The sequence below is a fragment of the Pagrus major genome, chromosome 14 (assembly GCF_040436345.1).
Source record: "Pagrus major chromosome 14, Pma_NU_1.0".
Classification (NCBI taxonomy): domain Eukaryota; kingdom Metazoa; phylum Chordata; class Actinopteri; order Spariformes; family Sparidae; genus Pagrus; species Pagrus major.
Window position 1 is genome coordinate 14,412,772 of NC_133228.1, and position 142,357 is coordinate 14,555,128.

General features: G+C 41.1%; 9 protein-coding genes across 11 annotated transcripts; 8 read left to right on the forward strand and 1 right to left on the reverse strand.

Moving 5' to 3' along the window:
• Positions 1-2,319: 2,319 nt before the first annotated feature.
• On the reverse strand, positions 2,320-10,772 carry ints13 (integrator complex subunit 13). Its single transcript, XM_073481013.1, has 17 exons — positions 10,617-10,772; positions 9,374-9,624; positions 9,082-9,156; positions 8,650-8,852; positions 8,082-8,162; positions 7,841-7,931; positions 7,579-7,707; positions 5,354-5,438; positions 5,032-5,124; positions 4,509-4,598; positions 4,245-4,423; positions 3,998-4,162; positions 3,656-3,810; positions 3,332-3,562; positions 3,109-3,239; positions 2,726-2,861; positions 2,320-2,571 (listed from the first exon to the last, which is right to left on the reverse strand). The coding sequence occupies exons 1-17, from the start codon at positions 10,618-10,620 to the stop codon at positions 2,535-2,537; spliced, it is 2,136 nt and encodes a 711-aa protein (XP_073337114.1). The 5' UTR covers positions 10,621-10,772; the 3' UTR covers positions 2,320-2,534.
• Positions 10,773-11,550: 778 nt separating this feature from the next.
• On the forward strand, positions 11,551-29,824 carry ano6 (anoctamin 6). The gene is made up of 20 exons (XM_073481038.1): positions 11,551-11,750; positions 16,593-16,663; positions 17,190-17,318; positions 19,747-19,812; positions 19,903-20,190; positions 20,302-20,415; positions 21,403-21,518; positions 21,718-21,852; positions 22,002-22,107; positions 23,316-23,376; positions 23,525-23,670; positions 24,097-24,174; positions 24,446-24,677; positions 24,766-24,935; positions 25,022-25,119; positions 25,272-25,402; positions 26,013-26,218; positions 26,307-26,503; positions 26,903-27,008; positions 27,100-29,824. The coding sequence occupies exons 1-20, from the start codon at positions 11,657-11,659 to the stop codon at positions 27,316-27,318; spliced, it is 2,763 nt and encodes a 920-aa protein (XP_073337139.1). The 5' UTR covers positions 11,551-11,656; the 3' UTR covers positions 27,319-29,824.
• Positions 29,825-33,797: 3,973 nt separating this feature from the next.
• On the forward strand, positions 33,798-40,593 carry LOC141008560 (high-affinity choline transporter 1-like). Its single transcript, XM_073480985.1, has 9 exons — positions 33,798-33,948; positions 35,764-35,956; positions 36,397-36,510; positions 37,448-37,603; positions 37,841-37,989; positions 38,333-38,476; positions 38,607-38,760; positions 38,878-39,095; positions 39,598-40,593. The coding sequence occupies exons 2-9, from the start codon at positions 35,773-35,775 to the stop codon at positions 40,126-40,128; spliced, it is 1,650 nt and encodes a 549-aa protein (XP_073337086.1). The 5' UTR covers positions 33,798-33,948; positions 35,764-35,772; the 3' UTR covers positions 40,129-40,593.
• A 714-nt stretch (positions 40,594-41,307) lies between these two features.
• pwp1 (PWP1 homolog, endonuclein) lies at positions 41,308-47,121 on the forward strand. The gene is made up of 15 exons (XM_073480983.1): positions 41,308-41,487; positions 42,203-42,261; positions 42,440-42,612; positions 42,698-42,783; positions 42,981-43,077; positions 43,163-43,273; positions 43,437-43,567; positions 43,824-43,897; positions 44,334-44,430; positions 44,541-44,602; positions 44,680-44,791; positions 44,989-45,079; positions 45,974-46,095; positions 46,242-46,347; positions 46,467-47,121. The coding sequence occupies exons 1-15, from the start codon at positions 41,422-41,424 to the stop codon at positions 46,562-46,564; spliced, it is 1,485 nt and encodes a 494-aa protein (XP_073337084.1). The 5' UTR covers positions 41,308-41,421; the 3' UTR covers positions 46,565-47,121.
• Positions 47,122-48,009: 888 nt separating this feature from the next.
• mrpl42 (mitochondrial ribosomal protein L42) lies at positions 48,010-50,970 on the forward strand. The gene is made up of 5 exons (XM_073480712.1): positions 48,010-48,125; positions 48,580-48,637; positions 49,420-49,504; positions 50,322-50,485; positions 50,855-50,970. Exons 1-5 carry the CDS (start codon positions 48,047-48,049, stop codon positions 50,898-50,900), a joined length of 432 nt encoding a protein of 143 aa, XP_073336813.1. The 5' UTR covers positions 48,010-48,046; the 3' UTR covers positions 50,901-50,970.
• Positions 50,971-52,387: 1,417 nt separating this feature from the next.
• ube2nb (ubiquitin-conjugating enzyme E2Nb) lies at positions 52,388-58,089 on the forward strand. Of its 3 annotated transcripts, XM_073480398.1 has the most exons (5): positions 52,388-52,480; positions 54,341-54,587; positions 55,835-55,975; positions 56,911-56,968; positions 57,644-58,089. In XM_073480398.1, exons 1-5 carry the CDS (start codon positions 52,451-52,453, stop codon positions 57,678-57,680), a joined length of 513 nt encoding a protein of 170 aa, XP_073336499.1. In that variant the 5' UTR covers positions 52,388-52,450; the 3' UTR covers positions 57,681-58,089. The 3 variants fall into 3 exon arrangements, 2 of the variants coding, with proteins under 2 accessions (XP_073336499.1, XP_073336500.1); XR_012180057.1 differs by lacking the exon at positions 57,644-58,089 and having other exon boundaries at positions 55,835-56,570; positions 56,631-56,968; XM_073480399.1 differs by lacking the exon at positions 56,911-56,968.
• Positions 58,090-76,320: 18,231 nt separating this feature from the next.
• On the forward strand, positions 76,321-92,765 carry nudt4b (nudix (nucleoside diphosphate linked moiety X)-type motif 4b). Its single transcript, XM_073480206.1, has 5 exons — positions 76,321-76,846; positions 86,234-86,344; positions 87,968-88,012; positions 88,342-88,429; positions 89,416-92,765. The coding sequence occupies exons 1-5, from the start codon at positions 76,751-76,753 to the stop codon at positions 89,634-89,636; spliced, it is 561 nt and encodes a 186-aa protein (XP_073336307.1). The 5' UTR covers positions 76,321-76,750; the 3' UTR covers positions 89,637-92,765.
• Positions 92,766-94,870: 2,105 nt separating this feature from the next.
• On the forward strand, positions 94,871-106,062 carry pkp2 (plakophilin 2). Its single transcript, XM_073480728.1, has 13 exons — positions 94,871-95,063; positions 96,432-96,502; positions 97,647-98,266; positions 98,367-98,508; positions 98,888-99,095; positions 99,214-99,391; positions 101,457-101,574; positions 101,911-102,072; positions 103,556-103,732; positions 103,913-104,066; positions 104,176-104,368; positions 104,478-104,565; positions 105,193-106,062. Exons 1-13 carry the CDS (start codon positions 94,871-94,873, stop codon positions 105,253-105,255), a joined length of 2,367 nt encoding a protein of 788 aa, XP_073336829.1. The 3' UTR covers positions 105,256-106,062.
• A 17,381-nt stretch (positions 106,063-123,443) lies between these two features.
• rassf8b (Ras association domain family member 8b) lies at positions 123,444-135,005 on the forward strand. The gene is made up of 8 exons (XM_073480973.1): positions 123,444-123,611; positions 126,581-126,931; positions 127,033-127,238; positions 127,411-127,614; positions 127,758-127,832; positions 128,437-128,559; positions 129,923-130,049; positions 130,619-135,005. Exons 1-8 carry the CDS (start codon positions 123,500-123,502, stop codon positions 130,735-130,737), a joined length of 1,317 nt encoding a protein of 438 aa, XP_073337074.1. The 5' UTR covers positions 123,444-123,499; the 3' UTR covers positions 130,738-135,005.
• The last annotated feature ends 7,352 nt before the right edge of the window (positions 135,006-142,357 follow it).

Consider the following 142,357-nt stretch of genomic DNA (forward strand, 5'->3'; position numbering starts at 1 on the left):
CTGGCTGCCCGGGACAGACAAGGCCTGAGCACCTGGCTGCCCCTGACTCTTGATATCCGTCGTAGCCCCGTCGACCCCTGCCACGTTTTCACCCTGACCGCTCAACGCAGTCTTCACTCCATCCTCCGTCACCGACACAGGGTGGAACTAATGCTCAGAAAGCTGTCTCGCTTCTTTAACAGCTCGAGCAGCCACCACCTCGTCGTTGTGTCCGTGAGGCCTGGCTCCACTGTGGTGTCGTGGTACAACCGCAGCTTGTGCGGGACGGGTCGTAGTCGAGTTAGAAGGTGCCATGTTGATCGGATACGGAGCATGTGGTTAGCGATGAGGTCTGAGGATGGATCAGTCAATCCTGCGTTTAGAGACTCAATGCTCCCAGAGTTCCCTATAACTAAAGTCGGACCTGTGAGCTACAGACAAGACTGTTTCTCCACCACCTCTACTCCCATATTTCCAAGTTTAGGCACCGATACTTCCCTCAGTCCCGCCACTAACACCTGTGTCTCTGCATCCCCAGCTATCACTGCCACCTCACAACAGATGAACCGCTATCAGTGGATGGCCGGCATGTTCACAGCCCTGCTCGTCGTCTGCCTTCTCATCCTGATCGTCCTCCTCGTCGCTGTAGTTCTCCATTTCTGCAAAGGTCGAGGAAGGACAAGAACAGTCGCCATTTGGCCTGCAGGCAGTGTGCTCTCACTTCAGGCCAGGGATCTTAGAGCGATTAAACCAAGGCGGCCGCCGATATTCCAACCTGAACTGCCTCCACCGCCGCTGAGACTGTGGATCAACCTGTCACGAGACGACGAGGGGCCGTCAAGATTTGAGCAAGGACGGAAAACTTTTGACAGGGCACTACGTCCTCGTCCTCCACAATATGACTTTTCAAGTATCTAACTTAAAAAACTTTTTTTTTAAAAATAGGGAAAAATCCCCTGAATAGTTTGTAAAAGGTTTCCAATGCAGGAACTTTCCCCAGTGACTAGGAACCTTTTGGGAAACTTGGTACGCTTCCACTTGCAGGGACCAGAGTCCAGGGTCCAAGGACATTATTTTACCACCAAAAGGCTCCTGCTCTGTGGGTTTTACTTTCCGAAAGTGGGCTTGCAGCGCTGAACATTCACGATAGGTTGAAGACTCGCAGCATTTTATTTCAGCCACTATGTTTAGAAATCTGCACCTGCGAACAAATCTGTTTTTCTGTTCATCGTGCCCCGATACATCAACATGGCATTACAGAAGAAAGCATATGACAGATGACACAATGTCATACTGTTGTACTTTGTTTATATTTGGCGGACCCTGCCACCTTTTCTAGCATCAAACATTGTCCTCTGAGAACAGCTTATTTATTCAGTTATGGGGAAAAATAATATTTAATAAGCTTGTATTTTTACCTCATTAATAATGTAAATATTGGAATTATGAGTTTGAATTTCTTCTCCAAAAACTACATAGTGCCCCTTTAAAAGAAACACGTTTTCCAGAGGAGCCACGCACCAGACTCTCTCTGAATGACAGTGAGCACACACTCTTCATATTAAAATGAAATAACTGTTGTTGTGATCTATTTGACAGTTGTTGCTAGAAGTGGGCTGCTCTGTGTGTGTGTTTGTGTGTGAAAGTCATGTACTTGGACCACGTTATGACGTGAAGTCACTGGTAACGGCAGTAAGCCAGACTCCCTTAGCGAAACGCGTGATTTAAGGAGTTGTTGCACGAGGAGAAAGTTAAACAAGTTTGTGAGACGGCACCGCAAATTTAAAATCATCGTTGCCTTCAAGTAAATTCGGCAGTAAATACATTATATTAAAATGTTTCTTTCCGGTTTGTTGCGGTATCTTGGTAAAGCCCGACTGGTTTTCATGTTTAATAAAGAGCATCCTGTCTGCTTCCGTGTGTCAGGTGCGTCTTACCTTCCAGCAGCTGCTTGAACACACTGTTTCAACTGACAACATATTGACGGTAAACATGTGAAATTTTTACAAATCAAGGAAACGGATTCTAATAGGCTACTTCTTTGGAGAAAGTCACCAGACTCCCTTGAAAAAACGCTCAATTTTGAGACTTGGGCGTTAGAACAAACTGTATGAGCTTTGTTGAACGCTGTCTACAACACAGTCTTAACTATTTGGGCCTGCTTGTTCATTCGGCAATTATTATGCATGAAGATTTCTTTATTTGTGTTTAAAAATACATTTGTTCCAGTGATGTAGGTGTGTATTTGCATGTAGAGCAGGGAGGTGAGATCTGATCACGCAGAGGTCAACACAGCAGCCAATCACAGAGCAGGCAATATACAAAAGCCAACATCAACACTCTCTATTAACAGCTTTTATTGTGTTACACAATATGTGAACAGCATATCTACAAAATGATGGGTAAAAAAATTAAAAATTGCTCGTTAGAGTTCACTGTCTGTTTTATTTCATGTCCTCGTTTTTGGGAGTGTAGGGTGACAACCAAGTCTGAAAAACACTGTGGTCCACAATCTCATCCTTGGCAGGGGGTGTAGCAGTAAATCCATGGAAACATCATCTGGTGGCCTTGCCGTTTTCATGAACGTCCATCCTGTAAATAGGGAAAATGTCAAGTTTGATGTATAAGGTGTTAATGTTCAGATGTTATCCTGTTTGAAACATAAATGACTGATAGGTATGTGTTCAAAAATGTTGACAGTCAGTGTAATAGAGTGTCAGGTGATTGGTATTTGGCAGTAACACACCCGTTCTCGTCTTTGAGCTGCTGGTACAACTCAAACTTGTTGTTCACGGAGCTCACTCTTCCAACGAACTCTTGGTGCTTCCTGGAATTGGCGGCAGTGATGCGGTTTGTCCACATGGTGAGGAGCGACACGGGACCTGAAGCAGCAGTGAGACAACGCAACAGATGATGTCATCAGTTGGTCAATTATGGAATAAGCTCTTATTGGTCTGAGCACACAGATAATTATCAACGCTTTTCAAGGTTGTGTTAATGTACTAAGGCCTAATATTTATTTTAAAAAATGAAAATAAGACATTTTAAGACTTTAGAGAGTTTGTCAATGATTCCCTCATGACTTTCAGAGTTCTATTCTAAGCGTGGGAACGTGATGAGAGTTGTCACCTTTTGCCCTCTCTGGAGGCTGAACCTCCTCTGTGGACAGGCGTGGCTTCTTATTGAGCGGCTCTGGAGAGTCAGGGGAATCCTTGATCACCTCCGACTCCTGATCTTCTTTATCCAGCAAGCCCTTTAGTCTTCAGGTTGAACAGAAAAAGACCAAGAAGTTTAGTGACCACAGAAAATATTCATTTTGCTGTTAACATTGGGCAATCCAAGCACTGCTCACCTCTCCGAGTCCTGCCAGCTTTTGTCCTCTGTGTCCTTGCTGCCGTTTTTCTCTGCCTTGTCTTCCCTATCCTCCCTCTTCCTCCCTCTCTTCTTCCTCTCCTCCTCCTCGGGAGGTTTGCTGCGGCAGGCGATGATGCAGTCCAGTACCCTCTGGTGTCTATCTGTGTCTCCGGCGTGAGTTTTCACTAATGTTTCCAGCTCGTTCCACATGATGCGATACTGTTCGTCTCTGGGGATGACAACAGAAACGTTAATGACTCTGCTGTTTACTTTTAGAAATTGTGATTTTCATGGAAGATGTCAAAAGTTTGGGAATAAATACCGCTTGGGTCCTTTGCCTCTGGATCCCACAGTGGAAATAGGAAGAGGGTCGTTCTTCCTCTCCATGTCTACCAGGTTGTAAACTGTCTTCTGGCAGGTCAGAACATCTTCCTCAGACAAAGTCTCTTTCACTATCAGGTTAGCTAAAGGAACCACCTAGTGGAGGAAAACAGGAATACACACAGACAGAAATGAGCTGCAGAGTCATGACGTGGGCCAACGTGGAGGTGTAGAAATGTTAGAAACAGGCTGGTCCTAAATCTAGAGAAACACCCAGTAGGCAGATTATCTTTCAAGTATTTTTCACATGATAGAAATCTTTGTGTCTCTGCATGCTGCTCACCGCCTGCATGTTGAAGATGGTGGTCTGAGAGATGATCATTGGCCAGTATCGAGTGTGACGCTCCAGCTGAGCTTTGGCCCTCTCAGCTGGTAGCTTCCCCGAGGGATCGTGGGTGGACTCTGACACCGGCGTGAGCCGGTTCTCCCTCATAAATTCACCAAAGTCCTAATACAGACAAAAACCACTTAAGTCACCATTTGAGGATTATTTATGTATGTTGCGACACAGCTGGGGGAGTTGAACGTACAGTGATGCGGTAGTCCGTCACTCGGCCCCCGCAGCCCTCGCTAATGGATGGCGGGTCCTCCAGGGTGGAGCGGTTGCTGTTGAGCACATGCAGAAAGATCTCGCCTCCGTGGCTGCTGAGCATGTGGCTGATGACCTTTGACCCCGATTTCCTCGGCTGCTCCAGCAGCACCGATCGCCCTGTGGTCCATGAAGAAGAGAGGTAGTCAACAATTAGTCCGCAGATTCAAGGCAAAGAAACTGGTACAGTACAGATCTAGCTTACCATTAAGGAGAAAGTTCGTCAAACATGACGAGGGACGACTGTTTACGTCTGTTGGGGAGATGCGATAGGCTCCCGTACAGTAATGCAGTTCTGAGGAGGAAAAAAACAAATAGAACAAGCAAAAATGTCAAAAAATTGCTGCTTTTAGCCTCTCAAATGTCAGGATTTGATGATTTTCTCATCCTAAATCATCATCATCTGAATACTTTTGGGGTTTTGGACATTTACATAATAAATTAAGCCATTAAAAACAGATCACTGTTGCCTGAGGGAACGACCATTTCTCATTATTTTTTGTCGTCTTATAGTGAAAATAATAAAGTGAGAAAATAATCATGAGATAAATCAATAATGAAACTAATCGTTAGTTGCAGCCTCACTTCAAAACACTTCACACACTTAACATTTTTTCAAAAATGGAATTCCAAAAGGAGGAAAAGTGAGAAATATTTCCCCCTGAATTATGTTTCAAGTTTAAAACCCTTGTAATTAAATAAAAACTGAACAAATAAAAACTGCCCACCTATGCTGTTGGTTCGTGGAGTGCACCATTTCAGCGTAATCGTCTCTTTGAGTCCATTTTCTCGAGTGCTGCTGCCGGCCATATGTAAGTCTCCTGCACAACACAAAGAGGACAGATCAGTTGTTAATTTTTGATAACTGATGAATTTTAAAACATAAAATCATTGAGGATGTCGAAGAATCTGTAAAAGCTACTTTTAGCACAATTATTTTACAGAAACAAGTTTACATACTGCTTTATTTTGTGCAGTTGTGTTTGGAGCTCATCACAGTAGTTCTCATCATATAAGCAAACGTATTTTGATTGATTTATTAAGACCCACCGCTCTTGAAGAACTCCAGGTGAGCGTCTCTGTGATGCAGGAGCTCAACGTCATAATTGGCTGATGTGTTGGCGTGCTGCTCTTCCTGTCCGTCCCCAGAGACAGTAACAAATTCAGGTCAGTATGGAGTCAGCTCTTAAAATCAGCAGAACTACTACACAAATACACAAACACACGTTAACACTGCTGATTTCATGTTCCGAAGGGTAAATGATAATGGACAAAGTAAAAGAAAAAGCTTCGCTCTCTGGGTGACTCAAATATGTTTTCTTCTATTCACATCAGAGGCTGTATCTGACGCAATACTGAGCCTGCACTTCTACGATCTTACACAACCAGCTTTGTACAGTTTGGGCTTGAGTCCAAAACTATGGAGGACCAAAACTGCTAAAAACAAAAATAAATTAAGAAAATAAATGGCCCAATAAATTAATATGCCATTAAATGCGCCAAAAATAAAATTGTATAATAAAAAATTAATTGTAGGCATTATATAATAAATTGATCATTTCCTTATTTATTTTTCCTTTGCATTTTCCCCATATTTCTTTCCACAAACTTATTTATTCCTGTATTTCCTTTTACTTGTTGAATTCATACACAACACAAACAGGGGGCAGACAGTAAGCCATCCATCTAGCGATCCAAACTGGGAGCTCAGAGCACCAGGGGATGGTTGGAGTTTACACTTCTAACACAGGCACTTTGAACTGGGATGGGCTGTGGCTAACTGGTTAGCACGCTAACTTCCGTAGATATCCCTGCAACACAATACATAGTAATCATAACTTCAAAACTGTTATTTCTTCATAATTTGTTGATAATTTAAGCACATTTTTGAATGTTTTCAAACCACTTTTAAGCCCCTCATTATCATAACATAGCAAAAATGTAAAGAAAAGTAGAAAGAAACACAGAAATAAATAAGTAAATATAGAAAAAAATGAAAAAAATCATAAATTAAATGGGAAAGTAAGTAAATAATTGAATTAATACAAAGGTAAATAAATACAGTTGCAAATTAAAGCAGAAATATCAATGTATGTCAAATTTTTATAAATTAATTAATGCCTTCTATTTTATTTTCTGTGCATTTAATGGCATCGTAATTCATTTATTTATTTGTTTATTTCTTTTTTGATTTGGGCATTTTAAGTCCTCCATATAAATGAGTCCTGGCGACCATAAATCTAAAAACAAACTTAGTAACTTAATAACAAGCTAGGAATTTGACAACTTTCTGCACTTGTAAAAAATAGCTGTTTTGAGACAGCCGAAGGTGGAAACATTTAAAAAGATCAGCTACATATCCAGACAGCAACAATGGACCACACCAAGACACTAGAGGGGGGATGAGTGGGAACTGATATGGGAAACAGAGACCAGGGGAAAGTTTGGACAACTTTTAAAGGTGTAAACAACCTGACAGACACTGACAGTACTTAATAACTCAGAAGAGGCAACGCTGGTCACAGAGGCTTGGACATAAAAACACTTGAATGCAACGTTCATTTTCTGCATTTTAATTAATTTTAAAATTAGAATTTGGCGGAAGCAGCCTCAAAACATCCAAAAAATGTTGATTTCTTGACCAACTTAACCAATGGTTAGTCAGTATAGTAAATATATAATTACATTTAAAAAAAAATTGATTTCCCCCAAATTCTGCATTCCCTGGGCGTCCAACATGAGACCAGAGTTGCCTGTCCTTAACTGGAGCCTGACCAGCAAATCTGTAGACCAACGGTCACATCAAACTACATGAATGACACTGTAAGCCTGTTGCAACAGTAAAAGCTCCAAAGACATACACTGCACACTACGTGGTGTAAACTCTGACCCTTCCTCACTTTCATGTGTGTGTGATAAGAGTACTAACCTGGTCGCAAACATTTAATGTGGGCTAGCAAAACAGAAAATACAGCATGAAACCAGCAGCAGATTCACAGTCATATCAACATGCAGATGAGATCAACAAAAAAAGATGAGAGTGTAAAGTTGCACGAGTGATTAGAAGTGAGGAAGCAGGCAAAAAAAAAAAAGAGTGAAGGCTGTGAGAGAAAATATAAAAGCAAACAATAAATCAAGTAAAAAGAGGGAATGGTTCACTGCACTCTACACATGACAACATTGTTGTACTAGCAAATAAAAAGTTGAAAGTTGATGTGAGTTCTACTTTTGGCGAGGCATGTGCAAGGCCAGGCGAAGGACAAGGAGCCCCTTACCTTCATGGGGATGTTTGTTATGGTGGTGGAGGCCAAGTCAAAGTGCTGCTGGACCAGAATGTTGAGTTTGGTGGCCAGGTGTCGCCCTGCACGGACACTGTGAACCTCGCTGGTGAGCAGAGGGGAGATCTGAAGCAAGAAGAGAGGAAGATGCAGTGAGAACAAACAGCTAACTGTTCCTTTCTCTGATTTATTCCCTGCGTATTCATGACCCAACTGAGTGAAAACTATGATGGTGGTTGTCTTCCCTGTAAGCACCCACCTCTTTCTTCGGCCGGTCAGACACCAGTGTGTCCTCACCCTGTGGGTAGATGTGAACTAGAACCAGGTCACACTGTTGGATGGCCATTAGCCTGAAACACAAGGAGTTAGAAGAAAGAAAACAAATCTATGAGCCATTTGTCACCTTCAGAATCACTGCAAAAATACCACGATAAATATGCTGTGTCACACGTGTATGCAAGTTGAGTGACACATTTCTTCAAATATCATTAGATACTGACCTGTCTGAGCCTGCTGCCAGCTTGTTTTGCTCTAAAATGGTTTCCTGAATGCAGTCTTCCAACATGCGCACATGAGTATCACTGTATGATAAAAACACAGAGTACTGCATTAGCAGTCTTAAATGATAGCACACATACAAAGACTGTTATAATTATCATCTAAGAGGCTCAATGAAGGCCACGATCCACAATCCAACACCACAGTTCTTTGATTAACATTGGATTTGTGAAATTTTTTGTATAAGACTGCAGTGTATTGTGATGTGTTTGTAATATTTGTAGTCCTCCTTAAGTGAACGAGGTGAACAAAAAGTTAGATGGATTAGATACACTGATTTTAGGAGAATCTACCAACGTCTGTTGATTTTCCACCACATAAAGGGGTTCAAACAAATCACTGCACAGTAGAAAGTTTGCATCAACTGATGGACGAAAGCTTGTGCTTGTGACAGCCAGGGATGTAAACATTAACGGGCGTACACCTCGGCTGAGCTGTGACGTTAGCTAGCTTAGATAGATATGTATTTTTGATTTTGGGGTGAACTGTCCCTTTAATGACAATGTTTACCTTTTAGCATTGGTGAGGCAGATAATACGCCCCCTATTGGAAACTCTGTCGGCTGTGTCCATCAGAGTGGTGCGCCTCTCGTGCTGCAACTCTGTGATCTTGCACAACGCCTCCACTGCAGCGACCAGCCCGTGCAGGATGCTGCAACACTCGGGGTCCTCCCGTGGGTTGGGTGGCCCAACAGCTGCGAGTGCTGACATGAGCTGCCAGAGAGGAGAGGAAACTTCATAATCATATTGCAAAGAAGACTTCCGCAAAAATGTGGTCACTTATTGGAAATGCTGCACAAAATTTGGCAAGTTGGAGCTGCTGAAAACACAGCTTTAACATGCAATGATAGTCACTGTAGGACATACTGTGCATTAACAATCATATTGGCGTTTAAGTCCTACTCGTTACTTTGCCAATGGGTTCTTGTGAGCCGTGGTTTACCTCATGAGTGCTCTGATCTTCCCGTCTCCAGCTGTTCAAGATGTGGAACTCTGAATCACTCACAATGTAATTTACCTGCAAAATAAAGAGGTGGCAGAAAATGTTAATAGCAGTGTTGATGTCCTTGGTGCACTGAAAATACATTAATTAAAGCTTTTCAAGCCTATAAGTTGGGTTTCCCCTCTGTAACCTCAAATGTTTTTTTAACAGTGTCCAAATTCACACTTTAGCTTCATCACTTAAGTTGTGAAGGAACTGAATGAGCTAAAACATCTCAGAAGAAGGAGCTAACCAGTTTGTCCTTTGGATAAATATCGTAGAGGATCCGGCAGTACTCCATGGAGCACTCCACAGCGCAGGTCCAGAGGGACTTTGACACGGGGGCCAAAGGAATGACCCCTTGAGCACGACTCTTCGTCAGCACGTCACACTCCACCTGCTGGCGACTTGACTCTGACATGTAGGGACAGTGGTCCACCACAAAGACCGTCTTGTGAGACACTGAGAACATCTTCGGCCTGGAAATCTGTATTGTGGTAGGATCTGTAAGGGAAACAGAAAAATACACCGAGGTTAAGCTCTGGGTAAATTTGAAAACTGACACTAAAAAATGTTACTTTTCTGCTTCACTAAGTTATAACTGCAGAACTTAAATTTACAGTATCTATTTCTACTATCCATGTGTTCTCCAAAGGGAAAAGCAGCTGGCATGATTTAGGCTGATATAAATCTCAGTGACATTCTAGATTAAAGTGAGTGAGATCAACTGCTTAAAACAATCTGGGTGGGAATGAATAAATACGTGACTTCATAGGGTTATTTAATCACATACTCAGCAACAAAACCAAAATGCGGATGTCTTCCCACCAACATCTTAAAGCACAACATATATATATATATAAATAATATATATACAATGATTCAAAATAAACAGATAATTCAGTATGATAACCTAAATGTCCAAAAATGGGATGTACACACACAGCCTTGCAGAATAGATAAGCTCACAAAACCAAAACAAAGTCAATGTTACACAGTATGTTATAGTATAGTGCTACATGAGAGTAGTCATAATAAATCATAACAATACGGGACCCTTGTGGAAGTAATACAATTATATTTGACGTTGTTGCTGGTGGTTGACAAAGGAAGATGCGTTGATATACATAAAGCTGTCATGCTAAACACTAAATATTGCCCGTTTGTCAGCTAATGTTATCCTGATGTTAACTCTCCTGGGGAAAAGCTTATAAACGGAACGTTTCTCGGTCAGGAAATGATCTGAACCGGCTGAAAACCGTGTCTGCCCTCTTCGTGTCATGTTTAGACTACTAACTAAACTATCTGACTACCAAACAAAAGAGCCAGTCAGTCTAAAAACACGCCATTAACCAATAACTCCACATCGTTAGCAAGCTAAGATGACCGCTTGCTTATGAGCGTGACACTGGCCGCTGCTTTAGCTTTTAAGCTAACGCCAGCCGGAATCATTTGTTTGCTGTTTCACGTTTATTACCAGCGACGTAAACACTTACCCATCGTGACATTTGTGTAATACTAAGCTGGATGTTTTCTGTTTATCACACTTCCAAATTATCGCCACCTCTTTTCTTTTTTCTTTTTAGACACTTGGAATGACTAGCACAAACGACTTAACCGTCACGGCTAGCATGTTTGTTATTGGCGGAAATGTGTCCGGTGGTTTTCCGTCACCTTTTTCCTTCCCCTGGTGGCTGAGCCGCGCTGTTAAGTGGTTCCGCCATGCAGCCACATATGGACATCTGTGCAAACAGTCAAAACTGTATGTTTTACCTGTTCTACTTCAACGGATTGACACTTCAGAGACACTTCTTTATCCTACAAATGTCTGATTAATTAATGAATGATTAAATGTTGTTGCCTAAAACCAACCGGGAACTTTTTCCCACACACCAGTCCGTTCAGGTCGTCTGTGCGGTGCCAGCTATGACTAGATAGTGAATCTGAAAGTTTGCTTCACCTCGGGGGGAAATATTATCTTAGCCGATAGACAGCAGACACCTGTGCGATCGCAAAAATGTATTTAAAGTAATTAACCGCCGCTAAATATCCGACAACGGTGCACTTTTCTCTTTAAGTTGGCGTTTTTTTAAATGAAGTACCGGAGCAACGTGAGAAACACTGATGCCAACTTAACAACAACGCCTCCAAAGTAGAGTAAACATATGCGGATCGTTAGGGAGGATCCCTGATCGCTTCAAACACACATATACACATACTGTTAAATGAACTACAATGCTAAGGCAACTTAAGGAATGTAAAGTGGGCGTAACGTGACCTGTCAAATGTGGCTGAACAACACGAACACCCTCCTCCTCCTCCTCTCCTCCTCCTCCTCCTCCGCCTGCAGCCCCACCCGTCTGATTTCCATTCTCTCAAGTCACAACTTGACTCAAACTTTATGCGGCTCGAGCGATGTTGGGAAATAAAGCGAGAATGCGCGCGGGGGAAGGGGCTGCGCTTTAATGCTGCTGTAATATACACCATACCAGGTTTTGGGGACTTTCGGTGATGTGACTGGCAGAGAGACGGGACTATGAGCAACAACGATATCTTCGAGATGGACTCCGTGACGGAGACGGAGGAGATGGAGGGTGATACTGAACTGGGCATGATAGACGAGGAAGTTGGTAAGAGATTTCACAAGAGCTCGTGGTTTTGGTTCATAGACACCGTCTGGACTTTATTCCAGTTAACTGAGGTAGGGTCCATATGATACTTGAGACACAGCAGATACAGGCCACATGGCCTTGATCTGCTGTGCCTACTCCTTCATCACAGTGATGCTTTCATGGGTGTGAACTAAACTAGAAGTGGTGGACCATAATGAAGTACATTTACTCTTCTAATGTTTCAGTTTTTTGTGTTTTTCTGCAACTTAATGTATGGAAAAGCACTTCACTAGCCTACATGTAGGGCTGTTTTACATTAAGTTACTGTCACATTGAGGATATACATCATAAACACATGGTCAACTTAAAAAGATCCAGTGTTATGAACTACTTATCGATGTCAATAGCCACATCATAAAATGCTTAAAATATTAATGCATCTGTTATAATACTTCATTAATGTACGATAACGCAACTGAAATGCCTTAAAAGTACTTTTACATGTGGGTACATTTGGTTGCTTATAATTCTGTACTTAGGTAACACTTCTACTTCAAATGTAATATTGTTACACAGATTTTATAAGACAGATCTGCCTGAAACTAGTGATCCATGGTTCCCCCACCAAACACAAATATGACATTGTTATGTAGAAGTAAACATGGTTCAACATTCAGGTCATGCACATGGCATGTGTGGTATCAGAGCAACACCTGCGGGGGTGTGGTGCACGCACAAGCTCGCACCGCCATATCCGCTGCACAGATGAGTATAAATAACTGATATTAGGCGATCATCACTTTAAAGGGAACCCCTCAAAAATCTGCTAAAATCGTTGTTTTTCTCTTAGAGGTCTGGTGTGGCTCCTCGAAAGGCCACGACTTTGGAGGCTGGGACTGATCGCATCACTCGACACTGTTTCTCACATCTTACATTCCTATCTACAAACTGAAACCACAACTTTGGACTAGAATAATAGCAACCTACAGCTACAGTACAGTGGTTACAGTGTCTGCACAGCTGTCAGCTTACATGCTTGTATTTTACGGGAAAGATTTCACAATCTATAGGCGCTTTTGTGTTTCTTCGTCGCCCACGGTAACATCCTGTCTGGCTCTGCATGCTTTTTTTCCCTCATCGTTCACCGACAGACAAACGGTCCTTTGGGTTCACTTTAATAGCTGTCAGTATTCAAAAGGCCCTGAACATATGGAAAGGACCAGTGCTTTTCACACTGGATCACAAAAGCCATGCCAAAGTGCACTCTACTAAATGGAGCCTATGTTCGCTTGTAATGAATTATTAATGTTCACACTTTGTTGCAGACTGTGATGCTGAGATAACAGCAGAAAAACACAGAGGACTGTCACTCAGGAAGATGCGTTGATATGCATTTACATTAAATTCCTGTCAATGATCGTTAACAGGAAAAAAGGGGAAAGACAAATGTTTTCTTCATGTCAATCACAGCAAAGCAGAACTTCTAGATTTGAGGTGCACCGGTGCAAATGTTCAGTCACACTTCACGTTTTTGGACGCATGTGCAACCAAAACAGTCGCACCGTGGAGTCCTGATAATAGTTTTGTAGTTTATTTTTAGCCCAGTAATGTACGAGAGAACCCACTGGTGATACAGGAAGTCTGTTTTCACCATGTGCCCAACACTGCTCTCAGTGATGGTGTTGCCAGGTTACTAGTGGTCAGCTCGGCTTCTATTCTCAGTGAAAATGAATCATCAGCGATCATTTCACAATCGAATTTTGCAATTATACTCACTAACTGCTAATGTTGAAGCAAGATCCTCGAGCTGACCCTGCCCCTGAAAGACATTAAACTGATGCAGAGGAGAATTTCCTGTCAGATGGCGAGATGAACACTTGGCATTAAACTTAATGACGTAAGTTGTTTGAACGTTAGGTCAAATATTATGTGTGTCTTGCATCTTCATGCTGCACAGACTAAAAAAAGAAAAAAACCCAGCCTGGCACATCTGTTGCTGTCAAAGAATGCAGTCTTTCTCTGTTTGTTTGGTCTGCTTTTATTATTTTGCGTGTTGTTATGGAGGATGTTCTCTAGAGAGGAAGTGAGCGCTGGGCGGGTGGGTTGTGGCGAAGAAGGCAGATTTTTTATGGGCATAGATTCAGCGTGCTTTTCACGAGAATCATGCTCACTGACTCACTGCAGGCCGAGGAGGCTTTTTATGACTCAGTAACTGGGGCAGATATTATTTTTTTTTACACATCAAAATGGTGACAGTAGAAAATAAACCTCCAATCCACAGCAAACACCTAAACACAGCCTTGTGCCCTCATACATTACATCATTAACTTACATGTGATATTACACGGATGACACGGCTCACTGTGAGGGTGTAGGCCTTCAGTCGTTGGTGGGAAAAGCTGGAAAAACAGTTAACCAGCTGCTTGTTTCCGCCCTTTAGAAGCGAGAATGGTCAAATGTATGAAAAAGCCGGGCCGTTGCAAGCATGTATGAAAATAACAATAGCCTGAGGCACAGCCATTAAGGATAAGCAGTTAATTTGTCAGTGGCTCAGCGACAAACGCTAACATGCTTTCTTGCATAGCGAGCTTTGTTAGAGTTGAGACTGTGGAGGACGTAATTAAAGGAAATTGTCATTCGAAGAGCGGTGATTCCCTCAGTGAAGTTTCCCAGGATGTTACTATGGCCGGTGTGTTTTGACAACAACATCTGTCTTCACTTGGTGCTCTGTTTTACATGGAAAGACAGCAGGACTTTCCATACTGGATGTTCCGTCATCTGTTAAATTAAAAAGAAAAAGCCATTATGAAACATATAACGGCGTCTGTAGCAGTTGAAACTATTGCTCTTCCTTGTTTGGTTTTGATGTGGTCAGTGGTGTGAAAGCTGGCTTCAGATTCCTCAGTGAGTATTTGGGAAACACTGCAGTAGGCGGTGACCTATTTCTTTTCTGTTTCCAGGGAGTCATACAACATTGTGGTTAGAGCGCAATCATGTGTCAGCTTTAAAAAAAATAAAAGAAAAAAGATGCCACCAGCATGACGTCTGGGGAAACTGGATGGTTTTAAGAGGGTCACTCGCTGTTTGAAGGCTGTGCTGCTTCAGTGAAAACCACTGAGGAAGAACATGGATATTGTCCGGGTCAGTTTCCAGCTGTGGGCGTATCAGTGTGAATTATAGGTTGTAAAGTTAGCGGCTTCTTCACTGGTGAATACAGTTAAAACAAGGAGCTAAATGCTAACGTGAATATGCTCACAGACTCACAGTGACAGTGTTTAGCTGGTGTAATGTTTAGGCTATCCTGTCCACCATCTTAGTTTAGCTTCTTAGCTAGCTAGGGTTGCAATTTTTCACAATGACCCTTAAAGGAATAAGGATTTTGGTTGAACAAACAAAATATTATGTCCTGACAGTCATGAAACTTGATATAAACTTGACATATGTGTTAATAACCCTAAAACAGTAGAATTCATTACCGTAGATAAGCAAATGTAGCCGACACGGTAAGACAACCGTCAGTTTTTCATACAGCAGCGTACCTGAGACAGGTGTACCACAAGCGTTAGCATGCTACAATTTGTTGCGTGACACGGGGTATTCTTCTAGCATGGCTAAAAACACTACTTCTACAACATAATATATAATACATTATAAAAGTTACTGAGAATTTTAATTTTATAGAGAATTTAATGGAAATAAAAAGTTTATATAAGCCATTATTTACAGTGTTGGGGTGTAGCACAAAAAATATGTTTGGACAAAGTTTTGGTAAATATTAAAGACAGACCAATGCTGGATTTTTTTTTTAGGGCAACTGATATCAAGACTTGAAAATAAAAGAAATCTTATAGCAATATATCTGCTGCTTTTCTTTTTAATTTATGTAAACACATAACTGTGTTGTACTTGCTGTGTCACTTAGCATCCGGTTAGCCTAGCTGTTGTTTAGACCAGGTTCAGTCAAACCAGAAGTTTTAAGGGTTTAAAATGTAGCAGGGTGCTACATTAAAGTGGACCTGGTCGCTCTGTTGTAACAAGCATAGCTTCAACTGAGCTGCAGGTAAATGGCGGCTAGACTGGATGTATTATGATGTGATCTCATAAGGTCCGTCCCAAGCAGGTGATTCAGATGAGCGACACATAATAATGTGTGTACTTTTCAGAAAGTAGTGATTAAGGTAATGACTTTCAGCTGGACATATCATTACCTTTTAAGAAAGGAAGTAAGAAATGCCACTGTAAACAGTAAACTGTGTGCGTTTGATTAGTTAAAGTCTAGCTTGAAAAACATGTTTCTAGTAGTTTAGACCTTAAAGGTGCAGTTTGTGAGGATTTACAACCGGTTGAACTCTCCCAACAAACAGGGGCAGCATATCAACAGAGTAACTGCTAACTGCTGCTAACTGCATGCTGTTTATCCATCCATGACTGTATAGCTGCTGTTAGCTTGTTAGCTCAGTTAGCCGTGCAGCTAGCTAGACTATTTTGGGAGCGTTGACAGCCAAGCTTCGGACCGCTGGGAGAAAGAGGTTTTCAGGCACAAGGCTAGCTGGTTAGCATGCGAACTTCAGCAGATGTCATCAGAAGGTTATTTCTTCACATTGTTTTGACAACTTAAGTTATTTTTCAAATGTTTTATAATAAAATTCTTACATAATTAACCCTTAAGTACACATGTACACCATATTATAGAACATTTTGCCTTACAATAATTCTTTCGGCAGCGATAATAAATAACAATACTTTGCCAATTGGTCCTTGGATACATTTATGATTTGTTTCTGATTTATAGCCTCAGTTGAGTTCAAATTAATTTAACTTCAAAGACTGTATTCTCATTTCTCCGTTTGTGTTTCACAGTGTACCCAGAGGAGTTCTTGCCAACATATGAAAGTATTAAAGAAGGAACAACAGTAGCCAAAGCAGAGCTGGTGAGTCACACGCCATTATAGCACATCAATCAAATGTACTCTACGTATATGTTTGAATTACGTTTCCTTACTGTCCACGTGCAGGAAGATATCACTGGTATCTTTCAAATATTATTCGTATATTTTTGTAATGGTTATTATGAAAATTGGAGCCAAATAATCTATAGTTTCTTAAGCTTTTCTTAAGGCACATTTATACAGTGAAAAGATGGCAGATATTAAAAATGCTGGGTCATACAAGTAGTTATGCTTCATTAATACCTTGTGGTGTCACAAGGAGAAGGAGAGAGAGAGAGAGATGATGGGGTGTGTCATAATGTTTGTTGACTCTACCCACTTCCCCTGCATGGCCTACATCGCCGGCTTAATAGGCTGTTGACTGTTGCTGTTTAACACAACAGTTTCTCTACACAGTGTCCACACGCAGTCTCTCCTCTCTCCGGTCACCATGTATGACATTATGGAGGAAGAGATTTATGAATATCAGGCAGCAGAGTTATCCGGCGAGCCTTGTTTTTGCCCGCAGACCGAGTTCAATGACAAGCCGGACTCCTTGTTCTTCAACGACGGCGTGAGGAGGATCGACTTCATCCTGGTCTATGAGGATGAGGATAAGAAGGACTTTGAGAAGAGGCACACGTTCCAGCGGAAAAAGGTAGGTCTCTCATTTTTAAAGAGCATGATAATCTTTGTACAGTACATCATATTGAATCTGAAGGTACTTTAAAGGTTAATTATGTACATTTTCCAGTAATAATTTTGTTTTTTTTGCACTTTCTTGTTGGACTTTTAGATGAGCATCGTGCACATTTATCCTTGTATCACCGTTTCCCTTTCCCGTTTCCCTTCATTGAATTCAAATACCAATGTAAACATGTGACTTTAAAGGCACGCAAAGCTCATGTTAGCTCCCGCAAACTGCTAATCCCTGCATCAAAGCTCTGTCTATGTTTATAGGCCTGTAAAAAAAAAATCATTTGCCTTCATAAATAGAAGTTTTTAATTGTAGTTTTTGCACAAGTTCAAATCAAAAAAGTCGATCGATGACATCTTTGTGCGACAGACAAATTCATTATTGCAAAGTGAATCAGACAAGAAACAGACCGGAATACGAATGAGCACTTCTAAGAAAATATATGGTTGAATATGATATTTTAATTGATCAGTTGTCATCTATTAAATTAATCCGCCTATAATTTGATTATTGATTAATTGAAAAAAGTCAAAATTGTCTGATTCAGCTTCTTAAATCTCAATATTTTCTGTGTTTCTTTTACTCTATATAAAGCAAGGGGGGGACATCACTGACCAAACAACTGATGAAAAGTAATCAACACATACCAGTCATATTGACTCTTGCCTATTTGTACAGGGAGTTGTTATTTGCAGCAGGATCACTGTCTATGACGCTAAATTAACAAGCGTGTTCAGCGCAGTGTGAACAATATCGCTTTCACCTTTTAATTATCCAGAAAGGGAAGAGCCGAGCGTACATTGTTTTTATAGTTCCTGTATGCCGTACTTAACATTCATTCAACATTGTGTACTCTGAGTTATTCAGTACAGCTGCGTGCCCTGAGGGAGGCTGTGGAAATGAAGAGCGTTACTCCTTCACTTACACCGCCAAAACTTTGCCAAGAAAATTCAAATCAGATCAGCGTGAGTCACAACTTCGTCACATTGGTCTAAAACTCTCAGAGTCAGTGTTAAGTCAGAAAGCAAACACTTGATCCGGGTTTGTCCGGCATTTACACATCACAAATGTTGTGTTGTTTGTCACTGATTGTTCCCGCTGTCTTTCACAATAGATCCAAGGGATGTGCAATATAATGCTTGAAAACACTGCAGAGCCACAGACATCACAGATTGTTACCTGCGCTGTCGCAATCGAAACCCCCAGGCGGTTTTGAAGTTAAGACTGTGTCCTGGGAAGTTGGAAATTAGTGCCAACTTGCAAAAACACTGGTCTTTAATGGGTGGGAAAATACCGATAGACAGATGAATGATATGTTGCTTTTTGGCAGCAGTGAAATGAGGTAATGCATGGAGGCAGAAGCACGTGTGTTGAAGCTGATCAGCCAGTTTTTAGTCGGTTCTTGGGGGAGAAGGCTGTTGCAAGTCAGAGCTCATGAGCTTCTTCACCACAGAGCCAGTGTGACTGAAGCAATTCCTCTGTTATAATCATCCCAAAGCAAAGTAAATCCAGTCAGGGATGAGGGTCTGTACCAGGCACTCCCTTCACTTTGTTTTTTCCAGAGCTGAAAGTGGGTCAAACCGAAGTTGCAAAACCTTTTTTCTGCTGGAAGGACGTGGTTCACTTCAGACGCTGTTAGCTAAACTGCTTGAAGTGATGATAAATTGACTTTTAAATATTTGATGATGTTTGTGGAAATTTTCACGCACTTGTGGTGTTTCCTGTGTGTCACGACAACAGAGCTGTCATGACACACAGGAAAATACTCAAAATACTCTTCAAAAAGTTTACAAGGAGTCCGAACAAGAGTATTTCTTTATTATTTGAATATGTACCATACTAATTTACTTCAATTCTTTTGTCATGTGTTTTTTGGTTTGGGGAAAGCTGTGTTCAAAGAGCATTTCCATTCATTCACTTCACTGCCGCACCATATTTGATGGCCTACCTCCAACAAGAGCCTGCCCTGACTCGCTTGCAGTTTTGTCATGCTTTGCCGCTATGTGCAGTGTAACTAATGTCTATGTTATGTTACTGGAACATTTCCAAATACCTTACGTGAGCTGTTACCTCTACATTTTGCTTTAAATAAAGAAAGGTGCACAGATTGTAAAGCCTGATATTGGGCTGTGTGACTAAAACTGACTTGACTTAAAGGTTATCAAGGTGATTCTGTCTCCTTTCTAATAAAGTTAAATAAACATAGCTTAAATAAACGCTTCTGTGTACATACCCTGGCAGTACTTTGACAAATGTGCTCTGTATTTACATTACAGGCTCGGCACATAAGTCATGCATAAACAGAAACTGAATCACAATGACCAGAGAGCAGAGGTGAGCATCGTAACAGCTCAACACTCTCAAACTGTTTCTCTGTTCTTCTCTGCAGAGACGGCGAGAGTACTTCGAGGCCAGCCTGATGAAGATGGGGATGGAGCTGGAGGCCACAATATCTGTAAGTAGACTGCACTCCCATACTGTGTGTCATACTTAAAGGGTAACATCCGTATTTTTTTAACTTGAACTCATCCTTTGTGTTTCGCAGGTAATCGATGACAAACTGACATTTGTGAAAGTCCACATGCCGTGGGACGTGCTGTGCACTTACGCTGAGGTCCTGCACATAAAGCTCCCCATCCAGCCCAATGACCTGTCCTCCCAACCGTCCCCGTGGCGCTATTTATCCTGCATCACCAAGTACTTCTACCCTAACGAAGACCTGATCAGGAAGGAGACCGAGTTCTTCACCGCCCCCTTTGAGAAAGACCGTCTGGACTACTTCCACGTCAGAGACAAAGATGCCTTCTTCACTCAGTCCATGAGGAGCAGGATGGTAAGTTGTCTCCTGTTGTTGCAGCTCAAAAGTTGTTTTCATATTTCATTTTGATTTTCAGGGATTTCTGTTGGGTTGTAAACATAAAACCTCTTCATCTTCTTCCCTCAGGCATATTACATCCTGAGTCGAGCCCCGTATGAAATACGAGGGAGCGTAAAGAAGTTTGGCATCACCAAACTGCTGGACGGTGGAGTGTACAAAGCTGCCTACCCCCTCCATGACGTAAGAGATTTAACACTTCTTTCTTCTGCATCAGTGTTTAGTCGGTAGCACTCTACCTCACAGCTCACAGTAATAGTGGGGTAATAGTTTGATAATAAAGAGGTAATAATTAAGTCACACAGAAATCCTGTATTGATCCCCGGGGGGGAAATCGTGTACTTTACAGATGCTCCTTGTTGAGTGGAAAATATCACGCTGTAGATATAAACAAGATTCTAATACCTTCAAAATCACATGACAATTCTTGGATCTCAAAACTGATAATCGCCACATTATAATGCTGAAGTTCCTCCTTCGACCAGGTTAGTGTTCGAGTAGCTTGCCAGTTTCAGTGTGTAGGTTTCCAGCATGGAGGTTGTTGCTGTTTGACGAAGTGACGGATATTTTGGAAACAGTAAGACGCAGGTAGCGACAGGAAAGTGGTGAACGCCGCCAGGAAAACTAGTTTCAAGATAATACTGTAAAGATTGAATGTATAAATACCGTACAGCTTAACGCTGTGAGTTGTTTTGTTGTCTTAGATATCATGTGAAAATGTTACGTTGGTAAAAGTGAAAGTCAGACATATGAATAGTACTTTAGTAAAAGTCTTGAAATATCTGAAATTAAATATATTTAACTCGAAAAAAAACGGGAAATAAATTATCAAAGTATTAAAAGTACAAGTGAAAGTAAACAATTCATATATTTACATGTATGTTGTATACAGTACTTAAGTACAGTACTTGAGTAAACGTACTTATTTACATTTCATCACTGCCTGTTTGTGTTTGATAATACAAAGCTATAACCTGGTTAGGACTTAAGTAATTACATGGTAATACTTATTACCTCTTATCCTTTGTGAATGTTCATGTTTCTGATCTAGTTTTATGTCTCATTTAGTATGTTTTTTTGGTTTGTAACAGTAGTATTTAGCATGATTTTGTACTTTTAGTGACCTAAAATTGTCCCTTCTGTGTATTACCTTCTTGTTGGGTTTTTCAGTGCAGGTTCAACGTCAAGTCCAAAGAAGAGGGCTGCCCCAACGAGAGGTTCCTGCTCTATGAGGAATGGGCTCATCCCAAAAGCTTCTACAAGATGCAACCACTTGACCTCATCAGGTTAACGCAGTATTTATGTTAAAGCCCCTTCATGACAGTATTTTAAATCAGCTTAAACCGAAGCGTCTTTGTTCATGTGCTGGACTGCAGTTACATTTCCTGAGTGTTCAAGCAGGAACCAAATCTTTTTTGTCTCTGACCTTGAGTTAGATTCCCTCAGAGAACAGTACACTAAAAGTTGCCATTGTTTTCTCCACAGAAAGTATTACGGGGAGAAGATTGGCATTTACTTTGCCTGGTTGGGTTTCTACACCATAATGCTCGCTCTGGCTGCTGTTGTGGGACTGGGTTGTTTCATCTATGGATACAAAACTCAAGAAACCAGCACCTGGAGGTACACTCGCTGAAACGTCCCCTAGAACTTGGATATTATCCAATATTATTAAAGTGTAACACATATCAAAACTTGTCATTGTGCCTAGTTTTCAACCTTCCGTGCAGTCTTGTCTAATAATCTCTTCTTCTGTGTTGAAAATATCGCAGCAAGGAGGTGTGTGACCCTGAAATTGGAGGGAAGATTCTGATGTGTCCACAGTGTGACAAGGAATGCAAATACTGGAGGTTGAACAACACCTGTGAAGCTTCAAAAGTGAGTTTTATTTCATTTCAACTGCAAATTTCTTTCACTTAATGCTCCTTCTAATGTCACTCAATATGCAATGGGCAAGAATTATCTATAGTAATGTGTCCATATAAAGGCTAAAGGGTTTCTTCATAGTTAATATATTATAGGGCTTTAATGAATGTCTTTTTGTTACATCGGAGCTTCTGTTGAGGTTTTAGTATCAATTTTATAACATCAGAACAATTTAAAATCCTTGAACAAAATCCTCAGCTTTAATCAATGGAGGCGATGTACATCTTTTGTTATTTTGTTATATAAATATGATTTATCTTACTGTCATATTGCCACTAAACCGCTCCGTTAATACAGGTGTGTGCAGCAGGCGGGGGAGCAAACAGGGTTTTTTGACCAGAGTGAAATTGTTGTTTTTGAAAGTATAAACGCCGACAAAGATAGAGTGACGCAGAACATTTCAGATAAAAACGACCTTTTTTCAATAAATCTTTACTTACTGTTATGTGTATCAACAAGGGATCCAAACACACAGAGGAAGGCAGGTAAAAAAACACAAGAAGTGAGCTTTAATAACCAGGCTGAAGTCTCAAAATCCAAAATGCAAGCAACAAAAAGGCAGGCAACGAAAAGAGGAAAAGAGTAATACAAAAATGGCGGACAAACCGTAAAGCCATGGCGAAAAAAAATCAGGAAAACACAAACGAAAGAAGAATGAAGGAAAATTACAGGCAGAGGGAATGATTATCTAATAAAAAGGTGAGCAGGTTAAAAGGCGAGAAAAAAGACAAAGACAGGAAGTGCAGAGTAACACATGAATAAACAAAATAAAACAGGAAATGACTAACCAAAAACCCAAACCTTGACACTTTTGGACTTAACAACACTCTGGAGATACTGGAAATGTTTAAAACAAATGAGTCAGGAACAATCGTACACAACCACCACTGGAATCTAATTTTACAAACAGTATAAAGACAGAAATATTACTGCATATTATAAAAATATAACTAAAATCATTTGAAATATATGACACCTGTATGTGATCTGGTATCACAACACTTTGTGTATTGTCTAGGTTTACAGTACAGATACAGAAACAGGATTTCCATATTTAAATGTGTGTCGCTGCTAATAGTATATACAGTATTTGCATGTAAGCAGGAGACAACTGTGACAGTTTGACCTCCATGTTTCTTTTTTTTCTCTTTTTTCTGTAGAAACTTTGTATATTTGATAACTTTGGGACTCTGGTGTTTGCAGTTTTCATGTCAATCTGGGGTAAGTTTTATACATTTTCAAAGATTTGTCCATTTTCATCTTGACACAGTTCACAGTACATAAGTGATATGGAGGAGAACAGTAATGTTGCTTCCTTAGTTCTTATTATTGCCCTGCTTGTTTTTTCCTGCTCATTTCCTGTCTGTAGTCACTTTGTTCCTGGAGTTTTGGAAGCGCTACCAGGCGGAGCTGGAGTACGAGTGGGACACTGTGGAGTTTCTGGAGCAGGAACAGCCGCCTCGGCCAGAATATGAAGCCAAGTGTATCTATGAGAGGAAAAACCCCGTCACAGGGGTAAATCACTCACACACAGACTTCCTTCAGCTGATGTTGTGTCCCATAGTCAGAAAAATGATTTAATCTTTACTAAAAATTAGAGAAACCTGTCAAATTCATACTCAAAACCAGCAGAGGGCAGCATATCACCTGAGTAACTGCTAACTGCTGCTAACTGTAGCTGGCCTTAACTAGTTAAGGTTGTTGTTTATACTGCCAGCACAGAAGCTTTGGACAGGGATGGGACGGGGCTAGATGCAACACAATACATAGGTATTATAATGTGAAAACTGGTATTTATTCACATTCTGTTAATTTATTTTATGTTTTCAACTGAAATTCTTACATATTGCTCTTTTCAGATGGATTTTAAATGTAGGTTTGGCTTGATTTTCCATGTTGGTGTTAATGCCCAGTGTTTCATAGTGTTTGTTTGTGTTTTAGGTCAAAGAAAAAGTGCCATATACAGCCTGTGGACGATGTGTTCGGGTGTCGATAGGAATTGGGACGGTCTTATTCTGGGTAATGTAATAAATAACATTTTTTAATTCAATGTATTCGTCTATAACGTGTTATTATTCCCTGATATTGATTTCACTAACAATTTCCTCTGAACTTTCAGTGATTAATGTGTAATTTGGTGCCAATTTTAGGGAAAATGCTAATGTCTTTGAAAGAAAAAGTAGATATGACATTGCTAACCCATAAACTAAAACCACCTATGACCTACAGTCTATTTTCAAATGTAAACAGATTGAAAATTAATCTTTTTCAATTATATTTTGTCATTTAGATTCTGTTGATCGTGGCGTCCATCGTGGCCATCACCGTCTATCGCCTGGCTGCATTTTTTGCCTTCTCAGCTCGACTCAGAGCTGAGGAGGGCCTGAAGGAGCTAGAACCTTTAAAGGAGTACGTGACTCCTCAGATGGCCACGTCCGTCACAGCCTCCCTCATCAGCTTTGTCGTAATTATGATCCTCAACATCCTCTACGAGCGGGTCGCCATCTGGATCACCGACTTTGGTGGGTTTTAATCCTCCTTCATCACAGACTTCCAATTGGTTTTCTTTTCCTCTTCCTGAACTCTTTCTCATCTGACGCACAATAACAGAGCTACCGCGGACCAAGACAGACTACGAGAACAGCTTGACCCTGAAGATGTTCCTCTTTCAGTTTGTCAACTATTACTCCTCCTGTTTCTACATCGCCTTCGCCAAAGGGAAAGCAGTTGGCTACCCTGGAGACCCTGTTTATCTCCTGGGGAAATACCGAAACGAGGAGGTAGAGTATGTCCACCTTGCTCTGATGTGTCTAACATCCCCATTTCTTATTCTTGACACTTTCTTTATTGTGTTGTCGTCCTGCAGTGTGATCCTGGTGGTTGTCTGATCGAGTTGACGACTCAGCTCTCCATCATCATGGGTGGAAAAGCCATCTGGAACAACATCCAAGAGGTCTTGCTACCGTAAGAAGTCAGAATCTAAGGCCAATTTTTTGTTAAATATAAAAACAAGCGGACGTGTCAGAGCCAAGAGGCTTATAGCTAATCATACATCAGTTCTCTATTGTCATACTGAGTCACTGTTACTGTATATGATCTCTTCCACCCCTCTGCAGGTGGGTGAAAAATTTGATCTTCCGCTACTGCACCCGTGTGGGCTCAGAGAAGGTGATTCCACGGTGGGAACAGGACTACCAGCTCCAGCCTGTGTCAAAACTAGGACTGTTCTATGAATATCTCGAGATGGGTAAGAGTCTCTGACACTTCTACAGCTGCACACCTGGAGCCGGTTGCACAAGATGTTCTTAAGTTCAAGCATAGCATAATTACAACGCAAGAGTTTACTATGTGGAGACTAATGTATCATGAAAATAGCTAAACAGGTTGCGCCACACACTGTAATTCTCACAAAAGGGCTTCTCACACTTCACTTAGCTTCTGTTACACTTCACTAAAGGAGCTGTTAGCTCCGGGCTAAGAAGCTTTCACACTGGCACAATCTTGGCACTTTCCAAAGAGAGCTAACTGTGATTTTAGCCTTGTGCTGGCCCTGCTCCAGAGCAGGGTTATCCCCTGAAGATATACTAAACACAGATCTATAAGGTGCCAGTGTGTGTGTGTGTGTGTGTGTGTGTGTGTGTGTGTGTGTGTGTGTGTGTGTGTGTGTGTGTGTGTGTTTGTGTTTGTTTGTTAACACCGAACTGCCAGGGCTAACTGTTTGTAGCTAACTGACTAAAGGGCTTTTCATCCTGCATATCCTTAGCTCTGGGCTAAGAGTTGAGTTCTAGTCTGAATGCTAAGCTAACTAACTCGTTCGTAATTAACTTTTTTATACACGTACCTCGTCTCTCTCACAGTCATCCAGTTTGGCTTTGTGACCCTGTTTGTGGCCTCCTTCCCTCTGGCTCCGATCCTGGCTCTGGTCAACAACCTGTTTGAGATTCGAGTCGATGCGTGGAAAATCACCACTCAGTTTCGCCGTGTCGTGCCGGAGAAGGCCCAAGATATAGGGGCCTGGCAGCCCATTCTTCAAGGCGTCGCTATATTGGCCGTGGCAACGAATGTAAGTTACTGTTCACACTGAGTTATTAGGTTTTTTAGATTATTTCTCTCTGTCACTACATTTACTTTGTGTTCTGGTGTCTCAACAGGCCATGATCATTGCTTTCACATCAGACATGATTCCACGGTTGGTCTACTACTGGTCTTTCTCTGTGTACCCATATGGAGATTACCCTGGTCACACCATGCAAGGCTACATCAACAGCTCTCTGTCTGTATTCAACACCAACGACTTCTCCAACTTTAGCATGCCCATCGGCAAAGTTCCCAACATAACATTCTGCAGGTACATCTGTGTGTTGTTCATAGTTTTCGTTGCAAATGTCGTCCATTTTGGACAATTAATAGAAATTATATAAATCTTTCCTAACCAACCTCTATATACATTTTACACATTAAACAAGATTCCACTTGGTTTTAAAGACATTGATGATAAAAGTCATGTGATATATTATTACCTAAATATATGTAAAACCAAATGGCAGAGACAAAACTCTTGAGTTTTACAGTATTATGTTGTATTGGAGCAGAAGCAGCATGCAAAAATGACCAGAAATAATGTTGTTTTCTGATGTTCAGACTGTTTAAAATGAATAAAGTAAGATGGTGAGTTCAATAGATGACAGTTGTGGGACAAATCTTATTTGCACTCTGAAGAAAACTATTAAAAACTTTGCTTTCCTAGGTATCGAGATTTTCGGTTTCCTCCAGGACACCACAGGCAGTACGAGTACACCATGCAGTACTGGCATGTGATCGCTGCCAAGATGGCGTTTATAATTGTTGTAGAGGTGGGTACGAACAAAACAGGAAATGATTATGAAAGCACCGATCAATAAAACATATTAATGGAGGTGTCTCTTCGTCTTCTCCTCCTCACAGCACATTGTTTACCTCACCAAGTTCATCCTGTCCTACGTGATCCCAGACGTCCCGTACGCCGTCAAAGAACAGATCAAACGGGAGAAGTACCTGACGCAGGTTATCCTCCACGAGACCAACCTCAAGCTGGTGAGCAAACGTTTGAAACCAGTCATCGACGATACATTTAAAGTGACAGAAGCAAGCACGGCGATGGACGAAATGGAGCTTGATTTCTGACACTAAAAGAAAATGTGTCAAAGAGATCACGTCCCTGATACTGTACATACATGACTATCCACCTCTCTTTAAATACTGACTGAACGCCTTGTGAAGCAGTGACAGAATTAAAGGCCCGAAACAAGGTGTTGACTTTTGTTATGGAAAATGTGAAGCAACCAAGAAGAAAGACCGCCACTGAAGTTTCCTGCCAGGCTGTTGGACAAAGAAAGGAGAAACCACTGTCGTCCGGTCCTCACACACCGGACTCCCGCTGTGTGTTTGGCTTCTGTAGGGCCAAAGAGGGTCAAAGGCAAAAGAAAGAAAAGAAGAGTGCATCTGTCCTTTATCACTTTATGTTTTCTAGTAAAGCTAGAGATGTCAAATCAGTGCCTTATGTTCTGAAGCATCGCACTAATTAAGACCAACCATTTGGTGGACTGAGCGTGACAACAACAAAACAAAAACAATCTAACTCAGTGTCCACTTACTAGTGTTTTTCTGGAGATTTCGAGTACAGTTTATTCAAGTACTCTACTTGAGAACAATTTTAAGGTACTTGTGCTTAACTTGAGTACTTCCCTTTTATTTTACTTGAAGGTGCAATATGTAAGATTTTAGCTGAAAAATTAACAAAAATGAACTTAAAAGTTAGCATGCTAACCAGCTCCAAGGCTCCTGTGTTAGTGGTGTAAACATGGACACTCCCCTGGTGCTCCCAGCTCCAGTTCAGGACCCCTAGCTGCACAGCTAACAGAGCTAGCTAGCTAACAGTGGCTACATATAGCAGCAATTAGTGATTACTCTACCAGTGCGCTGTCCCCTATTTTCCACTACATTTATTTGACAGCCACTAGTTACTGTGCAGATTCATATTATTAAAAGGTGCAATATGTAAGAATTTTAGTGAAAAACGTTAAAAAATTAATTATCAACCGAATGTGAAGTAATTCAGTAACAGTTATGATGTTCTGATGTCTATGTATTGTATTGCAGAGATATCCAGTCAGCTTGCTCCCAGTACCACTAGCTGCATGGCTAAATGAGCTAAGTAGCTAATGGCAGCTACAGTTAGCAGCAGTTATTGGCAGCCATGGTGAAATGCTGCCCCCCGGTTTGATTTAAGTATGAATTTGACAGGTGGCCGATTCCTACATATTGCACCTTTAACACAAAATTCAAGCTGTTGTGAAAAGTGATGATGTTTTATTTAGATCAGGATACCCAGCAGTATATAAAGTAATTACAGTACATTTATACATCAATCATTTTTGAGGCCACATAGTGGTGACTACAGGTCTCATAGCCCTTGTAAGACTTCTCATCCGCGCCGGGCTGAAACATAAGCTACATGGTTGAAAGCTCTGGAAAAAGCTAGTGTGTCAACCTTGAGTTGGTTGATTTCTTTTGTGTGTGTGTCCTCCAGTTTTATGACTACAGTAACTTTTAGCTCGGCTACATCAGCACTGCAGAGTCTCACTCCGTCCATCGTGCTACATGCTGGGGGCTCAGAGCTTTCACACACACCTGTAGCCAACAAGAGCCACTGCTCTGTGATTGTTTTACTTTAACGCTGTCACGTAACATCAGTATTACTATGACTATTTTGAATGCAATGTTTTTGTTTCTTTTTGAGGTTCAGCTCGCGATGTTACACAGCTGAGGAGTTACAAACCTAAAGCCACTGACTAAATGTAGCTCTGTAAGCCTTTTAAACAGGGACACATCATATTGGGTTTTTGACCATATTGAGTGTGCCTATATTTCCCAAACTCATTTTTTTTAGATTGCCAATGCCAATATATATTTTGTTGCAGCTAATTGAGTAGAAATCAAGTTTCTCATATAGTGGAAATAGGATATTATTATGCCAACTCTTATCTTCATGGTCCACTGGCAGATTAAAGGAGACATACGATGCTCATTTTCAGGTTCGAAAACACATCAGTTTTCTCATACTGCAGCACTGTCGCTATAAAGCCCCCCTCAGTCTGCTCCGATTGGTCGGCTCACACACGCCTGACCCTGCACCGCTTACAACAGCAGAGCAGCTGCGCTAAATTAATTCTTAGCTGCGAGGCGTAGAATATGCAAAAGTGTGACATGGTGACGTAACAATGTCACAAAGGCGCGGAATTAAAGGCGGGACTACTGACGAGGCGTTTCAGGAGCAGTGTTTTCTGTGGGAGAGAGGAGCTTGTGTTGGTGCAGACTTTTTGGACCTTTTACATGCACAAGAATCTATTAAAACACTGAAGGAAAGGGGAAAAAAATGTTCTCCTTTAAAGTGTAATCAAATCAGCAGAATTGTTAATTTCCTCTATCTATCTATCCTCTAATACCTCTGCTGTATTATCGCCTCGCCTTGTCACATAAACAGTATCATATACCAACGATATCTGATGATGCGTATTTATCCTGTCTTTTATACAAAGCCATGAAATTGTTTTATATAAAAGTTTCCTTCATGTACTTCAAAGTCTTTAAAGAATCTCTGAAAATTAAAAAAAAAACAACTTTCCAACAATCCATGTTTTTTTTTCTCGTTGTACTGACTACATCACTGCAGCTGCAGGTGAGAAACGAAACCACTGGAGGTCGGCAGAAACAAAGATTTCCAGTTGCTGCTTTTTCATAACACACACAGCCTCTCTCTACGCCTGATCTTGAATGTCATCAGAGCTTGAAACATAAGCTCATCGACGAAGCTTCATGTCATCTGATAAATTGCCTCCGGTGATGACGCTCTTGTGATAAGTTGCTCTGATGTTGCTTGGTTGCATTGTGGGTAATGTAGGCACCAGGTTTTCATTGCGCTCATATAACACTTGAACTCATTATGGACAGTTTCAAAACGAATGACCAAAGTCGATACAGCAGAACCAGAGGTATTGTCTTTTTTATTCCAGACATTCGTGTTCCTTTTCAAAACCTGGTGCCTACATTACCCACAATGCAATGTTGCCAGACTGACATCACTGGAGGCAATTTAACCCCCTCCCAGGCCTGTGAACACACTGTATAAAATTGTGTAGTGACCCTTTAAGAGTTGAGCTAAGAGCAAATACAGCGCAAACATTTGAAAGTCACAGATATTTGCATAATCTGCTGTATTAGCCAAGACCACTTAAAAATATGTGTTTGTTTTTTCAAGGTTTTTCTCCTCATCTTGTAATTTCAAGATTAAAAAAAAACCCAAAACAAAACAACTACCTCCCTATTTCAGATAATGCGATCAAAAAAGTTATTGCAACCACAGCTACTCTCTATTCTCTGCACATATCAAGGGAGGGTTGAATCTAGGTCAACCGGACTTGGTTGTAGATACTTGACAGTGTTTCGGCTCTCATCCAAGGGGCCTGACGGGAACCCTGCAGGACTAGAACAGTTTGGAACTGTTTGTTGTAAATACACAAACCCAGAGGTAAGTGAAAAGCTAAATTTAAGTGTTGAGCAGGATTTGTCAAGGGACCATGTACAATATTAAACATAAATGTTGCAATTTGCATTGTACCAGGGTCAGTTTAGAGCTAATTTACATCTTCAGCAGATTAAAAGCAGATTAAAACAACCTCACTGCTGTGACAGTTCCCATCGAAGAACTTGAACTGAAACTTGAACCCTTGTCAACATTTTCTAAAGGCAACACAGGTAATTAAGGTAATCTCTTTCAAGAAAAGTATGAATGTCACATAACTGATTTCTTTTCATTCAGATCTTTATTTTTTTGCTGTAAGTCTGCATTTTCTATTGTAGATGTGACTTTTCTTGCGTTTAAAGGCGCTCTGTTATGTCCTGTGTTGTCGCGGAGGCTGATCGTCGTTTACGTTAGCGGACTCCATTTCTAAACTAACATTAGCTACTGTTGCTCTCTGTTAGCGAAGCAGAGAGAGGCACTGAGACGAGGCAATCGAGTCACATCCTTTGGACTGTCATTAAACAGGCATTAAACAACTTCAACAAATCATCCACAGGCTTGTGTAGGCAACCGAGAGAGAGGGGAGTTCAAATTAATACAGGTATATTGACCAAATAAAAATGTTACACAGAGCCCCTTTAATATACAAAAGTATTGGTTAGTAAATACACCTCGACACAAGCTTATTTTGACATGGCATTAAAGCAGTATGCCTTCTTTCCCCATAATTAAAGGATAAAGGTCTCACAGCAACACTTACAGTTGTTGACTGTTGCCCCCTTTTGATTCCAAAGAATAAGGTTCAGTTTTGTTTAATTTTTGTTTGTTTTGATTATTTAAAATATGTTTATTTCTCATTTCTTCTAAAAAGCTTCCTCTAGAGTCAAAACATTTAAAGGCAGTACAGTTCTGCACTATTGGTTACTGCAGTGGTGGACTCAGGATGTTTGAGGGGCACGGGTGAAGAAATAAAAAAGGGCACCAGCTGTATGAAGGGGGGGCACCAGCACCCAGAAAGTCTGGTTATATTAATAGTGAAACTTTATCATGCTTTCTCCACTGGTTACTGGGCATGGGATATTTCGTACCATGATTATCCTGGCCAAAAAAAACTGACAACAACAAATAATTTTAAAGCCCTTAAAATGGCACTTAAATATACTGGAATCACTTAAACTTACATTGAATTGAGAATAAAATATTACTACTGCTTCACAGACAGGACACACGTCTTTTTTTAATCCAACGTCCATTTCAAAATAAATCAGGAAATTCAAAAAAAGTGAGTTACAGAAGTTCTTCAGACGTCTGGAACTGAAAAACTGTCTAGAATGACATTGTAAAATAAAATATTTTGATCCCTGTAAGGATTTCACTTGAATATCAATACTGAACGTTGAAAAGACGCCTAAAAAAGACTACCAAAAACTTTCCCTCTGGCTCTCCGGTGGAAGTCGTGTCAAAAATAAAATTACCTGAAGAAAGATCTCTTCCTGCTTCTTTTTAACTGGTTAATGTACTACTCACTGTAACTCTGCCTGGGAAAATGCAAACACAGGCTCTTCCAGTCTGCATGCGGCAGGCGAAACAGAATAAATAAACAGAACGTTTCCCACAAAATGAATCAGGCGTGGAAAGGAGAAAAACTAATTACTTACTTACGTACGTACTTACGTACTTAAGTTTGGGAAAAATGGTGTTAACAGAAAGAAGGAAGTGCACAAGCTGTAATGTCACGTAAAAACAAGCCTGTTTACTTTAAACCATTTACTTTAAAGGTGATATTTGCAAGCAGAGTTGATTTTTGAGTCTCATTCCCAACTCATCAAATAATGATGCTCTGGGTTTGGGAATGAATGAGAAAAAAATCAACCTTTCTTACAAATGGCAGCTTTAAAGCTACAACAAGGAACATTGATATATTTTCCATTTAGGACAAAAGTGGTTGTGTTTCCACCGTCAAAACCACAAAACTATGATGTCAAAAATAAAATGATCTAAAGAAAGATCCTGCTTCTTCCTTTTCATCTGGTTAATGTACTACTCACTGTAACTTTGCCTGGGAAAATTTTAAAACAGGCTCTTCGGGTGTGACGAGGCGTTGAGAAAATCAGGCTGTTGGTAGAGCGGGCACTCCATGTACAGAAGCTTTGTCCTCGCTGCAGCGGCCCCGGGGGTTCGAGTCCCGGACTGGGGTCCCTTGCTGCGTGTCACCGTCCCCCCCCCCTCTCTCACCCTGTTTCCTGTCATCTCTGAAGCTGTCCTATCAATAAAGCCATACAAAGGCCAAACAAAGCACACCATCTTGCTGATGGTCTGGTTTGCTTATGTAGGTCATACAGAGGCATCACTATTAAATTGAGACTGTTTCATAACCAGCTTAAAACTCTTTTTAGTAGCTTTAATTAGGTGATATAATCAATCATTTTGTATTAAAGGGGCACTATGTAGTTGTAATATTTAAATTATGAATGAGGTAATAATACAAACTCAAAATATATATATTTTTTTCCATAACTGTATAAACAAGCTGTTCTCTGAGGAAAATAAGGTCCCCAGAACACTGTTGAAGCTAGAGGTGGCAGGGTCCGCCACATATAAACAAAGTAAAACTGAAATTGTGTTGTCCTTTAAGGCCAGTTTGTTTATTAAGTCATGAAAACAAAGAGAGTTTATTTATTTGTTTTGTTTAGGCATAAAAAAAAAATCCAAAGTCCATGAAGATATGTCTCTTCTGATTGAAATGTCTTCCCCAAAACTACATAGTGCACCTCTAAGGTGTGCACATTGAGTTACATGCAAGAACATTTTTCACCTTAAAAGACCCCAGTAGAGTTTGTCAGTTATTTATCTCTTGCAGTTACATAAGGTTAACTTGTAACGATTAAAAGGCGGCAGAACAGCCTTCCAGTGGTTGGAGCAGCTGAAAAGTTAAATTAAATTGTATTACTGACGCTGCGGTAGAATGGTAGGTATGAAAGTCATCTCTCAGTCATAACATTTAATTGTTTGTTCAGTTCCCACAGACAAATTCCTGGAGCAGTGCCTACTCAATCTGCGACGTCCTGTCTGATTAGTGCATGCATGTACGTGCATGCTCCTGTACCTCAGGCACCAGCATCACATACCTGCCTGTTGTCCCCAACACTCAGTGAGAGGCAGTCACCGCTGCTGCTCTGAAGATCCATTCTCAAGCTTGAATCCCTCTCAACATTTTCCAAAAGGCAATACAGGTAATCACAAATACTTTCATCATTATTTTTTTTTAAGGGGAATGGCAGAAGTTTAGTTTGAACTCAATCAGCAGAAGTGTGAAAGAAGTTTCAGCATATTGAGGGTGTGTGGATTCAGAGACCAGGACTGAAATCATCATTACCTAAACATGATACCCGCCAGCCCTCCAGACTCCCATTGCAATTTTTCACACTTGTCTCCCCTTTAATTTGTGTTTCTGGCACTGTGCCCTCCACCTTGAGTGAGAGACGGGCAGAGGATGGAGAATATTTGACAATTTTCAGACGCCCTTCTTGAAGTTTGAAAGCACAAGGGGGAACAATGAATACATCAAGTGATACATTTTATTCGACTTGTGTTGCATTTCACTTATTATTTTGTTATTTTCCTTCTTTAAATGTCACCAGAATGCAAACACAGTCCTTGAGTCTAACAAAAAATAAATGTTTTAATCCATTAAAGGTGCACTACGTAGTTTTGGGGAAAACATTTCAATCATAATCAAAGATCTTCATTGACTAATTTTTTTTTTTATGCCTAAACAAACTAAATAAACAAACTCTTTTTGTTTCCATGACTGAATAAACTGAATAATCAAACTGACCTTAAAGGACAACACAGTTTCATACTGTTTCACTTTCTTTATATGTGGCGGACCCTGCCACCTTTCTAGCTTCAAACTGTGTTCTGGGGACCTTATTTTCCTCTGAGAACAGCTCGTTTATTCAGTTATGGAAAAAAATTATATTTCTGAGTTTGTATTATCACCTCATTAATATTGCAAATATTACATTGTTAAAATTTCCCCAGGCAAAGTTACAGTGAGAAGTATATTAACCGGACAAAAAGAAGCAGGAGGAGTTCAAAGTTCCTTGTTGTAGCTTTAAAGCTGCTATTTGTAAGAAAAGTTGATTTTTTGAGTCTCGTTCCCAACTTGTCAAAAACTGACTGAGTTGGGAAACCCAGAGCATTGTAAGGGAAATTCTCCTTGTTGAGTTGATACTGCCTTTCCCAGGGCAGTGACCATTTGCTGTTTTATTTGTCATCCTATCTACCATCCTGTAAACTTCTTAGGCGAAGAGAATTACCCCTCATATGACTTTCTGACCCGTTCTAATACTAACAAACCCCTTAGGTGAAGGGGAATCTCCCCTCCTCTCACATCCTGATATGTTCTCCACCATACATTGATTACTGAATTCAAAACTATTTAATTTCCCACAGCATCATTATTTGATGAGTTGGGAATCAACTTTTCTTGCAAATAGCACCTTTAAAGTAAATGCACCTGAAGAACAGGCTTGTTCTTACATGACATTACAGCTTGTGCATTTTGTTCTTTCGGTGTAAAGCAACAATATGTAACTTTCTTGAGAAAAACAGTTGATTGTTCAATCTTATATGCAAATATTGACACTTTGGAGCATCTAAGTAACAGCTGCTGAACAGGGGGGCCCCAAGTGACAATTGTGGACTTAACAGTGTTAATGATAATAATGATTTTATTGATAATTAATTAAACTTTTTATTCCGAAGAGGAAGAGTCTCTTCTTAACGTGTTTATGGTAGAGCGGAAAGGATGAGTCCATTAATCAACTCGATACTTGAAATTCTTCTGACTATGGTTAGAGGTTACACATTATTGTTAATATTAGCTCGTACTATGAACGCAGAACAACACAAATTTCCTCAGCTGAAAACCAAATATTATCCTATCTTATTGTACCTATTGTACCGAGTAAAGTAATCCGATCAAAGTCCAGCATTTACTGAAAAGGCATCTATCACCTTTTTGTCATCATTTGTGCCCACAGACAGTGACGATGGCGGTAAACTGGCCAGGACTTGCATCCATAGGGGTGTTTTACCTGATCGTGCTGGGCACGGGTATCTGGGCGTCCAGGAAGTCCAAACGTGAAGAGAGGAGGTGCACTGGGAATCGCAGTGAAGTGGCGATGGTTGGAGGGAGGAACCTAAACATCTGGGTCAGCATCTTTACGATGACAGGTAGAAAAATAACGGTGATGATAATAACTTCATGATGAAGATGATCAGTCAATGGGGCCTTAAAGATACAATATGATATATTTCTGCATTAAAACGTCTATAAACGACTTTGCCACTGTTATATAAAAAACAAACGGGAGATACTTACAGCGCTTCTGGGTGCAGCCAGTACAGGAGGGCAAAGTCACCGCAAAACAATATTGCAGCATTCTTCTAATCAACTGAAGTAGATGGGGACTACCTAAACAAAACATACAATTTGAAAGATGTAATTTACACCCTTTTTAAAGCCAAAATCTTCACTGTAGCTGCTAAGCTACAAGCATGAGTGTTTCCAGATTATTGTGTGAATGCATTATAATTCTATCAATTTGCAATCGGTGGACCTAATCTCATTAACTTTCTTTCTCAGTGCCTGTATGTGTGCTAATGTTTTGCAGCCACCTGGGTGGGAGGAGGATATATTTTGAGTTGTGCTGAAGTGGTCTATGATCCAACGAGCGGGTTGGCGTGGGCCACCGCACCCATTGCCTGCGCCATAAACATGATTATAGGTGAGTGAGGCCAAATATAACTGCCAAGATGCAAAATGGTGACACGTGTTCATACACAACTCCACAAAGAGGCGGTCCTGTCTGCTCGTGAACGCACATGGAGCAGGATCCTCCTGATTGCTGCTCCCTCCTCTAGAGAGTAGGGAGGGGATTGTTAACTCCAAAACGGACGAGTCGCAATGCTAAAATGACGACAACGCTTACAGCAGCTTTAATACCTAATATTTTTGTCAGTTGACTGCCTTGCTTCACTATGTCTACTGACAGGATGTTATTATGTAACTACAATGAATTCAGGATCTTCACTAGTGATTACATCATTAAAGAAGCTGTGTTGAATTGCAGTGGACTATTTGCTTTCTGTTTATGACTTCAAGCGTCTTTTGAAGGGTGTGGTTGGGACTTGGGGCACATCTTAAACTTTTTCAAAATCAAACAAATTAGTGGCAAACCCACTGTGTATTTTACGATGATCTACATATCCCAAAGTTTTATTTCAGACATGGAGGCAATTGTATTGTAATTGTACAATTGTATTGTAATGTATTCAACCTCAACAATTAATTTTTCCAGTTTTTGACCCATCTCTCTCCATCTTGGCCGGGGCGTGTCCGGTCACCAAACGCAAGAGAGGTTTTATTAAATCCGACAGGTTGTTTGGGGAACCTGGTGGTATTGGATGGCCTTGTCAAACTAAGTAAAGGGGAAAGGAAGTCAATGGGTTTTATGAGGACCAAACACATAATGGTGGTCCTCAAAAGGGAAGGTGCAGGTGAGACCAGAATAAATGAAAGCTAAGGAAAGAGGTCAAGCAAGGGGACCTTGCTAGCTTTTGCTGACAAATTGGTGATGATCTCTTGTCCCCTGACTGTGTCCGTCGTCCAATGAGGCTCCACTAAATGTTTCGGGTAAAATGGTTCTGTTTGTGCGACTCTAGGTGGACTCTTCTTTGTCAAACCTATTCGGTCGAAGAAGTACGTCACCCTCATGGACCCTTTTCAGGAGAAATATGGCAACACTGTAGCTGCTGTTATTTTCATTCCCGCTCTCATCGCCGATATCTTGTGGACATCATGTGTTCTTGGTGCACTGGGTAAGTCACAAACAACAACTTCATGAATGAATTCCTTGCAAAATCAGCATCCAGTCAAATATAAATGATAAATCTGGAGATGTTGAGAGTTCATAAATCTTAGTTTGTTGCTTCAGCATCGGGCAACACGGTGGCACGCAGACATGACAAGACATGCGAGTTAAGTTAATCGGGCAGTCTGGATTAGAATTTGTTGTGTCTGCCTCACTCTGGATGTATGTATGGTTGTGGTTACAGGAGGGACATTAAGTGTGGTCATGGATATCTCCTCCAAGCTGGCTGTGAGCATCTCTGCTGCTGTGGCAATCATTTACACATTAATGGGAGGACTGTACTCTGTGGCCTACACTGACGTCATCCAGCTTATCTTCATGCTTCTCGGCTTGGTACATACATTACATTTATAGGAAAATTCAAAGCATGGTCTTTAGCCGAGTGATGTGACTTTGGTCCAGACTGAAATATCTCAACAACTATTGGATTGATTGCCATTCAATTTTGCTCGTACATTCAAAGTCCCCAGAGGATAAATCCTCTTGACTTTGCTGACCTTGTGACTTTTATTCTAACACCACTATGAGGTTGACATTTATTAGCAGCATGTTCTAGTAGTGGCTGTAGTTATGCATACCTGATACAGTAGGTGGTATATTCCTGTTAATGTAAGAAGTATTTTTAATCCACAGACATACGCAGACCTGATATACTGTTTTCTCTCCTCATTTTCAGTGGTTTTGCGTGCCTTTTATCCTGACAAGCCCCTCCTCTGCTAACATCACCGTTGCGGCACTCACCGAGCTGCACCAGGCGCCGTGGATCGGCAAGCTGGAGCTGGAGGATACGGGCCGCTGGATAGATGACATACTGCTACTGGTAAAGGAGACCTGTAACAGCCCCCAACGCCATTGTTTACCTTAAGTGTTTCACACACAAGTGTTTCAAGTTTAAATATTGATTTAATTTCAAAATCCTCTGAGAAATCCTCTCTTTATTCCTCTCCAAGGCCATTGGAGGGATCTGCTACCAGGCTTTCTACCAGAGAGTCCTGTCCACACCCACCGATGCTCAAGCTAAGATCACCTGCTATGCTGCGGCAGTATTATGCCCGATCCTTGCCATCCCGTCTCTTATTGTTGGGGCAGCTGCAGCGTCTACAAGTACTTAGATTAAACTATGTCTTTCACTGTCTTTGCTATCTTTGTCAAAATTGATTTAACCGACTAAGTCGCTGTAACTCGTGTTTGTTTTATTTACATGTGCTTAATGTCCGTCAGATTGGAACCAGACCACCTACGGTTCACCCAGCCCGTACGAACAGGGCAAATCTGGTATGATCCTGCCGATCGCCCTTCAGCATCTTTGCCCGTTCTACGTCTCACTGGTCTGTATGGGAGCGCTTGCTGCTGCTGTGATGTCATCAGTTGACTCTGCACTTCTGTCCGCCGCCTCCCAACTGGGCCGAAATATCTTCAAGAACATCGTCTACAAGAAGGTGACACTTCGCACGACCACTAATCACACTGTGGCATCTTTTAATTTTGAATCAATACTAAATAAACGTGTATTTACGATAGAAAATACATATCACATACACAACATTTAGCAACAAGGAGCTTATGAAAAAAGACACAATATTTCCATAATTCCACCTAAATCACTGTGAATGATTTAAAAAGACATTTGTTCCACTCTAAAGGTCTTATTTTCGGGCCTCATGTTCAGACAGTTGAACACAGTAAGGTGCATCTTTTAGCTTGGGAACTTTTTCCTGTGGTACAATGAGACTTTCTCCACACGAGCACTGCTTTTTGGTTGTTTTATAAGTTTAGCATTGCTTGGTAATGTTGTTTTTAAGCACAGGTTGATATGAAAGTATTGTATTTCTATGCAATAAGTAGCCTAGCTTATGTATAGTCTACTGTGATGGACTACCTGGACACTGTGATCCTAATTTTTGCTTAATGAAAGTAAAAAAAAAGATTTCTCCATTTCAGGCCTCAGAAAAAATGATTATTGTGTCGGTCAAAGTGTCGATCTTCCTGTGCGGAGTGATGGGAGCGGGCCTGGCCATGACGACAAGCTCCATTCACCTGTTCTGGATCGTCAGCGGGGATGTCCTGTATTCAATGATGGTTCCCCAGGTGATATGCATCTTCTACTTGTCTCATCGGGTGAACAAATACGGGGCCTGTACTGGCTGTTTGTTGGCTCTACTGCTGAGAGGTCTGGTTGGGGAACCCTTGATAGGCCTTCCTGACGTGCTGCCCCTGCCGTGGGACAAGATCCAGGAGGACGGTCACCGATACCGCTTGTTCCCTATTCGTACTGTTATCATGCTCATCAGCACCGGGACTATTTTACTTGTGTCACGCTTTGTTGTGTGGCTGTCTGAGAAGGGGCTGCTGAGAGGAACAAGTGATGCTGAAACAGACACAGAGATACATTATATGGCACCAGTTGGAACAGATGTGGAGGAAAAGGACAGACTGAATAAAGAGAAAAGTCTCACTGCAACAAGGAAGTAGGAAGATGTTAAGAGCTCTCTCAGCATGAACACTTTCATACAGCATGTGGGTGGTGTTTAAACCAGGATTTCTTTATGAGGTTCGAATGGGAAATATAATAATGTCCAAGGGGATCATCGCTCTAACAGAGGGAGTTGTGTTTTATTTACTTTAACCTATTGATACTTGCATTATAGAAACTGAATAATATAATCTAAATGACAAACCTGCATTTTTTTGTCTTCAGGGGGAAACAGAAACAAACTGTGGAGTTGACACAATTAACTCATTCCTAGTTATGTTTTACTTTTATTTTTATTTTAGTAGCCTATGTATCTGTGTTTCATCCTACTGTGTATGTACACATAGGCTATATTTATATTACATATATTATACTTTTAATTTTATTTGGCACATGGATGTACGGTGAAAGAAGTGTATCACTCTTACTACTAGAACTAAAGACTATGAACAGCTGAAGTAGCAGAAGTGATTCATCAGCTATTTAAACTAATTGTTTCATGAAACTGTGCTCTCGTGTTTCTTATTTAAAGTCTCACTCATTTAAAAACCATTACTAAAATACTTTTCAGTCCTCTGTGTGTTTTGTTTTAATTTCGTTCATTTAACCAAAAATGTCTGGAGATGTTACCTGCTTGTCTCCTGACTCTGGACCGGTACAAGTCCCATATGGAGGGCAGGTCGGCTCCAATTATTTTTCCTGCAGACCTGATTGTCCGTTGCAGTCTGTTCCTGTCCTGTTTGGTTGCAGATCCGAACCAGACAGTGATGGAACAGTGACAGACATATTGTTTTTGTTTATATGTGGCGGACCCTGCCACCTTTCTATCTTCAGCCAGTGTTCTGGAACCTTATTTTCCTCTGAGAACAGCTTGTTCATTCAGTTATGGAAAAAAACTAACTCCAAAACTACATAGTGTCCCTTTAACAAAAACTGCCAAAGTGCCCTTTTGCAAGACAAATCTCAGACACTCTCATGCTAAAGTTGTATTTTAACATATACTTGTTAATTTTATTTAAACACCGACACAGAATACTAACACAGAATTGAACTGCTGCTGTATTATTTAAGATTCAGTGGCTCAGTGTGGTCACAGACTTGCCTGTGCAACATTTATGATCAGGCAGACTTTTCACGGCTCTATGATGTCATCCAGATGCGTCACAGGACCCGTTTTAACTCACATGTACGCCCACTGTGTGCGTGCCTGAAGTGAACCTGTTTGGACGACCAGTACACTTTTTCGTATATTTTTATTATATTTGATCAATAAACAACATTGTTTATCCAGAATGAGCTCTCAGATAACGTGTGTCGGATGGGTGGGGAGAGGCGTTTCCAAGGAAAACCCGGACAAAGTAAGTAGCTAACTAGCATGTTGGGCTAGCTAACGTTAGCCGGCTAATCTGTCAACATGGCAGATACATGCTACTGTCCCAAAATTTTAGAGGCCATTTGCTTTCATTTACATTTGTAGGTGACTTTAGAGATAATGTTTCACTTTAGACCGTCAACACAACAACCGTCGTGTAATATAATCTAACGCATTTCGTGTACTGACAGTAGTTGTAGCTAATGTAGCTAGCCAGCTAAAGACTTTAGCTGAACATTTTAATATCACTGAAAATACCCATAATTATTCAGTGGTGCAAATTGGAAATCAGGTAACCTACAAGACACGTGACACATGACGAGAAAAAAAATAAATGCTTTAAAAAGCATTTATCATCATCCTTTTTATTGAATTTAGGGAAATAGGTGTCACAGAGTAATTCAGGAACTTTAACAAATATAAGTATAAATAGTAAACAAGTGTGTGAGTCTTTGACAGTTACTCATCGCATTAATAACAGCTTGTTGTAATGCTACTGGAAATCTTACTGTAAAAATAAGGTCAAATGAAAAATAACATTTAAAAATTGTTTTGTTTTTACAATTACACTGTATTTAGAAATGTAATCAAAAAAAGCTGGTAGTCTTTAAAACAACATCGCTTTCTATTTCTTGCATCTGCTCACACACATGAGCTTCTTCGTTTGTTCAAGCCACTTTTTTTTTTAAATCCCATTTCAGGTTGAGTTGAGCCAAGAGGAGCTACAGCGCATCATTACGGAAGCAAAAGAGGAGCTGGGGTATGCTGGAATAAAACGCACATTACTGCAATCTGTGCCTCTGTTTTATCTCTTGGTATTGTGAAAGCATTCGAACGTCACGAGTGTAAGCGTCGCCAGTTAGTGAGTGCTGAATGAAAATCAAATATTACTGTTCTTTCCATGTGGCTGGTTTCATACATCTGCTCTGCTAAATCAGGGACCTAGCAGCTGAGGAGGAAGAAGATGAGGACGAAGGTATTGCTGAACTGAATCCTAATATTGATGGAGCGGAAGCTGCCGAATCACCGACGGATGAGAACGAAGACGACAAGGAGGAAGATGACGAGCTAGCAGAGTACGGCCTGGATAAATACGATGAAGAGGATTCAGGTGAGTGGAAGGGGATGTCAACTTTATGTAGAGCATGTATATTCTCTGCTCAGACTGATCTTGTATCTGTTTGTTTTCAATTAAGTGACCGCTAATCTGGGCGACAGTCTGGCTGGGCTCACAGTGTTCAGCTCGAATGAGGAGGATCCTTACATCACCATCAAAGACACGGTGAGTGCCCTCAATGATGACATGCATACTGATTCAGTGTAGTCCCACTTAAAGTAGCACCCGTTAATAACCACAAACATATAGCCGGGAAAATTCGTGGAAACTGAAGCACAAACATGTACTGCGGCGCAGGCATCTCATTAAACCTCCCATTTTTAAGTGCTGACTTAACTTTCAGCTTTGTTTTTTCCCTCTAGGCCCAGTACGAGCGAGAAGACTTCCAAATCAAGCCCGGTGACAATCTCATCCTGGCAGGCCGGACAGAGAAGGACTGCTGCAATTTGGAGGTCTATGGTAAATATCTTCACATTCAACTGTTGTTGTAGCTTAGAATACATAAATATACAGTATATTTAACGATTGATGTCTTGCTTTACAGTGTATAACTCGGAGGAGGAATCTATGTATGTTCATCATGATATTCTGCTGCCAGCTTACCCACTGTGTGTGGAGTGGCTAAACTTTGACCCCAGTCCTGGAGAAGGTCTAGGTAAGACAATTGTGTCTGCCTTGTTAATTAAAAAAAAAAGTCATTCCTTTGCATAGCACACCCCAAGGTGTGTTAACATGGATGATTCTAGCATTAAGCCTAAGAACAGTAGTTCCCAGCATTATGTTTAATAAGCACTTAACCTGACTGTGTTTCGCTACAGCTAACTACGCTGCTGTGGGCAACATGACCCCTCAGATAGATGTGTGGGACCTGGATGTGGTGGACTGTTTAGAGCCAGTCTTCTCGCTGGGGAGCAAAAAGGCCTCCAAGAAGAAAAAGAAGAGCAAGAAGGTACAAACCTGTTCTTAAACTCCTCTTATACAAGCGTCAGGTAAAGTTAATGTAAGGTAAAACTGTTCATGTCATATTTCTGCAAAGGTTTCTTTACTTTATGATGGAAGTGATTGGATATTGAATGTTTGTTTGGGTTTATTTTGAAAGTCTGAAAGATTTTTTATTTTTATTTTTGACACTATTTATAGTAAACATGTTTGTCCAGCACACTAGATATCATTAACTCATTGCAGCCTGTTGTCACTGTTGCCAGGGGGCAGCGGCAGCAGAGCCTGTCGAGGGGCACACAGATGCAGTGTTGGATTTGTCCTGGAACAAAGTGGTCAGGTTAGTATTCTGAGGCCTGAGAAAGGAGAGAGAGCTGCAGCGATTATTCAAACTTTGAATGATTTTGATAATCGATCAGTTTGAAGTAATTTTTTGAGGAGAAGAAAGGTGAAAATACGCAGATTCCAGCTTATTAGATGTGAATGTTTTCTTGTTTCTGTCCTGCTCTATGACATGAAACTGAATATGTATTGGGTTGTGGACAAAACAGGACATTTGAGGACATCATCTTGGACTTTGGGAAACACTGAAATTTTTTTTTTTTACCATTTTCTGACATTTTATTGACCAAACAACTAATCAAGAAAGTAAACGACAAAATTAATCAGCAATGAAAAAAGTTGTTGGTTGCAGCCCTAATGTTTATGTACTGTTACGGTGTATGTATACATTTATGTAACTGAAAATATATATATATATTTTTTTACTTCCTTAGAAATGTGTTGGCCAGTGCTTCAGCAGATGAAACAGTTATCTTGTGGGATCTACTTCAAGGCAAACCAGCAACAACTCTGCGCAGGCACACTGATAAGGTATTCAATGAGAAAAAAGATTATGTTTCATATAATTTGTGTATATTTGGTGCTACATCCTCAGAATTTGCAGCTTCACCGTCTAGAAACCAAAATGTTTTATATTTCAGGTTCAGACGTTAGCGTTCCACCCATTTGAGGCACAGACTCTGATATCAGGATCATATGACAAGTAAGTCTTTCAAGTCTTTCTCTACTGTCTTTGAGTGTTTTGTAAAGTGAGTTTGAGACTAACATTTCTCTTTTCAGGACAACTGTCCTGTATGACTGCCGCAGTCCAGACACCAGTTACCGGACCTGGAGGTTTAGCGGTCAAGTGGAGCGTCTGGTCTGGGACCACTTTTCACCGTGCAACTTCCTGGTAGGTGCTTTTAATCCATGAACAGTGATCTGTCTTGTTACTCTCAGACTGGAAAAAAAATGTTCAACTCTATGTAATGTTGTAATTAAAATGACAAATATAGCTGGTGCCTGTGCTTTACGAGCATTTGTTTATCCCTCTACTGCTATTTCTTTCACAATCTCAGTGGCTAACTGGAGTTTGCGGTTGTGTTTCAGGCGAGCACAGAGGACGGATTTGTCTACTGTCTGGACGCACGCTCGGATAAACCTGTTTTCACACTGAGGGCGCATGATGAAGAAGTGTCAGGTAGGTAAAAAGAAGTGTTTGTGATTAAAGGAGAACAGTAGTCCACCATTTTTAAAAAAAACAAACAGTTGGTCTGGCACAAATGATTTTGCGTCCTCTGCATTGTGTGGTCATGAGTCACACAGGAGGAATGAAAATATGGGTCAGTATTTTTGGTACATACCAGAAAACGTGGGAAAACTGTGGCTGCTTTATTTTCAATCAGTCCTTGAAAAACATTTTAAAGAGTCTGCAGCGAGGGGCCTTTCTTCTTCCAACATGTCTTTTACACAGCGCATGCTAGGTCAGTCATGTAGATAAATATGCGCAGCTGGTGCCAAAATATGCACCCAGGGGCTTCAGTGCTCGGAAAATACCTGTAAAAATGTACAAAGTGCACTGTAGCAGTTGCATAATCTCTCTCTCAACAAACCAGTTTAACCACATGACATTGAATATTGGAGGCCTCTTCCCAACTGCTGAAATAACATTTTCACCAACAAAGCTAAACTTATTTAAAAGTGTTGGCAGAGCTTACTATAAATCAAACAGTATGCTACACATACACTAGGTGTCAGGATTCTCCAGTTTTCTCCCATTCTTCCTCCTAATGCCCGTTGCCTGTTTCCACTTTTGTCTTAAAAGCTCAGTTTTCAGTTCAGCAGCTTATAAAAAACTTAGTTTGGCCTTCTGTACTTTGTTGGAAGGGCATCCCACCACACACACCAGCTTTTAGGTATTTTTCTGCTGTTTGCTAGCAGACAAAAGTGAAAGGAGTCAACGTCATGCAATATAAAGTTGATGGAGAACGATGAATGTTTTGATAAAAGGATGGCTGTCAAACCAAACACGTTTTAGACTTGCTTCATGGTGAAACAGATGTGCTTTAAAGACTTTCCTCCAACATTTCTGCAGGTTTGGACCTGAGCAGCCAGATTAAAGGATGCCTGGTCACCTCATCAGCTGACAAACACGTTAAGGTTTGGGACATTTTGGGCAACAAACCAAACCTGGTGCACTCACGGGACATGAAAATGGTAAGAACATATACATACGCTGCATATACAGTATTTAAATGTTGGATTGTTTCCCCAACTGAAGTATAGAGGTATTTTGCCATGTTAAACTTCTGACGTTTGTGGTTGTTAAATGAGTAATAACGTATTTCCCCATCTGTGAACAGGGTGTGCTGTTCTGTGCTACATGTTGCCCTGATAATCCCTTTGTTTACGCCTTTGGGGGACAGAGGGATGGCTTGAGGGTTTGGGATATAAGTGATGTGGCAGCAGGTAAAGCTCACACTAAACACGTTCCTTCCTTTGTTCTTTACATCGGATGATTGGTGCTGTTAAAGCCGGTTGGTAAATTAATATCGCTCACATGTTATCGTTGGATGTTTTGCCTTCAGTGACTGAGGTGTTTGGCAGTCGAGAGCGCCTGGTAGTGAACGCAGCGTCACAGGCAGGATCAAGCACCGCAGCCACAGCAGAGATGGAAGTCTCCTAATGAATCTCTGGACGGATCAACAACCTTGTAAACATGAGCACGACTGGAAACAAGCGACTCTGCTTGTTGCCGTGTTCCTCGTAGTGCAGCGCTCAGTTCATGTGGAAAAAGATCGGAGTGAATAAAGCTGCATTCATAAAGGATTTAAAAGGTTGGCCAGAATGGAAACTGTGCCAAAAACACCTGGAAAAACTTGTTCAGCTTGTCTCCCTGCACAGATAACAACAATGGCTTTGCACACTCGAAGATGTGTTAAAATACAAGAACATGTGTCTTATATTCATATAAGGGGGAAGCAGTGGTTCAAATATTTGAATTACTCTGATATAACTTTTCATTCTCTTTAATGTTGCCTTTCCTTGTACATTTACAAATGTTATATTCTAATAAGACTATTCTCACATAAAAAAATGTATTACATTGTGATATTGCATACCTGGTTTTCCTGGTATATTAAAAAAAAGCCTGTTTACTCAACATCTGGCCAAACGGACTATTTGAAATGCTGTATATTCCATTAATAAATACAGTTAATAAAATTTATAAATCTTCTGTCATTTGGAATCTGCAACCCTCACAAGATTTCTTGTTGTAAGCTCTTCAGTTAAAGCTTTACCCTGTTCAGACTTGAGATGTTCCCATACCATATGTTTCCTTCCTGATACTGATTCTGATTTTGTGTATCAGCCAGTTCCAAGTATCAAAAGCAGTGTGTTACTGCTTCTTGTGCTGTAAAAAAAAGTTGCATATAGGTGTGTGGGATGCTGCTGGGAAGTAGCAGAGTTCCCATTCTAATAAATGATGTGGTATTGAATCGAGACATTTCCTATCCCGGTATTGGGATAGAAACCACCCTAGTTCAACTGAATCTGAATCTGACTGAATCAATACAGGAGATTGTTCTTATATGAAGTACATGCACAAATACTGCCATATAACAAAATCAACAAAGATTATCCTGTGGCCAAGGGGGTAAAATACATTACATTTAAAATTGTAAACCCTAACAGGAGCCATGACTTTGCCTTCAAGATAAATATACTGTTATAAAAAAATCCAGATCTGCAAAATAATAATAATAAACTTTATTTACATAGCACTTTAAAAAGAAAGTTTACAAAGTTCCTCACAATGTAAAAAACAAAGTTTAATTACAGAATTAAATGCAGGAGGACATTAAAACATAAAGACATGACACAAGACACTGAAAATCCAGGAAATAAACAAATGAATAAGATTGTAAACAAGAAAATACACTTATTAAAAGCCCTTTTATAAAAAATCATTTTTTAAAAGAAAATAAAAATGGACAATTATTAAATAAAGTTGTAAAATAAGATAAGAAACTTTCTTCATGTGTATAGTTTATGGAAGGGGCTAGACTTACTTTACATGTCGTTTGGAAAGTGGAACCAAAAGTCAGTCAGCCTGAGCGCTCACACGAGACTATTATAGTGACGCACACCTCGACAATAACTGAGCATGGCGTCGGGTCATTTGTGTAAACTACACAGCCTCTTAACGAGACTTTCTAGTGGCACCACACTGCGAAATGCACAAAGTAAGTTGTGTTGTAATCAGTTAAAAAAGATTTAATGTTGTGTTAGTTTACTGTTTATAACGCAGCGGTGCTGGGAGGGAATGCTAACAGCGGCTAACCTTGAGATGTGTTTAGCTAGCAGGTAAACAGTATTTTGATTTTGGCTCGCATTAATAGTGTTTCTGTTGTCAAAATCGTGTCTCTTATCAACGATTCGACAGAAATATTCTTATTTACAGTACAAAAGAGTAAAGCTACATTACTTGAAAGCAGCTCAGTGTCCTCTTCACCCTCCATGTTGGCTTTCTGGCAGGTGTCATAACTTGTTAGCCTCATCTTTAGGTCTTACTGGAGGGACGTCAAATCGAGACATGCAGTGGGTTTACGCTTCTACGTGTGAAGCTGATATTTGCCCTTGTAATTATGTTAGTTGCATAGTATGTGTATGTCTTATCTGTTTGGTTTTGTGTTGCAGCATGTTTGGTGTCAATGCGACAGAAGTCAACCATCACTGGTCCTTCACTTGATGGCAGGTATGTGAAGAGTACACTTATATTTCATCTTGATGTGGCAAAAAGCTCCACTTAAACCCCTTATATGACACATTTAATGAATACATTGTACGTTTTCAGAAAACGTCCTTCATTTTTAATCTTATTTCATTGAATGAGAGGTAAACAAACAGAAATAGAGCGAGCTTTGTTAAGATTTAAGGCAGCTGAGGTCCAGATTGTGCAACATGATTATCAGGAGGAGGTTGTCACTGTGTTGTAGGTCACAGTTGATTGTTCGGTGTAAATGTAATTGTTGGGACTAGTGATGCATGATATATATCATATTACCGGCTAGTTTCAACACAACAAATCTTACCAGAGCTTTGAATATTAAATCCTCCATCTTTGGTCACTACATCTCGGCCTTTCTTACCCTCAAGTGTGCAGAAACTACAAGCTATGAACTTCTTCTTTATAATGAGAAATCTTACATCCTTAGTTGGGACGCAGTGGCAGTTTTGTTTATTATAGATGCCGGCTGTGTGTTTGGCCTGTGGGTGTATGAAGCCTGCTAGTTATTATGTTAATCGTGAAGTAAATAAATGTCAACTGGCTCTGGTAATATTAATATAAAAGTAAATGCTACGTGAGTGATCAGCATCTCCTGTTGGTCTGTTGAAGCTAGTTATCGTCATGAAGTTTCTTCTATTTCTGACGTACACGCCTCAGTCTGCAGTCGAGCGGTGGCTTGCTGAAGTATTTACTTGTTATAAAGATACTGTTTGAATCACGACAATAACCTTCAAATTTCTTGGATTTAGTAATGTGGAAATCGGTGTGACGTCAGACGGGAAAACCATCGTGTGCTACCATCCCACTGTCGACATTCCCTACGAGCTCACCCAGGTGAGAGGGTGCTTTTTAACCTCAGATATTGTGTTACTTGTTACACCATGTATGTGTGCTTTAATAGAAGCCTGTCCATGAAGGTGTTAAGTGTAACTTTAAACTCTTTATTTCCAAATTTTAGGAATGCTTATAAGACTTTGGCACAAGGTGAAGCAACACAGAACTGTAAAAAACAATCTGAAGCACTGTAATCAGAATCAGAATCAGAATCAGAATCAGCTTTATTGGCCAAGTATGTGAAACACAAACAAGGAATTTGACTTGGTTTTTCTTCGCACACAATGTACATAGACATAGACATGAACATAAACAAACATAACAACATTCAACTAGAAGGAACAAGAACAACAAAGAACAGTAAGTTAAAAGGTGTTCAGAAGTCCGGACTATTATAAATATATAAATATATATTTAAGTATATTTATATTATATTATTTACAGTGTGGATATATGTTGTTCAATTATGTACAGGTAGAAATATATATATATATATATATATATATATATATATATATATATATATATATATATATATATATATATATATATATATATATATACACATATATACATATAAAGTGCAATTTGGTCTGTGAATGTAAAGACTATGAGTGGATGGTTTTTGGAGTCAGGGGGGTTACTGACACTGGGTGACTGGTCAAGTGTTCATCAGTGCGACGGCCTGGGGGAAGAGTGGCTGCATACTGCTGCCACTGATCAGCACGAATAGACTGATAGAAATTGTTGCAGGGTTGCTTGGAATAAACATGTGGTTACATTTGTAAGAGTCTTTCGGGACTGTTAATCTTTGCAGCCAATAGAACGACCGGACCTCCTGACCAACCAGGCTGAGACCCACGACCAGGTTTTAAAGGCCCACCTGAGCAAGGAGGTGCTGAAGGACAAAGAGGGGCCGACTATCGAGGAGCTGAGCAAGATGTTTTACACCACCAAACACCGCTGGTATCCAGTCGGACAGTAAGTACACACAGCATCTATAAAGCCCTTTGACATCAGTATTGTTATAAAAGGCTGACTGCTAGCTCCTTTCCACAAATCAAAACTCGGCAAGGAGAAGAACCAAACTTTCTACTCATTTACTATATTCTGAAGGTTTTTACAAAGGGGTTCGTTCATCTGTCATTTTTAGCCTGATTTATACAACACTTTATTCCTAAAAACCAGAAGATTCAAGTTGTTTTGCGTGTAAACGTCATGTGTTAGTATGGACATAGTGCTGGTTTATCAGGACTGGATCAATCACATGCCGGCTTCTTGAAGTATTTTTTGTGTTTTATGCTTTTACAGCACAAAAAAGTGGTTTCCTTCTGCTTTGTTTCTTTACAGGTACCACAACAGACGCAGAAAGAAGGATCCTCCAAAGGACAGATAGTCGAAGGCCAAAGTCACAGAACTGCAAATGATGTTTGTCTGTTATTGTATAATAAACTGTTAAATATTAAGTTGGTTGTCATGAGTTTTTTGAGTCACTGCTGCTACAGTGAAACAATTATATGGCTTTGAAATCATTCCTGTGTATTGTTTCGTCTACATCCTCAGGATTCTTGTATCTCACTGCAATTTGCTGAGCTTTAAACATGTGTTCATATACAATTTAATTATTCTCTATGTCGCATTTAACTTCCAGGAGAGAATCAATTGATTAAGATATTTTCTGACTTTTTATTTGTAATATTGATGCAGCAGAAATTAAACAGGCATCCAAGAGAGAGCAATATTCTAGTAATCAGTGTCGGCTATCAGTGCAACATAAATGCAATATTTATAATTGATGATATCATTAAAATAAATGCATCCAACATGTTGATTTGTATCTTAAAGAGTCAGTGGATAAAAGGTGGTGTTCCTTTGTTGGATTTGAAGAAACAGATCTGCCACCTGAAAGATATACTCACCTAAAGCTTTCCTTGTTTGTTCATTCTTCGGTGGATTTTGGAGGATTTACTGTCGACGCTTTGCTGCCAAAAGCCTTTCAGCAAAGGAAGCTCAATGATATATATGAACTTGAATTTAACTGAAAGGGACTGACCCTACCCTGACCAAAGTGTTAGATATTTAAGTGGTCATTTCAGTGATTTGTCTTTTTTTGTACGGAGTGTATCACATGCATCATTTATTAAATAACTTGTTCCCACCATAGTCTACCTGTAGTAACCATATACCTCAAATAAAAGCTCTTCAGTTTCTAATTTAAAGTACCATGAAAGCACATTGTTATCACTAAAGCCAACACACTTCCACTATAGAGGCAGAAACAGAAAGCAATATTTTATTCTTATTTACAACTGAGTGATTCATTGTTTTTATCTGGACTATTGTGTATCTATCAAAATACATTTTTATTTGTTATTTATCATAAAAATGTTAAGGTAATATGAAACAAAGGAAAAGACCAGTTTATACTATTTAACAGGAAGCTTTAAATTGTATTTATAATATTAGAAATGACATTTAAAATGGGACCAATATTTAAAGGGGCATTATGTAGTTTTGGAGAATGAATTCAAGCTCAGAATTTTAATATTTACAATATTAATGAGGTAATAATACCAATATACTGAATAACCAAGCTGTTCTCAGAGGAAAATAAGGTCCCACAACACTGTTTAAAGCTAGAAAGGTGGCAGGGTCCGCCACATAGAAACAAACTAAAACTGTGCTGTCCTTTAAGGCCAGTTTGTTTATTAATTTTATTCAGTCATGAAAACGAAGAGAGTTCTTCCTATGAACTACACAGTGCTCCTTTAAAAGTACAACAATTGAAATATTGTTTTCAAAGACAAACTTGAGCAGCAGCATATTTTCTTACGTCATCTGAAGCCACCGGAAGAGTGCGTTAACTGTCCCCGCCCCGGCAGCTCAGTCAATCCAACCCTGAAGAGAAGGCGAGTCCACGGCTAAAAATATAATAGCTAACACAAGATGGCCGGTTTGCCTCGTAGGATTATTAAGGTACACTTTACACCCGACACTGTTTATATATATTAATCAGCCTGTGTGTGAGTATTGTAAAGATTATTCGGTGTGAACATGGACGTACAATTACTGCTATCCCAACGTGTAGCCTGACGTTAGCGCGGCTAGCACAGTTAGCTCTTATCTAGCTAGTTATCAAGCTAGCTCGCTCGTCCGTGTCTGCAAGTGTTTTGTTTGGCACTTCCGTTTACTCCCGTCTGCTCTGGTCTGTGGTCGATTATTTCGTACGAGTAGATTTGTCGTCGTGGTTAAATTATAGTCTTCGGATTACCGGGTTGCTAATTTGTGGTATTAAATCAACAAATTTATGACATTTCGTCCTAGTCGCCATATGAATGGATTCGCCAAGTAAGCTAGGCTAGCAGCTTGTAGCTTTGGGTGATTGGTAACTACACATGTCTGGCGCTGATCTGAGACGCTGCCATTGTGGTCGGAAAGCGTTTAAACGCCCGTTACGAAGCAAACACGACAGGATTTGCTTCTTTTGGCAGAAAGGGGAAACGTAAATGAAGCAGACATTCAAGGCCTGTTGCGTTGCGGTCTCTCCTCCTTCAACCGCACCGCAACTTCGCTGGGCCAGGCCCGGCAGTGGGCGCGATCAGCCTTTTCCGCCACATCTAGCAGCTATCGCTCTGGTTTAGCAGGGTTTTTTGACAGCCACTAACATAACATTGAAGAGTGGAAAAGGCAACCCAGCTTCCATAAGAGCAACCTGTTGTTTTTAAAGAAAGAACCGAGGAGCTTTTACAACAGGCTTAAACCAGTTTCCTTTCCTGTTGACTGCAGATGTTTTGAGTGCACCTGCTTTATCAACTGCAGAAATGTGAAAAATGCTCCACTTCCTCCTTTCGATTTCCATCGTAGACGATCTCTGAATGTTGCACAATAGTTTATTATTTGCTCTAAAACTAAAGACTTCTTCTAATCTAAATTTGATCATATAGTTTGTTTGATTTACACCAAAAAAACCTATTATAATCTGTGTGTGACAAACCAATTTAGACCTGATATATAAAACAGAACATGTCTGCATTTTAGTATTTTGGGATTATTTGAGGACATTTAATTTACCAAACAATTAATTTATTAGAAGCATAAATTAAAGGTGCAACATGTGAGAATTGGTGTCTAATTCATACCCCGAACAAAAAGTGGGCTGCACATCCACTAGCGTAACCGCTAACTCCTGCTAATTGTAGCTGCCGTTAGCTCGATTAGCCGTGCGTCTAGCTGTCCGGACTTGAAGCTCAGAGCACCAGGGGAGTGTTGTTGCTCACACCGCTAGCGCAGGAGCTTTGGAGCGGACACGCTGGGGCTACCTGGTTAGCATGCTAACATTAGTAGATGTCGCGGCATCAAAATACATGTATATAGTCAAAAATGCTATTTTTTTTCCACTTTCTCATTTATAGTTTTTTAATGTTTTCAACTAAAACTCTACAATGTTGCACCTTTTTTAATCTGTAATGAAAAACACGTTAGTTGTAGCCCTGAATTAATTATTATATCTAACACAACAGCAGTAGGTGGGAAGTTTTGAGCCGTTTCAACAGATCCATCGTCCAGTACGTGAGAAGTGCTTTCGGGCCCTCACCTGCCTTTTAGTTTCTGTGTTTAATAATAACTTGTGGAATGTTGTTTTGTGAAAGTGGGTGAGGTTGAAGGTGCGCGTGTGACTAAGCAGGCTGAAATTGTACGTCCTCGTCCATTATACACTTGAAAGTCTGTTGTCTGTTGACACCTCCACAGTTCTGCAAAATCATTTTTTTTTTTTGTGCTTCAGAAAAGTCAACAACAGCGTTATGTTATGTATTTCTCACTCTCAACCACACTCAGGAGACACAGCGGTTGATCGCAGAGCCTGTTCCAGGGATCGTGGCTACGCCCGATGAAGGGAATGCACGTTACTTCCATGTGGTCATTTCAGGGCCTCAAGACTCTCCTTTTGAAGGAGGCACATTTAAACTTGAACTATTTCTTCCAGAAGAGTATCCCATGGCAGCTCCCAAAGTGCGATTCATGACCAAAATCTACCACCCCAATGTTGACAAACTGGGAAGAATATGTTTAGACATTTTGAAAGGTAAGAAAACATCATAGTTGTTGATTTTTTTTTTCTTGTTTGGCATTAATATGGAGCCACACTCACGATTGTTAAGTAGCATTTTTTTTTTTTGACGCACGGTTTTGTTGGTTTCACAGAATCAGCAAAATTAGCTGGATTGTAAACGGTGTTGGATTGCTGCTCTGAGGCGACAAAGTTTTTCTAAGTTTATGTCTCTTGACATACACGGCTAATCGATCCCAGTGTGTGAGCAAGCAGCTACCCACTTCATACCCCAATGACAGAGGGCATTTAAGGGATCGCATTGGCGTCACGTTTCTGTTCGCACAACAAATTCAGTCCAGTAATTCCTGCCCTTTCATAGAAAAATATTTTATTCTTTGCTGCTAGATGTTCTCTGTTCACCAACCACCTTTTTATGTTTGCTGTTTTGTGCAGGACAGGTAGCGAACACAAGGTTTGTCATATCTTATTCATGGGAAACTCCCGCCCATGAGGTTCTTTGGGGGGCTCCCAAGAGCAACCGAGAAGCTACCGTACAGTCGAAATGTTGGCTGGTGAGCCAGAAAAAATGTAGGGAATTTCCCGATTGGGACAAAAAGATACAGATATATAGATTACACCTGTAATTCGCCATGTGATTGACTGTAGTGATCTACATGCTTTAAATGTCACATATCAGCAACTTGGCTGGCACGGTGACCTCATATCTGACTGTCAAACAGGAAGCACACACACAAGCATCGTAATGCATCGACTCACATATTTAGTTTTGTTTTCATAATGAGAATAAGGTAAAAGAGCAGCTTTTATATAAGATTGCTGAAAAGCTGCTTGTTATATCTGTAGAAGGCACTCTTGTGCAACAAAGCCTCAGGATACCACCATTAAATCATGTTCTGAGGTAAACAAACTGGAGTTGTGAGGATTATTTGGCAAAAGAAAACAACCAACAACAGCAGAGACGCTGCCAAACTTGCTGTTAGGTAATAAAGAAAACATTGCAACAGATTGTGATCCGATGAGACACTGATCTGTGCGCAAAGGTTGTCACCTGCTCATATTTTATTGTTTTGATTCAGTTGGTTGATTAGAGCCAGACATGTTTTTCAGTTTTGAACAGCCTGAGGACAAACTGGATCTGCTTCATAATTCTTGCTGCTTGGTTTCTGTCGCTGGCATGTTTTTTTCGTTGTTTTACAATTTTGACCTTTTGAGCTGTCATCTTTTTTCCCCCTGTCTTTTCTGAACTTTCCTCCTTCCAGATAAGTGGTCTCCAGCCCTGCAGATCCGTACAGTGTTGCTATCTATCCAGGCATTATTAAGTGCTCCCAATCCAGATGATCCCCTGGCAAACGATGTTGCAGAGCAGTGGAAGAAAAACGAAAGCACTGCCATCGAGACAGGTGAGGAATATATTCAATATTTTGGTTCAGCCTTGATTCACCAATCGCTGGGAGGCAGTGTCGACCGATAGCGATCACCAATAACAATGTTGTGTCTTTACTTTATTATTATCTACAGTTGTGTGTCTGTAGTTATTAGTGGCATAACCTTTAAAATGTTGAGGGAAAAGATGCTTGTATTTATTTGCCTCGATTCAAAGTGAGAGGCTTAAAACAAAATGAAAAGTTATGTGTAAAAAGAAGCAAACAAACAAAGCTAGAAGGTTCACGCTTCTTTGTGATGATGATGATGATGATGAGGGTGTAGAGAGGAGATAGCTTCTACGTAACACTGCTCAGGACTAGGTGTGCGGATCATCTTGAATAATTGTGTGAGGATATCTGGAAAGAGACGTTGCTGTTGAGTTTTTCAAACATAGATTGTTTTGGCCTCTTGAGCACCACAAGCCGATGTCTCCAGAACTCCTCGTCAGCTCACGCCAAAACAATCTATACGGACAAACGGCACTACAGGAAAGAGGAAAAATATCGCGGCCTTCCAATACCTATAATATCGTACTGTTTAACTGCTGTTTTGTACAGTTACAGTTTTTCTGTTCCTGAAGTTTGACTTTTTGCTGCCATTGTGCTATTTAGTGCTACATGTGTTTGTCAGGGACGATCACATGTAGCATCACACTTGTTAAATCAACAAACGTGATCTTAATGCGTTTCATTGTGACGTAAACATTCATCAGCAAAGAAAGTAAAAGGAATGCGTTATTGCAGTTTGGAGTTTTGTGGCTGTTTTATACATTCAATCATCTCAATTAATCGGTCAATAGTTGCAACACATCTGTGTACACTCTGTTAAACGTTTCCTTATCCACAGTCCTGCACCACACCCCCACCTCACACCCTCCACCACCATTTTTATCTCTCTGTCTCTCCTCCAGCCCGAGCATGGACCAGGCGCTTCGCATTCGCATCGAGGTCTCCATATAGTAGACCACTGTAAAGTTTATGTTTTTTAATTGGTATTGTACAGTTGGTGTATACAGAACTTCGTCTTGGCCTTTTTTCTTTGGGGTTTCTTGTTCATGAAGCTTGACTTTTTGGTGCCATTTAACTCTCCAGTGCTATGTCTGTTTGTTCTCATGCAAATGCCAAAAGATAGGAGGAAGTAACCATCACAATCTCTTTTGAGTTTTGTTAAGTTTGAGTCTAAAACCCAAAGGTGTTCAAGTTAGAATGACAGAAAACCAGCAAAATCTTAGTTAAGAGTATCTGGAGGTAGAGATCAATCAATAACGAACAAAATATCAGATCAAACGGCTTCACATGTGAATATTTTCTGGTTTTCTGAGTATTCTATGATCGGAGACTTGGTAGCCTTTGGGCGTTGAACTGCTGAACAAACAAGAAACTTGAATTTATCGACCTGGGCTTTGGAATTTAACAGCTAAGTCATTAGTCCATTATTAAATGGCAGATTAATCGATACTGAAAGTAAATCTTTTTTTCTCTCAACACCTTCTGGAACAACTTTGGCATTTATGCTTCAGAGCCTTTGAAACACTTCCCGCTCTGGGAGTATCTGTGTACACTCTGCAACACTTTCCTTATCCACAGTCCTGCACCTAACGCCCTCCACCACCATTTTATCTCTCCGTGTCTTCTGTCCCACAGCCCGAGCATGGACCAGGCTCTACGCGGGAAACACTGAAGTATAGAAGAAGAGAGACGAGGCGTCTGAATGTGATCCACAAAATGTACTCCTATTCTGTCAACATTTGAATTTAACGGACACAAAAAAAAAGAGAAAAAAAAAAAGATAAGATTATAAGTCCAAATTTATTTGAAAGAAATGACGAGATTTACTGCTGCAGACCTCTGGGTGACTTATTTTCCTCTCTAAGACGCGTTAAGTGTGTGTTAACCTTTTTTTTTTTGTTTTTGTTTTGTTGTTTTTCCTGTGTTGCTATTTAAGTGCATGGACAGAGAATGACACCCTCCCCACTACAGTCTTAAAAAATATACATGCAATATGTTGTCCTGTCCTGTCCTGAACTGGGCACATATACTGGTACGTTTGCAAAATATCCATTAAAGCTGTTCTTCTTTTAACACATTCATTATTTGTCAACACATCTGTATGTCTTTTTGTGAGAGATGTTATTTCAACCCATAGAGAGCGTACAGCTGTCGTTTCTCCTCAGTAAGGCGAAAAATATGAATGATTGGTTGAAGCTTTCTCTTAACTCCTTTTGGGGGAATATTGAGTTTTTGGAAAATAGCGCCCAAGGAGGTTAGTTGGATTTTTTTCTGTGCATACCACCACATCACAACACTGAATATTAAGCCGGTGGTGAAGCTGCTGTAGTTAAGAGCACACCGGGGCGCAACCTTCACAGCAAAAACGATCTTATTTGTACAATTGGACATTAAAGGTGCAATATGTAAGACTTTGAGTTGAGAACGTTTAAAATTTGACTAAAATAACCAACAGAGTTTGAAAAATTCCAATTTTTACATCAAAATGAATGAAGTTAGCATGCTAACCAGCTAGCCTTGGTTGACCGGTCCAAAGCTCCTGATCTAGTGATGCAAACGCCAACACTCCCTGAGCTCCCAGTGCGGACCGCTAACTGCATGGCTAACCGAGCTAACTGGCTAACATTAGCTACAGTTAGCCGTTGTGATATGCTGCCTCCTTTTTGTTTGGACTAGACAGCTGGCCAATTCTTACATGTCGCACCTTCATAGCAAGTAAATTTAAAGTAGTACTTCCTTAAACCCTCCTTTAATCCCACATAAGCCTTCGAAAGACACTCTGTATAACTGCAGCACAAATCAAGTGAGGTTATTATGAATTAGAAAAAAATATAAAGGAGTTCTCGGAGCATTTTCACCACTAACGAATCAGATGTCTTTACTGTAAAATAAACTTGAAGACGGCCTGAAGGTTCCTTCATTACTGTAGAGGACACAGTATCAGTACCCTGGACCCTGCACAGGATAAGCTGCAGCGAACAGCTAACAATTAAACGCATTCATACCATGACTGGTATCAATCTGTGGCCCCAGCAGATGTAATTTTACTTTTTATTTCATTATTTACATCTTAACATTGTTCTTAGGACGATAGAAAAGACAGAGTATTGTTCGATTTAGATGCTTCAACCTAATTAGATGAGGATTGTGCTTCTAATAACCCAAAATCAGCTGATTTCATGTCATGTTTTGTTCTGTTAGCGTGTGAAATTATCAAACGTTTCCACACGCCGGTCTCCAACTATCGCTGGAATGACTTTCATCTCACGTGTTGTACAAAAAGTCTCCATTAAAAACCTTGTCGGACAGTTTTGGGGAGGGTGAGCAGGCTACTTCCACACGCTTTTTATAAAAAGCCATTCCCAACACATTCACAAAGGTAGAATGACGCACACTCTTTGTGTTGTAAAGGAACTGTATGCATGTTGTCGCAGACTACTACAAATGTGTTGAAAATGTCCTTTTTTAAAGGGTGCACGGCACTTGTTTTTGTTTTTATTTCCCTTTTTTAACTGTCTGTCCGTGCTATCTATGTTGCCTGTTCTCTTATTTTATTTTCAGTGTTACTTCATTAAAAAAATGGCATGTACCATAATCAAACTGATATCGGGACAGCTCAAACTAGTTTTTTTCTTCAGGGTGTTGTGTTCAGAATCGAGGCGTTGAGTTCGTCTTTAAAGGGAAAGTTGAGGCTTTTTTGGTGTCAATTACAAAATTGTTTTTCACCTTGTTTTCCCTCTTTTATTGCTCTTTATTATAACTGATCTGTGATGATTATGCAAGTGAATTTAATTGGGTGATTGTAGTAGCGGGAAAAGTGATATTACAAATAAAACGTATTCAAGATAACGGTCCTTAAAACCTTGTGTCAAACTCTAGATTGTGATTTGTTGACCTGTTGAAAAGACTTCTTAGCTTTCCTTTTAAAAGATGCCGTGTTGATGGGACGACATCAGATGGTGACTTTAAAGGGTCGTCGCCCGTAAAGTCGACCCGACGTAATCACGTGGCTTCTGTATGGCTCATCTGAGGGAGGACTGTAACATGATGGTGTAGTAAAACTACTTTTGTTAAGCCTTCTTTTGTTTGGTTGTTCTCTTTGTTGGAGGCTTAGGTGTCGCTTAGATTTGTGTCCTGTCCCCACCCAGAATTATTATTATTATTAACTGTTTCTAACTGCTACATTTACTCAAGTCTGGAAGATGGAGCACGGCTTAAACCCTGGTTAATTTATTGTTTCCCCCCCGAAGGGACTTGACAGTAATCTAAACCAAGAAAACGGTCACTCACTGGATTTTTGAAAGCGTCTAGATCAAAATATTGAAAAGATCAAACTCTAATTAATCAGCTCCCCATGTGTAAAGAAAATGAGAAGAGTTCTGTCGGTAATTTCAGTCCATTTGCAAACATGGCTCTTCAATTACTCTTACTGTAAATAAACTGAGTTGAGTAAGTAAGTCGAGGCTCGTCTGGTTTATGTTGTGTGGAGTTTGTGACTGTTTACAGCCTCGAGGGTAATTCTGCAACCAATTTTATGCATTTAAGTCTTTTTTTTCAGGAATTTCCATTTTTAAGGCAACTATTTGATCATTTTCGAGCTGGCATGGACTCCACGAGTTTGTGTAAAAATCTGACGACTCTTGAAGACCAAAGAAGACGGAGGAGTCCACAGTCACCTGACCTCGACCCCATTGAAAATGTACCGGGGGCACCTGAAGACCGAAAGAGCCGAGCACTCTGTGATGTCACAAGAAGCTCTGTGGGATGACATGAGTCATCTGGTTTTTCACAAACTCATGGAGTCCATGCCAGCCTGAGTGCAAGCTGTCGAAGGGGGGGGGGCATAACAAATACTGAGATACTCTGAAATTTCTTGTTGCCTACAACTATTAACTCAAATAATTCAGCCAAAATTATCATTTGTAATGAAAAAAAACAGTATTTTATTCTAAATAAATGCAAAATAGACTTTTGGACTCAGCATGGACCAATGACACACACTGTACTGGGCTGATTTTGTTTGGCTAGGTATTTGAAATATAGATAGATATTTAAACATTAGATACAAAACTCGAGAAATATAGAATATATTACTCTCTACACAAAATGTATACAAAAACATCATATAACTACATGAAATCCATACAAAAGAGTGCAAAACTACACAAGTAATGCATAAAAACAGCAAAACAACACCAGAAATATACAAAATAATACTTATTGCTGCATTTTAATACCACTAAATGTATAGTATTAAAAAAATATAAATGTTATACATGTTAATAGTGGTTTTGCTGTTGAAAAGGTCTATTGAAGCCTGTATTCCTTTTCCTCCTGTGGTTGTGTAGATGTTCACCAGGTGGTGCTACAAGCAAATTTTACCTGCACCAGAAAGCAAACACTGCTTACCAGTACAGAGGTACTCATAAACATAATGATGTGTTTAACTCACCACCTGCAGGCTTCATCAGGGCTTATGTTCATTTTGTCTTTAAGTGACATCCTCTCAGGTGTATCACATGAAGCCACAGGTATCTGGATACCTGGGCAAAGCATACTATATATATGCTACAGCAGAGGCACCTGTCATGGGGCCTTTTTTCCTGTTTCCTCACTGGCAAAACAAGGCTTTCGCAATGTTTTATGATCATGGCTCGGTTTATATGGCAACAGTGAGTCATCCGAGCTGGTATGCAGCCTCTCTTTGAGTAGAATTGCAGGAAATGATTCTCGTCGCTATCTGAAATATCTGACAAAACATTAACTAGTCCCTGAGGCCGTTGTCTCTGGGAAGGGTTATGGCGCTGGACTATCCAGAGAACATCTCCGGCTGAAGTGATATTTTTAAGTCTTAGTCAGTTTGACTTGATGCTTTTCATATTTACAGATATGAGCTCATGTGTGACCCACTACTGCTACAAAACATCGCAGGTTCACATAAGTTTTATAAGTTAGGCTCATAATAATAACGATGGGAAGTGATTTTGCAGCGTTATCTCTAGTGGGTAACAAAAATGGTTAACTGACCTTCATCTAGAGTTGGACCTAGTGTTGTTTACAGCTTTTTAACGTGGCTGTTGAGAAACAGGCAGAAGCACGAGACAGTTACCTATAAAGTAAATGTAAATATACCTATACATTTTCTGAAAATGGTGTTTTCCAACATAATACTGGTTGTGAAAACAAATCTTTCTCTGGGACAACACAGACTGTCTATTTAAAGCCGCCTCCACACTGCCCAGACTGAAACTTTAGAGAAATACTGTTTTTTAAATATAAATATCTGCCTGTAAAATCCAGCCATGTGTTGATGTTTTAATTACCGAGTGCTTCGATGCCCAAATTCCCAGAAATACAGAGGACTCAGAGTCCTCGATGGTAGCTGAGGCCCCGCCAAGATGTAGTAGGACGCCGGCAGTAACCTTTAAAATTGGATAGTGGCCTGTTACAGTTAAAATTAATCATACTTGGTTTCTGTAGAGCACAGGCTTACTTCAAGAACTGTTTTTAAAGATTAGCCTAATTTGGGCAAAATCAAGAAAGGACTTGATTGACATGGTAACACTTCACTATAACCTCCCTATAATCAGTATATAAACAATCAATGAATGGTTTATAACACACCCAGATTATATAATGTAATTGTAAACAGATATAAGCCTACGGACATTTTTAAATTAATGTTGGGACTATTTCTTGGCAGGGAGTCTCTGCTGGCAGTAGTCCAGAACATAACTCTATGACAAGTCAAGCTAACCGCTAGCTGTAGCCTTATGTGAAATGATATCATGTGTTTACACTATTGAGCTTCGCAGGTGGTAGGTGGATTTTGTTGGTTTGCAGAGTCATGCTAACAGTTTCCCCTTGTTTCCAGTCTTTATGGTAAGCTAAGCTAACCCGCCATTTCGATGTAACTAACTTATGGACTGACATGAAACTGTATAATGTGTTAACTAGTGAGCTTTACAGGTGGTATGCAGATTTTGTTACATTTGGGCTGAACCAGGCTAAAAGTTTTCTCCTGAATCATTTATGATAAGCTGAGCTAACTGCTGGCTAGTAATGGACAATATGAAACTGCTGAGCTGTAGTGGCAGCAAGTGGATTTTAGCTGTTCTCTCTATGTTGCCTGTGGACAGAGCCAGGTTAGCTGTTTCCTCTTGTTTGCTGTCCAAATGGTAAGCTAAGCTAACCTGGCCCTAGCCATAGCCTTATTGACAGGTATGAAACTATGTAGTGTGTTAACTGAGCTTTAGGTAGGTAGGTGGATTTTTTTTACCTTTGGACGGAGCCAGTTAGCTGTCTCCTGTTAATTTTTGTCCAAATGTGAAGTTAAGCTAACTGGCTGCTGGCTAATATGGACGATATAAAACAAAATAATGTGTTAACTGGTGACATTTATGGGTGGTAAGTGGTATGTGTTACCTTTGGTCAGAGTCAGGCTAATGTTAGCTGTTTTTTCCATGTCTTTATGGTCAACTAAGCTAACCAGCTGCTAGCTGTATAATTATGGACAAATATGAAACAATATAATGTGTTAACTAGCGAGCTTAAGAGGCAGCGGGGGTATTTTGGACATGGCTAGCTGTTTCTCCATTTCTGGTGTATATGGTATCATAAGCTAACCAACTGCTAGCTTTAGCCTTTCATTTACTGGACATATTATATTAACTGAAGGTGATATTCATGATATTGATGGTTTACTAAGACTATCTTTGTTAACTAATTTGACCAAATAAGTCTTTGCATTCAGCCGACGTGGAGTTGACACATTTAAAAGACAAGCTTCAAACAATATAGGCCTAATTTGCTCCTGTCTTGTGAATGTATTTCCCAAAATAATCACGAAGGTAAACCTACACAGATGTGTGTAATTTATCATGTAACCAAATAACAATACAGAGTCACAACTACAGTGATTACTGCCACCGATGACGTAAAGCCAACATGCTAAACATAGCCCTGCTCCTCTGACCGGACGGATCATCTCGCGCAGTGATTGCTGACTGCAGGTGAAAACATTCTCGTCACATGCCGCTAATGTTTAAACCGACAGTTGATGACAAACATCCTGTTTTGGCTGTCGCGTGTCATCGTCATCAGCACTTATCTGAAGCCTGATAGCAGTGTTGGCCGGTAGTTGTGGTAGATGGTGGTTTTTGAAGTTGACAGCATGTTAAAGTGGTGTGTTTATTATGAGAGCTGATGGTTTCCTTGTTTGTTTCTTTTACCATCTTTCTTTACCTGCATTATTTCCCTCTTTTTTATGTTTAATTCTCTCTCAATTCCCAATTTTCTCAATCTACTGCCATTTTTTCCTCTCTTCTATTGTACCATGCTCATCTACCTACTCTTATATTCCTCTCTTTCCCTCACCTCTCCTCCCTCTTCCTTCTTCTCCCCTCTTTTTCCGTCTTCCTTTCCTCTTCCTCCTTTACTTCCTCTAATTTCCTTTCTTCCTTTCCTCCTCTCCTCTCCTCCTCATCATGTCCTTTCTTTTTTCTTCCTCCCTCCTCTCCCTCTCTTGCCCTCTTTCCTATCCTCTTATAGTTTTCCCTCCTCATCTCCTTTTCTTCTCTCTCCTCTTCTCCCCTTTCCCTCCTCTTCTTCTCTATCCCTTGCTATTCTTTCTTTTCCTCTATATTCCTCTCTCCTCTCCCATCTCTCACTCTTCTCCTCTCTTACTTTCCCTCCTCTCTTCCTCCTCCTCCTCCTCTGTCCCACTGCAGATGAAGTGGAGGGGGACTGCAGTCAGCACCCTCTCACCTGAACCCTGCTGCTGTTACATAACCATCCTTATTACTCTGCCATGCGTTAAAAACAAGTCAGTCCGCCTGAAGGGAGTCCCTCGTTTGACCACATCAGGTATCTGGAACAACATCAGTCTCATTTTGTGTCTCTATGACTTCTTGAAGAGTTAGATAAGGTCCCAAAAACTGATGTTACACAAGGCAGCTGCTGCAGTGGAATACTAATGCAGGCTGTACTGTAAGTTTGCAGTAAATGTAAATTAGGAATGAGGCTTTTCGGCCATTTTTTAGAAGTTTGAGGAGTAAGAACTGGTTAACCTGAGCTACTATGTATGGATTTTACTCCAGACTTACAGCAGAGTCAACACATGTCACAGTCATGCATGATATACTAGTAGGAGTACTGAATGATGTGGACTCCAGACTGAAATCTGTCAACCATTGGATGGATTTCTGTGAAATTCCTGATCCTCAGGGGATAAATCCCACAGACACTGCTCGTGTCGGTGAGTAACCTGACATTCATCTGATGGATAGGCTCCACATTTGTACAGGCATTCATGGTCCTTAGAGGACGAGTCCTGACGACTAAGGTGATCTTTTAACTCCTGCTTTCGCACCATTTGGTTGACATTTTTTTTATTTTTATTAAAGTATCTCAACAACTATTGAAAGAATTGCCATGCAGTTTGGTGCAGACATTCATGATCCTCTAGGGATGAATCGTAACAGGGCATCCTGGTGGCTCAATAAAAGAAAAAAGGATGAGTCATTACAACATCTTGTGCCATAATCAGGTTAATTTGTTCAGCACTTTGGTTCCTAAGGAAATACTTTGTGTCTGGTCCTGATCGTAGACTGGATAAAACATGGATGCAGTCTCCGTGAGGCTGATGAATCCCCTGTACAGTTACTGAATTTTGGGTCTTGAGGATACAGTAGTGAACTGTGTGTGTGTGTGTGTGTGTGTGTGTGTGTGTGTGTGTGTGTGTGTGTGTGATGGTGCTGATGGGGATTCCTCTTGCGGGCCTGTGAGTTTTCCATCCATAGCGAGAACAGCCTGTCCCGAGCCATCCCTCCACTTCCTCGCTCTTTCTCTATATATAACAGCCACTGCAGACAAGGTTAGAAGGGCGTGTGTGTGTGTGTGTGTGTGACTTTATGTGCTTGCAGAGGCTCCTGAATGTAAGGGGATGGGTTGCTATGGATCGAGGCGTCAACCCAGTCACATTTTATGAAAATACCTGTGCGGTGTTTGACTAGTGGCAGATTTTTAACCTTTGTGCTGAAGTAAAAACATCCCTCCTCCCTCATTCCTCGTTCCTCATAACCTTTATTTCTTCCATGCCAACTCAAAACACTCAGAAATCAGCCTGGACTCGTTGAGAAATCTCATCTCTTCTTCTTCATCCCTCCAGTTATCTCCTGATGAGTGTGAAGATGATACACGTTTTATAGCTACATAACGAAATCAAAGTGTGGTTTTGGATAGGAATCTACAAGTACTGTGTGACTCTCCTACCTTTACTCCGACAAACATCTCCCTGTGGTCGGTGATGAAGTTATCGGGGCGAATAAATCACTCTGCCACTTTGTTTTGTTTGGATCAGTGATCAGATACTTGAAATAATTACGTCCGATCTCATCAGATGTTGAAAAGACACACCCACATGTACACACACATGTATGACTGTACATGCAGTCATTAGGGGCATGGTGGTAGGCTCGCCCAGCACTGTTAAATGTAAATAATTAACCGTCTCCATTCATTGAATTTCTTCATGGGGCCTCGAGCAGGAGAACCACCACCCAGACACGTAGATAAGCCCACGACTGTGCACCAAGAGATGACATGCTACTGTATCAGAGGGAGTCACGCCTGCGTAAGTCATGCTGCTGCTGACAATGCGGATCAATAACCTGTCAAACAGTGTGCTGATAGCAAGGTTTCAGCGCTCAGGGTTCAATATGTCTTGTCTGTTCGGCCGAGTCGTGCTTGAGTGGGTTTCCATGGAGAGATTAGATTAATACAGGCTGGAGATTGGACGATTATTAGGACGCTAGGTTGAGACACAATTCAACTTCTCAGGATCATTAACATTGAGTGAGTAATCGTCTAATCTGAGAATGAAGTCAGTGCATTGTGAGGATGATTCGAAGGTTCAAACCTGTGAGTAGAGACAAGGACTTTCAATCAGAGGATTTAAGCCTGCACGTGCTGACGCATGACATTTCGGTCTTCTTGAAGTAATAGTGGCATGGAGTTTCTCAAGGGTCTATTCTCGGGCCTCTTCTGTTTACATCGCAATGTTAATTAGGGTACCAACTAACCGTTCATTGTTGATTCATCTGCCAGTTATTTTCTCAAATGATCAGTTCAATATTTGATTTATAAAATGTTGTGAAAACATTGGTTTGAAAACAGTTTTTAATAACTTTATTTATGATACAGAAACAAACAGTGATAGATTCAAAGCTGTACAATTCGAGTTCCTGACACAAACATCAAAATCACACCTCCTATATATATATTCAACCTAAAATAACAAGAGAATATGATGGTTATTATCATTCAATCAAACTTTATTTATATAACACCTTTCAAACAAATCAAAATATAATTTAAGTGCTTTACAGGTGACTGAAAAAACATGGGATATTAAGGAAATAGGTTCGGAGACTAATGCACACCTATGCTAAGCAAGATGAGGTTGGCATTTAGCTCAAAGTAGCTCTGCACCTTTGAGTAGAGCCTCACAGAGCTGCTAGTATGAGTTGTTGCTTTAAAAAAAACTTAAAACATTTTGCAAATGCAGAAAGGGATAATCATTTAGTAGTTTTAGCTTTATTAATATTTATTGACATTAAAAACAGATCTGACTAATCGGAAAAATGGACTGATTAAGGCCCCCAAACCCTGAATCCACATAAACATCAGTAGGCAGGTGTGACGGCAGGTAGATAAGTAGCCAGCACACACTTTAATGAGTCTCAGGCATAAAGGAAAGGTTTGCGGTTGGCAGAGGTGTACACTTAAATGGATTTGCTTGGCAAAACTGCACACAGAGTTCAATACTGGCCCAGTCACAGATAGATTTTCACAAGCACCTAAACCACGTTGCCTTGGCTCGCTGTCAACTCGTCTGGCAGAGACGTTAAGATAACCACACAACCAGTGCAGGTTATTATCAGGTCATTACGATGATTATACCTCGAACATTTTGATAAACACCAGTAAACCTCCAGCTTTAGCGCGATCACACTTGCGGATACATCAGTATTCATCATAGCACCTGATGTGACCTGATCCGCAGCAGATGTCACCAATCAGCAAACGACCGCCTCAGAAATGAATCACATCATTTCTTCACAACACAGTGATGTCACTTGAATTGCAGCCATACAGTACTCTCCCATCCTTCCTCCCTCTCTGTCTGTCTGTATTCAGGTCACCTTTTCTTGCATAACAGCTCATTCATAAAACAGCACCACACCTAAGGGAAGGGATGAGGAAAAGACTCTGCTGAGACATATAGAAAGCGTCTACACAGGGAGGGTTTTGCTGCAGTGTTAAGTAGCTGTGTCACCGCACGCCATGGTGCAATGTACTTACTGTAACAGCCAGATGAAAAACCTTGTATCTTTATTGTTAAGTTAGCGAGAGTTTATCTAGTTTTTTGCTGAATGTGCGTTTCCAGTAGATGCTGGTCAGACAGGGTGTGAAACCACAGCTCTGTTCTACTGTACTGACAGATGACTGAATAAACTGAATAAACAAACTGACCTTAAAGGACAACACAGTTTCATACTGTTTTACTTTGTTTATATGTGGCGGACCCTGCCACCTTCCTAGCTTCAAACGGTGTTCTGGGGACCTTATTTTCCTCTGATAAAAAAAATAAAATAGTAGTTTTGAGTAGTTTACCACCTCCGCTAAACAATTCTTGGAGAAAACCCAAGAAATAATGAAGTAAATGTTTTGTATGCCCTGAGGGAACTGAGAGATGTGACAAGAACAGGGAAGACTTTGAGCAATGTGCACATTATAAAGAAAATCACTCCAATAAAAGAGAGACTACATTGTACAATAGTGAAAGTTAAATGCTACAGAGAAGCTGCCAAACAGAGACTATCATACATTCTAACATTTATTCTAACATAAAAACAACCCCAGGAAGTAAATAAACTACAGTTACTAGAGCCAATGAGTCATACTTGGGCTAAACAAACAGTCCTCCAGTTGGAGAAGAAGGAAGAATGTTGCAATCCATTGCAACTTGGAAGTCGAGAGTTTCAAGTAGGTATTCCCGACTTCCAGTCTAAATGCATCCAGTTGGGAAAACATGCAGCAACTGAGGGCAAGTATCTGAACTTCCATCAAGCTCCGATCATCTTAATAAAAACAGAAACAGAGACCTCAGGACATCTCCAGTCGTGTTTGTAGCGACCAACACAGATATTTTAAGCCAAAACATGATGTTATCTGAACCCTAACCAGGTGTGCCTAAACGTAAACAGAGCTTAAGAGTTATCTCAAGAAACAATAGAAAATTGAACTTAATGAAACGTCAAGTTGCAACATCTTTGGTTTGCAATTTTGACTTGAATGACCTTTCAATTGCACTTTTCCATATTGGTGTTTGTTGTTGCACGAGACCAGAACAATGACATTCAGTATATGGCAAAACCTTCAGAACAGCTGATGGTACAGGTATTGTAAAAACTTCAAGGAAACAAGGCCAGCAGGATGTAAAGTTGTCGGGTATAACAATCAGTCAGTGTTGTCAGTGTGTTGTCTGTCCACAGATTGATGGATCTGTTGCACGACAACAATAGAGCAGCCTCTTAACAATGTCCGGATACATGTGAGACTTGCCTCCTGTTGATAACAAGGTGTTCAATAACACGCGTACAGACAGGTCTGCTTGTTTTGCCCACAAGCTGTAGCGGAAGGAAATAAAATTGATGTTTGAACTACATTAATTCAACAGATGATTGTCATGACATTTGTTCAATGTCACCTACTTTTATTGTCTGGCCTTGCAAATGTCAGTATGAGGGCACAACAAAACAGGACCTGACAGAACAGGCAGTATTGAACACCATAATGGCTGATTGTTAGCCCATGCATGGTGACTTTATAGGTTTTTCCTGCTTTTGGGTGAGCAGAATTGATGATGCTCTTGTTCTGCTCTTTTAACCTTTTGGAAAGTCTAGTATTTAAAGGTGCACTATATCAAATTTTAATCAGAAGAGAAAGATCTTCATAGACTTTTTTTATGCCTAAACAAACTAAATAAACAAACAATTTCATACTGTTTTACTTTGTTTATATGTGGTGGACCCTGCCACCTTTCTAGCTTCAAACAGTGTTCTGGGGACCTTTAATGTCCCTTAAAGTAAACTATGTTTTTCCACAGTTGGTTTCTTTGTGAAGTTCTTTAGCGCACAAGTTTTTTCAGGTTGAGTTTTTGAACCCTGAGCTCAGACATCCGCACCCACACAGATGAAAGTTCAGTTTTGGATTGGGACATTACAAGACGGATTTTCTTTGACTTTCTGCTAATCCGTAAAGCTTTAAAACTTGTCAGTTTTATCTCACTGTTAAACACCCTTTGCATCTAAAAACAGTTTTGTTTAAATGAGTGTGTGATGAGTGTTCAGGGCAGCCCTCAGGTAAGTGTGGACGTTTGATTTCCTCTTCGTCGGCCTTAGTCACCGCCACAGGTCTTGCCTCAGTCACGTTTCGAGTCTACCTGTTTTTTTATGCCCATGTGTCATCAACACTGCGGGGTTTTTTATTCTCAGACAACTTTCCCACATTCTCACTATCACTGTCTGGCTTTGTTTATGCCTCTTAAAGCCTAATCTTCACATGATTATAGAGTGTCTGTGTTTTTGTTCTACCTCAAGGAGACAGAGGCATCATTGTGAGGGAAGCATTGACCCAGAGGTGGCCTAAGAAGTCTGAGCTAACGTTACTCAGTTATAGTAATAATACTCAAGTCTTATTATTTTTAAGAGCATCATAAAATAAGTTTGCACATATATTCTTTTACATTTATTTATATTCCCCTTTTTTTATTGATCTGCCGATAAAAAATAAGCTATGACCTCGCCCCATTCTTCCCCGTCTTTCTGATTGCACCAGGTAATTCATCCCTAAGTAATGTTTACCCACGTTGAGTCTATTTTGTCCCAGCGATCATAATGACAGGCTTTAATGTGAAACAACAACCCTCCATTGTGTCCCTCAGCCCTCACAACTGACTTATTGTCATCCTTGCATCGGCAGCCTTGAGACCTGTATTTATTCTGTTGTATAAACTGTTAAGAGAGATGTTGATGTGAGTTTTCCACAGTGATCTCACAGGGCACAGGCTGGAAAGAGTCGTTCAGACCTTCTCCATACAGTTGCAACTGTAACTTAGCGCTCATTTTATAGTTGTTGATGCTAACGTTCATGCCAGGCAGCCTAATATGAGCAGCAGCACTGTCTGTGTTGGTTCTCTGATAAACTCACTGTACACTACCCATTACTCGATATTGGACAGACAAAGTTATTATATAAATTGATTAGTTGGTGAACATAGTGGAGCATTTAGCTGCTAAAAACACAGATATTTCCCTTTGGAGATGGTGGAGACCAAAACGGAGCAAAAAAAAGTGAATATTTGATTCTCTGAGATTTACTCTAAATACAAACTAAGTAATTAGCTAGCTTGCTACGTGACAATGTATCCACACTCCTAAAAAGATCCCTGATATTTGGACTACCAGTTCACTTATAAGCGATCGTCAATGACTATATCTCCGACTACTGGGCTAACAATGATGGATCTAAGTTGAAGATATTAACGTTTTCTTATAGTTTCGATGAAACTAACACTATAGGTTTATGACCAGGCAGAAAGTCTCCGGCTCTCTGAACACTCTGTTCCCACAGTGGTGAAGAAACACCTTCATGGAGGGCACGGATCAATTTTCAGAGGCGTCACAGGCTCAATATACAACAGTGACAGCAGCTCACATCAATCTTTGCAGCCTTGGACAACTGTCTGAACCTCGCTTCATCACTGGATGAGCTCCATTCTACGAAAACATTCACCTCACCCTGAGTATATAAAAAAACAAACGCCCGATCTTTGTTTGCCATTGTAAATATAAGCCGAATTTACCAGAGCTTAATTGGTGTCTAATTGTGGAGACATTATGGGAAAACAGATGGCCCGATCTAAAATTAGCCTGATAGCAACTGCATGATTACCCATTCACTAAATTTAGGAGGGAATAGACGATGCCTCATTGTCGTCATCTTGTCCAGAATTATATGTTACGAGACATTTCAGCTCTGTGGCTCTAATTTTCCTTTCTGGCGGGAGGCCATTCCCACACATGCCTCATGTCTGAAGGCTCAACGCTGAGGTCAAAGAAGAGACTTACGGGTGAGCTAATCAGCTCAGGATTTTATACGAGTAATCGGAGTTGGCCGCAAACACTGAGTGGATCACAGGCAATCGAAGACGCAGATTAGACTCCATGTGTGTGAGAGTATTTCTGTCTCTCTGTGTGTGTGTATTTCTATAGATCTGTGTGTACATACTGTGGTGAAAATGTGTGATGGGCTATATGTATTTGAGTTTGTGTGTGTACTTTGAGCCCCTTTGTCGTCAGGAAGCAGATGTCCTCTGACTGTCCTGTCAAAGCGAGGACAGCGATGGGCAGACGTTCACTTCTGGATCCTTCGATCCTCCATCTGTCTCCGATGTGAGCCAGGAGAAATGGGATCCTTCTATTGCCCCTCACACCTCGGCTAAAAGGGGACCTCTTAATTGCCCTCCTTTGCTATGCAAGAAGATGATGATAAACCGCTTTAAGGAGCACGATGACAGAACGATTTATTTTCCTCTGAGGTGACTGATGCCATTAAGATAACATGACTGAGCATCTGTTGTTATATCTGGGAGCAGGACTCTAATTTTAGCCCATTATAAATCACTTGCCATCATATATCAAATGCAAATGACACTACAATTCTATAAATATATTAATTTTCGAGCATGTCTCCCTTCCCCTGGTAACATTGATCAAAATCCTCTAAAATTGCATTAATCCTTAATCCTCAGAAATGTCACTTGCAGTATATAATCTGATTTTTTCAATCGCTTTTGGACTTAGGTTACCTCTTAATCCATCAAATACTTGAGCCATATTTAACAATCCACTTGTTCATTCAAACATTTTCTATCATCTACAGCTGTTCATCTTTTATATTCTTTGATCAGCTGTCTACATCATGTGGATGTCTGTTTGTGTCTTCATAAGGTGTGTATCTTGTACTTGTACTTGTTATGGCCTGAATTATAATTTCATCTTCGTGTCATCATAATCACAATCGCGTCAGTGTAATGTCAGTATAAACCTGCTATAAGAAGAAGATGACGCTGTCTGACCTCCGGTAACACGATGACCCGCAGGCTTGTTGTATTTCGGTCACATGCGAGCGATAAACACTGTTGTTAAAATGATAACATGACTTGTGCGTGTAGTGATCATTTCTGGGTAATCTGGTGAGCGCTTGTTCCCGTAATTTACTCAAGATATGGGTGCAACTACCAGAGGGAAATATGGGTGAAAGGGGTAGACATTTTTTGCCTACCCTGATAACATTTGGATATTTTACATATATATATTGTTTTATTTAATAGATAAAAGTGTTACAATCAAGTTACATAATATTTAAGACAAGAGAAGTATTGTTTTACATAGATTAGTTTCTTTATTGACAGGTATCTTGTATAATTAAAGAAATTTTCACAACATAAGTGTCGAATTCATGTGTTCTTATCAACCTAACTGTATTTTGATAACGCAGAATTATATTCTGTTTTTACAGTATTTCTTTTAACCCTGGCTTCTGGAATAATACCACTTTTTCCAGTGTTTGTTTTTGCTTTGATAGCCACTCTTTCTGATCAGCATTACCTTTAATATACACTTGTTATAGACATCTTGCAACAATTTCGAGTAGAAGGAAGTTGTGACACCACACGCATTAGGTCGTCACATTTTGCAAGCGTACTGTCTGCCACGGCCTGAAAGAAGGCCGACAGATAAGATAAAGAAACATCGGCAGCAAAACTTGGTTATCTTCACAAACAAGTGTATTGTCTCAACGTTTGACCCACATGATCAATCTCGTTCTTTGATCGATCTTTGTCTCTTGGAAGTCATTCGGCTTTTGATGTTATCTGGAGGGTTACGACATGTGATCATCCGTGGCCTGCAGGTCGAAGGTGAACTGAGGGGGAAGGAAGCACCTGGACGCAGATTTCCCCTCAGACGATCTATGTGTCATCCACAGACGCACTCTGCTGTGTCAACATCGAACCATGGTCGGATTATCTAATGTATCCCATGTCACTTATGGATTACATCATTGAAGCAGTGACTATGATTAATCAGTGGATAAGTTACGTCTGCTTACAATGCAGTTACAGTTTATAAAACCCAACCTGTGGAGTATCTACCAAGGGAAGGGATGGTTGTTTTTTCATTAACCATAAATGATGTGAGGCTCACATGAACAGAGCAACAACATGGGAGTGCCATCAGATATGATTGAAGGCAGACTCTCGTGTGTTTAGTCAGGAGGAGCAGTAAGGAGTGGTGTTTGTGCTTAGTGACAGCTTCTCCTAAACAGGCTATATTGCAACACTATGACCTCTGACCTTACATTGAAACACATTTCAGTCAAAATACCTTTATACGTCTTCTTAAAAGACTGTTAAAATACCTTTTTTCACATTAATTGGGACTGAAAATAACCTCACCGATGATGTAAATTCAGTGAAAGATGGGAGTCGATGACTGATTACCCAACACACTGGATTAGATGTAACTTTCCCATGGCCCTGATTGAACGTGCAGTACGTGATCTTGTGCAAAGTTTTACCAAAAACACAACCGAAATATGAGTACAAAGAAAGAAACATTGAAGTGTTCAGTTTAAGCTACTGGTTTACTTCTTTTTCCAAGCCACTGATCTTTAAACATTAAAAAAACCTTTATGTACGTTCTACTTTTTCTAAACGGTGACACATTGTACCATTACACTGAAACAGGAACTTAAAACATGGAACTCCCCAAGGAAAACTCCCATAAGAGTGCAATAAAAATGACATGGGTGACTGATTTGTAACAAATACACGAGATTATAACAGGGCTGGTTTTATTCGTTGGCATTGAATGGCATTATTACTGAGCCTGAGGTTTAATCATTTTAGGAGTGGTGAGGCTCCGAGCCTGGAGGGTTATTATGACTAATATGGCATTCCTGACATATTTTGGGGAGTTTACGGCTTTGATTACAGAATTGGTGCTTTACACCCTGCTAAGATAAAAGCAAGGTGGGAGAAAAAAATCAGGTGTTACTGACAACATTAAATATGGCTCTGTTTTACTCATGTGTCTCAATAAGTCCTACAACAGTGAGCCAGCATGAAAAATACCAGAAGCATGAAACTAAAGCAACTGAATGGAATTCAAGACATCATTAAAGGGGCTTTACATAACAAGATGTAGCTATTTACATGTCACTTTATGTGAGCGGATTGTAACATGTCGTGAAAAATGAGACCTCTCTCTTGGTTGCCTGCAAGCCTGTGGACTGTGGAGACTGCGAACATAAACTGACACAACACAGAAGCTCCACAGAGCCCCTTTAATGTTTTATCTTTTTCATGGGGACAGTCTTTATTTCAGCTAATTCAAGTGCATGATACCACACACACATTAGTTTCTGCTAATTGCTGTTAATTGTAGCTGCCATTAGCTTGCTAGCTCAGTTGGCCATGCAGCTAGTGGTCTGGACTGGGAGCTCAGAGTGGTATCACAAGAGTGGATGGGCCAGGGCTAGCTGGTTAGCATGCTAACTTCAGTAGAAATCTCTGCAAAACAAGACCTGAGCTTCTTTGACATGATGTCCAAATTGTTCTTTCTCATATTCTGTTATTAATTCAAGTTAATGTTTTACTTTTTTTAAATTTTGCACCACAGGAACATCAAGGCTGAAGACACCCCGCATTTTTTTCTGGGGCTTTGGAGATTGCAAGTAACCTTGGTGGCATTATATTAGACAAATATGTCTTTGTGTAGACTGGTTGCAGAATTAATATGTTAAATTTGACCATTTTTAGACCAACAAAAGTATTTCCCAAACATAATTTAGACATTTGTGTGAGCAGTTAACTGATTTAATTAATAAAACCTGAAAATGTTTTTGTCGGCCACAACATAAGCAGTGATTGTACATATTAGACACAGTCCTCTCATGCTCATCCTCAGCAGTGGTTAGTGCCCACTCTTTAAGAAGTAGACTTAATAAAACGCTCCCTGTGTTCTGCAGCAGTCTGCTACAGATGTGCACAAATCACGCATTTGTTTATTATCACTGTTTTGGACCAGAAGCGTGGCTCCGCCCACTGAGACCAGCCCAACCAATGAGCTCATCGCTGCCTCAAAGGAGTGATCCGTATATCTGAACCTCCAGCCTGCCTGTTCATTGTACTGAGTCAGCGGCCATGCGCAAATGGATCCAGAGGAGGGCTGTGCTGTGTAGGCTGTAGTCTACATAAGATCTGTTGCCTGCGGGGCTGCACACTCACTGCCGACTGGAAATCACAGGCATCAGCTGGAGCCTTGACTTTGCATTTTTTTTTTTCTTCCAAGACGCACTGTGTTGAACATAAATCCAGGATAGACTGACGGCTACCATTGGGATCTCTCCAACAACCCCTCCTCCTCCTCCTCCTCTGATTCCTGACCATCTCGGACCACGGATGCAGAGAGCAGCAACGATGCGGCGGCTCCGCTGTTAACTCTTTGGGACCCCCCCTCCTCCTCCACTCCCCTTCCTCCTTGCTCCTTCTTCTACTACTCTGTGTGTTTTTTGCCGGTTTTATCTTAAAAGGAGGCCAAACAAACCTCCACAATGAAGCTCAAGCCGAACCAGACCAGGACATACGATGGCGAGGGCTTCAAGAAGCGAGCGGCGTGTCTGTGTTTCAAGAATGAACGCGAAGAAGAGGTAAGAGATTCCGCAGTGTAACGTTACGTAGAGCTGGACCTTAAGAGCAAGAGGTTGTGTGTGACTTTGTGGCCTAGTCATCCCCCCCCCCCCCGGTCTGCACCCAGTCATTCAAACAACACATGGGGCGACTGTGAATAAAACCGACGCTCGTCTTTAATAATGCGTATGGGTTTTGATTCATGGCGTCGCCTTCTAGGTGTAGCTGTGAGCGCACAGCTTTTCACTTTCCCCTTTTAGTGTCACTGTTTTGGTTTGTGTCGCTGCTGCTGCTGCTGTTGATGCTGCTGATGCGCCTTGAGCCATCCAGTTTAGGCTAGTTTGAGGAGCACGTCGAGAAGGGAGAGAAAAAAAGGGGGCTGCTGTCGAGCTAGCTTCAATTAGCAGCGAGCTACTAACGGTCGCCACTTTCACAATAAAAGCCCACCGCTGAGAACACCATTCTAAACTCCCAGCGGGCGTAACGTAAAGCTCTTATTTTGAAGACAAATTCCCTCTGCTTCCTGTTAGCTTCTTGCTAGCTTGAGGCGGCTAGCGGAGGGGGCGAGGCGCTCCGCTGCACGCTTCCTTTAATAGCAGGGGTTTAACATCGGCGTGTGTTGACTGAGGAGGCGAGAATATGGGCCAAGGGTCTATAATTAAGTATATCTATCAAGTGTCGCCACATTTAATACCACGGAAGGGGAAGCATCCATGACCAGGCAGTGGCCATTCATGATTATGCTGCATCCCGCCGGCCTTGAGCGGGCAGCTGCGTAGCAATTATGTGGATGGGGATTTAAAGGGGCCTTTACCATGTAAATAATGAATACTGGGTGACAGACTCACATTGTTGTTGTGTCTTCAAGAGTTTTCTAGATGATATGCAATACAGCAGACCCACTTTAAAAGACTTTACCGTAGCTTCATGTAGTATTTTACACCCCAAACCTAGTTAAAGATGCATTAGCTGTCATAGTTCACAGATATAAGGGTGTCACAAGAGCCAACACAACATATTGTCAAACTTTCCTTGACATGATGTGTTTTTGGTAACTCGTTTATTCATTTTTCTACTTTCTACTACAACTATAAGGCAACAATAAATGTAGTCACCCACAGCAAAACAAACAGTAGAAATTCAAATGCAAATATTGTTGAGGTAAACTCAAATATTTATTGTTTTCCGTTACTGAATAAACAAGCTGTTCCTAGAGGAAAGTAAGGTCCCCAGAACACTGTTTGAAGCTAGCAAGGTGGCAGGGTCCGCCACATATAAACAAAGTAAAACGGTATGAAATTGTGTTGTCCTTTTAAGGTCAGTTTGTTTGTTTAGGCGTAAAAAAATCAGTCATTGAAGATCTTTCTCTTATGATTATGATTTCTTCCACAAAGCTGCATAGTGCACCTTTAATGTGAGTGACTAAGGGTGAGTTTGAACTTGCATAATTTTTTTTGTCCCTTTTTCATCACAGTCATCAGGACATGAATGCTAAGAAGGGTGTCCATATAGACTAATGCTTGTCCAGAGAGCCTAAATTAAAGGGGCTTTATGTAAAAAAAAAAACAGTTTGTAGAAATATAAATGTATAAATCACTTTTTTATTGGCCATACGTGAGCCGATTGTAACCTGACGTGACCAATGAGACCTTCCCCGTCTTACTCGGTTGCCTATATCAGCCTGTGGAAGTTTTGTTTAAGTTGTTTAATGAAGCTAGACTGGATTTCTTTGTGAGGGACTTTGGTCGGATTATCCGCGACTATATGCACGTTCTCAACTGTCTCATCTCATTGCCTCTCTTTGCTCCGCTAACAGAGAGCAACAGTAGCTAACCTAGTTTAGAAATGGAGTCTAACATAAACAAACGACATGCTTTCGCAGAGACCCATTCATGCAAATCTTTCAAGTTATGCCGATTTCAACAGCACATTGTTTGATGGAGCGACACAATCTCCATTTACAGAAAATCATTTTTTTCTGACAAAATCCATAGCTCAGCATGCTGTTGATTGGGCTGTCTAGATAGACCCGGTCATATTAAGTAGTTTAGGTTCTGTTTTGGGTTGCCCACAAGTTATTTGTGTTGTCACGATACAGGATTTTCTAACTTCGATACAATACCTTGAGAAATACTAATATTCAATACCAGTTTCAATACCGCAGGGAAAATTGACATAACATTGAGGGAGCAAAACTTTTGATTTTCATTAAAAGATAAATATAACGACGATGTACGACTTTTCTTTTGTTAGATTGTAGCAGAGAACAGCAGAAAGACTGTATATTAATCATGAAATATCACACTTTTTTTCAAAACATCCATGTTTTCTATTTAGATTAAACCTTTATAACTAATGAGCACATGTCTCACTGTCAGACAGAGGAGAGGACGAGAAAGCTCAGCTGGTACAGATATTTTGATACTGCAGTAAAAACGAGTATTAAAACTGTTTCAAATATTCAGAATAAATATGTATCGATATTTTCGATAACACTACCAAGTTATTCTTACATTTATTGTGTCTGGTAAGTTACCTGATCCTTTTCGGGACCAATAATAACCATCTATCCACAATACTAGTAAGTCATATTTATGTCCAAACATCAGGGCCATATCTCTGTTCTTGTGGCATATCCTTGCCCGTCTAAATTTAGCCTCCTCTTTGAGCTTGGCGTAAACAAAGTGTTACACAATATACTGTAAAAGCAGCCCAGTCTGGTGCCGCTAGACTGGCACAGAGAGGTCTACCTGAGCCCTGCAGTGTTTGGCTGTACAACACAGAGCTCAGACACAGGGCATATCCACTCACTTATACATGTCGTCATTATGTCTGAGCTTCACGTGTAGGACCATGGAAGAGATTTTGAGATTTTCAAATAATTGTTTTATCGTCGTTATAAAACTTTGTACCTGCACGACTGCACTCTTACATAATTAATCTCAGAACTTGTTTGTACACTGCGGCTCTTTTCTTTTAACTTGGACTTACAGGACGGGACAGTCAGAGGATATTGTGACAACAGAAGTGTGTAGGTGTGACAATCACCCTCAGGATTTTCAGGCTTTGACAGGCATGTTGGCTCATGCAGTCAGAGATGACGCTGCTTGAAGTTAGAGAACCAATCTTGTGCTCTGATAGTGATTTTGGGTGCTCACACTGACAATTTACCATCTAAGGAAGCTTGAGAAACGGGGCTTTGCCTTATTAATACGTTCCTTAAACACATGCCCACATACACACAATTAGTTTCTAGACATTGGAGACTCAACTGTGGTGTAATAAGAGCCATACATGCTTCTGCTGGACTGTTTGTTTTGGAGAGGAAAGGAGAAAGCTGAGCCCTCAGGGCGAGGTGCTCTATGACAGCAATTAAACTCCCGACAGAGGGAAACGGGAACTTAACAAAGCAGAGTGACGGCAGTGATGGCTGAGCGGGGCACCTGGGTAAAAAAAAGAAAAGTAGTTGTAGTTTATTTCTGAATGATTTAATAAAGTCTACTCATTCATGCATTAAATTAAATTTGAAATGAGCGACCCTGATGAGTCTGTATTTGGTTAGTTAATCTAATTGGATATTGTGCACTGGAGTGTGTAGCTAATAAACAGTTTCTGAGAACTAATGCAATCACCACTTTCTCACCTGGTCACCCATCAGAAGCATGACTTTATGGATTTAAAGATACTATAACCAATATTTATAGATGGCAGTAGATTAAATGACTCTGTGTATGGGTGACTTTTATTGACTAACCTAATGAGAATTATCACCTGACTCTGCAATTACCCGTAGCTTTGGAGAGGTTTATAGCACATTTACAGTTTTGTTTCAGTCTTATGACTCTCAGGAGTTGGTGGAGACCAAAACAGAGGTAAAAGGAGGTTGAATATTGGACTTGCATTTGCCAGGTGGCCAGAAATATGATGCCAAATGAACGCTGATGTTTCTTCAGCCCGAACCCCCCCCCCCCCCCTCAGTGTGTTATATTGTTTCTTGAATGTAAAAGGTCTTGAAAGTTGAAAAGGTCCGCACCAACAGAAGCTCCTCTCTCCCACAGAAAACACTGCTCCTGAAATGCCTCGTCAGTAGTCCCACCTTTAATTCTGTCACTTCTTGACATCACACCATGTCACATATTTGCATAATTTATGCATAGCTGCTGGTTTTGGCACCTCTCTGTTGTTGTTGTTGTTGTTGTTGTTGTCGTCGTCGTCGTCGTCGTCGTCGTCGTCGTCGTCGTCGTCAGGGGTGCTGGCTCAGGCATGTGCAATCTGACCAATCAGAGCAGACTGGCTATTCAGGTGGAGGGGTCTTAAAGAGGCAGGAGCTAAAACGGAGCGTTTCAGACAAATGAGGATCATAGTGCTGCAGCTCTGGACAGTATAAGAAAACTGATGTGTTTTTTGAGCATTAAAGTATGTAAACCTATTCTAGTAGCAACCCAAAATAAAATGATGCACCTCCAAATGGTGCATAATGTGTTTAAAATGCTACATTAAAATCTGTTTGTTTGTCTTATGATTTACAAGCAGTGTTTATTCAAACAAACTTTAAATAATGCCACAAATTCATGCATCGTTTATATTTTTAGAGTGTAATCGGGACTCTTCTCGCTGTAACCTTTTATAATCTTTATCAGATTGTAAGCCAGCTGCTCCATATTGAAGGTACTGCAGCACATTGTAAACACTGTCATAATGGAAATAGGAGGGGCAGGTTATCAGTGTGAGTGGATGCTTCATCATAAAGTCAGAAATGTAGGCATTCAGTCTCTCCCTGCCTCTGCCTCTCCTGCTGTTTGTCTCTGGCGTTCCCTGTTTATGGCTCCTTTTTATTTGCTGATACCAGTATAATGCAGCGACTATATTACTGTCTTAGCACTATTGATTCCACCCCTGCACTCGAGCGTCTTAGATTTCCATCATTTTCTCCCCGCGGCACCCAGGCTGGCCTGGCATTTGGAGCCCTTCTTTATTTGACAGCTACAGGCGTTCCTCCTTCGGGAGGAGGAGGTGTTTATGTCCTCCAGAATATCCCTGCCTGCTGTCCCTGTTTGAGGCCATGCCAGAGGACTTGCTGTCGTAGCCGGTGTTTTACTACCAGTGGTAGTTCTGATATCTCAAATTGAGGAATTCAGTTAAGAGTGACTGCTCCTCTTCTAAATAGGATTACAACACAGGCGTCATTATTTATGCCATGTCATGCTGGTTATCCAGGAGTTTAAGCTTTTCTTAGTATCTTTGCATTGTTGGATGGATTTCTGGAAAAGGACTCGGACACCACAAAAGTCTCTACCCAGAGTAGATTTACTGTATGTTGCCTCAGAATTTGCCCACCTCCCTTTTCACACGGGGGCCCCTGGGAAGTGGTGTGATTTGCAAAACAGTAAAATGTCACTGGGACATACTACAGTCATGCTTTGGGGTTTCTCCTTTACCCTGCCCCCTCTTTTCTAAATATAAGTGGGCTTTTCTGTGCTCAGAATTCAGCTGTCAGGTGACCTATCTGTCATGACGGTGTGAGCTGTTTTGGTCAGTCATCCTGCTGTTCACTGTAGCCTGTGGAGTTTAGGCCGATGCTGCTTTTTTTCCATTTTGTCAAGAGTTACTGGACAGCTCAAAAAGAGTAAAGCTCTGCATGTAGATCACGTGTTGGTCTTCTGAGTAGGTGATTCCCAAACCACAGGTGCATTTACCTCTGAAGTTGCCAAGGGGTACTTGGAAAGATTTGTGGAGTTGGTTTACTAGGCTAATCTGACGAGATGGAGACTATGATGAGATTAATCATATATAAATCGGTTTTAACACCTGACATTTTGCAAGTGAGAGATCCTGGAAAGTAGTTAGAAAGCGAGCATGTAAGTCTGAGCAGTCAGCTGAAAGTATAAATGATTGAAGTAGATAGTTAAAAGGAATGATAAGCAGTCCAAACAGGTAATTGTAATAGATGTCTAAAACTTGGCTTAAGTTGGTGGTCAGCGGTTGATGGCTAAAAGTATGCTAAGAAATGGTTAATAGTTATCTTGGTTGACGGATACGAATAATAGCTAAATGGTTAATAGTTAGCTGAAGGGCATAGATAAATGGTGGATAGTTTGGCAAGGTAATTGATAAATGGTTGACAGCTAAAGGTAATGGATAAATGGTTGATAGTTAGTTAGGAGTAGGCTAGCCTAATAGCTGAATAGTTGATAGTTAGCTTAAATGTTTCAATAGTTAGCTAGACGTAATGGCTTAATGGTTTATAGTTAGCTGAAAGTAATGGAGGGTTGATGGTTAGCTTAGAGTATTTGAAAAGTGGTTGGTGGTTAGCTTAAAAAGTAGTGCATAAACGGTTGATTGTTAGCTTAAAGTAATGAAGAAAGGGTTGACAGCTAGGAAAAATTTGGCTAAATGGTTGATAGTTAGCTAAAAGTAATGGATAAATGGTTGACAGCTGAAAGTAACTGATCCAAGATTGAAATGGCAAACTAAAAGTAATAAACAAATGGTGAAGAACTAGCTAAAAGTGTATTTGTATGAAAATGAGAACATGTCGAAGGGTTACAGGCTGTGGTACAAGTCAGTCAAAAAGGATAGGAACCCCTGTTCACATTGCTGACCAGTTAATGAACTTCAAATATTTACATTTCAGTGGTATGAATGCGTTCCTAGGAATTGTGACCTCTGCGTAGGAAGATGAACTGACGTTTGCAGACTTGATTTTGTTGTGGCGACACTGAAGTGTGCCTTTTGCGGAGCTTTAAAAGGCTGCACCAATCTCCCGCCGCTCCCTCTTATGAATATGTCGCTGTGTTCATCTCAGAAGCACATGTGAAGAAACAAATCTTAATTACATGCCGTTTGTAATATGTCGATTTGGTGCTCCACATTCCTACATTCATTAAAACAAAGCTAAATGCAGCCTGTGTTCCTGCGAGGCAGCAACCAAAAGATAAAAATGGAACAACCAAAGCAGAAATTCGCTTTGTCCTCGCTGCCCCGGAAGCTCTGTGGCTTTTTGTTTTGTATACATCGCACACTGTCAGCTCAGGACACGTTGACACCAGTGATCTCCGTTTAAGCCTCGCTGGCTGCGGCTCGGCACAGAGACACAGCATTCAGACAGTGAGGGCAGCAGGTTGGAGTACTCCAAATCAATCACATACAAAACAAGAATGAGGGAATGGATTTTTTTATTATGTCAGAGGCTAAAAAATCTGGATCTTCTAAAAATACCATTGTTGTCTTTTTTTTCTTAGTTTTCTCGGATTTAGTTTTAAGGGGGAATATGTACTAAAGTCTTTTTTGATTTCTTTTGCCTAAACAGACTAAATAAACAAACTCTTTGTTTTCATGACTGAATAAACAAACTGACCTTTAAGGACAACACAATTTCATACTGTTTCATGCTTTGTTTATATTTGGCGGACCCTGCCACCTTTCTCGCTTCAAACAGTGTTCTGGGGACCTTATTTTCCTCTGAGAACAGCTTGTTTATTGAGTTATGAATAAAATAAATATGTCTGAGTTTGTATTATCACCTCATTAATATTGTAAATATTAAAAATCTGAGTTTGAATGTCTTCTCCTACACTACATATTACTGTTTTTAAAGGACAAAAGTTCACATTCAGTTGGCAAAGGCCAGTCTCTTTAACAAAGAGCTCCTTCAACCAAGTTACGAGGTTCAACTTTGCACATTTCTTTTAACAGTTTGCACTCTCCTGAGAAGACGACATGTTCTGCACCAGCATTATTATTCCTATGCGAGTGTAAATGCACACGTCACTTACTGTACACTATATAAGACAAGCACCTGTTGCATAGGATAAACACCTGCTGTGTGTTTTTCTTGGCCCTTTTCATCTCCGGTAAATGTTTACCGACCGTGCTCACATTTAATCCACATCATCACGCTCGGCATTCGTACTGTATAGCTACACTCAGGCAGCCCCCCCTCCGCCTCCCGCCCTTCATCCTAACCTATATAGTCTGGGAAAAAGGCAGGTGGCCGAGTTGGGTGAACGCGGCACGTGAGGAAGACGGCAGCCGCCAACGCTCGCTGTCGAGGGCCCCGAGCATGTGCCGTCCAATCGGTTTGACCCTTGAAGACAATCAGCCCCAATCCTGTTAGAGAACGTAAGGGAAGACATACGAAAGCTGAGTTAGGATTAAGTGACAGACTGACTCCTCTGGCAGATTACTGGATATGGTGATCAGATGGGAGGCAGAGGTGGATGTCGCCGTATGTTGCACAAGCTGCTTACACATGACTCTTTACTGCAGGTGTGTTCACTGAAAGTTGTGTATTGGTAAATGATTTAATAACTGATGATTACAAGCTGTAAGAGTGAGAAAATGCTGTTGAATCACACGTGAACAAGACAAGACTGCACATGAATCTAATTTAATCGGCTTCTCTTGTATTGGCTAAATGACCTGTTTCCTGTGTTTTAAAACTGATTGAATTGACTCCATACAAATGCGTTAATGTTTACAGCAGGTGTCCTGTCGGTCTGTTGTGGTTGCTATATAGATACTGCCAGAAACTGCAGTCACAGGCACATCCGATCCGTGGCATATCGGTGTACACTGCAACTGTAGTGTAATTCAAGCCCCGCAGGCCGCTCAGGGGGAGCACTGGCGGGATTTGGGTGGCTCATGCTTGGTTTACATGCATTGTTTGCTGAGGTCATGTTGTGGTGGAAGCGCTCCAACGCTGGCAGTGATTGAGCTGCTTTGCTGGACTGGAAAAATCCTAAAAATGTTATTTTGCAAAGTAGACGGATACTTGAACCCTCTGAGAAACAAAACCAAACAAAGTTGTCACAGAAAAATATGAGAAAATACTAGATTGGTAAGGTTGAGCGAAAAAATCCTGGATCCGTCCCTTTATCAGGATCCACTCCAAAAGTTTTTGGGGTCTGTTCTGGGTCGAGACCCATCCTTGATCCAAGTTTCAAAGAAATCCGAGTAGTAGTTTGAGTGTAATCCTGGCGACAAACCAACATATTAACGGACACAGGCCGACTAGAAAGGCTAGCAACATTTAATCGATCTAAAGCGCACCTCCCTATTTTTGAGTGGGAATCATTCTTAATTAATTTATATTTTTAGTCCTTGTATCTGTTTTACTTGGAAGATTTATACTATTTATACCAAATATCACGTCAGAATTAAATATTTAAAGCTGTGAGGCCTGTGGTAGATTTAGGATCCTGTAAACAACCACGGAGAATAAATAGCAGGGGGCTACACCAATCATCAGTCATCTGTCCTTCAGACCCGAGTCAAAAGGGTCAGAGATCATGTCTCATGTTAAGTCCTCAGTTTCAGTGTGACCAGCCAAGTCAAGACCACTGAATGGAGGTGAAATAAAGGACTCGACATGTTCTACAATTCTTAAACTTGCGCTTCCTTTATAGGTGTTGCTGGTCAGCAGCAGTCGACACCCGGACCAGTGGATCGTCCCCGGGGGCGGGATGGAGCCTGAGGAGGAACCATGTGGTGCCGCAGTGAGGGAGGTGTTTGAGGAGGTGAATAAACCTGTTTTAATACCACTTAAACCGAGATTTGACGCCCAAGTGAGGGCAATCAGAAAATGAACACATGAAGGGAAGTAGGTGGTTGAACCGAACCACTTTTTTTGGTGTGTTTGACAGTGTTGGCTTACGTCCAAAGACCACCTGTCCATTATGTAACAGGCACTCAAAGCAGTATGCAAAGAAAGTGCCCTTTTGGAAATGTCTTGGTGTTGTAAAAGTCCTCTGTCCCTGTAAACTGTCTATGTACAAACCGCCAGACATGTGACACAAGTCATTTCATCCAAGTCTAAAGCAAGTCACAAGTCATTTCTTCTGGTCCGGGTCAAGTCAAGTTTAAGTAGGGCCCCAAGTCATTTATTTTTTCTGTCAAGTCAAGCGGCAAGTTATCAAAACAGTGACTTGAGGCCACATCTCTGCAAACTGCAGGATTTTCCGAATATTTCTCATATTTTTTATTTAAGTGCCCCAAATGCTACAATGCTCAAGGCTGTAATTCCCCCAAACATCCCAGTTTCAACCAAGAAATGTAATTTTGATCAACGATAGTTCCTTATAAAGACATGTCTTTCCATTCATTATCATTCGAAATCCTGCAAAAGCTCTCAAACACACTTCTGTGCATCTTCGGGGTCACACACATCTTTGACATCATAAACCAGAACTAGACTTGCATGGCGCAAACAGCTGTCCGCAGTATCCATGTTAGAGGGTGAGATTTCTGAAAGGCCACTTTGGTGTCAGTGGCTGGATGACTGAGGTGTCTGCTGGTATTCCAGAGGTCCCTCTGCTCGAGAACCTTGTGTTCTCAGCCACGTCAGCGATCTAAACTTGGCTCTTCGCTGGATTCCTGTGCCTTCACAGACCCTGCGGCCCAGCCCGCTGGACACATCAGTGGGACAGAGTGACACTTGTGAAGTATGCTGAGCAGGGGACTGGAGAAGGGGACAGATGTCATATGTCTTGACTAGTAATTTGATTCCTGTGAAGCGCGTCTGAATTAATAAAGCAACTGTTAAGTGTTATGAAACGGACGTAATGACATTTGATAATATTCTTTCAGCAATCGTGCCAGGTTTTTGTTCCCAGGTGAAAGGACATTGCAAATGATTGGTGTAACATCCAACCAGTCTTAAACCCTACAAGGTTTTATTAAGACATCATCATATTTTGTAATAATTATGGCTTGGCTGATAAATTGAAGAAGCTGTGAGGCCACAGAAGACAAAAATCTCTCAGTCTGGGCGTGGGGATTTATTCTGCGCTTTAGTTCTGAACGTTTTTGTGTTTGGGTTGTTGTTTGCCAGGCATTTCTATATCAACACAAAGCCTGGGAGGTTACAGTAGAGTTCAGCACAAAGAGGCGGACCTGTACTTCTCTAAAACACTGAAATCTAATACACAATACCCATTGTTTTGACAGAGCATAGTCTGTGGTTTGAACACTGTTTTTCACCCTCTATTCATCTTTGTGAGAGATTGTGCTGTAATGCCACGGCGACTCAAAACTTTTTTAAAAATCTCACAAAGAAGCGGTCTGTTTTTTCCGTACACTAGAGCCAGAACGGAAAATAAAAAGCTTTTTTCTAATGTGTTTTTTTTTCATTTGTTCCTCAGGCTGGTGTGAAGGGCAAGCTAGGACGCCTGCTTGGTGTGTTTGAGGTAAGCTTTCACGTCCTCATCTCACTCTGCACTTTATTATGCATATGTATAATAAACCGCCGATTACAGGAGGATGAGATGCACACATTAGCATGTAATGATTAACCTTTTGTCACTCATTAGCATGCAATATAACATTTTTGTATATTATTGATTTTTGTTAAGAATGCATCAGTGACTGATCTTTAAGCAGGAAAAATTGGACATAAATTGGACAGATAACACAGAAAATGGCTAAAGATGCAACTTGAATATATGCAGGGGTGAAGGCTATTTTTCGTATTGAACTTGCATGTATTCATGGTTTTGTATCATCTGTTTCTTTAAAGCAAAACCAGGATCGGAAGCACCGGACGTACGTGTACGTGTTGACTGTCACAGAGACGCTGGAGGCCTGGGAGGACTCGGTCAACATAGGTACGGTTTCCCTTCACCTCCCAATGAATGCTTACAGATGCTGCAGTGTGTGAGAACTCGCTCACGTTTTATAATATACTATATGTTGTTATTTATGTGAAGGCCTGTATAGTGCATGGATACTGTATGGGCATAGGGGTATGCAGTGACAACAGGTGACCATAAATCTAGGCCACTGATCTGAGCTGCAGTGGTTCCTGGCTGCAGTACATTACAGCTGTCAGCAGCCTGGACGCCACTATCCTGCCTGTGGTGGAGAGCATCCTCCAACTGTTAATGTTACTACGCCTGTTATGTGCACTATTTTCTTGCTTTGAGCTCTAAGGATAAATTTAAAGGTGCATTATGTAAGAATTGGCCACCTGTTGAATTCATACTCCGACACATTAGAGTCAGTGTATTACTAGAGTAACTGCTAACTGTATTCTGTTTATGCATCAGTGACTGTAGCTACTGTAGGTAGCCTGTTAGCTCAGTAAGCTGTGCAGCTAACTAGACAACCAGGGGAGGGTTGGTGTTTATGCTGCTAGCACAGGAGCTTTGGATCGCAAGGACAAAGGCTTTCGGGTCCAGGGCTAGCTGGTTAGCATGCTAACTTTAGTAGATACAGCATCTCTGCAACACAATGCATGGACATATTTGACATAACATCAAAACTCCCTTCAGATTGCTGCAGAACGCCTCAGTACTGTGTCTCTCGTACTTCCCAGTTTCAGTTATTACGGTGAACCATTTCTTCCTATTTTAGTTAGAGTAACATGCTGCAGCTATTAAAGTTCATAACTTCCTTAATCTTTGTTGCATGTATAGAAGAAATACCTGTGATCCAATGTAAAATCATCCTGTTTTAAAACAGCCTCTTCTGTACAATAACACAGAATTGATAGAATCTGTATGTTTATGACTTTGTTATTGCACCATGCAGGGAAGACCCAATCTGAAACCTTTCTTTTAACTCGTACATTGTGCTCTGTCGCCCTCTGCAGGCCGCAAGCGGGAGTGGTTCACCGTGGACGAGGCCATCAAAGTGCTGCAGAGCCACAAACCCGTCCACGCCGAGTACCTGCGGAGGCTCCAGCTCAGCTGCTCCCCAACCAACGGGAACTCCATCCTCCCGAGCCCACCGCCGAACGACAACTACCCCCATTACAGCGCCACCGCCACCACTCCGTCGACGGGCAGCGTGTTGGGCACCTCCTGCAGATAGGACTGCACCTAAAACCTCATGAACTGTCCCGCTCGGACCGTTCACTGAAAGTTTGTACAGTCTTGCATGAATCTAATGACTTTTCAGAGCTCTCCTGTATGTATAATTTCTAGTCTTGGGAGGACAGGACAGACCAAAGCCATCACCAGAACTGTGTTAAAGACTCATGGGAGAAGTCTCTGACAGAAAAAACTGTGGATATCTCAAGAACACTTTTTCTTTTGCTGGCAAACACCAGACTGATGAGCTGAAGCTTGAGAAGAGGAAGCTGCAGCACACTCTGCTGGCGTTGATCACCCGGTGAAGGAATGCCTTACAGAAACTTTGTATGAATGTTGTGTTTGGGTCGTTTTATTTCACTAACGGTCATTTTTTATTTTCTTTTTAGCAGAACGGATACGCTTTCTAGTCAATAAAAGAGTAATTGACCTCTAAGCACGTCCATGTGGGGAATGTTTCCAGGCTTGATAATGTCTTAGTCATCAAACCATGATGATAAACCACATGGATCTCACTTTAAAACCTTAATGTTGCTGAGTTTCAAGGATCTCCTCTGCTGCATTTTAATGTAAAGTGGATTTTCTTCGCACCATGCAATCATTGGTAACAATTTGGTCTAAAATGATAAACTCGCCCCAACATCTCCTTTCAGAAAAATGGATTATGGCATTAAATGAAACTAATTAAACAGAAAATATTCTACACAATTAATATAAACCAATACTAAAAAAACAACAGTAGAACAAAATAAAATGGGTTTTGGTTGTAGACGACCGGGTCAAAGGTCAAAGACATGCTATCTCACCGGATTGTAGCAGCCGTCAGGAGTCGATACCTCAGTAAACTGAAAACTGGATCTGAGTCATGATGCTGCGAGTCCACTAACCTTGACCGATCCAACAAACCGGTCTGTTGTCCATTTTCCACCACATACCTTTCATCAGCACTTACTGTTTCCCACGTTGTCACACTGAAAGTATTTAATGCGTCTTTGCCTTTAGGTATTACGAGCTGCTGGGGTCAACAGTTTATTTCAGTTGTCGGTTGAAAGAGACGTTTCTCTTCAAGTCATTTGTATATTTGACTTTAAATGAAAATGACTGTTTGACTGCTCTCTGTAGATGAATGCTTAGCAGTTCAGCAAACACGTCTCATGGCGCTGCAGGGCAATTTGGTAAAAATGAACAATACGATTGTTTTCTCCACCATCTGCAAGTAACTAACATTACTGGTGCCTCTGGCTGCAACTAACAACTATTTTCATTATTGATTCATCTGTCGACAGCTTTATGGTTTGGTTTATTGGTTTCATTCTCGGATCATAAACCCTTTACTGGTTCAAAAATGTTAAAAAATGCATATTTAATATAAATACTTCAATATTTCTTTCTGTTTTGGGGGTTACCGCCTAAACAAGCTCAATTTTTGGGGTGTCATAGAAAGGATGAAGGGCAGATTCCTTCTCTCCATGTTTCCTGCGCGACTCGACTATAAACTTTGAATATGAAGACAGAAGTCCAAAGAAAAAAGCCTCAAATCAGCAGTTAAAATGTCACGTTTCAGATTGTTTTTTCTTTCTTTGTTTTTTTGCTTAAGCGACACCCACTCACTTCTGTGTTGACAGCTGAATGACGACTAGTAAACCACACGGAGATTTGTAAATATCTTTGAAGAGAAACATTGAATTGTGTTTTTAACCTGAATGAACCTGTAAAATTTCTCTTAATATTTTATATATTTTTTAACAATGTACAAATGGCAGGAATATAAAAAAAACAAAAAAAAAATGGTGTAGAAAAACCCACTGAGAACAGTATGTACAGTATGTTTGTATTGATCACAATGTGCCACAGGGTTGGGATATGAAGGTTGGTTGGTTTGTGAATCCGAGTGAGATCGAGATGGTTGAGTTGATTTGTAAATGACGATTTGGTGGAAATCAATGTGTTCAAGTTCAGATTGAGATGTTCAGTGACGCATCAGAAAATAAGGAAAGGTTAGAGGATTGTTTGTTTTCTTTTTTACAGATTATGTCTAGCATCTTGCTAATAAACGACTGGATATCAATACAAATAGACGTAAATGATGAAATCGGGGTTTTATAACATTTTGGGGGTAATGTTTAAAAAATAGAGGCAACACAGTAATGATCAGACAGATTTTGGTAAGACAATGAAAAATTATTTGCATTTTTCACAGACAAACTCTTCTTTGTTGTTCTTTAGGAGTAAAAACATGCCTCCTCTTTTAACTTTCCCCCCGTGACCCCGAAATTCGGTCTCCTTTCATCTGCTCCATTACATTTCTTATCTGCGAAATCATAAACTTTGTGACTACAATCCAGCCATCGTAAACTTTCAGCCTTGTCTGCCGCGAATTAAGGAGTCGAACCATCTCATACCTCTCTCTGTGTGTGTGTAAGTGTGTGTTGTTGGTTGATGAGCGTGAAATATGACGTGCCAAAATGGAAAAGTGTGATCAGGTGGGCGAATTTTTTGATGTCACGTTACACGACACAGATTTCTTAGGCCAAAAAAATAACAATCTTAAACATTGTTTGATGAACTTAATTAATGTAATTTAGGAATATAATCATTTATAATGTGAACTGGTGTGTTTTTAGAGACTGACTGCATCCCTCATTGTTGAAATGATGACTAATGAATCACAGGCACTTAATCTTTTAACCCCATGCTGTTTTTAAAAATCCACTTGAGCATATAAGACTATCGCAATCAACAATCCAGATAACTTAAGCCCATTCGTCTAGAGGCTGACACACCTTCCTCCTCCACTTTTGTTTGATTCTTGGTTCTATGTTGTTCAATGAATGCTGCTTTTACGGGTCGAGCATGACGGTCGGTGATACGAATCCCACGAATGAAATGTAAGACAGTCCGGACACGAGCGTCCGCTAAATGACCGTATTGAGACAGCTTGATTGTTCGAACACATTGTAACGTCACGTTGGATGTATCCAGAGCATTTTAAATCAAACATACCGAAAAACTTGTCACCATTTTTGTCATGAATATTATGCACAGAAAAGTGTAATGTGAACGTGATTTGAAGACCTGGACTGGAAAGATTGTTTTTGAGAAAAGATTGCATTAAAGAGGAGAAAACGTATTGTACTTGTCACGATTATTGTTTTTTGTAGAAAGAATCACTGTTCGGCCATTGATTCATTGGCTTTTTTTTCAAAAGGAAAATAAGGCGTTTCAATTAGAGGGCAAGCAGCTGATCAGCATATATGTCAAAACATCAAAACATGGAAACATTTGAAGGAGTCATGACTAGAATAACCTGCTATAAGGCCCCAGGGTGAAAATGTGGGCCACTTTCCACCTCCACCCCCCATTTTCAGCAGGGATTAGCATCTGTAATGTCACACTTTTATTGGATGACATTGTGGAGGTAGACAGTTTGCACACTATCAGGTAACAGGGGGCAGTAAGACCACATTTTGACTCACTGGCTGTGAGCCTTCAGGACAGCTTTACTTAGTCATCCAGCTTTGTTTCAATGTAATAAAACTGAGCATATTATAAAAGAATAAAGTCGAAGTAGGTCTTTGTTCTCATTTCGGAAAACACAAACAGGCCAAGCAGTTGCTGGCGACACCGTATCAACAGCACAAAGAGCCAAATGTGGCCTAAATAAATACAGACACTCATAAATGTCTGGTAGGAAAAGTCATGGCTATAAAAGTTTGTCTAATTGCGTCAGGTGTAAAGACCAATCCTTTCCCTGGAAATACACACCTGGTAGACGCCCCACTTGTGTTTGGCAACAGTTTCCCCTTACAACTCAAGACAAACAGGGCGCTGCTCTGCTCTAGTGTGGTAAACTGATCATGTAGGCAGCTACTGACTCCTATATTCAACTGTTACTTACTCATAACCAGATGCACCTGTTATCCAAAGTTAGGCGTTTACAAACGTTGGAAGTATTCCCCCATCTTGCCCAGTCAACGTGTGTGCCTCAAAGAATAGATGTTAATGACAAAGCCGGAAGAAGTAATCTGATTTTATGCTTGTAGTTATACCACAGTTAATAAAACTCAATTACAAGTCAAAGTCCAGCTTCAGTTCAAGTATCAGCAAAATGCACTTGAAGAGTAAAAGTACATACTGAAGAATGCCTCACTTAAGAGATATATATTCATATTAAGAGGTCATATTATCCTTTTTGGGTATTTGCCTTTCCTCTGTTGTGTTATGTGGCATTTTTGTGCATGTAAAAGGTCTGCGAAGGGAAAAAGTGCATGTGCAACTCTCATCAAAGATTCAACAGAGGCAAGATGTCTCACTCGATAGCTAAAACGAAGCTTTCAAGGCACAGTGTGTAAAGGGATGCTGCAGCAATGCACCAAATGAGTAAGTAACGTGTTTTTGGAAAATTAAAGTATGTAAACCTATTCTACTAGGACCCCCAAATAAAAGTATGAACCTGGAAATTAGCATAATATGACCTCTTTAATAATAATATTCAAACAGTATTTTAATTTTGTACCTGGGCAAGATAGAGCTAACCGCCTATTAGCTTGACAGTCTCACTCAACAAGGCTAGGCTATAAAAAAACGATATTTAAACGGTTTTATTGACATATTATGTCATCGTCAAAACACATGGGCTATCTAGTTTGTTTTTTCTACAGTTAAACAAAAAAAAAAAGTTTTTTAAGTACTTTTTCACACTGATTACCTACAGACGAAACAAGCTAGCTAATCTTTCCCTTGATTCTAGTCTTTCAGCTAAGCTAACTGCCTGTTAGCTTGACCATCTAACTGAGCAATAGGCTTCTCAGCTAAGCTAGCTAACCTAACTCCTTGCCAGAAAGAAAATAATATGGATGTGTATTAATGTATTTCTCAAAATGTTGAGCTATTATTATTAAATACTTTGTGGTAAACTAAATGTATACAGCCTGTTTTGAACGGTTTAGTCAGTGAAGTAATCTTTCATGTAGCTTAAATGAAACTACAGCTGTTACCTCAAATAGCCTACAATAAAATCCAGTAAATGTACTTTGTTACATGCCACATTAATAGTGTAACGTGAACCGAAACCAGCCAGCAGCAGCGACACCTGACACCTCAGGTGCGTCGCCTGTAGCCCCGCCCTCCTCAGTGTCAGGGCTGCGGTGGACCCACCTGAATGGGACAAAAGCCGGACTAAACATTCATTCAGGATCACTTCCTATCTAGTTAAAGACCCTAGACTTGTTCGCGATGGAGGAGGGCTTTTTTAAATCAGCCTTACCTGCGCGGGACTCGTTCCTGGTGGACGTCTCCAGTCTGGCTCTGCCGGCCGAGCCGACGCCAGGATCCTCGAGCAAGGTGAGCCCGAGCGACCGGAGCCAGCGAGTCCAACAGCAGGTTCAGCTCACACTGGCGAGGAAGGCGAGGAAGACTGCGTCAAATGGTAACGTTTCAGTTTTTAAAGTTTTACTTTATGGTTATGATTAATGTACGAGGAAGCTCTCAGGTGTGATTACACAGGTTTCCACAACAAAGATGCACCTCAGGCCACTCCTACAGTGTTTGGGGAGCCTGGATTGTGTCCACCTGAAGGGATCCATTTTTCAGAAGTGCCTCTGTGAAGGGTTTTTGTCAGAAAAGTCAGAAAACATAATCTCTGCCTTATTTCCTGTCATGTTAATGATCCTGTGACACCTCATTTCCCTGCTACAGATACCCAAACCCCACCAGTGTCCTCTGTGTGTGGACTTCTACTATCATTTAGACTAAACATGGACATTTTTGTGGCAGGAATGCCTCATAGTGGTTTCCCTGTCCAACAGGTTTCTGCAGTTTCATTCATCTGCCTAAAGGGAGATGACAGCGACAGCTGACGGAGCTTAAATTTAATATCTTCCTCATCGGCCTGCTTCCCCCGGGGGGGTTATTATACCTTATGTTTTATGCATTGGTAGCTTAACTAAAGATGTGGGTGGGTCAGCTATGAACTTCAGTCAGTCATCAAGAAGAAATAACAAAAGTCTGCACGGCTTTGATTTTGTTATGTAAAGGATCAGTGTGTAGCTACGTCCTAATAGGCGCGTTGTGTGTATTTATTTACACAAGATGAGTCAACATTTTGGGCCATGAAGTTGGAAGCAAACATGAAAGTCATCTGCCTCTTCAAAGATTCCTCAGATGAGACATTAAATTTAAGGCCTCGTTCTTTGAAGACTGACTAACCGCAGACATGAAAGTAGTGTAATTATTGGCGGGTCATAAATTATTCTGTCTACAGAGAAAGTTGTTCAAATTTGTCAGTTATATAATCATTTTCGTAATCAAGCGAATGATCGTCTGGTTATAACAAGTCAGTAAATAGATTGTGATGTCCCGAAATGTGTAGTTTTGTCCGACTTCAAGTCAAAAAGTTGAAAATGTTCAGTTGACTACATGAGAAAGAGCAGCTGGAACGACTCATTGATTATTAAAGAAGTTGTCGATTAATTTTCTGTCGACTGACTAATCAACTAATCGACTTCAAGTATGTGTTACACTTTGAAATCACTTAGTTACAAGGTTCTTTTGTCCTGTGTTATGTCAATTAATAATGAAGATAATTAAACAACACAGACAGGATATGAAGTATAGTATCTGCTTTATCTCTGCCTCTCCCTCGTCATGCAAATGCACCACACATTTTGTTTTTGCACCAGTTTATAGAGACACTGAGAAGCCATGGTGGGAGTCTTTCCCCTGACCTGAGGCTGCGATGAGGTTTTAATCACAGTGTGTAACATTACTCTAACAAAACATCTTCAACTTGTTTCAGGAAGTGTCCATTTACAGAAAAACACCGCAAAGAGCTTCGACGCTGCAGATGGGCTCTCCCCGAACATGAAGGTACGGGACTGTTTACTCTTCATTCATGCGTTCACAAACATTTTTAGTAAAGATATCTTCATGTGTCACTTGAAGTTTATCTGATTGTCCTTTTCACCTGCTGAAACTGGTCCGATCGGCTTTTGAAGTGCTGTGCTCCGTGACAGATAGCCATCAGATGAACTACATGGTGATATTGTACGTCGTAATTTGAATGTAGTCAAATGATCTCCAGCTGGTTTATACTCAGAGCCTCCAGGACAACAAATGAATCACTGTGTGCTTTCATTCAGCTTGAAATTATTAGGGAAGTTGTGACATTTATAACAGTGTTAGCTGAAGGTGTACGGAGTCCTGAAACTGACAAAGTAAAATAGATGTTTTAATTATTTTGTCAACTGATAAATGGTCAAATAAAAGGCTGTTTCCTCCTAATCAGCTGATAATCTATTAATTAATGCTTATTCACCAGCATCTGTTGTTTGGTTGGTTGGTTGGTTGGTTTGTGTGCAGCATAACACAAAAACTAATGAACGGATTTCCACGAAACTCAGATGGAGGATGGGTCTCGGCCCAGAATAGACCCCATTAACTTTTGGTGCTGATCCGGATAAAGTGACAGAATCAAGGAATTCTTTCTCACTTCCTTTAACATTGCGCTTTTCGACATCTTCGTTACTTTTTTTAGGGAATAATGCATGGATCTTAATGAAAAACAATCTAGTGTATTTAAGTGGCTGGTATCTATTTGATGCTGATGCAAATAAATATATATAATATTTATGTATTCAGTCATATTTTTGACTCGTCTGATAACCTTTTACTCACTTTTGTCAGTGTTGGGGCTTCATGTAGACGTGGCTGAATCTTTTTAAAAAAGACAGTTGTCCATGGCAACTTACTTTCATGGTAAACTACAGTACAGTCTTACTATATAATACACCATTTTTTTGTGTACAGCAATTCAATTGTTATTTAAAGGTGCAATATGCAAGAATTTTAGTTGAAAACAGACAAAAAAAATCACTAAAATGATCCCAGATCCCAGTCCAGCTAACAGCAGCTACATTAAGCAGTAGTTAGCATTTACTCTGGTGACTTGAGAGAGTACCAGCAGAATAAACATGTGTATTAAAGTGAGGATTGTGTGTTTTTTTTTCTAAAGGTAAATGGATTGGGCTTCACCAACCGTTCTCTCTCAACCAACCATGTGCAGAAACCATTCAGGAGGGTGGAAGTGTCTCCACCACAGAGCCCTGAGGCTCCTCACAGTCGCTTCATTCACAGTACCCTCCGTTACGGGACATACACCCATCCAGGACCCAGCCCGCCACACAAGGCGGGCACTATGCTGGACCGCTCATTCGGTTCTGATTCATTTCGCCGCTACGCCTTCTCAGACGATGCACGTGACATGCGTCCGCAAATGTCCACAGCTGCGCTCCAGAGCTTCGGTCGGAGGTCGCTCAGACAGACAACGTCCCCAAAGACTGTGTTTGTAAACACACGTTTTCCAAGAGGTGGTGGCTCTCGCAGGATTCATAACCAAAGTATTATCAAGAATGGGAAACACACTGTGCAGGGACCAAGTGGTGGTATGACACTTGGTTCTGGGCCGCCTGATGAAGGTTTTTCCTGGATGACTCTGCTCAAGAGGGACGGTCAGGCGCCCTGCAAACTGCACTCAAAACCAGCTTCGGTCACCAGCGCGGAGGTGGACATGGGGAGGCAGGATGAAGTGGATCTCCCCGTTCAGTGGATACAGAAACAGAATGTCAAAAAACTGTAAGTTTGTTTTTTAAAATGTGCATTTTCTTTCATGAACTGTATTTTGAGGCATTTGGGGATGTTGTGTTTTGTCATTCACGGCCTTCCTCTCGCACAGGACGTCGGTGAACAAGCCTCCAGAGATGACGTTAGAGAGGGCCGTGAACCTGCTGACTCAGGAGGATAATGAGGAAACACTCGTCTACGCAGCCAGCGTCGTACAGAACCACTGTTTCAAGAGTGTCGATGCGAAAAGGATTGTACGTTCAATTGTTCACATTTTTATTGCATCATTCTACAGTAACTCAAAATAGGATTTGTTTAGAGTTAAATATGATTATCAGACAAGATCTGGAGGGTTAATGTCCGGACCACGAGGTTATAAACTCTTCAGGCACGAGTCCAAGCCTGACCTGTCTGACACACTTTGAATGGGGAATTGAACGGTGATATAGAGTTCAACAGGAACAATGAAACAGTTTATATAATTCGGCTGTGGCTTCAGAAGTGATACCAGTCCTTTCATGTAGTCAATGATTGTCTTTGATCCATGACATGATTGGGGTTAAAGCTTATCATATAAAACAATAGAGATTCTGCCGATTAATCTGTCAATCAATAATCCACTGTCGTTTCCAGGTGTACTATCTCCGTGGGATTGGAAAACTTCTGCAGCTCCTCACCATTGACAACGAGGAGGTGCAGCGCGTCGCTGCCGGCGCGCTACGTAATGTCGTCTACCAGAGCAACGAAAACAAGATGGAGGTGAAGGACAATGATGGCCTGGCAACCATTTTGGGTACACTGAAGAGCAGCCATGACAAGGCGACCAGACGAGAACTGACTGGTAGAGCTTAACTCGCTTTGTTTGCTTTGAATTGACCTGATATAGACTTTAAAGGATAAGTTCACCCAAAAATGAAAATTGAGTCATTTAATAAGTACTCCTCCGTCTCACTCCTCAGGTCTTTTGTGGAACCTCTCCTCTCATGACCTTTTGAAGGAGCGCCTCTCCAGAGAGGCATTATCTGTCCTCACCAAGTCAGTCCTGGTGCCCAGCTCCGGCATTTCCGAAGGCGAGAACCCAAAAGACGAGCTCCTCGCAGACGATGCTGCTTTCCACAATGCTACCGGCTGCCTGAGGTTAGGCTTCTCTGTTGGTTTTGAAACTGGATAGTCGGAGAGCTTTTACAATGTAGATTATAGATCAGAGTAAACAGACACCACTACTGGTGTCAGATAATCATGTGTGCTGGACATCAAATACATCACTTTGTATCCTGAAGAAAAAATGGTAATACTTTACAGATTTGATCACCACCGACCACAAAACCTTACTTTCTGATTAGTATGGAGCACATATGGAGAAACTGATGAAGAAAGTTAAATGTTTAAAATCTCAGCAGTTAAAAAAAAGCACAGTAGAGCCCATGTTTGGTCACCGTGCAGCATATGGCAATAAGTTTATGACAATATGAGCGTGAGAGTTAACAGATGGCAGAGCCACAGTAATATACAGTATCGGTCTCTGCCAAGCTGAGTTATGAGTAATCAGTCGCTGAACGTGGTGGAAACTCATCATCCTTCATCTGAATCCTGCTGTCATAACAGGAAATACTGACTGTTTTCCTGTGAAAAGAAACTGTTACGCTTTTTGATTTCTGGTGAATCTCAAAAATTCAATAAAAAGAATTTGAAAAGAAACAAACAGGAGAGCAACTACTTGATGATGGGAAATATCCAGTCAGGCTACTGTATTGTACTGACATAACAATTAAGACAATATGAGACACCACTTAGCGTGTTACAAGACATAGACATGACGTTTATGTTATGTCAGTGTAGTCTGTTTATAGCCTAACGTTAGCTTTTTTACCTCTAGCGGTTTAATTTACGTTTCGAAAATAGCAAAAGTGGTGTTCACCTGTGAAGATTATCTTACTGAACAAAACGTCGAAGTATCACAAACTTGTGTTTGCCACAGAGATTATTTTCAGCGATAATCCAAAATCCAATTCAAACCAGAGCGATGCTAACTTCAGGGTTAGCCTACAAACATACGTCATCCCTTCACCACTATGTACCATGTACGCCATCTTAGTTTAGCTTAGTCTGCTAACTAGCAGTAAGCAAAAAGAAAGCTACAACTAGGCTAATAGGAATGCTGTTAGTTACACAGTAAAAAAAAAAAATTCAGCCACAAATATGAACCTGCAGGTGGCGTAAGAGAGAAAGTCAGTGGATTACCAAAGTTGTTAGGATAGACCTACATCAAGTTAGCATGGCTATAAACAGCAACAAGCTAGGTTTTCTCATATGATAAAGGCAGTCATGAATGTATGCACATATTAGCCTACCTTTGCTCTTTTCTCTTCGTCCCTGCTTGAGCTTGTGAAAGACAAATGGAAATTTCTTCCTCATGCTAGCTTGCTACACCATTAAACACAAGCCTAAATGAAAACTGATACTCCTTTCTCACCAAGCCTCGTCACTAGAAGTGATAGATAACCATCAAACCCATCCTATGTTTTATACATTTTCCCTGCTGTCTTGGCTCTTTGTCACACCACAATTTATCTGTTGTGGTCCCAGTTTGCTATCATATTTTTGGGCTTAGTTGTTAAGACATACGTCGTCGTCCCTCTGTTTACAAAGCAGGAGATATCAGACGCGCCGCTCCCCCGGCAGCTACAGCCAGATCAAATGAGTGAAAGACTGAATTATTCATCCAGCTCTCTCTTCTCTCTGCTCTGCTGAACTGAAATCACTCAGTCCTCGCTGGCCCGATGTTCTCAAGTTCTCCTAATCGTGTTCTCGAACCCTTTGAGCTCCCCGCCGAAGAGAAAAATGATGAGCTCCTCTCCGATTTGTATTTCTTCTCTGCACAAAGAGCCTGCTGTGCGGAGCTAGAATGTTGTATTTGTTTTCAAGGGGAAGTTGGATTACATAAAAATGTTTTGTTAGTCTGAAATCATTTATCATGTTTGCTACCGGCTTTGGAAAACGAAAGAGGGCATCTATTAACTTTTTTACAATTACGTGGCTGACAGAAGGGGACTTTGTGTTCTTATTTGGCTCACGTTAACGTGGGAATTCCTCGTTATTGATGTTGTTGACTTTTCTAATATGCTTCGGTGAGACTGAAAGCGGCTTATCTGATCGAAACACACACAAATGTCAAATTACCTTGATCTGTTTTTGTTCCCAGAAATCTGAGCTCTGCTGGTCCAGATGGCAGGAAAGCAATGAGGGAGTGTGAGAATCTCATCGACTCTCTGGTCTACTACATCCGGGGAGCCATAGCTGACTATAAGACAGATGACAAGGTGAAATGAAAATGATAAGCGTTCCAGAGAAAATGTTTATCGTCACAGTCAAATGCTCAGCGGTTTGATCCATTGTGCAACTTGATACGTGTCCACATGTGGGACTTTCTACATCTGCAGCGGTGTATTGCTGCAGATGTGTATTGATGCATACATTTTCCTATATTTTTTGATTCTCACTGGATTAAAAACGTCAGTAGTTCATGGACACTTTGGTCTCACAGTGAAAAACTCACTGGCCTACCAGTGATTCCCATTGAAGCGTCAGTATGTTGTATCCAAACAGCTTGCTATAGTGTATTTTACTTGATATTTATCCATGGATCTGCTCTGAAGTCCACAGAAAACTGCGTCTGCATCCTGCACAACCTGTCTTATCAGATCGAGGCAGAGCTTCCTAAGACGTACGCCAAAGATCTCCGAGAATCTCGACAAAACTTGGCTCCCAAGCCGAAGGCTGTCGGCTGCTTTTCTTATCGCAGTGCCCAGATCACAGAGGTAATCCCTTGGGAAAATGATCTTCATTGACAGTACAAAAGATGTACTCGCCTTGTAATATTTTGAGATAGATATGCTGTGAAAACTGCAGCATTTCTGCAGGTTTGATCAGCCATAAAACTGCTTCTTAAATGAGGTGAGTGAGAGTGAGAGTGTGTGAAATGAGACAGTTTAGATTCCAGCTTTGTCAGGTGCGTCTGTGCCAGCACTGCAAAGACTTGCCGTAAAATGCAATGCTTAATTAAATCTAATTAGTATTTTTATAGTAACAGCCAATTATCACCAACTCTGCAGTTCCTATCACCTCTGCAAAGCACAAAACAGCAGAGAGTCAAAATGAACAACTAGCTCTGGAGCATAGTAGAGTTGGTGGAGACCAAACCAGAGCTCAAAGTAGATTGTATAATTGTACCTTTGTCAGGTGGACAGAAACACGACTACTAGATGTGTAAATCTGCAGCTGTTTGCTAACATGTTTGCTATATGAACTCTATACGGTGATTATATGTCAGCGTAGTGTTTACAGCTCATTTCTGCTGCCCCCAAGTGGCCAAAAAATCATTTATTTCTGCTTTAAAGGCTAACTGGAAGCTATATTCAGCACATACTTTCATTTAATGTAGTTGTTTATGAGTTTAGTCCCACCAAATGTATGTGCAAACCCAAACATTACACCCATAATTGAAATCTCAACATGAGATCTTGGGCTCCCATTCTGCATTCAAGCCAAAGTTTCTGTCTGGTAATTTATCCACATCTTTCAAACTCTACTACCCCGGGTTTGAAACACAGGATTTATGTCATTAACTTTTTGTCTCTAAGCCCAAACTGAGATAACCCTAATGACATAATCAAAGTTATTTTGGAGCACCTCCTCCAGAGAAACCACGGCTATCAATGACAAGCAGACACAACTCATCAGCAGCTCACTCCTGTTATTTACAACAGTTTTGGCAGGTGGAGTCGCACAACATTCAAGTAGGGCCACCAACTTCTTACTTACTAGCTTTATATAATGGGCAGGGTTGGCTGAGCGAGAGAAGAAAGATCATGATGCTGTTTTTCTGGACGTGTTCTTACCATGTAACTGGACCTAAATGGAAAATAAGCGCACAGGATTACAGTTTGGAAAATGTATTTTTCTTTCCTCTGTGTCTTTAACGCAGTCTTTGCATACAATCATCTGCATTGCAGCTGCTCTGTGACTGCGCTGAGCTGTGAATTGTTTACAATTAAATTTACAGTATGATGATGTTGCAAAACGGCAGGGATGCCCAGCCAGCCTTCACTCGTTAAGTGAACTTTTAATACATACACAGACACCTGGTTGTAGGTTGTAGAGCAAGAAAAACAAGACAAAAATTAACTGTCGGTCATTAACTGTTAATCTGCTGCATTATAGCTGCATCTTGTTGTCAGCATGACCTCGGTGAACCCACTGATCTAGAATCAACTGCAGCTAACACAAACCGTCCCTCCTCAGCATCTGGAGCGACAGTGCCCCCTGCTGGAGGAGAAGGCGAACCCCCGTGGCATAGAGTGGTTGTGGAGCGCCATCACTGTCCGGATGTACCTGTCGCTGATGGCCCGCAGTGTGCGTCAGTGCACCCAGGAGGCCGCCATCGGGGCCCTGCAGAACATCACGGCCGGGAGAGGAGCGGTGAGATGGGACGGAGACTTAAATTCTCTGAAGATGAAAAGAAATTAGATTTATCTCGCACTTTTTATAAGAATTATTGATGTAAAACAAACAGCATCAGAAGGTTGTTATTAAGATATCAAGACCTGTTGTAATGGCAACATATCGCACATATCTGATGTATTTTCTGTGGCCTGGCAGATGAATGAAGCCATCACCTTCACTATTGTTCAACGGGAAAATGGCCTCCAGCATGTGAAGAAGATGTTCGAGGAGGGAGAGAGCGATGTGAAGAGGACGGCCATTGCTCTAATAAGAAACCTCTCACGCTACCAGGAGCTGCACCCTGACATCGGTAACTGTCACCATTGAGGTTTTTACACGTTGAGCTGATTATTTTGTTTCCAATTCGACCACAAACTTCTTCACACTTTCAATGTATCTTTTATTTTGTTGTCCTGAAGTGAAGCAGGTGTTGCCGGAGGTGGTGGGGATGCTCCCCAACGACGACACCGGCACCGACCTGCCCAACGAGGTGACGTCTTCTCTGTGTCACATCCTGACTAACCTGAGTCAGAGCGACAGGCAGAACGTCAGAGCCATCGTCAACGAGGGAGCGCTCCCGAAGATCATCAACATCAGCAGCAAGGACAACGGGTTAGTGTTAATGACACATCTCCAACATTTCAGAAAGGATGCACCCGGACGCAAACGACCTCTAACCTCTGATGTGGAAGAGAATAATTCCCGTTTTCATTTTTTCTAGTTACGGACCAAGCAGAGCGGGTCAGGCAGCGTGCGTCCTGCTGCAAACCATGTGGAAACACCCTGAACTCCATAGCGCCTACAAGAGGGTGGGTTCACATGCATCATATTCGCTAAGATCGTCATATGTTTGTAGCGTTGCCGTCCACTTCCATGAGCTCAGAAAAAAACAGCCTTGTGACGACACATTGTCCAGCTAATCCAAGGTTTTTTTTAAATAGTTTATTTAGTTCAAGTGGTAGTATTTGGGACGCCTCAGTAGCTCAGTTTGGTCCAGCAAACTCCACATGTTTGGAGACATCATCTAGAAATCATCCTGTTTGCATGTATTCCTGTGGCCTCTTTGATTTTTTTTACTCTGCATGAGGAGCTTTAATAAACACTTTCAGTGTCACGGCACAAAATAATTTGTTTTAGGAGAAGTTGATTAGTTTGTTAGCGTCTCTCTTCGATGATACGTTGAAAATACAGTATATTTCAAAAGGATAGACATTTACTGTCTGATGTAGCCTTTAATGTCTTATCTCTGGCTATAAATCCATGAGCAAGGCTGCTTTATTGCAGTATTACATTTATAGGATTGGTTTGTCAGGTATTAAATTCACAGAGCAGCATTTTGTCTGGTACAGTGTCTTTTTGTACGACCACTGGGGGGCAGCAAAGTGAAAGAATACAACATAAATAGTGTCCATAATCAACCCTTATTTTCTCCACAGTGTGGCTACAGGAAAACAGATTTCATCAATGCGAGGACGACGAAGGCTGTGAACTCTGGATGAGACTGAGACGAAGATCTCTATTGACATTATCGGCACTTGTGGCCCCAAATCACTCGACGCACTGTGATTCACCACCAGTGTCACAGTTTAATAACTGCTGGTTTCACAGAGGTAGAATCCTTGGATCTCAATGCTGCAGATAAACATCATGAACTACGTCTACATTTCCATAGAAGGTCCCATAAAATGTCTTTAAACTTGTAAATGTGTTTGTTTTTTTAATGTTAGTGCTGCAGTTAGTGTTAGTTAGCTGAAGAAATAACATTTTGATTGAATGATACAGATAATGGACAATAAACCCACTGCCACATTACCCAACTTCACACTTTTCATTGCATGGGACCTTTAAAGCACTTTTTGGTTTTGTTGAAGTTCCTCTTTTATACATCAGATCACGTACTTGCTGTCTCATGGTCAGAAAAACTGACAGATGAATGTAGAAACTTCTCCAGCAAAGATAATGAATTAAAATTCGAGTGTTTTTTCATGTTCGTGTAGTTTTTTACTGAAGTGGCAGCTAAACAGTTCAGAATGCTCGTTTGTTTGTTTTCTTTTGGCGCGTCAGGTGACACAGTAATTAAACCAAGAACCACAATGAAATTATTCAAGCACTCACACAAAAGAAATTGTGAAGGATAAAAAAAAAGTCAGACAAGCAGCTTTGTTTTTCACAAACCAATGAACTGTTAAATGAATGTTTATAAAAATGTATTTTTAAATAGGATGATTTCCCGCTTGCTTTCTGAGTTGAGATGTTTCCTCAAATAAATAAACTGTTTTGAATTAAATGTATTGTTCACTATGTTTTGGGAAACTATTAATAAATCACTGTTACAATGCCAGAATACAATACAAAATGAAGAATTGTTTGATTATTAATTGTTCTCCCCCTAAAAAAAAAAATCATCCTGTCACCCTGTACGGTGGCCCTGAGGGTCAAAACACAACAACATTTCAGGAAACACAACATTTTACAAAATGCAATAACATTTCAGAAAACACAACATCTCACAAAACCTGACATTTCACAAACATTTTAAGAAGTGCAACGACATTTCCTAAATAGCATCTGAGAAAACAGCATTTAAGCTTTTCAAGTCAAGCGTATTATGAAATGTTATGTTTTGTGTTTCTGAATTGTTGTGTTTTGACCCTCAGGGCCACCGTACACTTACTTTATAAGTGCTACAAAAAAGGTCAGTCACTGTCAGGGCATTACATAGAGACAGACGACTGTTTTCCAGAAACATATTGTAAATATCCCGTTATAGAAGATAAAGTAAATGAGATTTCTGTGACTTAATCTGTTCCCTGAGAAAAGGTTGAGTCATTCATCAAAAAGCAGACGAGGATCAGTTTCTATATAAGTGCAAAATCATTTCTGACCTTTTACTTTGGAAAGCCTGATTTACAGTACGGCACACGGCGGAGATTAAAATGAAATTAAACATGATGAGATGAGATCTGTGCCAAAAAAGAGAAGGAAAAAAAATTGACTCAGTGACTTTGAGGCCCTGAAGCGGTGGTAACCCTGCCAGGGGGGCTGGCAGGGTGAGCTGCACTGCGGTACAGCTGAGGGGGGGGAGGAGTCGGGAGGCTGGGTGACAATCAACATCACCCCTGCCAGACAAGGCGTTTAAGTCCAGGGAGTACGGTTTCTTTAATAAAGAAACTGAGCTGATAAAAAAAGACACAGTGGACTGTGACATGCAGGTGCAGAAGTCACAGCCCACTCATCCTCACAGCCTCGGTGGTCTTGCTCACACACTTTTTACTTAAAGAGGCAAATCCCCCCCAGAGATCCACTTTGTCTAATGAAGCTGATCCCAACTGGGAAATCTACCAGGGCCTCACTTGATTTCCAGCGGTGGTTGAATTTTCTAAATCAAATTAACAGCACCCCACGAAGCAATTACTGCTGTGTATCTGCACCTCTTCCTCGTATCTCCCTTGTATGTCCCTTGTTTTCTGGCCTTGTGTTCACTTTTTAAGCGGAGAAAACCAGACTTGAAGAGCGTTTCATATGATGTGTGCGTGTGTTACAAGACAGAAAATGCAAAGTAATTCACCAAGGACGTGGAATAATTTAATTTCCAGATGTAATTATAGATGTGGAAGCCTTTTTGAGGCCAATAAAGTAAGAAAAAAGCAGGTTTGCTGTTAGTACATCCTGCAGAGGGCAGTGGTGTTGCATTAACGCAGCCGCTCGTCACACACCTCAATGAAGAACTGAGACAAGATTCAGTTTTTGTCCCAAAAATAACATTTATTTTTCATATTCACCAACTCTCATGTTTGAAAGTGGGTTAGCCCCCAGATTAAACCCTAAGCCTTTCTATCTCGAGGAACAAAAACTGCACTTTCCTCTCTTTTTTTTCACGACTAATCTCTAATTCACCCACTTTGTGAACTATTTTGGTGACAAAGTCCATGATTTTCAAGCCTTGGTTCTGGTGCAAGGAGAGGAGAAAAAAAAAAGGGGGGCTCTGAAGAGACCAAATCCTTTTAACAATAGCCTACTTGTCTCTTCACAGCTTATGTGTGCTGTGAGAGTTTCAAAAGGAGAGCCTCGTTCTCTTGTGATTCGATTAATTAGATGACGAGACCGAAAGACAAAAGCGTCGTGGGATTAATCGATACAAATCACTCGATACATACGTGATCACTTGTATGTATTCAGTGTTTTAAGGAGGCCTGGTGTGTGATATTTATAGATAGACGCAAGAGAGAAATAATATGTGCCTAAAACACCAAAGTAGCCGATGGTAACAGGTGTCAGGACGCATGAGAATGGGTTTGTTTGCTGCTGTGGTTTTCACACGATGACTGAACATGTTTAGAGAGAGAGAGGAAGAAAGGACTCTTTGAGAGGCTCAAGTGAAGCCAGTTTAACCTTTTTTTTCTCCACACTGACGCCATTGTCATGGGTGTCAGCTCTCAAGGGCAAATTTCTTTCCACTGACATAATCACGCAAGAGGAACATTTGGGATCTGAAATGAAGTTTAGCAGAACTGAGCAGAGCTTTTTTTCCGCCGTTTCCTCGGACTACATGTCTTTTTAGCCCTCTGATCCTGTGAGAATTTCTGGAATGAAGTACCACCCTGTAATGTCACAGTCTGACTTTAAGTGTTTCAAGTCAGCAGTCACTTCTTTCCTCGCCTTCCTCAATCCCTCCCTCATGAGAGGCGAGTGGAGGAGGCGAGGCAACAGGCGTTTAACGAAATGAGACATCCGTGCTTCAGAGCAACGTCACTCTGTAATGTCACAGTGAGTTATTTTGGCGTGTCGATAATCATGCAAACAATTTAGGGTGAAACAAAGACAAGCGCTCACTTCACTGAGTGAGTCCTGCCTGATGTGCGACACGGTCGTCAAACAGACAAAGCTCCTTGTTTCAGCCATCATTCTGGTTTAAAGAAAAACAGATGTATGGAAGATTAAATGCCTGATTCATTTCAGTTTTTAGGCCCAGCGCTTGTTAAAGAGCTCAGTTTCAGGCGCTGTCTGCTCTTAGGAGGCATTTCCTTCAGCTGGGCTTAGTATTTAAAAGGCCTCAGTCTGCTCGAGCACATGGTCACTTGTCTGCCTGTGTTTTGTTTTTGTTTTTTTTTTCGCTTCTGGCTTTAAAATTTATTTTGCATAAGTTTTTGGCAGCCCTGGAGTCCACCCAAAGCCAGTGCCTCTTTCCTTTTTGGCCCAACACCTTGGCTTTATTTTAAGAGAACCCATGTTCCCCTTGAGCCCACTTATTTTCTTGCCTTTTGTTTTTTAGTTTGAGTTAATCCCTTTCTTGGGGGAGCAGTGGAGGATTTGGCCGAAGCACAGCTAATTAAAAACACCTAAGTTTGCCAGATAACATGCATTCTCATATTCACTCATCAACTGGACGAGACAAAGCAATCACTGAGATTAGGCAGGCAGTCTCTGTAGCAAAGGTTTTTTCCTTGAGAGAGGAGACGTAACGGCGAGATCTTACGAAAGTGGGATAAAGGTTTAACCGGTTAAGAGAGAACCCACCCAGACATAACAGCATTTCTCAAGGAATTGCAGACAAGCTTAAGAAAAACAGGCATTGCTTTATTTAAAGGGGCTGTAAACCCAAAATGGATGCAACTTGCATGTGATCAGAGCTCTGAAGGACAAAAAAGGCCCAGAAAATACTGAGTGTTGTGCCTTGCTCAGCGGTCTCATGCTGCGTTCCAGACAACGGAAGAGGAGGTCGGAATTTCCTGGTTGAAACTTCCGACTTCCGACCGCAAAGCGTTTCAGGCGCGAGGTGCCAAAAGTGAACAAAAAGCTGACCGTAACAAAAAGACGTCTCCTTGGTAAGCGTACACACAAGTGAACCCTCAGCAGTGCAGCCTTCTGCCGTTATAAACGAATTAGAGGAGGATCAAACGACAATAACAGACGCCTTCATACACTTTATGTTACGGCACTTTTATATTTGGAAATGTATCCCAACGTTTCATTCACTGGCCTTTTACGCAGATCTCCAGGTTGAGCTCAACAGATAGATTTGTGTTAGAGCACTAACTTACAAAGAGCAGACATTCAGTGCAGCGGGACTTCAGGATTAGTCTGCAACCACAAACTTCTTGGGCTTGTTGGGTTCATAAATTAAGTCAAGCTTAAGTTAATTTCCAAAGGTGTGCTTCAGCTAGATGCATAAAAGATGCTAAGCATTAAACAAACCTTGCTTATGCAATGCATGCATGCTTATGCATGTTCTAATCCCAATTTACATGTGTAAACACAACTCTTTGTGATTTCTCCTCATATAATGTATCTTGCTTTTACTGTGGTGACAGCTGTATTGGAGTCAATGGGAGATGCATGGAGAAACCCACTAAAACCCAACATATCGACGTCGTATGACTTCTGGTGAAGAAATGTCTCGAGAAAATGAAAGGACACACTTCAGAGAGAAGGTTGACCACTGATTTTTTCGCCCAAATGATTGACAGGGCTGATAATATTGTGACCAAACAGGGCAGATCCGACTGATTTCCTCTGATATGACTGCATAAATTCTTTGGATTACAACAGTTCTGCTCAAAACTGGTGAAAGTGCAGGATGGTTTGCTAGATATAAGTACCGAGAATCTTGAACACAGCTTATTTGGTGGAAAAGGGGTAACAGCAACATTACTGGTGTCTCCTTTTAGTCACAATTGCATCTGACGTTCCTGGTTCCTTTCCCCCCTTTGGTTTCAGACGTCGTAGTATCTTCAGGATGACGCAGATGTCAAGTACTCAAGAGGTAAAATTTATCAGCCTGAAAGTTTCAACCTGAGACATGAAAGGCTGAGTCTGAAGCACCTGCCGAGAGAAGATGAATTCGCTACTTGAAAACCGAGGATAAGAGCCAAAGACTGAGCACTTGAGGGATTCCAGCTATGAAACCTGACGGATGCAGTCAGCCAGGTGGGGACGGTTAAATTCTCAGATCTCACGGCCTGAGGTGGTGCCAGGGAGTCACTGGCGGCTGAGTGTGCCAAACACAGCAGACAGGTCAAGAAGGACGAGGGCTGCGAACAGAGAGGCAGCGTGAGGAGTCTGGTGGAGCCCTTGAGAAAATTCACAGAGTAAGAGTGCCTGTTTGACTCGTGACTGATTGGGGTCAAGGAGGTTGTGACGAGTTCGGGGAAAGAAAAGGATTAAAGGCAGTGTGATTCTAGTCTGTAGGAGTCCTGACTTGATGGTCAACAGCGAGCAGCCACACCAATGTAAGAAAAAGGCACAGAGGGACGATGATGAGGCTGTGCAATTTATCAGGGTGGTGAAGACAGACAAGGAATATTAGATCTAATTTAGCCTTTGCTTAAAGGATTTAAGCTAAAGCAAGAGATCAGACAAGCGGCTGTTATATAACCTGCTCTCAGCTGCGAGCTTTGTTTGTTCAGTTCAAGGATAAGGACTTCCACTTCGGCTGTATTACAAGCGTACATTGGAGCAGATGTTGTTTTTTTAACACAGTCCTGACCCTGTCCACACGAACTACACCCTCATATTTGTGAAAGTCCAGGGTTAAGTTCCTGGTAAATGGTGATATAGCTGCTAAATCTGTTTTCTTTGCTAATAAAACCTATGATACTGTGGAGATCTGTTGCTAGGAAACATCCGTATCAGAAGCAATCAACTGTATAAACAGGAAGTTGCTGTAGCATCATTAGCCGTAGCATAACTCTCAAAAATGACAGTTTTAGAGGCGAGAACAGAATATTAAGCTAACTATTGAGCCTTTGTATTATTCATTTGTTTATTGATGTATTCTTGTGGAGAAATGTGTGTTAAGTTTCTGTTATTCAGGCTTAGTGGGGGGAAATATCTAATCATGCTAACCTAGCTAACGCTATTAGTTAATTTAGCAAAGTGTTACTGGCATTACTTTGTTATTTGTATGTGCAGTGTTGTAAAAAGTACTTTAATTATCTCTCTTCTACATCATTGTATTATCAGTATCCGGTTGTGACTTTCTAAATATAACGATAAACAACATAACAGCAGTTTACGGGTGTACGAAAGGCCAGAACCCATAGAAAAAGCTTCATTTTGAGAAATACCCGTGTATGTGTGGACAGGTCCCAAGAGAGACGGGGAAGGTTTCATTGTTCACGTCAGATTACAATCTGCTTACATATGGCCAGTTAAAAAGTGGTTAATACATGTAAATATGTATTAAAATACATGTAGAGCCCCTTTAAGATATAACTTTTGTAAAAGTGAAATAATGTAGGTCTTGTGCTTAAGCATCATCCTACAGAATGCAGTGGAGTGGAAGCATAAAGTGGCAGAAAATGGAAATATTCCTGTACTGTACCTACCACATTAATATTCATCCTAACTGGGTCAGACATTAGCAAGCTAACGTTCACTTCATACACTTCTACTAACACGTAAATCTCCACTTCAGCCCTCCTGTTGAAGTTAATGCTACGTCTGAACTTTGGATCTGGAGCAAGTTTTAATTGATTTCTACAAACACACAAGTGTTTTCACTGATCAGACCTCTGCTCAGGTCGATGCTTTGGAGTTGCGCAACAAATTGCACCAAATTTCATCAACCAACAGAATGATGAAGGTGACATTTGCCTCATCCTGTGTGACAGGACGTGTGACAAAGCTAAGAAGAAAGGAGGAAGCCTTGTATTCTCTGTCTCTTCATAACAAATGAGAAAAATCTTCACGCTTCAACTTGTTGGTTTGCTTTTAAATCAGAGCCACGACGAGATGGACTTTAAATCCTGAAAGCATCTGTCAAACCTCGTTACCACCGCCTCCGAGAAAACATCAATCACACATGGCTTGATTGTCACAACAGCTCAACCATATGTTGAGGATTAATTGCGGAGTTTAGTCCTAAACTAAAGAACTGACTCGAAGCGAGAACCGTATCGTGGGTTGTATAGAATTTATGACTCACGTAACGACATTTGCTCACAAAATGAGTTTGAGAGGCGGCTTAATTGAGCAACAAGGAACAGATTGAATGCTGCATGCAGCAACTTCATTGCAAACGCTGTCAAAGAGGAGCACAACAACAACAAATGCTACTTTTTCAGTGTGCATCAAGATATCAGCACTGTCGATACAGTAGTGAAGGTCATCTGTGATTCTGCATGATCAGCACAACAGGAAGCTGTCATGATTAATGTTGTGAGACATGAAGCCACGAGTGTTGACTGGAATTTAAATCAGGGAAAACCTTTGAGAATTTCAAAGTAAAAGATCTGTCTAAGACACCCTGCTGCTTCTTACTTGAGTTACACATTTCTCTGAGAAGAAATTGTAAGAAATTGGTATTAAACTCTACAAAACATCCAGTTTGTTGTGCAGCTAAGCATGGCTGAAACCCACAGAAGTGTATTTAAGTCCCAGTGGAGATCCCAAAGTTTTCCGAAGATACCAATTATGTCAGGCTGTATTTTTGGGGGCATGTGTGTGTGAAACAATGCACGAGAATATTTTCATCTGATGAAATGGTGCAGCCATAAAAACAAGCCGTCTCGCGTTGAATATTTCATATTATACAATTAAACTTGAGGCAATATCAAGATAAAAGAAGTAAAACATTTTTTAGAGTGGAAATGCTTTGATGCTAATGAGTTGGAGGAGGGAAACATCGACATTTGTTTATTAATTTTCTGACTTTCAAGTTTTTAATCTAGTAAAGTATTGTGTAAACATGACCATGTGGGGAAGAGTCATGTCACAGTGTAAAAAAAACATCAAAAGTTTTGCTTGTTGTTACTTTGATGGATGTTTGAGGCTAACGTGTTTGCATCAAAACATGTTTAAAGACGCAATATGTAAGAATTGGCCACCTGTTGAATTCATACTCCAAACCAATAGGGGGCAGCGTATCACATAGTAATCGCTAATGGCTGCTATCTGTAGCTGCCATTAGGTAGTTAGCTCACTTAGCCACGCAGCTAGTGGTCTGGACTGGGAGCTGCAGTGCAGTGTTGGTGTTGGGACGGGCCGGGGCTAGCTTGTTAGCATGCTATGCTGTCTTTCAGTAGATATCTCTGCAACAACACACAGACGTCATAGCATCAAAACATTGTTTCTTCACATCCTGTTGATAATCTTTGTTAATTTTTGAATGTTGCAAACTAAAATTCCTACATATTGCACCTTTAAAATACTAAAAGTCAAAGTATTCATTATGCAGAATCGTGAGGCTCTTATGTAACATGCAGTCTGCATAGTAACTAGTGACTTACTTAAAATATTTCTCTATTTATCTTTACTTACTTTTCCTCTCTTTCTTATTCTGTGATTTGTGCCTCTTTTAATGTTTTTTATTCCTTTTACCTGCAATAACTCATATTGTCTTTTTGTGTTTTTACATTTTCTGTTCTACCTTCTTGTTTTAACTCACCTCAGACTCATCTTCCTTGTGTTTGGCTTCACTGTTCACTGTTTATTTTGTAATATTGTTGTCTTCCTTTTTTTTTTTTAATTTGTCAAAGTACTTTTTAAACTTTGCTTTTAAAGGTGCTATATGAAGTTGGATATTAACCTCTAAAATGTAGTTGAGTTGTAAAAAAAATGGAAACACTCAAGTAAAATATACAATAAGTAGCCTACATCAAAACTGTGCCAAAGTACAGTATATTAAATGTACTTAGTAACACCCATCACTGCAAAACAAACACACAAACAAAAAAACAAACTAAATAAATAAATAATGTAATGGAGTTCAAGTGTTTCCTTCACACTTGTAGGAATATAAACAATGTTTCTTCATTATCTCAATGTGACCCTGACATGAAAACACTTTTAAACCTGAACACACGTGCAAACATCTTCATCATCATCCTCATCATCTCAGCTCCTCAGAGCAACAAAACGTGACTGCAGGCTGCATCAGACCTCAGTAGATCCGAGTAGATCCGAGTGGATCTGAGTGGATCTCGGGGTTCATTCACGTCGCCAGTGCAGTGCAGCTTTAACCGGTCCATCATGCCTTGCGGTGTCCCAGTTCAGCTCCGATGTAATTGACAACAAGCCGCTGTGGTCCTCGCCTCAGTGACGGACGGAGGGAGCAGCTCGCCCACAGACAGGCGGAGCAGCAGACACTCAAACAAACAGCCTCATGTCGGATGTCCAGTAACCGGACGGACGCGTGTTTACATCCGCGGCTGCTGCTGCTGCTGCTGCTGCTGCGGGGGCTCGTGCGGCACAGCGTTCACTCTGATGCGGGATAAACACGATCTCCTCCCCGCGAGTGGCCCGCAGGACATGTAGCGGATTTTTAACCGAGGACACAGAACAACAGGAGAGTTTTTAAATGCTCTGACACAGCTGATCACAAGAAGAAGAAGAAGAAGAAGAAGAAGAAGAAGAAGAAGAAGAAGAAGAAGAAGAAGAAGGTGTGTTGATTTTAATTATATAAATCCATGTGATCCTCTTCTGTTGTATGTGTGTTGAGGCTGCATGAACTTTATTTTGCAGATGTATTCACTAACATGTGGCTGACACCAGAAAACACACCTTAAATGGAGTGATCCTGGTGTTTCCTCCTCAACATACCTGCTCCATGAGCCAGCAGGAAGTGAGTGACTGTACAGTATGAGTGGTCAGTGAGTGGGTGATCTGCTGAGCCCTGCGGTGATGAATCTCTTAATACAGTTTGGTCCATAAGTGCTCGCTCAGCACTGGGTCTTTAATCAGAGTTCCTTCAAAGTGAGTCGTCCACAAGCCGCAGCAGAGAGCGGAGGTGGTCCTCGAAGCACAGGTGTGATGGAAGAACAGGTGCAGGGAATACAGAAACAATGAAAAAGCACTGTTTTCTCACATTAGAGGGATCCCTGTGCCCCAAGTCATCCACTGCTCTAGCCTACTGCACTGTGACTTATGTTTAAATGTCAATATTTGGCTTCTACAAGCTGTTTTTGTTGTGTTTGCTTCTTAAAAATGGGTAAGATGCTGTCTTTTTTCTTAGAAGAGGTCTCAGTATGTGCAGCTGTGTCCATCAGAGAAGAGCTTGAATGACTGATCGCTTAGTTGTCAGCTATTAATATCTGTTTGAGTCATTTCTTCCAGCAATTAAAAGTATAAATTCTCTGATCACAGCTTCTTAAATGTGACAGTAAACTAAATATCTTGGGTTGTGGACAGTGGCGGACTCAGGATGTTTGAGGGACAGGGGCAGAAAAATTTAAAAAAGGCACCAGCAGGCAGAAAGGGCACCAAGAGGGGCACTTTTGCTGCATTTCTGTGAACATGGGGGGAGTCCACCAATGGTTGTGGACAAAATGAGGCATTTGAGGACGTCGACTTGGGCTTGAAAATAAGTGTTACCTCCAGGACTGGTTATTTTCATTACTGCCAGTTATTCTCTCCAGTCGGTTCATCTTTTGGTGTATAAAATGTTAAAGAAGTACAGGAAACTGCCTGCTCACAGGTGCTTGTTTTGCCTTGCTGACAAGTTATAGATATTGAGTTTACAAGAAAAAAAGCGAAACCACACAAATGAGAAGCTGTAACTTGGGAAAAGTTCGATCATCTGACTCAGAGCTGCAACGATTAATTGTTTCAGTTGTTTTTCAAGCAAAAATTGCCGAACATTTGCTGGTTTCAGCTTCTTAAATGTGAGAATATGCTGCTTTTCTTCATCATTTATGAAAGTAAATGAAGAGTCGTGTTTTGGACAGAAGAAATATGAAGACGTCACTTTGCTCTCTGGGAAACTGTGATGAGCATTTCTTACAAACTCGACATTTTACGGACAACAAAAACGACAACAATGAATCGATTAATCGAGAAAATAATCAGCACATTGTCAATAATGAAAGTAATGGTTAGTTGAACAGACTTCTCAGAGTAAATCCAGTCCAGTTTATCTTCCAGCAGACGCCCCCCTTCTGGCCCTCCCACCACCACCACCACCTCGTGGTCCACTAAGCTCCGAGTCTTACAGGGTTAAAAGCTTATTGTCTCCACCAAGCTGATTAGTTAACTTTTGAGACTGCAGGGTGGCAGTTTGGTCACACAACTTCAACATGGTGATCGTTAGCAGCAGAAACATCATAACTTTAACGCTCAGTTGGAGTTTTTAATGTGTTTTCCACATGACATCAGCAGTTTAACTTATTTCCACATATAGTCGTGGAAACTGTGACAAACACCTGCCCGCTGGATTAAAAGAAGCAAATCCATTCATGTAAAGCGCCGCTGCCTCTGTGTTCACAGGAAAATCTTACAGAACAGAAGCTGCTCTGTCTGATGACTCCCTGAAGCTTTTTCCCAGCTTTTGTTCAACCTGCAGCCACCTCACTCTCCTCAGCCGACAAAGCTGATGTGGAAGTAATCTCTAAAAGGTGTCTGCATTGAGTTACACACAGCTGTATCCAGCAGGGCAGCGGAAACAGGCTGGAGGAGAGGTTATATTATCTTTGAAGCATGCGTGTATCAGTACAGTATTAATATCGGTGAAGAGAAACAGGAAAGATGAGAGATGGTGCTGTATGATAGGCTGTGTGCCAACTTTAAACCAGAGTCGTGAACGTATTACTGCGAGGGGCTCTGAGCTCTCAAGATACTCCATCAAGAGGAGGAGTGACATCCTGTCGGAGGACGAGGGTCAGATCTTAATCTGATTTGCTTTTGAAATTGAAATACCTGCAGACGGCAGCGTTTCTTGGCAGTGAGTGTGGCTCGTCCACCACTGATCCAGGCTGAACTGTCTTGACTTCTGAATGGTTCGCCATGAAATCTTGTACAGAAATTCGTGCTTCCCAGAGGATGAATCCTGCTTGTAGTTATACCCTGACTTTCCCTCTTGTGCAATGATGGATGGATGGATGGATGGATGGCCAGGAAATTTTGTACAAACATTCATGTTCCCCAGAGGATGAACCGTAGTGACTTAAGTGACCCCCTGACCTTTCCTTGAGTGCTACCATGAGGTGATGGATGGATGGACGGCTGGCCATGACATTTTGAATGCACATTCATGTTCCCCTCAGGATGAATTGCAATAACTTTCTGTCGTGCACGCCTCATCAGGTCAAACCTATGAAACATCAGCATGTTTGCATTGTCACCATGAGCAGGTCAACATCTTGATGTTAGCATTTAGCTCGTAGCACCACAGGGCATGAGAGAGAGGGCACTCTGTTAGCGCTGGATAAAGGTCTAGCTGTCTGGAGCAGTAACCAAGCACAATCATCTTGGGTGGCGCTAAACCCAGGATGTAGTGACTTGTGGTGGAGGTCCTCCAAAGGTTCCTTGTCCCCGGGGAAGGTTCCCGCGATGGAAACGATGCTCACGCTGGTCTTGCACTGTGTTTGGTTGTTATGTTTTCATCTCCAGTTACAGCATAAATAGCAATTACAGCTCTGTAAATCCGCTCTTATAACAAATACCTAACCCTGACCCTTTTAATGAGGAGAGCCTCAGAGCTGCTAGCATGGCTGTAGAGTCAAATGCTTTTTCCAAGAGTTTATATGTACAGCACTGAACATGCAGTGTATTCTTTACTATTTATAGACATATGTTTTTGATCTGAACTGTGTCGTAGTTCTTAGTTAGAGATGAATTTCCCCTCTTGGGCGGTCGACTGAACCGTGTGACGGTTAATCTCCACCAGCACACCAACTATGAGACGTTCCAGCAACGCCCCACTTAATCTTGAGTTTGAGAAACCCCGCTGCCGCACACACCTCCATGTTTTCTCGCAGGCCCACATTGGGAGGAAACAAAGAGGAAGTGACAGGAAAGCACGGGTTGCTTCTTAATTGTTAGTGATTGTTTGGTTTACTTTCCCAGACCGTGCCCTCCAATCAATCCAGTCATCTGTGTAGGGCTCGGACAAAGCCAGAGCTGTGTCGCCATGGTGAGGGATTGTTTGCATCCAGTCATGCCGCTATCCATGTGGACACACACACACACACACACACACTGCAGCATGCTCTTTTGTCTGTGCACCACTTGTTTCAGTGGACCCCCTCCTGCCAGCTCAGCCTCCTTGTTGCTTTAAAAATTGGCCTCAGATTGCGTCATCGTCTGTTGTTGACCTGCACGCTGCTGCTGCCGCTTTAAAGCTGACATCACGTTTCAGGCGTGTTAGCAAAATATTAGCTAAATGTTAGCAAAATAGTGTGTAAAAATACAGTTTGACTGAACTGAGAAAGGTGCTGATTTCTGTGATATTGAAATTGAATCAGCTTTTTTCCAAATACTAACATTGTCCTTGTTTAATTAGTGCAATTTAAGAGACACTGAACCCAATTTGATACAGTTAGTGTGCTGTTTTGAGACACTATTAAGTTGTACTTTAAGTTGTACCTTTAAAATGTAGACAGTATCTTTCAGTACAAATAGATGTACTAACACACATCTAATTAGAACTTAAATGTTCTCAAAATAGCTAAAATAAGTGTATTCGAGTATATTTACAAATTTTAATGTTATCTTTTTCCATTGTGTGTCAAAAAATCGCACATTTCAAGTACATTTTTCATTCCTGGGTGCACATGGAAGTTAACTTAAATACAGTTTATTTATTCGCAACTTTGTATTTTCATTATTTGTAAAAGGCAATTTCCCAAATATATCATAACAGTGACTTAATCGCAGTTTTGCAAACATCAGGCCGTCCTCATCAGAAATATAACCATATAGGTCGACTGTGAAAGCAGCTTATTATGACCCTTATTTACGTTTCTTGTTCGGCAGCGACTTCTAGTGGCTATAGTAAATATGACAGCAGTAAAGGAGGAAGTCAGGTGGAGAAGTATCAAGATGTAGCTGAACCCAAACCACAATGTTTCTGAACCTAACTAAACTGCGACTGTATGACAAAGGTCTGTTAAACCTCTCGCTGGTCCGCTGCAGCGGTCGTGTTTTGGGAATAGTGCTTATATGTTTTATGTTTCTTTTCGTAAAAAATCCAACTTTTAAGGCACTTCTGGGCAACAGTATTCAGTTTTGTCTGTTGCTGGCAGGCTGCTGGATCAACAAGTCAGGGTCAGGAGTTCAAACCTCATCAGTGAGTTTGTTAAAGTTTAATTAAGCGATGGACTGAGAGAGCACTGGGCTTAAGCAAGGCAGGAAATGAGCTCTTTCATGGGTATTTTGCATTTAAACCCAGACTTCAAGTTGTTTAGACTTTAAGAAATATCTTCATACTTTTAGTAATCATCTCGGGGATATTAAAAGAGCTTTCAGTGGTATTTCTGTGCTGATCAGTCCTATAAATTGCCGTCCATATTTGAGGAAATGCATGTAAGAAACACTGACGTGCCACACTGTGACCCCTCCCTAACTCTGCCTTCTTGTGGCATCCTGAGAATGAAACTTCAGGGGAGGCAGACTGAAGTCACAACTAAGTTTAGCTCCATGCTTCACAGCCCAGACACAGGATTCTTCACGTCTGAAGCCAAATGGCTGCAGCAAAAGTTGTGCGACAGCGAGGATTTGCACTGATAGCAGCAACCTCTCCTCCCCACATACACACACACACCGATAAACAGAAAACTTCTTAATATCTGATTCACCATCTTAGCTTTTCATGTTGATTTGCTAATTAGCACTAAATAAGAAACTACAGCTGAGGCTGATGGGAATGTCTTTCTTTTTCTGGCATTTGTTTATAATTTTTTTTACCTCACAGCCTCACCCTGATTCAGAATCAGGTTTTAAGGCTGAACAGATGCTACCTGCAGCGGCCTGCGCTGCTGGATGTTGCTCCAGCAGGAATGCCTCTCCTGCATTAACGTGTTAATTTGTCCTGGATTCTCTGCGAATGGATTACTACGTGAAGGATTGAGTATGCAGCCGGAATGTGGAGCATCGAGTCTGTTTATTAAACTGTGACTAATGGAAAAGGAAACGGCTTCAGCACCTTTCCCACAGGTTCTGACGTCGAACACACCGTGGAGACGTACAGCTCAGTCTGGTACCACAGTGACTCTGGAAGTATACATTTACAATCACCCAAAATAGAAACACACACGATGTACAGTAGCATACTAATTAATTTGTGTGCACTCACCATGTTGCTTGCATGATTTATTTATTCGCATTCTGGTGTTGGGGGGGCTTCAAAGTGACTGTAATTCACATCAAAGACCGAACCAGAGAGAAAGTGAAAGTAGCATGATGAAAATTCAGAACAATAACAGCAACGGCCGTCGGGGAAAGAGCCACAGAGGCGCCGAGCCTCGTAGTGATTCAAGTGCTGGAAGTTATTAGCGGGGGTAAAGAAAATCGAAGCTCGTTTCCACAAGGAAACGGGGCTGCAGTGGTCCTGTCGTCAGAGCCGGTGTGCGAGGAATTCGATTAGCCGGACATTGATGAGCTGGAAAGCCAGTGTGGCGTTAAGTTTCCAGGTCACAGCTTCTATTTCCTGTGTGTGCACTCGGTTTATATAAGATTTTCAGTTGGTCTAAGCGGTTATGAAAAGGCCGTTTCATCTTCGAGGATCAAAGTATAAAAAGCTATACGTACAAGAACCTCTGAACATCTGCTCCTGCACAGCTGCCTGCCAAACAGCTCCTTGCGTATGGTGTGATATTCGTGTCAGAGGACCAGTGGGAGAGCACGAGGAATGAAATTGATGTTACATTCAGGGCTCCAGACTAACTTTTTTTTCCATCAGCGTCCTTGAACAGTCCTGAAAAATAACTTTAACCATCAGAAGTAGATCTGAACTGAATGGTAACTTGTAGTACTGTAGTAAGACCTGCAAGACTGAAGACCTAAAAGTATATTTTACAGCCTCTTGTAGCTCATTGCTTCACAATTTAATCTTTGCTGCAGCTTATCTCGCTCTCTGTTTTGTTGATAGGTGGATGATAATTGTATCACAGAGGAGCGAATGACTTCAGTCCAACTTCTCACACAGATGTGCCAATAGCGAGTGTGTGTATACGTATCCACAGTGTGGGAGAGGTGGCGGGAAAGATCAGGTTTACAAGACTGTGTCAACTGGCTCTTCCTCCTGGATCAAACCACAGTGGGAGTTCAACATCGCTCGTCATTGAATAAACATTGTATTACAACATTTCAGCTGCAGCTGTGAAAATCTACAGGCGTCATCACATCATCTGTTGGGATACTGTTTGTTATGAAACCATGTCGTGAATGTAGCAGAACAAGTTTGTTTAGAAATACCCGCAGAGTCAAACTTTTCCAGCGAGCAGTGCCTTCAGATTAGACGTGTTTCCTGCCTGAACCTCCACCGATCTTTAATTTTACCGTCTCCCATTTCCTCCACTGTTCTGCTGAGCTGTACTCATGAGTGTAGTCTCATTTACCGGGCTGTAACAGGCGTCTGGATTCAGATGCATCCTGCAGTATCTGTCTGAAATTACAAATCATCCCGCTTTTCCACCAAAGGCAGGCCTTGCCCTCACCAGATGCCTAGTGCAGTGTAATGCAGTCTCAGTGGTAAACGGCCTCAAGGGGGGGCAGTAGTTAAATTGCAGGAGGATTGGGACTCCCGCTCCAGCTGTGATGAAGATGGAAGGCAACTAAATTGTTAAGGGAGGCCTCGAGCGATGTGGAAGTCAAGGATCAGAGCAGAGCTGATGGTCCGGTCAGGAAAAAAAAGCAGAGTTGCTGCCCAGTAGGGTTTGCAAAAGTCTGAGCATTAGGCACCAGCTCCTTCACTGCTCTGTTGCTTGCGCTGGCTCGCTGTAGTGGCCTTGCCAGGTTTGTAATGACTGCCTCGCTGCTGAGGTGCTTGTGTCAGCAGTTTGAAATGGCTCTCGTTCTGCGTGCATGCGACCGCTGAAAGCTCTCCTGCACTGATGCTGGGGAAAATGAAAAATACGTCGGATGAGGCCTGTTTGACGGTCACAATCGCTGCACCACAAGTGTGCTCCTGCAGCAATTTGTCAGAGACATTGCAGGAAACTGCTTCAAACAGTGCAAGTGTTGGAGGTTGTTAAGTGGTCGGTTTACAGGAAGCTGGTGTCACTCTAGAGGTTATAAAGCTATTCTGTGACGTGTTTTAACTGAATCATATTTTACAAAATTATCATAGGCAAATGTATTATTTCACAGAAATAGTTTTTAAACAAAACAAAATATGTTAAAACACCTGCACTGATTATTTAAGGGCAGCAACAAACTTTAAACACAATATTGACATATTATCACCTTGTGCAGTTGATGTGGCTAATACGTTAGCTCTGTTAGCATAGGTTTGTGTTTCTTGTTGTGCTCCTTTCTCATTATAGCTTGTGCCAATATACTCTCTAATTCTGATATGAATGATGCTATAGCAGCTAGCTAACTACTTGATGAGCCGCCATTGTTGCTTTCAGACGAACAGTCCCTTCTCTTGCTGGTCGTCACATCTAAAGCTCGCCTGTAGCCGCCAGTAGTTCCTCAAAGGGTGCTGATTGGTTCAACCACTGTGTGTCCACTAGTGCCTAGCTTGAAGCCTGGCTAGATGGATTTGCGAGATCTGCTGATGTTAGCATGCTAACCAGCTAGCCTTGGCTCATCCTGTCTTGTACCACTTTGGACCTCGAGCTTCTGACAGAACCGCTAGCTGCATGGCTAACTAGCTAACGGCAGCTTAAGTTAGCAGTTTGCAGTTACTCTGGTAATACGCTTCCCTCTATTTTAAGGTTTTTGTTTTACATGCTTTAGGAGTTTTCTCTGAAATGCTTAACAGAGTTCCTTGCACCTAACATCGTTATCTTTTTTTGTCTTTAGGATATGGACAGGAAACACTATTAGCGCCCCCTTGTGGTGTGGAGGAATGAGGGCTGCTGGATGAAGGCAATGGAGCTGAAAGTGTGGGTGGACGGAGTGCAGCGCATCGTGTGCGGGGTCACAGAGTTCACAACATGCCAGGAAGTGGTCATCGCTTTGGCTCAAGCCATCGGTAAGCTCAAAACTACTTAGTACAATATGAGAAACAGTGTCGTCTCTTGTGTTCACAGGTAGTATTCTAGAAAAATGTCTAATATTAAAGGAATATGGGCAATAAAAGTGAATAAGTATTGGTTATATGATGGGTAATTCACAGCCCAAAATAAATACACAAATAAAGTCTGTGGAAATCCAAATGGCCAGCCAATAATGTGGGATGAAATCCTCTTCATCTGGCTCCTGTGCTGAAAAACTTCAACTAAAGTGGTGTAAAGGATATTTTGTCCAACATAAATCCCTGTGGGGGATTTTCTGTGATGTGGGTTGGTTCCAGTATTGGCCAGGCAGGTTGTCAGACGTAGTGGAGATGATAAATTGCAGTAAAATGAAAAGTGACTAGAGGGCACAAAGAGATTTTCACCATAAATAGGCTGCACAGAACAAGATGAGTCATGCTGCAGACTTCGGTTTATTGACGTGGCGTCCAACTGCAGAGAAATAAGTTGACGCTCTGTCTCTGTTGGTCATTGCATGGATTTTAATGTGCGTATAAATCTTTGTGAATCCAGGACAATAAATATGATTTCTTTGAATTGAGTGATCTACAATGGACAGATGTCTACAGAGATTTTTCTCCGAGTTGAAACATGTGTGTCTTTCAGGGTGACAGTGTAGCAGGAGTTATGGCGTCCACTGTCCTTTGTCCCCTCTGTGCCTTTTGTCCAGGCGAGGGCACTTTGATGTGAATGGCTGTAGTGATGAATGCACCTCTTTTACAAGGGCCCTTACTGTGAGGGTGAGGGTAGGATGGGGACTGTTTTACTCTTATCTATATGTGTACAGACAAGAATGCACTAGACACACACACACACACACACACACACACACACACACACACACACACACACAAAGAGGGTGAGAGAGCTGTGAACCATTGAGTGTTTTCCCAGCACAATCACTGCTTGTTGAGTTGTATTTTCCCACTGTAAAGTTCTTTCACTGACTGTGCTGGTAAAGTCCTTTGAAGCTACCAAGCTACCATTTTTGAAAGCATGCTTAGCTTCTTACCACCATGATAAGATGCACAAATGCTATAAAATCTGGTTGTATCGACACAGTAAATGAGCCACGTTGCATAACAGGCCATAAATCATTGGTTTCATCAGCACAACAATGAAAGTGACTTGTGTTTGTGACTCATGTATAAAGGGGCCGAGGATAGATCCTTGGGGAACACCACAGGTCAGTCAGACCTCCCAGGAAGAGAACAATAACTTCTACAACAGAGAAAGTTTATTGAACAACAAGATGGACTCGTCTAAGACAGTAGCTCTCAAACCTTTTCATGTTAAGGAATACCAAACTGACACCAATAAGACCATTGGCTCTCGACCTGGGGGTCAGGAGAAGATCATTTTCCAGAGGTTGCCAGATAATTTTGGAGAAATCCACCACCAGAACTGTAGTTGGAGTAGTTTTTATGTTGCATTGCATGGACCAGTGATATGATTAAAATTGATTTTATTGTTTGTTTGTGAGAGTTAAAGTGTTTGTGTACATAAGTTTTAATTGGACACACACAAACAAACCCATCTTTTTCTGGGTGGTCTTGACTTGAAAAGGTTGAGAACCGCTGAATTGGACCAGGGATCCCCTTTTGATAAGATTTTTATTTAAGAAAGTGTTGAAAATACATGACCGAAACAGTCAAACATTATGTTTTGGATTTAAGTTTATTGAAAATAAAATCTTCTTCTTTTTGCTTTGGACCTCCTGGACCCCACCATGAGAACCATGAGTCAAAGCTTCATCCCAAACCCATTTTCTAAGCAGTTAATTAAAATTAAGGGATCAACTGCATCAAAAGAAATGCTGAAATCAATACATTTTATAACTAACTAACTTATGATGAGGTCAGTTTGAGTGATGTTTACATATTTTATTTACGCTTTTACAAAACACATCAATCCACTGATAACATAACAATAAGATCTTCAAGCAAAATCAAACATCAATGCAAACTATCTGTAAAAGATTAGAGTCATGTCTGTGTCTGGAAGAGGAGGATCTGCTACTTGGACCACCTGTCTCCTCAACCTCCCCTCAGGACTTATTCTGCTTTCCAGTCAAAGTCGAGGTCGGAATTTCCTACTTCCGACCTCCAAGCGTTCCAGGTGCACAACGCCAAAAGGTAACAAAGACCTTGGCTGGCAAGTGAACACACAACTGATTTTACATCACTTTTACAGTTGGAAACGTATCTAAGTATTCCAGTAACTCGCCTAAATGTAATACAAACACTGTTGTCTACAAAGTAGTACTTCTACTAGTAGTAATTCTGAGTTTTAGTGGCATTTCATTGTATTTTTCTGGAAGGAGGTCGGAAATTTTTGAGTTCTGAAAAGTCTGGAACGCGGCATTAATACAGGGATGATACAAAAGACAGAGCAGGAGTTTGAGATGGTTCACAGTGCACTCACCAACAGCCTCAAAAATAAGTTGGCAAGGAAAGAAAGTGTACAGGAAGGAATCTGAAGTCAGGATATATCTGGAGAATGTCATGTTCTGTAGCTGTAAAGAAAGAGTGTTAAAGCCCGTCATCATTCATGTCTGAATAAGCAACAATCAAAGTTAAGTTTTGTGACTAAAGAAAGCATTGTTGGTTTTTATTTATAAAGAATTAAACTGTTCACAAACTCAACTTCTGCTTCATCAGGACTCTCTGTTTTGGCCACTGACCAAAAAGATAACAAAACAAAATGAGCCCACAGCTGTCATCACATTCAAATGTTGCTAAATCCTGATTGGTGCATGAAAGTACATGACGTCAGCTGTTTCAAAACAGAAAGAGGCTCACTGAGAGAGAAAAAGATACAGGAGGTCTCTCATGTGAAACAACCAAATGTGTGATTTGCTGAACCCGCCACTCTGAGCTGATTGTGAAAATATGTTCTCCATATCACGTGCTTTATCATTTCCCAGGACGCACCGGCAGGTACACTTTGATCGAGAAATGGCGTGACACGGAGCGTCACCTGGCGCCGCACGAGAACCCTGTGGTGTCCCTCAACAAGTGGGGTCAGTATGCCAGCGACGTCCAGCTCATCCTCCAACGAACCGGCCCCTCCGTCAGCGAGCGGCCCACCTCTGACGGGCAGGCTCGCGTCCCGGAGCGCGGCCTCTACCGCCAGAGCCTGCCGCCTCTGGCCAAGCTCCGCCCGTCAGGGACAGACCGCTCGCTCAAAAGAAGGGAACCCAAACGCAAGTCCCTGACGTTCACCGGAGGGGCCAAAGGTCTGCGGGACATATTTGGGAAAAGCAGAGATGCTGAAGGTAGTGTGCTGGTTTTACTGGCCTCCCTCCCTCCCTCCCTCTATGCTTTTACTTGTCAACAATCCAATCACTGTCCTTTCATCTCCTGCTCATTAATCCAGCCAAACAGCCCCAGCAGCGTGGTGTGAGCCTCAACCTACGCAGGGTTGGAGGTGTTGGAGTAGCATCTGCACCTGGGAGTCCAGCCAGAGACCTGGGCCGGCTGGTGCAGCTGCAGAGAGACAAACTCCAGGCCCTGGAGAGCCGTCTTCTGGGCTGCGAGGCCGAGCTGCGAGACTGGGATGAGTCTACCGGGGAGGCCAATGAAGTGAGTAAAATCAGCCGCCAGCTGCCGGTGAAAGATCCATAACACCTGCACTCTTGTCTGTAAATATATTCAGGTTTACGCTGCCTGTTACATCTCAACATCATCTTTTCTTTACCATGTTTTGTTTAATAATGTTTCAAGTGTTCAAGTTACACCATTTTCCACCCACCAGGGAGGAAACCTGGAGGAGGAGCTGCTGCTTTTAGAGCAGCAGGTGAGGAGGAACGACGCAGAGATGGAGGAGGAGGAGTTCTGGCAGAACGAGCTGCAGATCGAGCAGGACAGCGAGCGGCAGCTCCGGCAGCAGCTAGCCGAGCTGCAGGGCTGCGTGCGCGACTGCGAGGCCAAGCTTTCAGAGTACATATCGCGCATACAGGTGAGCTTGTTTTTCACCTGCAAAAACAAGTGGTGGTAATCAGAGTAGTCAAGTGTGAAACTGGATTATTTCTGGTTTTCTGTGAAGATCATGTTCATGCCATGTTCATTTCCATATTATTTATTGTCTGTAATGTCACATAGAGCATGGAGGTCGGCCTGGAGCAGGAGCGGCTGCAGCAGGAGGCCGAGCTCAACCAGAAGGACAACGAAGAGGAGGTACGACAGCATACAAACAGAGAGGAGCGTAGTTTGTCGAACTACTGAGATAGAAAACCCCGAAGACGCCAAGAAACGTTTCAATTTCATTAGAAATGATAAGAAAATGAGATGAAATAGGGAGGGAGCGGGGTCAGTTAAGAGATTTCTTTCTTTCAAGCACATTTTTCTTCGTATTACAGTATAAATAGAGAAAGAGCTGGAAGTCTGAAAGCCAAGCAGAGTATTCAGATCAGTAAAGAACAGAAAATGTGTAATTTAAAATCTTTTTAATAATTAGTTTCATTAAAAAAACAAATCAGCGTCACTTGTTCTTTGTGTTTTGTGCCAATTTAGCAAATAGCAGGCTAAACTGAGATGGTGAACGCGGTAAACACAACCTGGCAGACGCCAGCGTGTTAATAAATATCTTCTTTGATGAGCTTCTCCAAATGTAAAGCCACAAAGTGACCAAATTTCGAAATCTGCATTGTTTCCAAGCTCATTAAAGCATGAGAGTCCTCCTACGTCTTTATATACGAGGATTAGTTTCTCCAGCCCTTCTCTCCTGACAAGTTGTGATGAGCGTTGGCTCTCTTTCCCCACTTCCAACTCTGGCTTTCAGGTGCAAACACAGCTGGAGAAAGTGCGGGCTGAGCTGGAAATGCAGAGCCAACACACAGCGCGGCTGGAGAGCAGCTGCAGGGCGTTGGAACGCTCACTTGGCCAGTCGAGCAAGAGATTACAGGTCAGCACAGATCCTACTGTTCACTATCTTCATTCTGCTTTTGTTTTGAACGCCATCGCCTCTAAATCATCAGGAAATGAAAGCACTCTTGGAAGTTCCCTATACGTGTTGAAAGAATGTTATTTTGGGGAAATGTTTGAAGAAGGCTCATTAAAAAGTTTGCTAACTTTGGCGCTGCGGCGTTTGAAAAAAACCAGCTCCCTGCACACAGGTGGAACCATCGAAAATCTAAGCTCATTAAGTTGTGGGCAGTGAAGCAAAGTTTAACGTCAGGCTTGCAGCGGATCCTTGGCTGCGTGCGTCCTCGTGTGAAGTGAAGTGCTCTGTGCGCAGGCGAGGTCCAGTAGGGTGTGGGAGGCATGAGGTAATGAAAAAGGGGAAGGGAGGGAGGGTATTACAGCATTCTTCGCCTGATTAGAGAGGGACCTGAATAAGAACACAATCCCTCGCCTGCAGTTGCGTAACCATCTGGGAGCTAACACTTCTCTTTAGCTGTCTCATCTGGGTTGTGACTTCTGCAGAGATCCTGAGCACAGTCTGATCCCTTATTGTTTCTTACATCCACCTCAGTTACTGTGTAAATGTGTTTCTGTACTAGTGTGTCCAAGACCAATTTTAAAGGTAGTCTTTGTTTTTTTTTACATTGCAATGGTGGAGGATGTTCTCAGATCCTTTACTTATAGTTCCCATATTGTACGAAGTGAGTTGTGAGTTGTTTTCTATTTGCAAGGCAGGTCCAGGTGGTCACACAGCAGCCGTATGTAGAAAACTGTTCCTTTAAACGAGCCGTCAGAACTTCCTCAAGGTTGTGATGTCACAACTGTACAGTCACTGTCCTCAGCCACGCCCCCAGTAAAGCTACAGTTGCAAAAACACGGCAAAACTGTGCAGAGACGAGGTGGGTGGTGTCTGCTCAGGCCTGTGAGAGCTGACCAATCAGAATAGACTGGATTGTGCAGGAGAGGGTCCTTAAAGAGACAATCACTTAAACAAAGTGTTCAGACAGAGGGTGAATAGAGGCGCTGCAGCAATGGACAGTATGAGAAAATAATGTGTTTTTTGAACATTGAAGCATGTAAACATTTTTCAGAATAAAAGTATGAACCTGGAAATTAGCGTAATCCACTGATTGATTAGCCGACTAATCGTTTCAGCTGTACTTGGACAGAATGTAACACAAGCTGTCAAATAAATGTTGTGTTGTAAAAAGCAAAATATATCCCTCTGTTCTCAAGTGAAGTACCACTAATTCAAATCTGTTTTTGATTAAAATGTACTTATTGCTTTCCCTCACTGACACATTGAGTGTATTGCCACACTTTCACTGAGGAGTTGATCTCATTTCGTTGTTGTGCTGTTTCAGGAGAAGGAGCAGGAGCTGGAGCAGCTGACAAAAGAGCTTCGACAGGTCAACCTGCAGCAGTTCATTCAGCAGACTGGCACCAAGGTCACCGTGCTGCCTGCTCAACCTACAGGAGAAAACAGCAATGGCACGGACACACACACACACACACACACACACACACACACAAATGTATATAGACTCTATGGCTTGCCACGTCACCATCACCTTGTCTAAAGCTTCCCCACATTTTGACTGAGGTGCTCTACATACAGTGTTGTCCTCACATGTGCATGTACCCAGTGCCACCTTGTGGTCACCGTGAGAACGACACGTTAGACTGCAGACTTGAGCTGCTGAGGCAAGACTGTTGTGCCATAACAGCTTAAGTCTGTAACCCCATTACATGGACCAAATCACCAGCAGCCCAAAAAATGCTGCAAGAGTTTCACAGTTTCACAGTAAGTCAGAAGGAAAATCCCTATTTTCATCCTCAGAATATAAAATCCCCCAGAAGGTTTTGGGCCGTACTCTTTCTCATTTCTCTCCTGGTTCAGTTTTGCATCCTCACATGTACTACAGTGTTTTATCAAATGTTTTAATATCAAACATTTGCAAGTCATTATTTGGAAGAATCTCTTTAGCTGTTCGATCCTAGAGCAGTAGATTAAGCTGTGTCCTCGTCCTTGATGTCTGTCTTTGTCGCCTTGCTTGCTACAGAAGTGGAGTCTGGCTCTCTGAAACGACTCGGCTCTTCTCGGCTCTTACCCAGTGACCTTCGCACCCTTCAGAGCAAAGTGTCCTCCAGCCTCAACCCCGAAGGCATCTACGTCTGACCCCGAACTGAGTCCAGGAGACATTTTCTGAGCAGCCGGGAGGTCTGATGTTACCAAGAAACCAAGAATTGACTCCCCAAACTGCTGGAACGCTCTGAGCGAGGTACTGAAACGAACCAGCTCTAGTGTGGAGGATGGTGGCAAAAACATTACAAGGAGGATCATAAAAAAAAAAAAAAAAGACTCATATGTTGTGCATCTTTCCTGCACTGCTTCCTCTTCCATCGGGCCGAGACTCAAACTGATGTCAATATCCATTTGCAAACTAACATTTCATCAACTCTCTCTAAAGAAAAAAAAACTAGAAACCAGCAGATGTATATTTGTTGACTGAGGAGGCTTCAGACATTTTATGTAGTAAATCATGAACTGAAGAGAATTTCAGGATGCAAAGTTCGGACACATGTTAACGTCATCCATGCACGACGCCACACCTGTGCTATAACCACAGCCATATCTGATTGCCTTACTCTGGTGTCTGAACACCAGACGTCAATAAGTCTAATGTCAAAACAGAACTCAAGGTAGCTACTGAACTATGCGCCATATAAAGAAAAAATACTGAGCACCAATTCAGGTGATACCAAGTTATGGTAACTGATGTCAGAACACTGTAAAAAAGAAAAGAAAAAGAAAACTCATAATTTCAAGGCAACTGCATATTTGAGTTGAACTCTTACAAATAAACAAGAACCATTTAATTTTCAAACACCCAAATAAAGACAAATTGGGTTATTGGCTCAATGTGTACTATTTGTATATATATATATTTTGTTTTTTTAATTTTTTAAATACTGAAATTTTGTTTCTAAATGTTATTTCTTTTTAAATAAAGTCAAATTATCTCGACAACATCAAAATTTAGGGTTCATCATAAAACTCAAATTTAACGTCATCTTAAAATTGTGAGTTTCTACAGTGTGTAACTCAACATTGGCTCCTTTTCTTTCACACAAGTTTGATTTTTTTGTATCGATTTTTTACCACAAATACATTTACTTCCTGTGTTTGATAACAATGTAAAAAATCTTTCCCCATAGTTTAAAGCAAATGACTCAAAGTGAACAAAATCGAGAGGAACATCATCAGCTGCTGGACATTTCTGGTGATATAGTGGCTGTATGCTCAGTTTTGCTGCGGGGCCATTAATCTCCTCTTTGTTTCAGCTCAACACTTCCTCCCTCAGCTCTGAAACGTGAATGGAGCGATGAGTGATAACCGAGGCCTTTGAGCCTGCAGAGTAAATCCAGCCTGGAAAATTTGCCAACAATGACTTTCATTCCCCCGTCTGACCACCAGGTGGCAACAAATCATATAACATACATTCAGACAGGTGAAAGTTAACTGTGTGAAAGTTGCTCCTGGTCTGATGTTATCTGTCTTTATCCATTTTCACAGGTCATATCTTGTTTTGTAAGAAAGCCTCAGCTCGTGAGATTTTCAGTGAGCCACTTAGATCGTTGGCAAAGTATCTGACATGTTTCACTGTGTTCATTAAGCAGGGACAGCATCACACCCACATACTGTTTCATCTGATTTTTAACATTTGGGTGAACTGAAGATGTCTCATATGAACCAAAGCTTGTGTGAAAAACATTAATAGTTAGATGAATGTACTTTTTTATATGTATGCAACTTATACCCACGAAATGCTCAAACTGGAGTCGAACATATATTTTTCTTGGTTTGCTGTCGTTAGGTGCCAAATGGTTGAGCTCTAACGCACACGATGAGACAGAAAACGCTAAGTTTCACAGGAAATGAAGGGATTGATAGAGAGGAAGTTAACAGCAAAACTAAGACAGTTAGAGTGCATACCTCCGCCCAACAGTCCCCTTCAATTCAATCAAGCCTACTCCAGTATCAAATAAAACATATTTAAATCCGCTCGATCTGGGTTTTTATATGGATCAGAATCAGATTGTACTCACTCAGAGATACCAGCCGCCTAAATACGCCTCGTTTTTTTCGTCAAGATCCACGTGTTGAATCTGTACTCTTGTTTCAGCGGCTCAAGGTTCCTTTATTTATCATTCTGCAACACAGGGCTGTGCAACGAAACGCAAGAAAAACACTTTTTACGGTGGAGTACGGAGGATTATTTAAGGAGACTGAGGAAAAGAAGCTGCTTCTTAGTCTGGCGGTACGTCGACGGATACTCGTGTATCTCTTGCCAGACGGCAGCAGGGTGAACAGACTGGCTGGGATGGGTGTTTGTGAAACCTCACCTTTGTACACTACTTTTTTTTAAAGCTTCAGTTACTTGACACAGATCATGAATACAAATATATATCCAACAAATAAGATGATATGTCTTATTATAGATTGAGCTACCCAGCACTATACTAATATGTTAAAATCAGCCCGACCTTTACCAGCTGCAACATTAAAGACACGCACTGTCCGTTCATTACACCAGTAATCTGATAACAGTGATTTTTCTCTGACGTGCCATGTACTGATGGTGCTTAAATCATATTTATTTACATTTTTAAATGCATGCCTTGTATGTCTACACTCCGGTATTCCTTCTTTTACCTACACTCTGCCGCCGCTGACACATTTGCGGATACTTTTTCTACATCTATAAATCTCATCTCACCGTCCCCAGACGTACAGTACATTTCTCACGTACAGTTTATTATTTTCACAGATAAACAACCGCAAGCCTTGAAACGATTTCTGAGCATCATATCACACGCTCGACATCTTATTGACCCTCATTTGATCCCATAAGAAGCGAGCTCGCGTTTGCACGACAACAAAGTGAATTCCTCCCTCCGGCGCGAAGCATCTTCGCTTCGTTGTTTGCTCTGCGGTGCAAAAAGATACCCGGAGGAATGCACATCACAACTTCACAGCAAACTATTCTCTGTAACACAAGTTTTTTTTCTTTTTAAACTCCCCCTCTTAATATGCAGTAGTATCATCATGGTAACAACTTCAGCCGTGACACGGAGACTGTAACCCACTAATAAAGGAATCGCAGCTCTCGTCGACTGGAGGTTTTGAATAATGGCATGCCTTACTGAGAAAAAAATGTAAATAACGTCTACATATCACATCGGTCTCTAGACTATTTTTAAAGTAGATTGAAGTCTGACATATGCAGAGTGCTAGATAGGTTAGATTTTAACGCTGCCGTTGGATCGGCAGCTCCGTGTGCATGCAGTAATGTGTGATCGGTTTATTTGGACTCCCAATTAGTGGCTAACAATTCATCTGTGATTAATTTTATCTTGGGTTTGCTGTGTCCCTTTTTGCCTTGTTGACATTTACACAGATGGAGATTTGAGCTTCGCTAAAGAGCAGGCAGACAGTTATACTGGCAGAAAAAGAAAAAAAATGGCAAAACTTGCACATCATTTTCTCGCCTGTTCGTTTAATCCTGGCAGAGACGACGTTAACGGATGTAAAATAGATCCGTGCTGCATCGGAACATGCGAATAAGTTTACCGACATCGCTGCTTGTGTCTTTTTTTTTCCTGCTTCACGTGTCGAGACGTTGCCAATAATTGGTTTCTGTTGTGCCATCAGTGGTGCTTTTTTTTTCAATAAAAGTGCATATAGAAAATGTGATGAAGGAGCCATTATGGAAACAGCCATCAAGTGGTTTCGAATGCTATTTTAGAAACGCTGCAGCTCAGGGATATTTCAAGACACAGAATTACCCCGACAAGAATGGGCAGAAAAGTAATTATGGATAAATGCTGTTCATGATGTCTCGAGCCATTTGACAAGTTAAACTGTGTATTTGCTCTCACGGGGACTCGAGCAGCTGTTTGACAAGTTTAACGCGTGGCGTCGGCTCCTCGATACAACAAGAAAAATGTAACTGAGGTGTTGATTTGGTTACGAGAGACGACTTTACATGAAGATAAAGTGTTTCTCTTTGGCTTATCGTTCACTATAAAGCGACTGGGTACATCGCAGTGTACGCTGAAACACATCAACGCTTCCTGCTGCTGGTTAGATGACCTGTGCTTGGCTTACATCACTGACTTTGCACTAACCCGACATTTAGAAGAGACAGATTATTGTACACAGTATTATGAATGTTATAATTTTGTATCGTTGACTTACAAGTTCACCTACTGTATTTTTTAGCCTCAAATCTTCTTTTTGTGGGTCATCAATTAGCCACTACAGTATGTATGAAAGATATTGGAAATCAAATTCAAGAATAATGTAAAATATTATAAATAAATGGATAAAATATATTTAAAAAAAACATGCCAGAAAAGAATAAACTGCTATAAAGTGCTGAATCATGTGTTGTTTTGTGTTGTTTGTGATGCATTTTGTATTTCTCAGAAAGGAAATAAAGGCCTGATCAGCTCGAAACATGACCTGAGCAGGTAAAACATTGCTGTTGGGTCCCTTTCAAGCACAAACTAAGCTAAAATAATTAAATAAGCCACAAGGAATTTATTCAATTAATTTTCTGTTGATTCTCATAACCTGTTGATGAAAGCCGTATGACTGCCTTGTGTTGTAGAGACCTTGATCTGTATTCATTTGCTCTGGAAGCGAGTGAAAGAAACATTCAGCATGTTTTTAATACTACTTTCAGGGTGTAAAGGCCTAATGATGAGTGAACGTATCTATTTTGTGGGTGTGTAAGATTTCTAACCGTAACACTACTACTAAAACTGGTGAAACTGAGTGAACTCTGCAGTACGGTTCATACACATTCATGTATCCTACAGCTTACAGAGTTTGTTGCTCGGTAATAGCTAATTTTGTTGAGCTAAAGCTAAAGTTATCAACGTCTCTTAGAAATGCTAACTTGGTAGCAAGGCTAGCATAAAATTTTACATCACAAGCTGTTTTGCCGCCTCCTGGCAATACAGAAGCATCCGCTGCCGTACCACCAGACTACAGCAGCTGTTAGCAGCTGTTAGCTACTGATGCTACGCCTTTCAAAATTCGTAGTATTTCTATAAATCAAGGGGTTCTTGTTTTCAGACAGAAGTAGACAGAAGCTAATAATTTCTAGCCAATGAACCTCAAGTTTTCTGGCTGAAATGACAACTGTTGCTAGCAGGTTTTATCAACAGTAGCTAGCTAGCAAATTAAGCTACTGCCATAATTTTATTAAAAAAGCTGTAGTGGACATTAGGCATTCCCTTAGTTTTACATGTTTTTTGTTTATATTTTTGTGTAGGTTGGGCTGGCCTGTAAGGAACTTACAGCCAGTACCGCCACAACATCACAAGCTAGAATCACTTCAGGGTTAGTGCTAACCAAAGTGGTTTGCAAACGTCACTGCCATATGACAAGATGGTTGTTTGAGTGTAAATTTCCCCAAATCACACAATGTTTGTTAATAATTTGTAACACCAGTAAATAATAATGTATGAAATCTCCCCAGCATGGATATAATTGACTACTGTATGTACTTAGCTATTTAGCTCGACACGCTAACCTTTGCAGCTTACGTTTCAGCAGTTTAAACCATTTATCTTTCTACATTTTTACTCTTGTGTTTTTGGTTTTGGTGAGGGTTTAAAAAACAGAAACCACCAATGAAACCCTTGATTATGAAGCATTGCTCTTAATACCGCCTCACGGTGACATGTGATGGGTCTAGCAAACTCTCAGCTACCAAAAACCAAGTGGCTTGCAGTAAACCCGGAGCTTCTGGAGTCTTAAGAGACAGAAAAAGAATGAGAGTGAAGAGAATAATGTGTGTGGCTGACAGCTCTGTATCCCCCAAATCAAAATGCTTGTCACCAATCCAAACACTGGTAATATTTATGTTCTGAATGTCAGTGAAACTCATCCTTCAACAAAAGATACATTTATATTTCGCGGTGGCAAAACTGGCGCTCATATCACAGCAGAGAGAAGCTGCTGCTGCATGCTGAAGAGGGCGGGAGGGCGAGGGTGACTTTTGCAGTTTGCCTAAACGAGATCAGATAAAAGCACGGATGACCTTCTCTAAATCTGCCAAGGATAAAAACAACTTAATTTTTAATATGTTTCTGAGTTACAGGGGAGTCGCAGCAGCCTCTCTACCTGCACTCCAGAAGTCAAGTAACTATCAGAATCACTCCGAGCTCTTTGGCCGGCGGGCGAGCTTTGTGTTGGAAGAAGGACAGACCTCAAGATCGACCGGAATAAAAGTTTCTCCCCTATTTCAAATTTATTTTCAACTTTTGATACTTTAGAGAGTGGGAGAACTTTGGTTATCACACCAGGCGCTCTGGTGGGAAAAGTCATTTGTCCCTCAGTCTCTCCCCAGTGAATTACTGCTCTAATACTTTAAATGGAGCTCAACAGCCGGGTCAGAGGGGCTCTTATTACATCTGTGACCCTCTCACACCAGACGGCGCTTGAAGATTTGTAGCCTTAAATGCTGTTAACTTCATCCAACATGTTTTTTTTTAACCTTTTGTTTTCTCCTGTTGTTGCCGTCATTACATTTAATAGTTTGCTATTTTTAGCAGGCATGTACAGTATATATCTCATTAGGGAATAAAACTGTACAGTAAGTGACAGCAGCTCTCAGCATGGAGGCACCAGCCAAGACTCGAGCCATTAAAAAACTACAGAATTATTCAGTTTAAAATGTTATTTTTTCTAAATCAGTGCAGAGTTTTGAATGGGGAGGAAATAGGAATCGCATATTAAAACTGTTGGGTAACGCTTCACATTGAAGACCCGCAAATGACAGTGAAAGTCAGGTCGTATACATGAAATCTGAACATTATATGACACATTATACATATAGAATTGTACAAAATGAACATATACATGGTTTGCAGAAACGTACAGTGCCAACATTTTATTCTGACGACTGGGCTGGACATTGGACCCCGAACTATGAATTAATTTTTACTGTATATCACACTTTTCAAATAAATGATACCACAACTACTCTTAATACCCTGTAATGTTACAAATTTATTATAATTTTAGTAATAGGTTAGTTAAAAACACCCTTAATCCCGAACATCTTGTCTTCTGTTCTTATATTTACATTATTTTTCAATATATTGTAAGTTCCCAGGCAGTGTTTTATTGATGCCCCATGTGCACAAAATAAATAACTTAATTAGTGGGCGGTAATCTAAAGTGTTACCAGTAAAGATGGTTTCCTAAATTAATAAAAAATGTTGTAAAATAGGGGAAATACAGCACTTTATCTCTCTCAGACCCAAACACGTCAGAGGAAGAGCCAGATGTGTCTCTTTATTGGCTGCTTCGCTACCCAAATGTTTGTTAGGTGAGAATTTATCTCCGATTCGTACAACGAATCCACTTCCCTCCGAGCTATATCGGCTTCTTTCTCTATCCCGAGCTTTGCTGATTCAATCACACGGCCGTCCCAACGTTCGCAACAACATCAAAGTAGTTTTGATTTTTATCAGAAGAAAATCTGTATGATGCTGCGGTGTGACAAGTCTTTTGTGAGCAACCGGCTGGATGGAGATCAGAGATTTTTTATGAGTTGAGAGTTATGTGAGAGTCTTCTACAAGGCACAGTGTGATGGGGATGAGTAATGCTGTTACACTTATGAAGCCTATTAGTTAACCTCATTCTGTGAATTATGAAGCAAATATTGCACCTTGGATGGATTAAGCTATTGTGTTTAGGATGAATTATAGTTGTGCCGGAAGATTGATTAGACTATATTGTGTGTGTGTGTGTATGTGTGGATATTTGCACAAGCCATGGCTGATGCTGTCATTAAATAGCCCCTTGGCCCCTCTCCTGAATTTGTTTATTCTGCACTGGGCATGGGAGTAGGTGGCAAACAGATGGGCATCCATGAATTATGGAAATTATGGGCTTTGATTAACCACCACACACTCTGCTGGATAAAAGTAACTCCGGGGTTGCCAAGTTATGTGCTGCACTGGGCTGCGCCGCCAGTCAGTCAGTCAGTAGCGGGATGGACCTGATGCTTGATTGATGTTGTTTACTGTTCAGTCTCCAAAAACTTAGAACAAAACCACTTAATGTTTCATGTACTTCCTGTAAGGTTTCTCACCGTGTCGGATTTACTGGAAATTCCTTCACTTTTTTTCGGGTAGAATTGATGATTATTTATGCAAAAGTTCTGCATAAACTAAACATTTCGGGAAATATGCTTATTACCTGTCTTGTAGAAAGTTACAAGAGTAGATTGATACCACTTTCATGTTGGTGCATTACTTTACGAAGCTACAGCTGGCAGACTTTTAGCTTATCTTAGCATAAAGACTTGAAAAATGGCTAACGGCTAGCTTCCGCCCAACGACAACTCATTCATTAACATGCCATATAAGTGAGTTGTGTGTGATTTTGTTATCTGCGGAGTGAGCAACATTTTTATTTTCTTAATGTTTTAACAGCAGCACATCACCATTTTAATGTAGAATAAGAATGCAGCTTCGCCTAGGCTACTCAAAACTAGCAGATTCAAAGCTAAGTTTGATGTTATATAGCACAGTGGGCTTCATATAAAGCTGATGAGCCAACAGCCGATTAGCTTAGCCAAGCATAAGCCTGGACGCAGGGGGTGAATGGCAGCAGAATCATACATAAACCCTGTAAAAAAAAAAAAAAAACACACACATCCTCTCATTTTTACACTTTGGTTTTACAAACCAGATGTTTTTATTACTAAACTAAGACATTTAGAGAGCCAGTCCATCCATTTTGCCATGATTTACACTCTAAGCTAAGCTAATTAGCTGCTGGCTCCAGTCGTCAAGAAAGCAAATTTGAATGTTTCAGTGGCTGTTCCCAGCGGTTTAAATTTACTGGTGGACCCTGCCTCAACATTTGGAGTTTTATTGCTCAGTGTTGATTATTAACGGTCAAATATGTTCAGCTTTAAAAATATAACAGAGATTTTGGCTTCTTGTTTTCTCCTTTGCACCACAATCTTCGCTTTAAGGACGAGTGTTTGAAACTCATGAACGTATTCATCCAGTCGCGTGCTGCAGGGTAATTAATCACGTCCATCACGATCATTTAATTCTTCGGTTATATAATTCAAAGTCTCATTTCGAAAGTGTTTAATCAAAGCTCTTTTATATAAAGTATTTGATTTGTTTGAAACAAGCACCAATTATCTCAGAGCTGGCCTTGCAACTTGCCTGCAACCAACACCCTCCCCCCCTTTAGCATCTGATACACCCCCCATCACACACACACACACACACACATACACCACCAGCCGTCCCCCCACACACCACTGTCCCCATCTCTTCACTTTCATAAATGAAGAGAGACAGCGTTATCCCGGAACCAACACGGAAAAGCAATTAAAAAGGAATTAAGGGTGTGCAGGGAGAAATTGGATATGATATCCGACGTCTATTGTAAATGTCAACGTTATTACTGTGTTGTTGTTTCCCATTCCTTTGGCCGCCTTGCCCGTTTTCAGGAGTGACAGCCCATAGTCTGCTGGGCTTAATGAAGCCGTCTCAGCAGCCAGGGTCTTGGTATGGAAGGTGAAGAGTGCTGCTTATCCTCCTCTGCACGCAGCTCTCATTAAGATCAGTTTTGCGGGTGAATTGCAACAACCTCCGCTTCTCTTCTGTCTCCGTCCTCAAGTTAATGTCTGTTAAACTTATTTAACTCTGCCGCCCTAATGCATGTGAATTGCCTCCGCGCTATAGGTTTGTCTAATTGCGTTTTCAGCTCGGCTCGGGGAAGATGATCGCATTTGGCATTAACTAATGGGGGCCCTTGATAAAAAAACAAAGAAAACAAACACCAGTGAACGGCTATTTTACGCAACACGTTGACAGTTGGTCTGTTAAAAAATGTCTAGTGGTCGTGAGCTCCTGAGGTAACAGAAGAGATTTAAAATGAGGGACTTTTTAGATCACAGAGATGAATTATAAACTGTAGATTAAAATAATGATGATAATTGATGACGGGGTACTTGACTGGTCTTCGGCTGCCTTTCCTCCGCTACCTGGTGGAAACATTAACCCATCTAGGGATATATTTATGAATCTATTTATGATTCATCCATGTCAATAATACATTTAAAGGCGTTGGATTAACGCTGTACATCTCATATAGATGTTAATCACTTTGGTAAGTAAGAAGGGAGGTAAAGATTCGAAGCTGTCTGAGGCAGTTTTGGCGCCCACGAGTGTTTGACGTGGGAGGTGGAAGGTCAGGTTGAGCTCACGGGGGTTCACTGTCCTGGCACAGTGAGAAAATTGCTCCACCACTAACTACTAATTGATGTACGACTGTTGGTAAATGCAGTCATTTGATGTAACACTACATAAATTATTCATTACAGCTGGCAAAAATCCAGAATCTGTGTCTCAGCTGAGGACAGTGGGCATTTTCTGCATCTGACAAGTGAGAACTCCTCATGAAATTCAGCCACGGATTATGCTCTTAATAGTAAATCTACCTGGAAATGTAAGTTTGGAGACAGTGAAAAGCAATTTCAGTTTCCACTCAGCCCTGCTGACTGCTGTCCGAGCTGTCACTGAAAACATAAGAACTGGCTCTGATAGGAGAGAGTGAAAGGAATTACTCTGGGATCTGGGATATCCAAGGTGAGCACGGTGGGCTGTATTACTGTAATATGTGACTGTCCTGTTTTATCACACTTTAATTTCCCCGAGGGACTTTTATTTTACACCTTGTCGCCTTGGCTTAAATGAATTGATATTCCCTAAGGTGCTGCCTAAGATTCGGATTTCGTAGAAAATACATCCTGGGAGGGGTTTTTTGCTGGCTGCTTTTTTCAGCCTTGTGCTTCAAATTCATGCAGACATTCGCTCAGCGCAGCCACAGTCTAATGCTGTTGGCCACTGAGCAGCTCCAGTGGAGCGATCTGGGGTTTAAGTGGCTTCCTCAAGGGCACCACAGTGGTGTTTGTTGAGGGAGCCGAGAGTGTTGCTCATTCATTTTCCACACCTCGACATCCTCGAGATTATCTGTCCTGAAATCTTACACGGCCAGTTCAAGTAAGAAGAATAATTCCTTTTCTCGAGCTCTGTGATTATACAAGACCAAGCAGACCTGTGTGTGTGTGTGCGTGCGTGCGTGTGTGTGTGTGTGCGCGTGCGTGTGTGTGTGTGTGTGTGTGTGTGTGTGCGCGCGTGCATGGACGTTTCTAGGCTTCCTTTGTTCTCACACTCCCGTCTTACAGTCTGTCTTGTGTGTCCCACTTCATCCTGCTGTATAATGGAAGTGGGTGACAGCCACATCTGAAGTCAAGAGATGAAAGACATCATTTACAAGTAGGTGTCTGCTCTCCCTCTGTGTGTCTTTCACACACACATACACACACACACACACAGACCACAGCAGCACCACTATTACAAAAAAAAACACTGGCTTTAAAAGTGTTTCTCTCTCTAAAACTTGACCGTCTTGAGTAAGATTTGCGTCCCCGAAACCATACAAACCTAATTTATTTTAAATGGCTTGTTTTCTGCTGACATTTGCGATTCATTTTTCATTGCGCTGGATTTTTAGATCGGAGCGCCATTAACAGTAAACGCATTAATCATAATTTAACGTAAATGTTTGCTGACTGTACCGGCAAAGGCTCTAATTGGATGTCACCAGTTGACAACTCCAGATATGGCATGCTGAGGCACCTGTTAACACACCATGGTGGTCCCCCGCTGACATTAAGTGGGC

Excerpts from the sequence above, each read along its gene's own strand:
- nudt4b (XM_073480206.1), top strand. The coding sequence starts at position 76,751 with ATGAAGCTCAAGCCGAACCAGACCAGGACATACGATGGCGAGGGCTTC. Across the intron at positions 86,345-87,967 it reads TGAGGGAGGTGTTTGAGGAG|GCTGGTGTGAAGGGCAAGCT; the intron begins GTGAATAAACCT and ends TTTGTTCCTCAG. Across the intron at positions 88,013-88,341 it reads GCCTGCTTGGTGTGTTTGAG|CAAAACCAGGATCGGAAGCA; the intron begins GTAAGCTTTCAC and ends GTTTCTTTAAAG.
- pwp1 (XM_073480983.1), top strand. The coding sequence starts at position 41,422 with ATGAGCTCTCAGATAACGTGTGTCGGATGGGTGGGGAGAGGCGTTTCC. Across the intron at positions 44,431-44,540 it reads TGCGCAGGCACACTGATAAG|GTTCAGACGTTAGCGTTCCA; the intron begins GTATTCAATGAG and ends TTTATATTTCAG. Across the intron at positions 44,792-44,988 it reads TTTCACCGTGCAACTTCCTG|GCGAGCACAGAGGACGGATT; the intron begins GTAGGTGCTTTT and ends GTTGTGTTTCAG.
- rassf8b (XM_073480973.1), top strand. The coding sequence starts at position 123,500 with ATGAAGGCAATGGAGCTGAAAGTGTGGGTGGACGGAGTGCAGCGCATC. Across the intron at positions 128,560-129,922 it reads AGTCGAGCAAGAGATTACAG|GAGAAGGAGCAGGAGCTGGA; the intron begins GTCAGCACAGAT and ends GTGCTGTTTCAG. Across the intron at positions 130,050-130,618 it reads TACAGGAGAAAACAGCAATG|CAGAAGTGGAGTCTGGCTCT; the intron begins GCACGGACACAC and ends CCTTGCTTGCTA.
- ube2nb (XM_073480398.1), top strand. The coding sequence starts at position 52,451 with ATGGCCGGTTTGCCTCGTAGGATTATTAAG. Across the intron at positions 55,976-56,910 it reads AAGCACTGCCATCGAGACAG|CCCGAGCATGGACCAGGCGC; the intron begins GTGAGGAATATA and ends TCTCTCCTCCAG. Across the intron at positions 56,969-57,643 it reads TCTCCATATAGTAGACCACT|CCCGAGCATGGACCAGGCTC; the intron begins GTAAAGTTTATG and ends TCTGTCCCACAG.
- ints13 (XM_073481013.1), bottom strand. Across the intron at positions 4,163-4,244 it reads TGACGGACTACCGCATCACT|GACTTTGGTGAATTTATGAG; the intron begins GTACGTTCAACT and ends TGTCTGTATTAG. Across the intron at positions 2,862-3,108 it reads GCCTCCAGAGAGGGCAAAAG|GTCCCGTGTCGCTCCTCACC; the intron begins GTGACAACTCTC and ends CTGCTGCTTCAG.
- mrpl42 (XM_073480712.1), top strand. The coding sequence starts at position 48,047 with ATGGCGTCGGGTCATTTGTGTAAACTACACAGCCTCTTAACGAGACTT. Across the intron at positions 48,126-48,579 it reads CACACTGCGAAATGCACAAA|CATGTTTGGTGTCAATGCGA; the intron begins GTAAGTTGTGTT and ends TTTGTGTTGCAG. Across the intron at positions 50,486-50,854 it reads CGCTGGTATCCAGTCGGACA|GTACCACAACAGACGCAGAA; the intron begins GTAAGTACACAC and ends GTTTCTTTACAG.
- ano6 (XM_073481038.1), top strand. The coding sequence starts at position 11,657 with ATGAGCAACAACGATATCTTCGAGATGGACTCCGTGACGGAGACGGAG. Across the intron at positions 17,319-19,746 it reads ACACGTTCCAGCGGAAAAAG|AGACGGCGAGAGTACTTCGA; the intron begins GTAGGTCTCTCA and ends TCTTCTCTGCAG. Across the intron at positions 21,519-21,717 it reads CAACCACTTGACCTCATCAG|AAAGTATTACGGGGAGAAGA; the intron begins GTTAACGCAGTA and ends TTTTCTCCACAG.
- LOC141008560 (XM_073480985.1), top strand. The coding sequence starts at position 35,773 with ATGGCGGTAAACTGGCCAGGACTTGCATCCATAGGGGTGTTTTACCTG. Across the intron at positions 36,511-37,447 it reads CGCCATAAACATGATTATAG|GTGGACTCTTCTTTGTCAAA; the intron begins GTGAGTGAGGCC and ends GTGCGACTCTAG. Across the intron at positions 38,477-38,606 it reads TAGATGACATACTGCTACTG|GCCATTGGAGGGATCTGCTA; the intron begins GTAAAGGAGACC and ends TTCCTCTCCAAG.
- pkp2 (XM_073480728.1), top strand. The coding sequence starts at position 94,871 with ATGGAGGAGGGCTTTTTTAAATCAGCCTTACCTGCGCGGGACTCGTTC. Across the intron at positions 98,509-98,887 it reads GTGTCGATGCGAAAAGGATT|GTGTACTATCTCCGTGGGAT; the intron begins GTACGTTCAATT and ends TGTCGTTTCCAG. Across the intron at positions 102,073-103,555 it reads GCAGTGCCCAGATCACAGAG|CATCTGGAGCGACAGTGCCC; the intron begins GTAATCCCTTGG and ends GTCCCTCCTCAG.